This window comes from Pinus tabuliformis, chromosome 4_1 (assembly GCF_031772625.1).
Source record: "Pinus tabuliformis cultivar Carrire ecotype Pingquan chromosome 4_1, CPIR1, whole genome shotgun sequence".
Classification (NCBI taxonomy): domain Eukaryota; kingdom Viridiplantae; phylum Streptophyta; class Pinopsida; order Pinales; family Pinaceae; genus Pinus; species Pinus tabuliformis.
Genome location: NC_142303.1, coordinates 86725374 through 86869552, shown reverse-complemented (window position 1 = coordinate 86869552; position 144179 = coordinate 86725374). Strand labels below are relative to the sequence as shown.

At 39.5% G+C, this 144179-nt stretch overlaps 2 protein-coding genes across 2 annotated transcripts; one reads left to right on the top strand and one right to left on the bottom strand.

Moving 5' to 3' along the window:
- Positions 1 to 4331: 4331 nt before the first annotated feature.
- LOC149174316 (uncharacterized) lies at positions 4332 to 4877 on the bottom strand. The gene has a single exon (XM_089420799.1). The coding sequence runs from the start codon at positions 4875 to 4877 to the stop codon at positions 4332 to 4334; it is 546 nt and encodes a 181-aa protein (XP_089276925.1).
- Positions 4878 to 33346: 28469 nt separating this feature from the next.
- On the top strand, positions 33347 to 109070 carry LOC149174315 (uncharacterized). The gene is made up of 6 exons (XM_089419319.1): positions 33347 to 33685; positions 34202 to 34577; positions 37455 to 37491; positions 37675 to 37911; positions 38018 to 38065; positions 108034 to 109070. The coding sequence occupies exons 2-6, from the start codon at positions 34276 to 34278 to the stop codon at positions 108505 to 108507; spliced, it is 1098 nt and encodes a 365-aa protein (XP_089275445.1). The 5' UTR covers positions 33347 to 33685; positions 34202 to 34275; the 3' UTR covers positions 108508 to 109070.
- Positions 109071 to 144179: the final 35109 nt, after the last annotated feature.

The following is a 144179-nucleotide window of genomic DNA, read 5'->3' as shown; positions in this document are numbered from 1 at the left end:
TCAGGTATTGCATCTCTCCCCATATACCGCTTCTCTTTATATCATGCTCCAGCAGTCTTCCATCAGAAAATGGAAAGAGTACTCAAGCACTTTCTTTGGCAAGGAGGGAAAACGGTTAAAAACAAATTCAATCTAGTAAGCTGGAAGAATATAATCCAATCTCAGGAAAAAGGAGGATTGGGCATCAGATCCCCAAAGCTTCTCAACTTGGCCCTTGGAGCAAAAATTGTATGGAGACTGATCACAGGGCCTACAGTGTGGTGGAAGAGGGTTCTGGAGGTAAAATACTTAAACAGTACAAGGCATCAGCTTTTGGAGTCTAATATACCTAATAGAGATTGCACAAAAATCTGGCAACTTTGTAAGAAGGCAATACCATTCATGTATCAAAATATCTCCAAGGTCCCAGGCAGGGGAAGCAGTATCAATTTCTCTATAGACAAAATCCTCGGGCAGCAGCCTATGGGATCAAAAGTAGAGGCAATCCCTATCATAAACTGGCTTAATGATAAAGGACTCTTCCACCTGTCCCAAATATCAAAATGGGACACCCACACTCATGCCTGGATAGGCTGGAAATTTCCGGAACCCCCCAATGTGTTAGAAACCAGCCTCAACGCTCTCAAGAAGCTCCTCCACAGCAAAGCTCTGGTTCAAGAAGGAATGTTGGATAGGTATCGATGGGATCCAACTGGAACACAATACACAATAAAAGCTGGTCATCAATATCTCTGTGACAGCACTTATCAACCAGAACCCTGGAACCACTGGAAAATAGTTTGGAGAGCAGAGGCACCCCCCAAGGTTAAGTTCTTCATTTGGCTGCTTCTGAAAGGGAAAACATTGACAGCGGAAAATTTAAGAAAGAGAGGCATAATGGGCCCATCCAGGTGCCCAAACTGTTGCAGATCAGAGGAAACAATGCAGCATTTGTTTATAGAATGTCCGGTGGCCGGTGAATGCTGGAAGAAAATGGCCTCGATTGGAGGATCACCCTGGGAACCTCAGAACACCATTGCAGAAACGATTTATAAATGGAGGAAGAACTGCCCTTGGAAAGAGAAAAGAAGCAAACTGGCTCAAAGAGTCTGGAACACCATACCACTCACACTTCTATGGCGCATTTGGTTAGCACGAAATGGCAAGGTCTTCCAGGAGAAAGGATTCAGCATCAGGAAAATTTGCCTCAAAGCCAAAATGTTGGCTCTGGAAGCGATTACAAACCACACCAGCGGCCAAATTGATGCAACAAATTACAGTATAGAAGAGAGAAATCTTCTCAGCTACGTTCTGGAGAACATATCCAGTGCACAAGAAACTAGCAGGAGGGGGATAAAGGCAAAAGAAGCAAATAGCGCATGGAAACTGAGATTAAAGGAGGAGGAATTCTCTAACTGGCTGAGTAACTGCAATAGATTCTGTTTATTCTTTGATGGCGCATCTAAGTCGAATCCGGGTCTGGCCGGTGCAGGGGGCCTTATTTGTAATGCAAACGGAGACTGCATCCTTCATTATGAATGGGGACTAGGGGAGAACTCCAACAATAGGGTTGAAGGACTAGCCCTGTTCCAAGACCTCACCCAATTAATCAAACTTGGGATAAAGAAAGCAGTGGTGTTCGGGGATTCCTCAATAATTATTCGTCTTATGGCACACCGACAGAGTACACCAAACATTCTCCTCCAATAGATAAATCAACGAAATCAAATCCTACACGCGACAATGGAAGAGGTTAGGTATTATCACATCCTGCATAGTTTGAACAAGGAAGCAGATAAGCATGCCAGCAAAGCATGCGATAGGCCTATTGGCAGTCTGAGCTGTAATTCCAGCGTGACACTCCAACCGTTACCATGAACCTCACATATCTAGTCAACAACAGGCGACCACCAGCAGACAGAATCAATGAGAAAGATCAAGGAACCCATGCCGGCGACAGAATAGGACATGAGGGCAGGAATTTGCCAAGATTCGCAATCAGGAATTCGTCTAAAAGCATGAGAAGCCACAAGCCTTCAGGTGAGAATTGTCCTTACAGATCGAACCCCCATGCTATGCGAGATTTGCAGTTGATCACTCTGTGGATATGCAATAATTTCATGATGCTCAGTTCAACATCTCCCCGCCCTCGAAGCGCGCATTTAAATTCTATTTATACATCTGAGAACAGAGCTCTTCAATGTGTTAAGCAAAGTTGTCCGTGTAAGCATTGGCATCGCTGTAGTTTGCTAAGTACTACAAAGAATCGGTCATCCACTAAGTTAGCTCGAGTAACAGTAGCAGCCTGCTATAATCGACTTAGTGACCAAAAGACTCGAGTTTCAGTAGCAGAGACTTCAAACAGGAAATCGTCTGAGATAAATATGGATCGATCAGAAGACTGTCTTCATTGTGCAGACCTTCAAGCAGAATTTGAGGAGTTAAGGGCGCAGCAGCGCATCATGGAGGACCAGGTTAGGAGTTTGGAGGCAAGAATGGAAGACCAGTACAGGATACTGAATGAGAAATACAGGGCAGAAATTAATCTTTTTTTGCACAGAGTGTCCTCCCTCCATGAACAGTTCAGAAACTTGGCGAATCGCTGCAGTCATGCAGAAGAATCGATTGCAATACTCCAGTTCATGATGGAAAAAAAGAACAAGGAGGCCCCCAGCTCCTCCAGTGCAAAACAGATGGAGCCAGAACCAAATCCGGAAGAGTCCACGGCCAGACAGATCAGTCATATTGAAATAGATTAAATATGTTGTGTAGCTGTAAATTTTGGTCTTTGCAATATGTTAGGATTTACAGTAGTTTAGGAAGCTTTAGAGGCAGAACTACTAGAACAAGGATCAAGGAAGGGACCCATTTTGTAATTCCTCTGATCCAAGATATCCAGAAAGTATTGTATGTATGGAGATCTGACTCCTTTTTTCAGCTCATAATATAGCAACCGAAATTTGTCTAAAAAAAAAAAATTTGTACTTCTGGTGGTAATTTTTAAAAAATTACAATTCAAAGGGGCAGTCTCTCCATATCAGGTATGCACTCTCAAAAAAAATTCAAATCTCTTCCTCATCAATTTTATTTTATTTTATTATATATATATATATATATATATATATATATATATATATATATATATATAATTTTTTTATTTTTTTTATAGGTTCAGACTTTCACTTTTCCTCAACGACACAAAATATTTGAAAACCTGTGTTCAGAGTTCCACTTACTACCAAAACAGAAAGAATTGACTCCACGTCATATTACACACAGGCAGCGTAAATCATATTACAGGCAGCGTTCAACATATGGGTGGACAAAACTGTGGTAAACAGTGGTAATGGCGGTTTTACATATTACAACCCAGCAATATAAACAGTGGTAATGGCAGTTTTACATATTACAACCCAGCAATATAAACAAAACACTGTTTCCTCTTGCGCAAAGCATATTCATACCAGATACCAAAGCTTGGATAAGTCAGCAACGGCGCCACATATCAGCGGTATACAGCATGAGACCATAGCATTCACAACGTTACAGCGCAAATGTTCTAAAAATGAGGGCGGTATCGGATTTGCTACCAGCTGAAAGCAAACAGTTTTGCAACGTATTGCTTGAACAGTTCGCCAAGCGTGGTATGAAACAAGTGGTCCTCCACGCAGCCGCACATATGGTGGTCTTATTGGAGCAGCGCCCTCACGTTTCACGCACCATTCACTCAGGCAGCGTTCCACTCACGCAGGTATGCCATTCACTCAACAGCGCTCCCTCAAACTTCAACAGCACACTCTTCGCATCTGCGTTCCTCCACGCTCATACCTAGACTATGGCACGAGTTTGAAAATTCAAGGGCGGTAGACTGTACAGAGATGGGCGCAGGATTTCAGCCGAGGACGTTCAATCATGTGGAGAACGCCTTTTTTCAAAAACGCCCTCTGCACTGGAACGTTGTTGCCAGGTCAGAGGTGTCAGTTCTGAAATATGGACAAAACAGGAAAATAGGCAGAAAATGGAGTTACAAGGGCAGGAGTACTAAAATTAGGACTGGCTCTGATACCATGTCAGGCCAGGTAGTAACTCCACGAAATTCAATTCATTGATTTCATTTAGGTTGGTGTTTATTATATACATGATGGAAGATGTTCATTTCATCTCCCGGTGACTATTCATATTCTCCATTATTTATTTACATCAATTTCAGTTATTCACCCAATCCTGATGATGTCAACAAAACCTTAGGGCCTTCACTTCCGGCTTCATTCCTTTATAACATCATCCACACCTACAAGATACTTTTCAAAAGATATGGATATGTATAATGAAACTTGAAAATCATCATGTGTTTAAGAAATATAATCCTTCAGGAAACATCCATTAACTGGACCTCCTGGTAAAGATTCTCCATGTGGACATTCTAAGATGAAACTATTTTTTCCCTGGAAAGCTGCAATTTTGTATGGACCTTTCCAAATGTTCTCAAACTTCCCGTGTTTACCTTTATCCTCGATGTAGGCATCCCATTTTAGAACCAAGTCTTGGCATTTTAAGTCATCCTCTTTGGGCTTTCTGTCAAAAACCTTTTTGATTTGATCTTGTATTTCCCAATATTTTTCATACACCCTTTCTCTAGTTCCCTCTACTTCAATTAAGTGATTTATCCTTCTTTGTAGTTGATTTGGTTCTTCTCCCAACTCTTGCAAATATTTCATAACAGGAATTCCAATTGAAATAGGAAACAATGTGTCAACACCATATACCAACTGGAAAGGAGAAGTATTGATTGACCTTTTAGTGCTAACTCTATCTGCCCATAAGGCAAATTTAAGTTTTGTGTGCGAAGCCTTTTTGTTATCTTCTAACAAATTTTTAATAATTCTGACTAAACTCATATTGGAGGATTCTACAAGTCCATTACCTTGAGGGTAATAGGTTGTGGAATGGTTGAGTATGATATGGTAGCCTTCACAAAATTTTATTAACTTCTTGGACTTGAAACACGATGCATTATCGGTAATTATCCTCTTTGGGCAACCAAACCTAGAAAGAATATTTTCTAAGAATTGAATAACCACAAGATCAATAGCTTGCCTGCTTGGAAGTGCCTCAATCCATTTTGTAAATTAATATGTCCCTATCAAGATCCATCAGTATTGTGTTGATGATTTCGGATGAATTTCACCTATAAATTAAAAGCCCCATTGTTCGAAAGGTGCTTCTACAGAGATAGGTTTCAAAGGTAAATACATTAGTTTTGACTTACCCTCAAACCACTGATATTTGTGACAAGATGCTACCTCTTTTCTAACATCATAAAATAAAGTAGGCCAGTAAAAACTAACTCTCAAGATTTTATCTATTGTGGCCTTCCAGTAATGATGCCCTCCACATGCTCCTTCATGAAACTCTTTACTCATTTTCTTAGCTTCGTCTTCTAGCAAGCAATTCAAAAAAATACCATGAGGATCTTTCTAGTATAGATAACCATTCAAAAAACAATACTTAATGGATTTCAATCTCAAAAATCTATTCTGGGTCTTATCTATTCCTAGTGGCACTTGTAAATTTTGCAAAATGTAAACAACATCAACATACCATGGACATTGTTTAAAACAATTTTTAGCTTCAACCACTGATTCTTCATTTGACAGATCTCATAATTCAAAAATGAAATTTATACCAACAACATCAAGATTTGACTCAGTCATTAGTCTGGCTAGACCTTGTCCTTTAATCAACTTGGTAGGTTTGATTTCCATGTCGTACTCCAACATTTTAGCAATCCATGTCCCTCTTCTACCATCATTGTCTGGCTATACTAAAATACTCTTTATTGCAACATCTGGTACATACACAATCACATGAGAATGAAAAATAAACACTCTAAAATATTTTAGTTCTTTGATCAATGCATATGCATGTTTGTCTAGAATATTGTACTTTAGTTCAACATCCATCAATGCCCTGCTGAAAAAGGAGATGGGTTGTTCTTGTCTTGCATCATTCTTCTTAAGCAAAAGAAAAAATCATGAAATCTTTTGAAAATTTGGACTAATGAGTAGAGGCGCTTGGCCTAAGGCTCTCTTGATATCATTAAAATAATTATTCGCTTGTTCAGTCCACTTAATTTCACTCCCTTTCTTAAGCATTCATGTTATTACTTTTAAGATTTCTGCAAAATTCGGAATAAAACACCGCAGAAAGTTTACTTTACTTAAGAAAGATTGCACTTCCTTTTTACTTCTTAGTTGTTCGATTTTTTGGATTGTCGTCACCCTAATGGGGTCTACCTTGATGTCGTCCTTTGACACTATATGTCCCAACAACTTGCCCTCTCTCATGGAAAATGGGATTTCTTCAGATTAAGAGAAACTTTGAATTTCCTACACTTACTAAAAAAATTTCTAAGATGTTTCAGATGGGAAAATTCGGACTTCGAGAAAAAAATAATATCATCTAGATAAAGCACCACAAACTTGAGCCCTAAGGGTTAGCTCAACTGGTCAAATAAATGCCTCGCCGTTCAGGAGGTCACAGGGTCGATTCTCCCCGAAGCCCTTAGGGTTAGGCCTAGCTATTGGTCACAGGGCTTGATACCCTTGATCAAGCTCAGATATTTCCCTAGACGTAGTGGCCAACCAGTGTCTGTGGGTGTCTGTGAACCACCAAATAAAAATAAAAAATAAAAAAATCACCACAAACTTATCTCTTTCTTCAGAAAAGGCGATGTCCATTGCGCGATGAAAAGTGGCTCCTGCTTTCATGATTCTGAATGGAATCTTAGAATACATGAATGTACCCCATGGTGTGGTGAAGTTTTTTTTCTCCTAATCTTTTGGGTCGACCAGGATCCAATTGTATCCTAAAAACCCATCCAGCATGGAAATCCTTTCTGAACCAACTACCTTTTGGAGAATGTGATCCATTTTCGGTAAAGGATAATTATCCTTCATTCAAACTTTATTTAAATTTGTGAAATCCACGCATAGGAAAATTTCCCCACTTTTCTTTCTTACTGGCACCAAGTTTGCTACCCAATTGGAAAATATGAGCGGAATGATAATTTTTGTGGCCAAAAACCTATTTACTTCTTTCTCAATCAATGACAATAGTTTTGGATTAATCATTCTTAACTTCTATTTGAATGGTTTCTCATTTTCCTTAAGTGGTATAGTATGTTGGATAATGATCTGATCATAAATTTTCAAATCTTCGTACCTCTAAGTCAATATATTAGTGAATTCCTTCAATAATTCCGCATAGCGTGTTTTTTGCTCTTTCTTCAAAGTGCTGGAAACTTTGACAACTTTTGGGTCACTTTCGGTTCCCAAATTGTAATCCTCCATCTCCCCCTCAATTGGTAGAATTCTTAGCTTCACTGCTACATCATTAGAATCAAATAACCTTTTTAAAGGTACTAAGCCTCTAGGAATCAAATTATTACTAAGATGAATAATTTCCTTTCCTGCTACATCATTCAAATAGACTGTTGTTTCGGAATTTTCATCTTCATGCCTTTCTATTGGAGTGTTGAGGAATTCATCTCTTCTCTCCATAAATCTATTGATCTGTTGATCGCCTTCGAAAACCTGTCAATGCTTTGTATTATCTGGAATTGAAGGTCGGTGTCTAACATTTATCTCATATTTTCCATTTGAATATAACGTAGCTCTGAATGTACATGTTTAGCAGAGAAGTTAGAAAACAAATCCCAATTTTCACTTCTATAAGCTCTCATTCTCGGGTGCCTAGTTTGATAGACATATTTAACTTGGTTCAAAACCAGCTCTGAATCTCCAAAAATGTGAACTTTCTCTGGCTTTTTCTCTCGTAATAGATTTAAACCAATAATGAGAGCTTCATACTCCACTATGTTATTTGTACAATCAAATAAAATTTTAAAAGAATGAAATTGACTTTTACAATCTGGTGGGAAAATCCACACACCTGCTCCTGAACCCTTCTCACATGTGGATCCATCAAAGTATAATTTCTAGATCTCCCCTTAAGAAATATGAACTTGTTCTTGTTGAATATTAGTTTCATTTGTTGTTAATATTTCACCCTCAAAACAACCGTCATTGAAGAAGATTTGTGACCCCAGCTCTGTGTCTATTGCATATATTGGATGATTATCTGGTTGTGTTCTGTTGCTCACCATATAGGCCATTTGAACTTCTTGGTAAAGTCTTTTCTTTTCACCAAACAATGGTATAGAAGCATAATACATGTCCATCTATAAAGTTCCTCCCAATCTTGCTACCCAAGATCGGGATAACGACATGCCGAATCTAGCAGGAAAGTCTGCTACTACTATATCCATCAAAACACTTTTAGTGGGAATTTGAGCTAAGGTGACAACGAAATCTTTAATCAGCCCTAGGCATTTTACCTTTATGGAATCAAAGGAGAACAAATCTTTATAGGGTCTAGTAGTTTGAAGTCCTAAATGGTCCATGACTGCTTTGGGCATGAGATTATGTAAGGCTCTTAAGTCTAACATTGCGTTATGAAGAATCATATCATGCACATTTAGACTTACATAAAAAGGGGGCACATCATCGTTTGCACTTGTGACGTGTGGTCCAAATACAAATTCAGGAGCATCATCATCTAGGTTCAAAGAATCTTGTGAAATTATGTTGACTTGATCAATCTCTGAATTTTTAATCATAGTAGAAATTATTTTCCTATATTGCTCATTTCTTAAAAGTTCAACAAAAGGAATGGACACTTTCAACTTACTGATTTCAGACTCTAGATTAAAAATTGATTGTAATTTTTCTGCATCTTTGGTCTCCTTTCTTGCTTCTTTCATATTGTCCTTCTTGTGCTCCTCTCGACTCTTTAGTAACTCTTTTCTGGGTTCAACTTTTTGTTCAATTGATGCCTTTCGTGGTGGAGCTTTGATAGGAACATTTTGGTTTCTGAGGTTGTACTGTCTTTGAAAATTTTCCACTGTATTATTGTACCCCTAATGATAAACAACTAAATCGCATTTATGAATGTTGTATTTTTCTCTCAAGCATCCAACAGAAAGGTCATGTTCTTCTTTGGTGGAAAAAAATTGGGTCTCCTCATCATCGAAGCACCCAATCTGATGGTCTTCTTCTTCATTAGTATCCTCATCTACAAATGATTCTGGAAAAGGAGGTCAAACAACAAGTTGTTGTTCTTCAGGAGCTTTCTGCTCTCTGGGACGATTTTGAGCAACCCGGGGTCTCCTGAAATTCAGATTTCTGACTTGAGGTTGATTCTCACCTCAGGGAGGGGTCAACTTATCCACCAGTTTCTCCATAATCTTCAGCATCACATCAAATTTCAAGTCAGGGGATGAAGATGACGCTCCTTTGAAACGTACTCTTCTTTCAACCTTCATTTTTTCCTTCTTTTCCAATAAATTAGCCTCCACTCAAATTGCATTACTCTTCATTTGTTCCAAAGTAGTAGGGTTTCTCTCAAGGAGTTGATAATCCAACTTGCCATCAAAGTAGTCAAGATAATGTAACAAAGATAAACCAAGAGAGGGTTTGATTTCAGCTATAATAGAATTATGGGTCTATTAAATATGACTCTGAATTCTTACACAAATTCTCTTGGGTTTCTTTTGAGTGCATTATACTTGGCTAAAATCTGCAATGGGCTTTTCTTCACTTCCCATTTGGCGAGAAACAACCATTAAAATTGCTAAAAGGTATTAATATTGGCTGCTGGTAAAGATCTGTACCATTTCTTTACCTCACTAGACAAACTTTGTGCAAAAGTTTCAATTTTAAGTCCTCATGGTCAACTTCTTCTAGATCTATGAAATCGTTGAGTTTGTCTACATGCTGTTGAGTTGTATATTACCCAGTACCATCAAATTGAATAAGATGTTGTCCATAATTCTGTGGGAGGTCATGGTTCTACCCCCAAATATCTAAAGGTGCATATCAGGCGTCCATAGGTTTGTGATGTAAACTTGTACTGACAACAAAGGTAAGGACGATAAGAGTTACAGGTACTGAGACTGTTGGAATAACAATTGATGGAATAAACTGCTGAGAACCGGAATAGAATTTTATATTTTTCCAAGAGATTGAACCTGCGGCACTCGCTCTTCCATGGCCATATACAATTCGTTTCAATCTTCTCTGGCCGCAGACCCCTCGTCTGCCGCCTCCGTTCACCTCTGCGGAACCAGTGAAGGCAGGGTATTGCTCAGGCCAACGGCATCTCAGGCCGATCCGAAGGTGAAGCTCGCGGTGCGGTACGAGATCAGGGATCCGCAGAAAATATCTGTCTCTGCGTACAGAACCCGATTTGAAGGAAAAAAAAGATATAGGTTGTTGAGGAAGGCTCTGCGGCTCGGATCTGAAACAACGGCTAGGGTATTCGAACAGATCTGCGCCGCCGTCGCACCACAGAACAGAGAAGGGGGCACCAGTGAAACAATGCGCAGTCTTCTTAGGAGATCGAACCGACCAGATCTCGCAAAGACAGGGTTCCATAGGAGCGATCCACTGCGCAGGGGTACAGATCTGGCTCAACAAAGGCTCCACAGCACCGATCTAATCCATACAGATGCAGATCTGATACAGATCTTCATCAAATTGATTGAAGGAAAACACTATTGCTTGCGGATCAGGAAGGCAACAAGCATCCAGGAGTTAAAAAAGGAAATACATGGCCGCCATGGAATCCCAGAACGATTACAAAACCTCATTTACTCAGGGTTCAGTTTGCAAGACAACAAAACCCTGCAGCATTATGGCATAGCTAATGATTCAACCATTAATCTAACCCTCCGACTGCGTGGCGGAAGCTCTGGAACCAGCTCTAAAAATACAGGTTCCTTTCGGGATGCAGTAAAAGGAAAGGGAGAAAAAATGGGAAACAAAGCAGCACCAACAACAGAATTGCCAGGACCCTACATCGTCGAACAAAAGCCAGAATCACCAACTCTTCAAGTATCAATGCCAGAGGTAATTAACCTATACACTGACTTATCAAATACTGCAGTCATATGTAGATTCAATGGCTTCTGGCCAAAATCAGATGCCCTGCATCAATGGATTCACTCAACATGGACACCTAACTGTGAAATTTACCTCTGCCCTAAAGGGTTTTTCATAGTTAGATTTGATACAGAACAGGAAAGAGACAGTATTATCAAACAGGGGCCTTGGTTCTGGGGCAGTGTTGGCCTCTTCACAACCCCCTGGTTCTCGGATTTTGATGCTACTACAATGATAGTCTCAACCATGCCTGTATGGGTGAGGCTACACGGGCTCCCACTGCATTTCTGGCATCATAAAGTATTAACCGCCATTGGGAATTCTCTAGGGAAATTCCTAAAAATGGATGAGGACAGAGCAATCAGGGGAATCTTTACATTCGCCAGAATATGTGTAGAAGTGGATTTGAGTCAGGGGCTACCTGACCACATCACGCTAAACTTCAACAATACCCAATGGATACAGCAGCTTGACTACGAAAACACAGCATTCCGGTGCAGGAACTGTATGCAGACAGGGCATCTTCAATATGATTGCCCATCAGCTCGAAAGGACCCTAGGAAAACTAAGAAACAACAAAAAAAGCCCAAAGGCTGGCAACACACAGAGCCATTGGAAGAAGAGGATACCAAGGAGGAACCTACAGAGAACCAGATGGAACCAGAACCTCAAATGGGACGGAAACAAACTCAGGAAGCAAATAACCTTTCTACTCATACGGGGCTGATCATTACAGATCTACATCAAGAGTTGCAAATGGAAGTAAGTGGCATAAAGAGAACCCATAGCTCGGAGGGCTCAGAATCAGACAAAGAACAACAAATGATCACCATGGGAAACCAGCTAGCTACAATTACACCCACAGTTGACTCGGGAGGATGGCGTCGGGTGGAGAAGAAGAAGGGAAGAAAAGAATAGGCTTGCTGGAACATTTTTTATTTTCTTTTTTCTGTTACTCTATTGGATCCTGTCCTTACAGGAATTATTCATTTGCTATTCAGTGTATTTTCTGTTTCTGCTGCCTGTTATTACAGGATCAGCCATCTGCATATGCCTATGGCATCTACAAAATGTAATTTTATCAATTATGAATAAAATTACGATTTTTTCCTGGGGGAAAAAAAAAACCGCTGAGAACCCCCAGAAGATGACTAAGTAGTCAGGGTAAACAAAGATGGGATGAAATAAGGATAAGTCAAAGATTTAGCAACAACTTCTTGAATTTCCTTGACTTTTTGTTTCAATTTCTAAAAGTGACCCCAAATCTCAAAATCTTGGGGTAAAAGCTCTAGTTCCGGGATAGAAGGCCCAGGGGTAAAGGTCTTAAGATCTGCTGGATCAAAAACAATTTCTGACAAATTACTCTCGAACTTCGATCTGAGTAAGTTACTTTCAAATTTAATATCTAGCACTAACTCTTCAAAAGTTTCAATCTTTGGAGATAGAGAGAAATATATGTCTAAATCAACCGTACTCACCTCTTTGGGAGTCTTTTTCCTGAGAAATTTTTATGGGCTTGACAAACTTTGAGGTGGATTTGGATATGGGTTCCTCCAAGTATGAATGCATGTATGAGCTAGAACTTCGTCAGTAAAAACCCTTCAGATCATAGTGTGGAGTCGCCAGAGCAAACATATTGCAGCCAAAGTGGAAAACAAATCTCTGTTTTCCCTCAGAGATTTGATTTTCAACAATAAAATCATTAGGGGAAAAATGTGCTTTTCATTCCCCGGGAACAACACCAAAATATTATCACTCAGGGAAAACCCTTGTTGCAAGGAAAAACCCTAAGGTAACCTCATAACCTCTTTTAGGTTGAAGCTAGCCCTTCAACCCGGAGAGGGATCTCTCCATAAAAACTCAACTACCCCATTGCCAATGTAGTAGAAGGTTTTGTGCAATTGAGTTTAGGTGGCCAGATTTAGGTCTAGGGATAAATTGGATGGGTGGTCTTCAAAACCATTAGGCATGGAGTTTAGCTATTAAAAAAATGAGATCACAACTCCAATGATCAGGTTGTACAAAGCATGAAAGTCACAAGTCCTATGACCGTTTGGGAGATTTAGAAGAAAGAAGATTGAAGGAAAACAAAGTTTATAGATGACTTAGAATAAAAAATATTAATGACTTATCATTTCAAGAGAGGAGCATCCAAAAAATCCAATCTCATAAACTAACATTCTCAGACATTGAAGAAAACAATTATATAACATAGAAAAAATGAGAGGGAGAAATAACACATGAATTTCCTGCTAATTTCTCATTAAACACTATGAATACATTCAAGATTGTTCAAATATATTTATACTACAAGTGTTTTTCCAATAAAAGCCAACCTCGTTTCAATATTCATAAACTGTTTATATAGTGCTTAAACAACAATTTTCAAAATAATAGTCATCACATAATCACAAAAACTAGGATATTTTAAATATCTTTCAAGTTCATGTATGCAAAAGATAAACTTAAAAATATTTTGTCTTTCCTATAATAATTATAGGAAAATATGCTTGTGTTTAGGCAAAAAGAAATATCTAGTCAACTGCCTCCCTTGAAATTAGAACAGGTCCCTAAATTGTAGTTTAGCATCTCTACTAGCATAACAGGTCCCTCTACAACAATCCATCAAAACCACTCCTTTATTTTTCTCGTTCTTCTTCAATTCTACTGGAAAATCTTTAACCTTCAAATTTGGAAATTGGTTCATTAATGTTGATCTGTTGCCTAGGAATCTGGAGTGGTTGAAGTTGTTTTCACAAAACCTGTTAGCTACCCTTTCAAACTACCAAATACTCTATTCATGCACTCAATCTCGCAGCAGTTGACCCATACGTCTTTAACTCTTTGCACTGCCTTATCAGAGAAATTCCACATCGTTGCAATTCTCCGATACTTATCAGTCCCTTGGTGCTTAGCTCCTTTGGCATTTGTTTTCTCATATGACTGGGTCAGTGTCCATCGGCTTGATATCGTAACTTCTGCGAGTTTTTGATTTCATCTTGGCTCCTTCTGCTTAGCCCTCCTCGCATTTCTCATCATAGGACCAAGAGATGTGACCTGTCGGTTAACTTTTAAGGTGCTAGGGAATTTTGCTCCTGTCGGGGGCCATTTTCCTTTGTTAAGTGCTTAGCACCCTTGGTTCTTTAAGTTCTTCTTGACCATGTGCCATCCCAATATCAAAAGTTTCCAATTACCAACTTTTATAAAGTGCCCACATTCTCAACATTCGATATGTCATTCTTTGATATGATGTTATCACTCCACGTGGCACCACATGAGTGGTCACACGTGTCACCCAGATTTGTCCCCTTAGTCCCCTCCAAAATGCCAAAACTATGTGCCACGTGTCCTGTCATACTGCCACATCATGCTGACGTCAAATGCCACTATAGCGTTATCGGAACCAATATTATGCTGCCATGTGTCCCGCTAGAGGAGAGAGAAAAGGGTCTGTCCACCTTTGGTTTTGTGATGAAATCCTTTGTTAACCTTTATCAGAGTTCCCTGACGGTTTTTAACACTATCGGCACATTATGCATATCACAACTTTTTAAAGGTTGTCACCTTAAGAAGTTCTGATTCGTTGACCTTCCGATGTGCCGATGCTCCAATATACAAGACCTCCAATTTGCGATCGCCGATATGCAGGACCTATGATATGCGATCGCCAATATGTTAGACCTCTGATATGTGACCAGTGATATCTTTGGACCTTTGATATGCGATCACTGATATCTTTGGAACTCCAATACGTGATCATCAATATCTCTTTCCTTCCTAAGGCTTCAATCCTTGAAACTTCAACAGAACATATCTTTTGATCCAGGAATCCATTTTTGGACTTCCACGTATTGTTGGAAAACTTGTTCAGAGCACTTACCAATGGAGAGGGTCCAATGTAGGCTTTGAATCCTTTTGCTTCTTGGAAGATGACTGCAAACTTCTCTACTTATTTACTTGGATTTCCAAAAAATGTTGATAGCGTTGTTATCAAGAAATTTTCCATGTTTATTATAATTTTAAATGTTGACACTGCAACCATTAGCATTTTCTAAAAGATTTAAAAATGTGAAATGTTTATTGTGATAATAGTGTCAGTCATGGTTGTAGTGATGTCACCATGTGAAAGAGTATGTTGTTGTTGTGATGTCTGTCGCCACGAGTGTATGATTGGTTACATGTTGTTTATGCTTGTGTATTGTCAGTGTACATTGGTATGGTTGTTGTTGTCATGCATGAGGTCATGGTATGTGTAATTGATATGGTCATGCATTGATGACTGGACTCTAACTAGAATGATGGTTATATGCTTATATGATTATGTATTATATGTATATATGTTGTCGTGATTATGTTATACATGTACTACACTGACATAGTATGCCTTGTAGGAAAGAGACAAAAATTACTAGCAAGATGGTAGACTACAAATATTTTCCCTATGAATCAGATGAGCGGTGTGGTGTTGGACACTCTTCTTATTTAGCAGACACATTGAGAAGCTTGAATGAAGAAATAAGGAGTTGTAAGGCAGACAATGACAAAATCATGCAAGCACAAGAGAAACAAGTAGAGGTTAATGTAATACTCCTTCAGAGTTTGTCAGAATTGCAGCGACAGGGCATATTAGTGATGGGCAGGAGGAGAGAACTAATGGGGCATATGGAAGTAGGTTTCATGGTGGTCACAGATCGGATAGAGATGACATGGTTAGATATGGAAAGTTGTTGGATACTCTGTAAAGGAGAGGTGATGGACACAAGTACAACTCTAGCACGGATTCTAATAGGCATTATGATCGTCATCGTTATCGTCCTTACAGGAGGGGTGATAGGGGATACTTGCCAAATGAATTTAAGAAAGCAAAGCCACCTACTTTTGATAGAGACGTGAAAAAGCTGGAAAACGCAAAGGCTTGAATACTTGGGATGAAGAAGTTATTTAAGTTAAATAATTACATAGATAATATGAAGGCCATAGTAGCTATCTTCAACGTGAGAGGTAAAGTAGATATCTGGTGGGAAGATGTGAAACGGGTCAGAGACATCAAGATGGAGGACTTGAGTTGGCATGAGTTCAAGAGGCTTTTCATGAAGAAATAATTGTCAGAAAGGTACTACGACAATAAGGCCAAAGTATTTTATGAGCTAAATATGGGATCAATGACATATGAAGAGTACACGACTAAGTTCTTAGAGCTATTGAGGTATGTACCGTGTCTTAAAGATGAGAAGGCTAAAGTTCAACTATTTGTCAGTGGTTTTCCATTAGCATTTAGAGATCAAATTGAGTATGATGAACCTTAGTCACTTGAGGAAGTTATTTGGTAATTGAAGCATTGTTATTAGCAGTTGAAGCGTAAGAATGAATCTCATCAAGGATGAAAAGGGAAAAAAGAAGATAAAGGTAAATGGCAGCCAAAAAGAGAAAGGCCTCAAAATGCAGAAGAGAAAGAAAATGTGACACCACAAAAGAAGTTCATTGCAGCTAGACACGGACATGGGTCACAACAACAGCATAGAGGTGATGGTACTGGATAGTTAGAGTGTTGGACATGTGGTAAGGAACACCTTAAGAGAGATTGTCCACAAAATCAGGGTGATAGGCCTCAGATATATAGTGCAAATGAGGTGCAGATTATTGGGAATGTTGGTTAGAGCGTTCCTCGTATCTACGCAGCACTGGATAATAGACAGGAAGTCCATCAGGCATTTATCATTGAAATGGACGGTAAGCTTTGTGATCAAGTTGTTTCTATTTTGATTCAACCTGGATCTAATTATAGTTATGTTAGTCTTGACTTGGTGGATAAGTGTGGTTTGAATAAAGAAGTGCATGCAGAGTCTTAGTTAGTGTAGTTGGCTACATGTACAAAGAAAAGAGTTCATCATTGGGTAAGAGCTTATGCATTTGAGTTGAATGGCATGTATACAGTAGCACACTTGAACATATTTCTGTTGGGATCATATAGTATGCTATTGGGTATGGACTAGTTATACCTTCACAGGACCAAGGTGGATTGTTATGACAAAGCCATTGAGTGCTTGGATGACAATGGGGAACCAAGAGTCTTACAGGGAAAGAAGAAAGCCACATTAGTTAGGATGGTGACAACTATGCAGGCCAAGCGTAGTTGCAGGAAACGGTGTGTGTTATTTGCAGTGCATATTTCTAGTGACAAAAGTAAGGAAGTTGAGGACACAAATGTTTTGAGAAGGTACCTAGTTCTACAACAATTTTAGGATGTGTTTCCTACAAATATTTCAGAGTTTCCACCTTATTTGGAAAAATAATTTTCTATTGATTGGTGCCAGGGGAAACTCCAGCATCAAAAGCACCATACAGAATGAGCACTCCCTAGTTGGTAGAGTTGAAGTTGCAGTTAAAGGAAATTCTTGACAAGGGATACATTAGACCAAGTGTATCACCTTGGGGCGCACCAATATTGTTTGTGAAGAAGAAGGATGGTACTCTCAAATTATGCATTGACTACAGGTAGTTGAACAAAGTGACCATCAAGAACATGTATATGTTATCGAGGATTGATTACTTGTTTGATCAACTGAAGGGAGCAACAGTGTTCTTGAATATCATTAGGTACGCATTAAAGAGAAGGACATTTACAAGACATATTTCCAGACCAAATATGCGCATTATGAGTTTGTTGTAGTTCCATTCGGTTTGACCAATTCTCCAACTACCTTTATGTGTTTGATGAATAGTGTGTTGAATCCTTATTTGGAAAAGTATGTTATTGTGTTCATTGATGACATCTTGATATATTCTAAAAATGAGGATGAGCATGGATTTTAGAGATCTGTGGCTTGAATCTTTTGAGTTCATGACCGGAGAATCCACAGTTTTAAGATTTTTGTATCATGCTGAGCATTTGGCAACAATGTTGAGAATGTTGAGAGAGCATCAATTGTATGATAAGCTCAGGAAGTGCAGTTTCTTTCAGACTGAGGTACATTACTTGGGACATGTTGTCTCCAAGGAGGGCATAACAGTGGATCCAGAAAAGGTAAGAGCTATCATGGAGTGGGAAACTCCTAGAAATGTGGATGAGGTGATATCCTTCATGGGGTTAGTAGGTTATTACAGGAGGTTCATCATGAACTTCTCACATATTGCTTATCCTATTACATCATTGTAGAGGAAAGGTAAGAAGTTTGAATGGATAGAGGAGCGTGAGGGCAATTTTGAGCAACTTAAGTAGTTGTTGAGACATGCTCCAATGTTAAAGATTGCGGATTTGGACAAAGAGTTTGTAGTATGTACATATGATGGAAAGTGAGGGCTTGGTGGAGTCATTATGCATAATGGACAGGTGGTATGCTATGAGTCATAAAAACTGAATGAGCACGAGCAAAACTATCCAACGCATTATCTTGAGTTAGTAGCAATCGTACATGCATTGAAGATGTGGAGACACTATCTTCTTGGCAGGAGTTTTGTATTGATGAGTGATCACAATGGATTGAGGTATCTATTTGACCATTTGAATCTGAACACCAGGCAAGCTAGATGGTTGGCTACGATCAGTGAGTTTGATTTTGAGACCAGATACATCAAAGGAAAGGAGATCAGGGTCGTATATGCTCTTAGCATGCGGATATAGGGGAATCATATAACAACTATGTGTTCCTATAGGATAGGTCTACAAGATAGGATCTTGCAGGCACACCAACAAGATGCCAGGTACATGGAGCTTATGCACAAGTTACAACAGAGTACAGGTACATGTATGGGTACAATTAGTGGTACAGGTACAGGTGCAGGTGCACCAAATGTGGACTATCATCTTACGGCAGATGGATTAGTTAGATTTAGGGACATGATATATGTGCCAGACAACAATGAGCTCAAGAAGGTGATCTTGAGGGAGTTTCATGCGAAACCATATTCAGGTCACTAAGGCTATGAGAAGACATTGACCGCATTGAAGAATTTTTATTATTGGCTAAATTTGAAGAAGGGTGTAGTAGATTTTGTGGCTAGGTTCTTGGATTGTTAGCAGGTGAAGGCTGAATGTAAGCATCCAGGTGGATTGCTACACCCGACTGTGATTCCAGAGTTGAAATGGGAGGTCATTTCCATGGATTTCATCACAGGTTTGTCGAGGATAATGAGACAACACGATTCCATCATGGTTGTTGTGGACAGGTTGACAAAAGTTGCACACTTCATTCCAGTGAAGTCTACATTCTCTGCTAATGATGTAGCACAGGTGTTCATCAGAGATGTGGTCAAATTGCATGGTGTTCCAAAGAATATTGTGTCATACATGGATGCAAAGTTCACTTCCAAGTTTTGGAAGGAGTTTTTGCGGGTTTGGGCACAGAGTTGGCCTTCAGTACAACTTATCATCCACAGGCAGATGGACAAACTGAGAGGGTTAGCATGATATTGGAGGAAATGTTGAGGATCTATGTGATGCATCAACAACGAAAGTGGGAAGAGTATCTTCCACTGATATAGTTTGCTTACAACAATGGGTATCAAGATGTTAGAAAAACAGAGAGAGCACATTATTACACACATAAATCACTTCACTTATTACTGACTTCGACACAACTAGATTAGCATTACAACTCACACATTGGAAACAAGAACTTCTAGACTGACTCCTCGTAACTCCTAATGACAACTACACATGACATGGAAGAATTACTTCCAACACCCTCCCTTAATGCTTACATGGACATATTGAAAACACATATTACAACAACAATATAATATATGTCTAACTGGTCTTCATCGACACTCACATCCACTCTGTTATCTCGCAAACTCCTCTCTTTCTTCACCACCATATCTTCGAGCTATTACTTGACCTCTGTTTAAAACATAATCGTCTCAGACCATTGTTGATGAACTTTACAGGATCAACAATATTGAAAACTTGGCTCGTCGGGGCTTCCGGGATAAGAGTAATCAAGTAATGAACAATCCTATGGACCAACCATCATCTGTTGGATATTTTGCTTTCAATTATCCGTCAGTTGATAAGATGGAGGTCTGGATACTGAATGTGCTCAAGAGTTGATCAAACAACTTGACCTTACACAATAATCGATGTCTCGGACACCAGGGCTTTCGGTTTAAGAACCACCAACCCCTTTTATACCCAAAATTACAAGCATACAAGAATTGACGCTTCGGACACCAGGGCTTCTAGTTTAAGAACCACCAACCCTTTTTATAACCAATAAAAACATAAACACCAACACCATCTCTCACACTTTTTATTTTTATTTTTAAATAGCTACCGACAACATCTTAAAAACATATTTTGGACTAAAAATCACCAAAAATTGAAGATTTTGCATAAGCTCCGCAAAACTGGAAGAATTATGCCCTACATTCCATCAGAATCACAAAACAATTAACTTTGCTCATATGTGTGTTTGCTGACAGCATGACTCTCCACGACAAACAATGCAGTGAAATACCGTTTTTTTTTTTTAATTGATGAATGCAAAATATACCACTAGCTGATGCACCTTTGCTTGTGTAGCGAAAATTCAATCTCGCGACCTTTGATTGAGGCATGGACAACAACATTGCTTTTAATCGTAATCTAGGGCTTTGCACAAATTCATTACAAGAGGATAATCCACTGACTGAGAACTTCACGTTGCAGGTTTTAGAATTCATTTTATACTATAGCACCCTCGAGTTTATTTTCTTTGATACCAGAATTGGATCTCACTTCTGTGATGAATCCAAACAGAGAACTGAGGACACTTCCACTCAATGTACTGATCCCAAGCTTTTCATTACCCTCTGCAACCAACGAAATGAGATCTGATGGATTATAACACCGACAAGCTCGTTGACAGAAGAACTTGACAATACTAGTCACGATCTTGCCTTTGACGACATGATCTAACCATCCTGGCAAGCACAATGCCAAGGATACAATATCAAATTGTGTTCCTCCATGCATATCGCCTTTGACGATATGATCTAACCATCCTTGCAAGCACAGTGCCAAGGATGCAATATCAGATTTCGTTCCTCACAATGGCGCAATGCCCTTGAAAATATTATTACAACACTACTTAATAATAACATAGATCTATACATCTACACACAGGAACATGAAAGTCATATGCTACATTAAACTAAACTCATAAGTCTATGTACATAGAGGTTCCCTTACATCTTCTTGGCCCTCCCTTGAGGGAGTTAAGTCAGTACCCGCTCTGATACCATGTTAGAAAAATAGAGAGAGCACATTATTACACACATAAATCAATTCACTTATTACTGACTTCGACACTACTAGATCATCATTACAACTCACACATTGGAAACAAGAACTTCTAGACTGACTGACACAATGGAAACAAGAACTTCTAGACTGACTCCTCGTAACTCCTAATGACAACTAGACATGACATGGAAACATTAATTCCAACACAAGAATCTTTGAAGATGAGTATGTTTGAGGCATTGTAAGGGCGGAGTAATAATACTCCCATCAATTGGAGTGATCCACTTAACAGGATGTTGATTGGATCGGACATGTTGGTAGACATGGAGCAGGAAATGTAGATAATCAAGAAGAATGTGAAAGAAGCACATGATAGGCAGAAGAGCTATGCATATCAGAATAGGTTGTTCAATGAGTTCCAGGTTGGGGAACAGGTGTACTTGCGCATCAAACCAAAGAAGGGTTCCTTGCGGATTGGACCATGTGCCAAGTTGGAACCCTAGTTTTGTGGACCTTTTAGGAGTATTGAGAGGATCAGACCAATAGCCTATTGACTTACACTTCCTCCGACAGTAAAATTCCATGATGTTTTCCATGTGTCATTGCTTAAGAAGTATGTTAAAGATGTTGATCATGTGATTGATTAACTTGTATTTTATGTGGAGTCATATAGAGAATTCCAAACGAAACCTCAATGTATATTGCAGAGAAAGGTGCTCATGCTCAAGAACCAAGCAATTGAGCAGGTTAAAGTGTAGGGGAAGCACTTTAGGCCCAATGAAGGGGAGATGGTGGATCAGATGCAGGTTATGTATCCTTCATGTTTGCTAGTTGAGGCAAAGCAATTTTGGCATGATGTTCCGTATATGTTTTGGCATATGTTTGGGTGATGTTTTGATATATATACATATGTATATGGATGTAAATACCACCATGAGCTATGTTATAAAGCTCTGATAAGCGGTATGGGTGTCATGTCATTATAATTGTCATGTTGTTATGTTATCATGTTGGTTTTCTTTTCAGCGGGATGATCATTTTATATACAGCATCGAGCTATGTTATAAATCCCCATGGGCAGTATGTTTTCTTTTTAGCGATTTTTCTGAGGTGTAGGCGTGGTTGAACACCAAGGATGGTGTCCCCTAAGAGGGAGGGTTATGTAACAGCCCTAGTGAAAATTCCATGTAATAAAAAGTTAATAAAGGAAAAATAATAACCACGGTTGATGGGACACTTATTCCAAGATGAATGTTGGGCAAGACATCCTAGTGTGGGTGTTCATTTGGTTTATTATGGCTAAGGAAATTGACAAAGGCAATGGAAAAGGCTTTGGAAAGGTAAAATGGCATTTTTGGCACATTTATTTATGAAAATAATGGAAATTAGGAGAAAAGGAAGGTGAATGGTCACAGATTGCATGTGAGGAGGAAAATGAAGGAAAATAATGGAAAATGAAGAAAATAGAGGCCTAATTGATAAAAATGCTTCTAAGGATAAGTTGGTACCTTTTTTTAGTTCAATTTTGGAGCTCTATCAATATTCTCTCTCTCTCTCTCTCACTCCTAGACACTTAGAGTTTTCTTGGAGCACTTTGGCATTGGATCGAGAAAGGCAAAGAAGGCAAGAGGAAGGAAGGAGCAAACAAGTAAGAGTAAGATCAAGCAACTACATCAAGATTCTTTGTATACATCATGATTCTTTGTAGGTATCGATTTGCATGTATGTTTTCCTTGCTAGATTTGGCATGCATGGTATTGCATGTGGTTCTTTATTGTTATGGCATGGGTTTTTCCAGGTGTGACAGTGTTTTCACCCTAACCTTTCCGTTTCTGAATAGCCATGGTGTGATGGGATTCTCATGCTTTTGTTGAGATGGATTGCCGGATGCATTCGAAGTTAAGTGAGGTGGATCTCTAAATAAAAGAACACATGGCCTAGTAACCCTTGAACCAGACCGTGGGTTGCGGTAAAGCCAATTTTTGTGTTACCTTGGTGGGCCTAAGAATCCTCGACCGATGAATGGTGGGATATGTGGTAAATCCTGGAGAGTAGAGTATCAGTTTAGGGCCTAGTGATCCGGTGTGGATTACTGTAAAACCTGAGAGACTAAAAGACAGGAAAATTCCTCATTGTGTAGTAGGAGAAATCTGGTGGCATCTATGCTTGTTTTGGCCTAGTGATCTGGTGGAGATCATGGTAAACCTGTTATTACATTTTTATTGTGTTGGTCTAGTGATCCGGTGTGGATTGCAATAAAGCCTAGTTTCTATTGATGAGGGTGAGGTGGTTTAGCCTCGGGATGCCTTGGTTGGTTCATTTGGTTTGAGTCCCACATTCATGCTTGGAATATGGAACAAGGGTGAATGGATGCAGAGAGAATTGGTTAAGCCATTCTATGGTCGGGTGGAATGTGTTAGTCCCATCTCGGGTTGGATTTTGCATTCATTAATAAGAGGTTCTTTCCTTGGTATCTTATGTGTAAATATACTGGTTTATATGTGGATTCTATGGTTGATGTATCCTTGGTATTTCTGTTGTTATTGTGTTGGTTATAAGCATGTTTTATGAAAATGATGATGTATGGCTCTCATCATGTTTTTATTTGTAAATGAATGAGCAATGTATCTATGACCTAATAAATGACAATGCAACGAATGATACAAGGGAACAATGCTTCTTAGCGATTCTCAGATAAGTATGAGACCCTTATTCTTAGATATGTTGTTTAAACATGTAGATTACATATTTGTGACATGTTTGACGAAATGCCTATCATGGCTAGTAGGGATCCAGTCAACTCCTTGTTCAAGTAATTGCATTTGTATCAATATTATGTTGTTATCTTTCAATTATGAAAGTGTCATTGAGTTCTGGACTTGAAAGAGTGGCACAAATATCGAAGACACAGGCACAGGTTTGAGGAGAAAAGTCCCCAGACACATGCATACCCATGTTGTGGGAGCATGTGGAGCCTCCTGGACGCATGCATGTCCATATCAAAGGAGCATTCGAGGGTTTAATGATCTAAAAATTCAGTTGGTCTCAGGGGTTGTTTACCTGAGCGGTTGGGATGGCCCCTGGGGGTTCTATTGTTGATTTGGAAGGTCTGTGTGATGTGTTTCCATCGATTCCACTTCCTTAAGGTCACCTAGGAGGTTGAATCCCATCATAATGGCATCTCGTCGCATGTTTACCCCAGTTGACCGGTGACTCTGGGAGATGTGGGATGAGGGTGTTACAGAGTGGAGTGCTAAATAATAAGCATGCCACAACATTATATGCATCATGCCAATTTGCAACATTTTCAATTATCAAAGGCACAAAACAAATATTTCCAATAACAATAAGCATCCATTTTCTTAAAAAACAAAATCCTATAAAAATTAATCTCAATTATAGACTTAATTCAACAACATCAAATTAGTGCATAATTCTACCAATGAGGTCATCATTTGAGATTCAACAGTGAAGATATTGTCTTATCATGCCATCCACTAAGGTTCAATTCTAACAAAGGCATGCAAAGGCAAAACAAGGGAATTCTACAATTCACACATCTTCGATCAAGTGACTTAGCAATATCCTCACGAAAGAGGTGATTTAAGGAGTTGTTAAGATCACCATGTTGTCATTGTGTCATTACAAGTGAAATCATAAGTGGATAGACCACAAGGATGTAAATTTTATAATGGAGCAATTAAAACCTCCAAAGGCACTATCAGGTTTTCAACCATGTGCTTCGACAACTAAATCAAAATCAAAACAAATACAAAAGGGGGCAATATTAATATATAAATCTCAACAACAAAGTAGTCTTCAATGGCGATCCCTGCCCACCAACCTTCAAATACACAATGAGCACATTTTATGGTATGTTTTTATCTAGAAGGAAGATGTGTGCACTGGCAACAACATTAGAGACGATGCCTAAAGTATTACACCCTTGAAAAACATTGCCTCTCACAGGATAGTTGCAGAGTTCAAATATCTTGACCCCACCATTCTCAGACTTCCATGGTGCTATTTTTGTGGGTGTTTTTTCAATAGAAAAGGGAAGGCCAATAATAAGCTTGCTACAACATTGTATTCATCATGCCAATTTGCAACATTTTCAGTTATCAAAGGCACAAATCAAATATTTTAAGTATCAATAAGTATCCTTTTTCTTAAAAACAAAATCATGTAAAAATTCATCTCAAGTATAGACTTAATTCAACAACAACAGATTAGTGCATAATTATACCAACAGGGTCGTTGTTTTGGATTCAACAATGAAGATAGTGGCTTATCATGCCATCCACTAAGGTTCAATTCCAACAGAGGCATGCAAAGGTGAAACAAGGGACTTCTACAATTCACACATCTTCAGTCAAGTGACTTAGTAGTATCCTCGTGGAAGAGGTGATTTAAGGACTTTTCGAGATCACCATATTGTTATTGTGTCATTGTGAGTGAAATCATAAGCTGAGAGATCACAATGACGAAAAATTTATAATGGAGAAGTTCAAACCTCCCAAGGCATTATCAAGTTTTCTATTATGAAACCAACTCACAAAAATATAGAAAAGATAGATCAACGCCTTAGAATTCAGCCTTTTCGAGGGGGCAACCTCCTTTACATTACACAAATGAACAATTCTTGGATGATACAAATGACACAACCTTCTTTCTATATATAGGAGTCTAAGGGGTCATAATATAATAAGAGCCGACATAACAATAATAATGTAAGGGCACAATAATAGCAATAGTGGGCTTCTATGGGGAACAATAATAACAATATGGGGACTACATGGGCACAAAAATATAATAAGGGGGTTGTAGTAGTATAGGGATCTAACATGCCCCTCTCCTTCAAAAAGTGTTGTCCTCAAAGCTTGAGTAGTTCTTGATGCTTCTGTATAAAATTCTCATCCTTCCATGTGGAATATTCAGTAGGTAAGTTCTTCCACTTGATGAGATACTCTGAAATTGATCGATTTCGTAGATGTCAACTTCTCGGTTCTATGAATGCTTGAGGTCCCAATATGATTTTTCCTTCCTTGTCAAGTTCTGGCAATATTGTTGGAACTCGGATCTTTGGTAACTTTTGAATGAGTTCCCACCCCACTTCGCCATTACTCCATTCATCCCTTGCTTTGGTTATCAATTTTGTTTGATAATTATACCAACCTATACCATTTCTGCAACCATATGTTCAATTTCACTCCTTTGGGCATATGGATATCTATAAGGCATGATGTTTGGAGGAACACATCCTAGAATAGCATGATCATGATCACGAATAAGTGGGAGACCTTTGGGAGTCTCAAATACCTTGGAATGATTGTCCAAGACTTTTTGGGGATCTGGAGAAATAGATGATTTCGATGTGGGAACCATTAGCGAACATAATTGTACAATTACGTCTCGTTGTTCTTTCTTTAGAAGCTTTGTCATTCCGTTAGAACTAATTATCTTTCCTAGTTTCCCTGTGATACCCCTTAATTCAACTTCCTTTCCTTCCGAAGAAAATTTCATGAAAAGTTCTTGAAAATTAAAAACTATTGTACCCAAGGATTGTAGCCATTGGACTCCTAGTACAACATCAGTACCACCCATTGGAACAGAAAGCATTGGGCTATTCAATACATATTCTCCCATGGATAGCTTGATATTATGGCACTTTCCAGAGCAATTTATGGTTCCTCCACTTACAACTGTCACTTGACACTCTGGTGCTAGATATAGGAAGCAATTCAATTCCTTGGCTATCTTACAATGAATAAAATTATGGGTACTACCCGAATCAATCAACAGTATTACCTTTTTCTTCTTGATATGTCCTTTTATCTTTGTAGTTTGAGGAGTGGTAATTCCAATCAATGCATTACAAGATATGGTCGGATTCATTTCTTCTTTATTTGGGGTTGGTTTTTGGTGAGTATCCTTTTCTTTTGATGTTTCTTGATACTTTTCTTCCTGATATTTCACTGCTTGAACCTTCTTCTTCTTGATATGTCCTTCTATCTTGAGAGTTTGAGGAGTGGTAATTCTTGCCATTGCAATACAAGATATGGTCAGATTCATTTGTTCTTTCTCTAGGGTTGGTCCCAGGTGTATATCCTCTTCTTTTGACATTTCTTGATCCTTTTCGTCATTAGGAGGCCTTTCTTGTAGCAGCTTTGTCCCACCTTCCTTCAAACCTTCAATGCCTTTCTTCAAATCTTCCATGCCTTTCTTCCAATATGCTTTCATACCATTAATATCAGCTTCCATGGCATAGATTAAACTATTTATCTTTTGCTTCTCTAGAATATCATTTACCCTTATATTCAATTTTTGAAAGTCCTCAATGTGCTCTACCATTGAACCCTTTTGTTTGAGATTTATCAATTGGCTAAAGAAGGTGTTGTTCTTGGTATCTTCATAATGTGCTATCATTTCCTCCATGAAAATTGATCACGTGACAAGTGGTTTACGAGAACAAAGCCCTTTATACCATAAAAATTGGTTCGGTTCTAAATAATTAGATGCAATACGTACCTTTTGTAAAAGTGGTGCACCATGTAGATCAAAATATTTCTCCATCTATGGTATCCAATTTACTGGATCCTTGCCATCAAACTTCTTCATCTCGCTTTTTCTTGATTTTAGGAGTTCGATCTTGAAACAAATGTAACTTTGTAATTTCGGATCTTTAAGTTCTGAAATTTTGGCATGTAATATCCCTTTGGGTCCTTTTTTTAACTCTCCAAGTCTAATCGCAATTGGATTCCCAAAGAAAGATTTATTCCCAATCTTCCGCGATGACCTAATTATAGACTAGTTCAGTAGAGTAAACTTGTACGACATGCCATGTGTCACTGTTTCAACCTTAGGTTCTGAAAATTATACCCAAACTAAATACAGCCTGTCCTCTTTCTGTAACTTCTTACAAAATTTCAGTCTGATGCTCAGAGAGAAAGTTATGACTATTTTCCCAAGGTCACCTGTTTAGGATGTAACTCGGGAGTCTGCAAAAACCCTAACTTTCTCAGATCATGTATCTGAAAATATAGCGAGCTAAGATCTAAAATTTGGACCCGAGGTTCAGACCGATTTCTTCTCAAATGGGTTTTTGTTTTAGCTCCTGAAACTTCGTAGAAAAAATGTTATAGTGAAAATTCCACAATGACTTGTTTTAGATGAAATTTTGGAGCTTACAAAAACCCTAACTTCCTCAAATCATATCTCCGAAAATATAGTGAGGAAAAAATCTGAAATTCGAATCTGAGGTTCAGCGTGATTTAGTCTCAAATGGGTTTTTTTTTTTAGCGTTTGAAATGTCGCAGAAAAAAAAAGTTATAGCAAAAATTCCACGATGACCTGTTTGGAGCAGCAAAACCCTAGAATCCAAAGCTCTGATACCAAATGTTATGAAACCAGCTCACAAAATGATAGAAAAGATAGATCAACGCCTTACAATTCAACCTCTTCGAGGGGGCAACCTTCTTTACATTACACAAATGAACAATTCTTGGATGATACAAATGAAAAGACCTCTTTTCTATATATAGGAGTCTAAGGGTCATAATATAATCAGAGCCGACATAACAATAATAATGTAAGGGCACAATAATAACAATAGTGGGCTTCTATGGGGCACAATAATAACAATATGTGGACTACATGGGCACAAAAATATAATAAGGGGGTTGCACTAATAACAATAAGGGGTTACACTAGTAGTATAGGGACTTAACATTTTCAGCCTAGTGCTTCGACAACTCAATCAAAATAAAAACAAACACAGAAGGGGGCAATATTAATATAGAAATCTCAACAACATAGTAGCCTTCAATTGGCGATCCCCACCCACCAACCTTCAAATCTGCTATGAGCACATTATATGGTATGTTGTTATCTAGAAGACAAATGCATGCACTGCCAACAACATTGGAGAGGTTGTCTAAAGTATTACCCCTTTCAAAAACATTGCCTCTCACAGGATAGTTGCATAGTTGAAATATCTTGACCCCACCTTTCTTATACTTCTGTGGTGCTCTTTTTGTGGGTACTTTTTCAACAGGAAAAGGGAGGGCCAAATAATAAGCCTGCCAGAACATCATATTCATCATGCCAATTTGAAACATTTTTAGTTATCAAAGACATAAATCAAATATTTCCAATAGCAATAAGCATCCCTTTTCTTAAAATACAAAATCCTGTAAAAATTCATCTGAAGTACATACTTAATTCAACAACAACAAATTAGTGCATAATTCTACCAACAGGGTCATCGTTCGAGATTCAACAGTGAAGATAGTGGCTTATCATGCCATCCACCAAGCTTCAATTCCAACTAAGGCATGAACAAGCGGTTGCAAGTAGAGTTTAAGTGCAAGTCCTGGATGATTTTAGGAAAAGAGTATTTATCATATGGATGTAGGTTATTTGTTGGACTTTTTTAGAGGGCTTTCCAACACCTTTTTTGGTCAAAATTGCCTAGAATCCAACAGGGTTTTGTAGGAATCACAACTGTGAGTTGTGAACTCTTGACAATTCGAATGCCCTACGGGTTTTTCAGGGTGTTGAATTCATATATGCAGTCAAAATCCCAATTTAAACAAAAAAATGAAGATTTGAAAAAAAAATGTCGGATTCGAGCCAAAATCTCCAAAAGTCTAATAGTTATACAACACCTTAGGAAATGTGCAAGAAACAAATACTATGAGAGCTCATAACCTGTCACCCCAACAATGAGTAGTTAATATAGATGGTAATTGATTTTGTTTTCTTGAATCTGGTCGCGAATGAAACCTGTGCTTAGGAGCGATCCAAGCTTAGGAATTACTCCCCTTTCTCGTGTTACACTGCTCTCTCAAATGCTATAACAATTGTTTAGTGTTAGTGGACTCATATGGCCCAACAATGGTCATCGTTGGGCTTGCATTTTCAAGCTAGATTTCCAGCTTCTTTTTGGCACTTGTTGTAGCAATTTATGACCTAAGAGCAGTTGGTAGAAGGTGGTTTCCAACATAAAGCATGAGAAAATCTTGAAGCAACAACCAACAACAATATTTTTCTTAAAGATGTTGTTTCCTACAAAGTAATAGACCACATCATACCTTCCATTTTGACAACGAACATTGGGGTTTTGATGATCAGTACCAGAGTTTGGAATTCCATTCCTTTGGATCATCGACACCAGGGTCTGGAATTTCCTTCATTTAATCACCAACTTTTTAGATGCTTGGTATTTCTTAAGAGTCTAATATTTGAGATAAAGAGTTTGATGATATGGACCAATTTTAAAGCTAGTCAATGTAGTTATTATATTAACTTGGGTAATGACCATGACCATAGGAGAAAGGGCAAGGGCTAAAGAGACAACGGCATTTGTTTATATTTATGTGTTTGGCACTTAGATGAGAAGATCGTTGTAGGTAAGAGATAGTGCAAATACACAATCTCTTTAAAATGAATCCATAATAACTTATAATCTAAGCCCATACAAAATAGGCATTATCATATAAGCTTGGCTTTTGTATAAAAAAATTAAACTTGTGTTTGCTATAGGCTTGCCAATCTCGCTTGCGAAGGTTGATAGATTCTACTACTTTATCTTTAGCAAGTGTTAGATATTGGAAAGGCTAAGAGAAGGTATAACAACAGATAATATATATAATTTTTTTTAATTAATTGAAGATAGAGAAATATGTAATTATTCATGATCATAGGTACAAAACACTGCACTTAGATGCTTGGATATGGAATTCTTGGCCATTATATGAAAATCCCACCTCTCTATGTTCCTTATATAGGTACGCTATACTATATTTCAAAATACTCTTCCTATCCTTGTTGGGTAATCACCCCATGTATTAACATGAGCATTTAAGACTTGTTTTCATTGCTCCGTTGTTCTAAACCATTTTAGCCCTCCATATAGATACACTATATTTTGAAACTTCCCTTGACAAGGTCAATCTTTGTGTGTTGAATTGATTTATTTGATCTATTTTGTAATGGAATAAAATAGGTCCAAAATTTTGGAGATCCTTTCTATAGATACCCTGTATTTTTAAAACTCTTTGTGACAAGGTCAATCTTTGTGTGTTGAATTGATTTGTTTGATCTATTTGTAATGACATAAAATAGGTCCAAAATTTCGGAGAGGGTTTCTCTCTATTTATTTGGAAAGGTGAAACTTTATTAGATGTTAAAGAAAAAATCCCAAAAGAAGTTGCAGGTTTTTTATGAAGAAATTGACAAAGTAAGATTTTCTTTTTATTGCAATCCAATGATTTTTTTTGTCATATTACCCTACAAGCCAATCGAATTATTTCTCATATGCTAATTTGTAGTAATAAATATGGACCTAACATTAGTTTTCCTAGAATATTGGAAGTTTTCATTTCTCTCCCTCGGTCACCCAGAGTACCTTCAGGATACAAATGTTATTTCAACCACTTTCATGTAAAGGTTTGTTTTTCTCATAAAATATTATTTGTATTGAGTTGATAGGTTAGCTAACGAACTTGTAGGGGAAAGAAAGTTATGATTAACTAGGGCTCTTAATGGCAACCACTTCCATGAAAAAAAAAAAACAAAAATATGTGGCCTTAAATGCTAAAATCACACAATCTCTCTAGAGCCAACTTAGAATTAAGCAAACATGTTAGGCAACATATGCACAAACAAAACCAGTGGATATCGTTTGTGAAGGAAAAAATCACAATTAACTTAATCTCTTCTAGATCGATCTTATTGTGCAATTGGCTTAACAATGTTGTAGATTTCTGGCCGAGGTTGAGGACATAGTGGAGATTATGGAACACCTTCCAACTTGTGCACCCTGACAATGGAGTATTGGATCACTGCAATGTATGTTATCTGGGGAGAGGTTGGGGAAGGTTTTTTCGTCTTCAACGTTGGAATTTTGATAACATGCTTTCAAGCATAATGTGCAGGGGGATTTCAAAGGACAATCTTTAAAAAATACCTTGGAATATGCTTTCATCATCGGAGGATTAGGGCACAATTTTGCATGGTTGTTCGACACTTGTGGTCACTAGTTTTTCTGATCTTTTGTTCAATGACTTGCTGATAATTGACGACACCAGATTCAAACATAAATAAGTTGGAACCTCCTGACATATTAAGTGTCGTGATGATAATGCTATTTGCACTGATTTTTGGCAGTAGTGGGCATGACCCTACACACTAATTCTTGGCAATAGTGGACACGACACTGCACAAAACACAACCATTAACACAAGCCCCTGCTTGTTTGTACTGAGGGTATGTGACATATGGCGAATTGTGATAGAGGCCCTCCAAAATCAAACTTTGCTATGCCCAAGCACAAACTGTTATTGATAATGGTGGAGGCCCTGCGCTCATAAAAGCTTTAAGATACTCATATACATAAAGGAAGAGATATATCAAATTTCAATTCTTCAAAAATATGCATATATAATTGGTTAGATCTACTTAAAAATGAAAACGTAAAAAAGACATATATCAAATTTCAATCCAACAAAAATATGCATATGCATATGTAATCAGTTAAATCTACTTAAAAATGAAATAATATTTTACCGTACACGGGACTAAAAATAACCTATAAGACCAAAAATCCATAAAAAAGATGTGCGGACCGCTCGATTTTGTGGTTAACACAACAACACGCTAAGCTGTTGTCACTGGACGGACGGCTCGAACTTCGATTTTGTGGTTGACACAACAACACGCTCAAAGCAGCGTGAGCAAAATCCTACTTTGCTACTGATTCCGTTGCCGGGATTTAAACCTGGGTCGCCTGGGTGAAAACCAGGTATCCTAACCGGACTAGACGACAACGCATGTCCTAACACAAACCCAAGAGAGAAATACTCTCAGCAATAATATATCGCTTGTCGCGATTCGCTAACAACAAAAGGTGTGAGGTTTATGTATAAATCCGCCGCTAGCATACCATGTGCACGCACATTTTGGTGGCGGTTCCCAGGAAATACCGTCGTGGACAAAACTAACTTACCATCGAGCGCCACGTAAATGCTTTCCCACGTGGACGCCTGCAAGGATCGGCCGTGCAGAAAGAGTCATGGGATTGGCGCCCATCACGGTTTACCTTCAATATTCTTTATCAGACGAGATGATGATGGCACGCACTCAAATATTATTGATAATTAAAAGTGGTAATTACTCAAAGGTTGGAAATGCCAAAAAGCGTGCCAGCGGATAGTTGGACGGAGAAGCAGGAGATTTGAGATCCATTCATTCTTCGATGGCGATTGCTTCGGGTTTCTTGGGTTATTGTAATTGTAATTTTTCAGCGGAAATTTGCAGTTTATTTCAGTGGCCGAAATTTGCAAAGTTCTATCTTCGCTATTCATGAAAATTGCGGGTTAAAACTCGGCAACAATCGGCAATATATTACGAATTTAACAGTTTGTCATGGCAGACAGTTTGTTAATTTGATCATTTTTCTCTGCAATCTGCAATTTCAAAGGTATTTGCCTTGTTCGTTGTCTGCAAGTTTATTTTTGTCGATTAACCAGGGTTTAAAGTTTTATTCATATTTGTGCTTTTCGCTTCTTAATTCTCTAGATTTAATGGAACTCCACATTAAATCCTCGAGAAAATTTAATGCTTAGCTTTTAGCTAACGTCATACCAACGGAAATGCTAGGGTTTTCAGTTGGTGGAATTTAAAGGATTGCGAGTTTTGGAGGTGTCTGATTTGTTTGTTGACTGCAAAATTTATTATCCACATAGATTCACCAAAGTTTAAATTTCGAACCTGAGATTCCTTCTTTCTGCCTTTTCAATTTTTTTCGCTTCAGATTTGTCTAGATTCAGCAGAATTCAAGCCTTTAACAGCAGCGAGAAAATATCTACATTGCTTGTTGAAACTTTCGTTTTAGAATTATTTAGATTTATCGGAGCTCAAGAATTTGACGCATCTGAATACAACAAGAAAATTTACGGTGGAGCACTTAATTAACTTCTCGCCAGCTGAATGACAGGTTTTTTAGTCGGTGAAATTCAAAGCAGTGTGAGCGTGGCGGATTTAGGATTCTGAAGTGAAAATTTGGACGGGATGGGGGGGGTCACGTCTTCTGTGGCTGCAAAATTTGCATTTTTTCCTCCAAATCCTCCGTCTTACAAGATAAGTAGAGACGAAGTTAGCGGACTTCTAAAAATGTCGGATGTTCCTCATAGGGAAAATGTTGATGTACTGAAGCTTCCTACGAGAAGAGGGCAAGAGATAGTGGCCATGTACGTGCGGAATCCTATAGCTACGATGACCCTTTTGTATTCTCACGGAAATGCAGCGGATTTGGGGCAGATGTACGAGCTTTTTGTCGAACTTAGCGTTCATCTCCGCGTGAACTTGATGGGGTCTGTACTCGAATACCTTCTCCTTTGAGTTTTTATTTTTTTGACAAAGTAGTCCTTGCAGAATAATCGCTTACTTTAGAAGATCCGGTGGAATTTGCCCTACCATTGGTCTCGGGCATAATGCTCCTTCGGTTTCCGTTTCTATTATTTGATATTTTAAGTTTATTACATTTTTAAGTTTTATTGGTATAGACTTTCTGCACCTAATATTTCATTTCCATTTTGACATTGTAAATGTTTTACTCGTTCTGTGGAAATGGATTAGTTTAGTTTTTGCTATATCAATTATGTTGTATATTGAATGTCGATGGCTTCTCTCAGATTTATCTGTTTGCTGCTTCATGTTAAAACTTAAGAGTAATATATGTTGGTATAGTTCTAATGTTAATATCTAAGTTCTAGATGTGGTTCTGCTCTTCCCAGTGTATTTTAGCATAGGGATGGAACTTAAGGACCACTTGCCAATGGCTGATAAAGTAATTGGATCTTATTTCTTAAAATAATATATTAAGTTAAGTTACTGCCATTTTCCGATATTATGTCTGGAGGTGTCCTTAGGATCTGAGGAAGATCCTCTTTGTGCTGATGGATAAGTCTAGAGTTTAGACAAGTGGACGATACACCACGAGTTTATCTTGACATGTCTTAGGAATTAGGCAAAATTGGTTTAGCCGTGAATTTACGTATGGACCAACCAATGATTGAACTTGCCACAACTTATCTATAATTGGGAGACGGTGATACTTGAAATAAACTTGTATGCAAAGCAATAGGAGCGGCTTATGAATTCACTGTCGGTGTGCTGTTAGAGAGGAACTTCCAAATGCTCACTAGTTCAGATTTATTGACATTAAAATGCCTGTGAGAAACTGCACAACTATGGCCTATAATTGAATGCTCAATCTCATAAAGATTTTCCATCATCTCTGTGATTTGTTGATTCTGTTCCATTTCTCCAAATTTTGGGCCACCTCTGCCATGCCTGCTGTTTCTTTCTTGATCTCGGCTTTGAGGTCCCAAACTTCTTTTCCGATGAGAGTCATTTTTCCATAAACTTTGAGGAGTTTCTGAGACGACATGGTGAAGCCACTATGGGAATTGGAAGGGGTAGAATGCTAAAGAGGAAACGTAGAGAGTGTTTGAGAAGAATTGGTAAAAGATTTAGTGAGAACACGTGGGAGAGAAGGGAGAAGGTGCTTGGCTTTCAATTTTTTAACGAAGTTGAAAAAAAAGTTTTATTTTGATAGTTAATGACAATGAGTACCTTAGTATTGGACATTACAGGTAGGATTTTATTATGTTCACAATATATTGGAACTACTATTTTTAAACTTTAGTAGGCTTTGTACTTTAGTCGACTAGATATTCATATAATCAAAATAATGGTGGCAGTTGCTTGTAATGACCCTTCCACTATTTAAAGGCCACTGCCCTTGTACGTGCAAACTGGATTTCCGTTAACACAGTTTACCTATTTTCCATCTTGTTTGGGTAACTCCTGCTAATTTTCTGATGCAGTTAGATGATCAGCGTCTTCTCACCCGACTCAGCTCATTCCAGAATATATATTCAATATGTCTCTAATACCTCGAGTTTTCTCCAGGCATAGCTACCTTGACTGAAAAGTGCCATGATCCAGAGAAAATGGATGCTAACTATTTGGGCTACAAATCTAAGGTTAATTTTGCATGTTAACTGCTATAAACAACACTCAAGATGATTCCTCACTGTCAAATGCTCTAAATATCCCATGTTTATTTTGTCTCAAATCAACCCATCGATTCCCAAATTGACTAAGCAGCAGAACGTTTAGGGCCTTTGAGTTTAACTTTATTTCCACATCTTCTATTTTGCTGGAAAATGATTATGAATTATAAATTATTTCTTCTGTTGACTATTTTCCTTCACTAAAGAGTATGTTTCTAGTGAACCATGTGCCAAAATTACTGAACAGACATGAGCAATTCCGATTGACCACTTTAATCACTGCACACCGAGGTAAGGGTAATCATTTGGCAACTCTCTGGGAAACACGTCAGTAATACATTGTGGCGGAATCGTTAGAGCCTTAGAAGTGAGTGTAATCTTCGCCTCAGCATCTTCCATCTTACTAAAATAATGATTATGAAACTTGAATTGCATCTTTGGTTGATTATTTTTTGTAAAATAGAAGTTATAAGTCTTTCTTTGACTCGACGATTGTATACTATATTCCTATGGAACTATAGTGTGATAAAACTAATAGATGAATTGGTGTTTCCTGTTCTAGAGCCATGTTCATCCCTACATATTATTTCTTACACAATATTGTAATATTTATTTGCAACTGATACCTGCGTTCCATTATACTGCCCAAATGACACCTTGTACGAAAACTCAAGTACCCTTTTGTAAGGAACTTCAACTTGTCCTAAATTTTATGTATTATAGAAATCTTTGCAATGTCTCTGTAGAACCGTGAGCAACAGCTGCTTCTCTTTTTGAGAATGTAATCTTGTAAATGATGAACACACAAGCTATATGCAATTTCTTACTTTTTTTTACAGTATAGCACATTGAATACCAATGCTGGATGTCATGACACATGGATTCTCTGGCATAAATACAAATTATCCATGTGCAGTATGCTAATTTTATTTTTCATTTTGGATCTGAATTATGATATTTGTGTTGTATCTATAATTTCAGTTTTGATGTTTATGAAATTTTTTAAGTGTGAAATTTTGAATTTGTTTTGCTTATGCTTCACTTCCTGTTAAGTTTTTTTGTTATTCTGTTGTCATGTTCACGTTTTCATTTGTGGATAAGTGGCTCTAGTGTTTGAAATTGAGAGCAAACCTTTGACCGAATGCAGGTACTGGGCGCTTGGTTTTGCAGGTATGACTATTCTGGTTATGGACAATCCACTGGGAAGGTGTGACATTTGTAACTAAAACGTGGATGCTTCACCTGTACAACAGTTTGAATTTTCATCCATTATGAATATCTAAAGTTTATGACCACAAATAACATACCAAGTATGGCATTTAACATAGAAGACTTACTTTTTTAATCAGTTTATTGATATAAGAAGCATTATTGTTTGTCCCTCAAACAGCCCAGTGAATATAATACGTACGCAGACATTGAAGCTGCATATAAATGTCTTGAAGATCAATATGGAGTAAAAGAGGAAGATGTTGTCCTCTATGGTCAGTCAGTAGGAAGTGGTCCAACTGTGGATTTGGCAGCACGACTTTCTCGGTTGAGAGCTGTAGTTTTGCACAGTCCAATTTTGTCTGGTTTACGTGTTATGTACCCAGTTAAGCGCACATACTGGTTTGACATCTACAAGGTGACATATTAGTAGGATTTTGTTTTCAAGCAGTATATGCTAGTAACTCAATCACCGGATGGCAGATGCCTTTGATAGAAATTTAATCTGTGCATTGTTTTTGCAGAATATTGACAAAATTGGTATGGTGAACTGTCCCGTGCTTATCATGCATGTGAGTATTTTATGACGCTTAGATTATACTTTCATGTTGATATATTGTTTTTGCTTTTATTGGTATTGCTTTATGCTTTTATGTGAATACAATCGGAGATTTGTGATTTATGGTGAAATTGGTTTTTTTCATTCCTATCTTGAAATTGTTGTGATTGATAGTGTAATTGAAATTCAACTATTTCTTGAGAGGAATAAGCCTCCATTGTAACTGGTCATGGCTAGGAAGTGGGGTTGAGCAATGGCTGTGACCTAAAATGCAGGGGTTCATTTTTGGACCAGCATTAAAGCTCATTAACACTTGCAGAAAATTCCCAATAATAGTTTCATCCATATACACTTAATACTTTTATCAGGCAAGCGTTTTTCAGTCAGTAATGGAAAAAACAGCTTGTTTCCATAGTCGAATGAAATAAACAGCTGCTGCCACTGGACATATATCCAGCTTTTGTTAAATTGTATTTTATGTTAAAATGATTATTTTTATTAATTCACAGGAGAGATACATGACCCTCAGAGCCTCAACTACATCTGTAAAAATTTCTGAGTACATGGAGACTGAGCCTTACAAAGACTAATTCCACTTTATATAGTTTCAATGAAACGTTAGAGAGGGTGTTCTGCTGCCTGCAGCCTGCTTTAAAAATCTTCTGCGATATGGTACTAGAAATCCTTTGAATATTTTTATAACAGCAATACTGAGAGCAAATTGTCTCACAATCTGACTCTAGCCCCATCTAGAACCATAACTGGGCCATTTTTCCCAGAATCAGTTCCTCCACCGGCTCTGACCAGAGCCAGAGGGCTGGAATTGAAATCAGGAGGCAGCCTGCAACCCCTAAAAAAGTCTAATGCCAGACCTGCCAAAGCAAAATAGATTTACACCATTTTCACCCCCTTTCTCTGATTATGAGAAGAGGAAAAAAATGAGATATGCTTATTTCCTGTCCGTATTACATCATTCATTTTATCTTACAACAGAGTAATAATTATTATTTTTTTAGTTCTGTTATATCCATGTCTCCAACAAATACGAATAGGCTTAATATAGAAATACTGTACATCCAGAGTTGTCTCATTTATCCAGTTAAACTGAATGTATTAAGACAAAATATAAGGGTATTGAAGCTTAATTAAAAGGGTTATACATACCTAAAAACTAACTTAGGCAGCTAGGCTTATTTAACCATAACTAAATTTCTGTTGAACCTCTTTAAAGCCATTTAAGCTCTAGGGAAAATGGGGGGATATGTGACACATATTCTTCCTTTGAAGAGAAGAATGGGTCTAAGAAAAGGACAAACCAGAACTATAATTCCAGATTGGACAAATGGCATATCAGAATAACTTTCTTCCTCAATGATTTTGGACCAAATTGGAAAGGCCAAGGGTTCAATCACTGTTGGATGTTTGAGTTTTCCAAGTTACCGCCTCTTCCAGCCTTGTTCTCCTCTGTGGCTTCATCCTCCTCATCCTCTGATCTCCCACAAATATCAAGACCCTTAAGACAATAGCTATTAGGGCTGTCATGTGGGGAGTGACTCTACTTTAACCTCTTGATTTCATAGATGGCAATATGTTTATCTGCTGTCTCTGCTGCCCTTTCTTCCTGCAATGGCAATAAGATGCACTGAACCTCTTGCACAACTTTTATTAATTCATGAAAGTTGGCATGAAACGCTTCCAACTGAGCTCACAAAGTGTTGAGGTACTGGCAGAGTGGATTTTATTCCTCCACCAGTGTAATAGTGGTTGCCAAGGCATTTTTACCAAGCTCAGGGATTCAATAAAGTTACTAACAAGATGATGCACTATTAGCTTGAGCAATGGACCAAATTTCCCAAGTTTCTTCTAAACCTCATAATGCTTTGACACTGCAACTCCATGGAGGATGGTGTGTTCAGTAAGTCTGCTTGCCATAAATGGTACTCTCGACTGACACGGAGACATGTTTTGCTTAATCCTTATTGAATCTATCTTACCTTTTGGAAGAATTGCATTGTTCAGAGACATCAATTCTTTGTCACCATTCAGATGCCTCAGGACATGGTTTATAATGACCCTATCAAATCCCCTAGTTAGCCCCCTGATCCTGATAATCACCTTGATTAGCATGACAGTTGAGGGAGTGATGTGGCCCTTCCATATTTCAATAATTAATTGAGTCACTGAACACATTAATGCTCCTTATGCTAGGAATAGTGTTTAATTGCAATCATTTGCACACACTGACACAGCTACTAATTCTGTGATGTTAGTAGTGTTATAACCTATGCCCCAGACGTATTTTGTCATGATCTCTCCTTTCTGGTTCTTAACTAGACCCCTTGCCCCGACTCTCCCAGAATTGCCCTTTACCACCCCATAGTTTTTGTTAAATCAAATATTAGTGGAGTATGTTATAAAAAAATTGGCACTATATAAGCTACTCAATATTGATTCCATAAGAATGTAAATTTTTCATAGGTTTCGTATTTGATTGATGTTCCAATAAAATTTATGCCCAGATTTAAATATTTTCACCAATCTGATTTTTATGAATAGCAACACACTGAAAACATATGCAGAGGTAAAATTGATTACCACACAATAAATGACACAGTTTTTACCCAGGAAAATCTCAATGGGGAAAAACCAGCAAACAAATGTTTATTATTTTTAGCTCTTAGAGAAATCAGCAAATTAATTACAACAATAAATGAATCTGGTACAGCTCATAAATTCTTGAGAAAACTGCCTTGATTTCAGCCCAGTGATTTTCCATCTCTGTCCAACCTTGTATCTGAGATTAACTTTGCTCCAGTGTGCGGTGGTATGGCTGTCTGTATGACTGTACAAAGTGTACAGAATCTGTACGGTATGATACGGTTGCCTTGGGATGTGTGTACTACTGGAAAATTCAACCTCAATCTGATCTGCAATCTCTCGGTCTCTACAATTCGATTTTCCTTCTCATCCTCAAATCCTCATCTGTTCTATTGTGGGTTTAATATGTCTCTCCTTTCCCCCAACTTGCTTTAATCTCTTTATGATCCTAACCCAGATCTCCAAAGTGATTGACTGTCAAGATTAGATCTCGCCCTCTTGAGATCAATAGTTGTGACTTAATCTTTCGTTGAGGTCACTTAAGTCACTTTTAGTCATAAAGTAAAAGTCAATTTATAAAATAAAGTTATGTGGGAAAAGTGTTGGACCACTTCTGCATGCTATAAGACACATATAGCCTATGCAGAAGCACCTGGCTGAGCTAGCTCTGACAATAAAATGCTTTGTTGGAAAGATTTAATGACTCTTTTGATGTACATGATTTGACAATAGAAATTGGTGGGTTCTTATAATCCAGTTGGCAGAAATGTTACCCGCCAGTGGGATGATTCATTTGTCTATGAGAAGCATCTGCTGATCAAACTACTCTTTCTCAACGCACAACTATTTCAAATGCTGTGTAGTTTACAATTTGGTCATCTCTGAATTTGATATCATCTCTAAAAATGCAATTGAAAAAATAATAGGAGGCCAAGAATGTTACCTGCACTCACCTCAACAATCATTTATCTCCCCAAACAAATTGTGATCTTTGAATTATCATGGGGTCCTGTGGCCACAATCTTGGATGTGGCAACCTGTTGCCTTATCTCGATTCTCTACACACATGGTTCCTTTCCTCGAATCCAAGAGCCATTGACTTCATTGGGTACAACTACATGCTCCAACAATTTCTACAAGTCACTTTTCAATCAATCCTGGAACCATTATGGAAAAGTGGTTGTCCTTACTTGTTACAATGCAATCTCAACCTCTTCCCTTCTTTGGTCAGTCTCCCTAGCCTTTTCCAAACTATAATAGGCAATGCTATAGAGTTCCTTCATGGCTGAGCTTGTTATTTCTCAAACTCTCACTATGTTCTGAGAACCTAAAGGCAGCTACTAGGATATCCCTCAGGGTCAACTAAACCAAGACATTGCAACATGGGAGAGTAAGATTAGCTTAGTTGATTGTCTTGATTGTCTGATTAATCTAAACAAGTCAATTTGCCTTATGTGAAAGAGTGTGATAGGATATGAAAATCGATATTCGATCAATCCCAAAATGATTGTAAATTAAAATTACCAATGTGTTCACAATGAGTGGTAGTATTTGATCTAAGACTTTTGTGATCCATAATAATTTTTGAAGAAGCTTTCAGATAATCAATCAATGCTTATGTGATTTATCCGAAAGCTTCTTCAAAAATGAGTGGTAGATTCAAGATTTACTACCAGCAGTACACAATGTTCAATTAGTGAAGGGAAAGTGTGGATTTTAAGATGTAACATCACATTATTTCAGATTGCATGTTTCTCTTATGATACATTCAAAATGAGTATGAAAGATGCTCATAAAGTGAATACCTACATCAGCAAGTTAAATGTGACGTGAACCAAAATATTGCAAAGACAAGTTTGATTCCTTAATTGTCCAATGAAATTGTGAGCTTAGTGAATGAATTAATGGCATCCAAAACATGGGTGATTTATTGTACCAAGCTTAAGCTAGATGATTTATTAGAATTTAGAACATTAATCATGGGACTTGAAAGTGAAATTATATATATGAAATGATGCATCCCAATGTTTTTTTTAATGTTTAGAATCCATTCACTATATTATCAAAATAAACACGATATTTCCAATTTAACAGTGAACCATCATACCATAAACTTGCTATGAACTTAGTGCCAAAGTGCTGGAAATTTGAAGAAGTAGTTGACCTTTAATGTGTGAATGAACTAGCAAGCCAACTGATCATTTATTACCATGAAAAGCTTAGATTTAGCCATAAAACATGAAATCTGGAAATTTCAGGTGTTCAGTTCCTTAGATGGAAATCCCAAACTTAAATCCGCTTAGTGTTTTATCCAGCGGTGAAGTACCATGAGCAAGAGATATAACCAAGATTCAAATAAACTTCCTAGGGCATATCACCTCGATTTTCTACTTAAGAGAAGTTAATGTTGAGAATTAGATCTGTGAGTGTTTGTCTTGAAAAAGTTTAGATCTAGATCAGAATTTTCTCTTCAAATTTCTAAACCAATGATACATGAGAGCAATTTAGAGCAATTAAATTGAAAATAAAATCTGAACTAATAAACCATGAAATGCTCTCATCACCTGTTTAGATCTATTTTAAAAGCATCTAATTAATAAGTATCTCAAATCTAGGTGAATTTGAAAACCAACGAGGTAAAGGGGGGTTAGCGAATAGAAATTTAGCAAGATCTAGCTATGAAAGCCAATAGAAATCTCTTGGTGACAAGTCGGTCCAACTAATAAACAAGTTAAATGATCAAAATTGACTCAAGGGAAATCTAATAAAGATCTATGCAAGTAATTTCCAGATTTGGATGAGAAAAAAAACAAAACTAAGTGAAAAAGATTTTAAAGTTTTGGGTGGTTGGGAAAAAAGGAAAACTAGGGCCTACTCCTCTTGGTTGTGGGGTCAAGCATTGCTTTTATATGGGATTTTCCCTTGTGTCAACTTTGGGATTCTCAAACAATCTAAGGATGTACTGTGCAATTCACCACTAAGAGACTTACAAACTACACGCCCATGGGAGAAGTGGCTTTTTGAGGAGTCGAAGAGCCTTCATCTTAGGGGAAGAGGACAGGCAGGTTTCTGCCCCAACTACTGGACAATTGATAACATCTTCCACTCCGAGTTGTTATTGAGGAGCTTTGTCATTGCTCTTTGAAGGTTTACAATTGCTTTGTAGACTTATAGAAAGCATTTGACACAATATCAAGGGAGGCATTTTACCATAGACTTCATGACATTGGCATATTTGAGACCATGCTGGTAGCTATCATGAGACAATACGAGTCACGCCTCAGGGTGGTACACGGTCTTTTTGGCTTCATCCAAAGTACCATTGTCGTAAAAGTTAAAATAGGGGTGCCCCCTCTCATTGACCCTCTTTGGGATCTATATTGATGAGTTAGAGTCTTTCCTCCATGAGCATATCGAAAGGGGGGATGGCTATCTTCTACATCAAGTGTTGATATCCTTGTTCCTATTTGTTGATGATTTAATCTTGTTGGCGTTGTTAGCTCTGCTACATAGCTTTGATTTTTGAAGGTTAGAAATGAGCTTGATCTGCTCGGTTATGCTTAAAGGAAGCTCATAAAGGTCATTCTTTCCTTTTTCCTTTGCCCCACTCATTCCCCCTTCATCTCTATTTCCCCTGTTTTTCTTCTAAAAACCAACAAAACCCCTTTTTTGTAAGCCCCGAGCGCTAAAGCCAAAAACCCCATAAAACCGCAACCATACAACTTTGCGCCTTTATAAAATCATTGCCTTTAATCTTAGCCGTTGATCTTTCCTGGCGAATCTAATGGCTCCCGTCGCGCTCGATAAAGAAACTTGTGCGATTGAACCCTTACTGTCCAATCATCTCCGCCAAGATCGGACGGCCTTCACACTTTTCGCGCCCACGAAGTGATGGAACGTTAGCGCGCGATGGAGAACGGTTTTTCTCTCTCCTTCGTTGCTACGTGTCGTGCGCTGAATGGGATCACGCGCCCTCATCCTTTTACTGCCCAACGCCCAAAGGCAGTGCGATCAATACCACTTACCGCTTAACCTTCTGTCCCCACCCGTTAACGGCCGCGCACCTTCATTGCCCGATCACCGTTGGATCTGTCCGTCTGAGATCCAACGACCCACGTTCATCCCGCTCTCACCTCTTCCGATGTCTTCCGCCAAGCCATCTCCGCCGTCTATTCTCTCGATCCAACAACCGATCTTTCTCCCTCACCCGACACATCCACTCGCCATGCAGTCCACGTTCCTTGACCGTTCCGTGTGCCCGAAGGACAAAGGTGACCAGCTCACTAGTACCAGTTGCAGTTGCTCCTCAACAACCATATTTAACAAACAGCATGGCCAAAGAAAAAAAAGGACAGAGCAGGATCATGTAACTGCATTTAGCAGTTATGGAACTTCATTGATACAAACATTCCAGCTGCTTGAGAGGACAACAGAGCACCTGAAAAGATCAGATTCACCCACTAAAGCAAGCAAACTCACTCAGAGACTCCATCAGGCAGTTAAATGCAGTTGGTGGTCAATTATGACCCCTCCATACCTAAACGGCCAAGTGCCTTTGTAATGAAATTCTATATATACCAAAAAATAAGATGTAATCAGGGTTGATGGTTGATGTTTTGATGTAAGGTTCAACTTCTGGAGACTGTAACTATTTTGACACTTGCAGCGTCTCATCTTCATTTTCAGCTAATACAAGCTTCTTTTGCTGTTAATTGCTCACTCGTCATTCTTCTTTTGCTCCAAGCTGTGCCTGATATGATGTATTCTTGAGCTCTTGATGTTTAGCATTAGAGTCGCTGTCATCCTATATCTATGTTAAAGTCTTGTATGTATCATTGAACAAATTATTCAGGTTTCTCTTCATCTAGTGCCAGAGAGCTGTCATCTTGTCTGTGCATTAGGAGACTAGATTTGCAGACTTCTTTACTGGTTGCAGCTGGCCATCACATGGTCTTGTGCATCTGCTGGTGTGGTCAGTATTCTCCATATTCACCCAATCCTTAAACTGTGAGTAGTTGGTGGTCTAAAGCCTTGTAGTCTGGGGGTGTTCACGCATGTCTGGAGTGAGACAAAGTAGAAGTGGTTATCTGGCTTGGACAAGCATCATTCCTTCCATTCATCCATTTGCAACAATAAGTTGAATTTATATGTTACCAGGCATTTCCGAGCTACAACCTAGACAGTTTCTTGGAATCCTAACATAATTGGCGCCGTTGTCGGGGAGAGGAGATTGAAGCTCAGCTTCCCTGGGAGAACGACACAGATCCAGCTTTGATGATAGACAAAGCTCGGACACATTTCTGGTTGTAATCATCTATCTAGCGACTCTACTAGAGGACCAACCTTTGGCGACTCCACATTACAGTTCTGGCTCAGTTTGTGAGGCATACCCGGAGAAATCCTCAGAAATCACTAGCTGACCCAGTGCTTGACCCTGAGAAGATTGTTACGTAGAGAAAGATCATTCAGAAAGGAGCATCAGGATCAGGTAAGCCAAAACAATCTTATGTATCTCTGCAAGAGAGGCTTGTAACTGAGCATGTACAGTTTGAAGATATAGAGCCTAGCATTGTTAGTGAAGAAATACCCTCAGAGATTCATAAAGCTCCTTGTTCATTAAGTTCCCCTTTGGATCTCAGTCCAAAGAGAACCTCCCACATAGTCCATCATATTCCTTTGTCCCTGTCATTCATTTCACAGCTCCCTACCTTTCAAATTGCCAGTATCCATCCACCTACCCTAGTCATGGTAGGCCCACAAGCTCCTACTAAGATGGAAAGAATCATAGCTGCTAGGTATGGACCCCTGGTCCTACCTGTTCCTTTGAATGCCATGCCTGCAGGAGAATATCAGAAATACATGCCTAAATTCACTGGTATAGAGGGAGTAATAGCTGAAGAGCACCTTGAATCTTTTTATAGTTATGATGATAACCTTGATATCAGTGAAGACGATGTGTGGATGAGAGTGTTTGTCCAGAGCCTTGATGGAGAGTCTAGGAAATGGTTCAGAGAGTTGACCCCTAGGTCCATAACAGACATTGAAGTGTTAGATGATGTGTTTTTAAAGCATTGGGGAGATAAGAAAGACCTGCTATAATACCATACTGAGTTTGGAAACCTCAAGAGAGAAAACGGGGAATCGTTGTCTGATTTTAATAAAAGGTTTAATTGTATGTATAGCAAGATACCAGCTGAAGTAAAGCCTACCCCCACCTCTGCAAAACTCACCTATGCTAATGCATTTGACTCTGACTTTTGCTTGCTGTTGAGAGAAAGAAGATGTGCCACGCTAGCCGAAATGCAGGATGCAACCCTAGAGGTAGAATCTAATATCATGGCTGCAGAAAAACTCAAAGGTCATACTGACAGAAGAAGGCAGAGAGGTGAAGCTTCCACCTCTTCTTCATCTTTAGAGCCCAAATTAGATAAAATGACTAAGATGATAGAGTCATTGGCTACTGAGATATCCAAGCTGAAGGTTGAGCTTGTTCTGGGAAGGCAAGGCTCCCTAATTCATTTGCTCCTAGAAATCCAAGTTCCTTCAGAAGAGCAAATGATCAATTGCAGATCATTCAGAGAGGAAAGGAGACCAGTGAAGAACAAAGAGTTAAGACTCCTTTTCAGAATGTAGTCATGGAGGAGGAACAGTTCAATGAAGAGGATGAGATTCACTGCATGGAAGACAAGGGCAATGCTGCCTTTTTGACATTAGCTGCCTACGAAGAATCATTACTCCAGGACCAGACCAGTCAAGAGTGGGACAGAGAAGCTGTTCTGCAGACTGATGAACAACAAAGGTATAATTTGAGGTCCAGAACGAGTAATGTCAAGGAGAACCCTGCCCAAAGAGCTGTTGTCCCCACAGAGCAACAGACCAGCAAACAGAAAAAGCCAGCAGCTGATCCAGTCATCCCCAAAGCTCCAACTCAAGAGGTAAGAGGCCTTGACAAGTTCCCTTCCCCTTTCAATTTTGAATAAGAAGTCTAGAAGTTAAAAATATCTGTGCCTCTGATAGAACTTGCAAAGAGTGAGGCATTTAGAACGCCTATCCTTGATGCCCTTGAGCTAAAAGCCTCCGACTCAAGAGGTAAGAGGCCTTGACAAGTTCCCTTCCCCTTTCAGTTTTGAATCAGAAATCCAGAAGTTAAAAATATCTGTGCCTCTGATAGAACTTGCAAAGAGTGAGGCATTTAGAACGCCTATCCTTGATGCCCTTGAGCTAAAAGCCTCACAAGCCTCTCATGACTATGTAAATTTGTAAGATGATAAACCTACAGTTGTGCTTAGCCCCATGACTAAACCCTTTGATAACAACTCCCCATCATTCTATATCTCCTTGACCATTCATGACAAAACCCTCCATAACTACCTGCTAGACACCGATGCCAGCCATACTTTGATGCCCAAAGCTGTCATGGAAGAGTTAGGCCTTGACATTACCAGACCTTATCATGATCTATTCTCCTTTGATTCAAGAAAGGTAAAATGTCTGGGATTAATCAAGACTTGGCTATTACCTTAACTCAGTTGCCCATGAAGAGCATGATGATGGATATTGTGGTGGCAGATGTTCCCCCTAAGTTTTGTATGCTACTTTCTAGAGGGTGGATCAAGAGGCTGGGTGGACATTACAAAATGATTTATCTTATGCCACTATCCCAGTTTTTGGAGGGGAGAGCAGGAGATTGTACAGAGAAGCACAACTGGCCTACATCATCAATGATGAGAAGAATCCTACTAATCATCCCATCTATGCTGTGGACACTGATTTTGGAGCATGTATTCTCCAAATTGAAGAATCCCAGAAGGCCTCGTTGCAGCTCAAGAAACCAGTAGGCCAGGCCATGGAAGAACAAGGAAATCAGGTTTGGGAGATGTTCTTTGATGGAGCATGTTCAAGGGAAACTGCAGGAGCAGGGGTGGTGCTGATATCTCCAAAACAAGAAAGCACACATCTGTCTTTCAAGCTGACTTTTCAAGTCACCAACAATATAGCAGAGTATGAGGCTCTGATATTGGGCCTTAACGTAGCTAAAGACAGAGGAATCAGAAACATAAAGGTGTTTGGAGATGCTGATCTCATCATTCAGCAAGTGAACAAAACGTTTCAAGCAAAGCACCCGAGGCTGAAAGCATATAGAGATGAGGTATGGAGACTCAAAGATTCTTTTGACAGTTTTTGTATCTCATATATCCCTAGAGTAAAAAATCAGATTGCTGATTCCCTTGTTGTGTCTGCTAGTATGTTTATCCCTCCCATGCCTCCCAAACTAGTTTATGAAGTTCAGATAAAATATAGACCATCCTTGCCTGATAATGTCCAGCATTGGAAAGTTTTTGAAGATGATGATGAAGTAAATAGGTTTCTGCAAGTCATTGATGAATTCTCTGAAATGCAAATTGACCAAGAGAATGAAGCCTTGGAAGAAAGCCCCCAATCCCAGCTAAAGAACAAAATTGGCAAAGATAGCATTGTCCAGCTGCCCAACAATCATATACCTAAAGGCCTAGTCCCCTTAGAAAAGCTGTTTGACCAGAATGATGTGCCTTATAAGGCTGCCCAAAAAGAAGATCAATCTGCAGTCCATAAGCATAACATAGGGAGCCCAGAACATCCAAAGTATATAAATCTGTCCACCCATTTGTCTGCTGCCCAAAGTTCTAAATACTGCACCTTGATGAAGCAGTTTGTTGATGTCTTTGCCTGGGAGTACAGTGACCTTAAAACGTATGATAAAAAGATCATCCAGCATAAGATCCCCTTGGAGAAAGACACCATCCCTTTCAAGCAGAAGCTGAGACCCATAAATCCTTTGCTTCTTCCTCTGATTGAAAAAGAGATCAAGAAGTTGCTGGTTGCCAAAATCATAGTCCGTCTCAAATATTCAAAATGGGTAGCCAACTTGGTAGTTGTGAAGAAGAAAAGTGGGGAAATCAGGATTTGCGTTGATTTCAGAAACTTAAACAAATGCTCTAAAAAAGACAACTATCCTCTGCCCAAGATGGAGCATTTGCTGCAAAAAGTCTCAGGAGCCAAAGTTATGTGTTTCCTGGATGGGTTCTCAGGGTATAATCAAGTTGCTATACATCCAGATGATCAAGAGAAGACTGCATTCACCACTCCTTGGGGCACTTTTATGTATTCCAAGATGCCTTTTGGGTTGATGAATGCTGGAGCAACCTTTCAGAGAGCTATGGATATAGCATTTGTGGGAGAGAAGGATAAGTTTGTCCTTATCTACCTTGATGATATAATAGTATACTCCAATAGCCATCAAGATCATTTGCAGCACCTGAAGAAAGTATTTCTGAAATGCAGAAGGTTTGGGATATCAGTCAATCCTAAAAAGTCACAGTTTGCTTTAGAAGAGGGCAAGCTGTTAGGACACATTGTCTCTGCTGCAGGTGTCAAAATTGACCCAGAAAGAGTGAGAGCAATACAGACCTTGTCTGTCCCAAGATCAAAGAAGGATATCCAGTCCTTTCTGGGCAAGATAAATTTTGTAAGGAGGTTTATTCTAAATTTTGCAGAACTTGTAAAATACATCACCTCCATGTTGAAAAAGGAGTCGGAAATCAAATGGACTGAGGAAGCAAGAAGATATTTTGAATCCATCAAGAGAGCCATTATGGAAGCTCCTACTTTGATTAGCCCAAACTATAGCAAGGAGTTCCATATATTTTCGTTTGCCTCAGATGACACCCTTGCAGCATTCCTATTACAGAAAGATGATGAAATCTCAAAACATCCGGTGGCATTATTTAGCAAAACCTTAAGGGATGCTGAACTGAGATATGACATTATAGAAAAACAGGCCTATGCTCTTATCAAATCCTTGAAAGCTTTCAGAATATGCATTATGAACTCCAAGGTAATTGCATATGTGCCCTCTGCTTCAGTTGAAGATGTCTTAACGCAGCCAGAGGTTGATGGAAGAAGGGCTAAATGGATTGCAAAGCTGATCAAATTCAATATAGAGCTGAAGCCCACCAAGCTGGTCAAAGGTCAGGGCCTGGCCAAACTGATGGCTGAAGAAAATTGCACCTTAAGGGATGCTGAACTGAGATATGACATTATAGAAAAACAGGCCTATGCTCTTATCAAATCCTTGAAAGCTTTCAGAATATACATTCTGAACTCCAAGGTAATTGCATATGTGCCCTCTGCTTCAGTTGAAGATGTCTTAACACAGCCAGAGGTTGATGGAAGAAGGGCTAAATGGATTGCAAAGCTGATCAAATTCAATATAGAGCTGAAGCCCACCAAGCTGGTCAAAGGTCAGGGCTTGGCCAAACTGATGGGTGAAGAAAATTGCAGGATGCTGGACATAAATCTCATAAGCACAATTTCAGAAGATGGACAAATAGAAAAAACAGCGGAGCCAGGGCAAAGCCAATCAGTGGCAGAAAATCTAACTTCTTGCGAATGGTATTCTACCATAGTTCAATTTTTACTGAAGCTAGAAGTGCCTCCAGGCTTGAGTTCAAGTCAAGCCAAAACCATTAAGCTTAGAGCAGCCAAGTATTGTATTCATGAAAACTTGCTGTATTGGAGGGACCCATCTGGAATCCTTGTAAGGTGTCTAGACAAAGAACAATCCATAGAGGTCATGCATTAGTTTCATTCTAGCATTTGTGGAGGACATCACTATTGGAAAACCACAGCCCACAAGATCCTCAGCGCTGGGTATTACTAGCCCACCTTGTTTTTTGATGTCTTTTCATTTGTTAAATCTTGTGACAGGCTATGTCACACGGTTCGAGTTCAAATTCGAGTTTGACAATGATTAAGTTCGATTCAAATTCGAATTTTCCGATCAGGTTCGAATGAGGTTCGACATTAGGTTCAACTATATATATATATATGACAAAATAATAAAAAATTCCAAATTGATCCATAAACACATGAATACAAATTCTTATTAGTAAACATACATGAATAATGTAATCATTCTAACATCTAGTTAAATGTACAACATACACAATAGTAATTTGCAAAAATAAATGACATAATTTTTAGTGTTCAACATTTAAATGAATATAAAATACTAGTAATCTTTTAAAAAATCACATAACTAAAACATAGTCAAAATTTAAACATACACATTACAATACAACTATATTAAGAACTCATTGTAGAACATCTTCAAATTTCAAAATTAAAAAAAGGAAGTTCACTCGGAATTGTTAAATCCTTAACGCAATGTTGTTTATAAAGGATTTTTTTTGGCGGGAAGATTGCTGAAAATCAACTGCCAAACCTAATTCGAACCTCAACAAAAAAATTTCGAATTCGATTAAATTCAGTGTAAGGTTCGCTTTCAGGTTCGAGTTCCAATGGGGTTCGAGTTCGAACAGGTTCGGCTTTCAGGTTCAGCTTTAGGTTTGGCGAACATGAACGAATTTCAAATTTTTTTTGAGGTTCACCGAATTTCGAACCTGAAGGCTTAAGTTCGTCGAACCCTGTGACATAGGTGATAGGTGCCAAAGGTTTGAAGGAAAACAATAGTTGAAATCCCTGCCTTTAAAGCCAATTCATGCCAGTGGCCCTTTTCAACAGTGGGGTTTGGATTTCATTGGAGAAATCAATCCACATTCCAGTGGCCAGCACAGACGGATCTTAGTAGCCACTGACTACTTCACTAAGTGGATTGAGGCCATCCCTACTAGGAAAGCTGATCATCCTGTGGTCATAAAGTTCTTGACAGAGAATATCTTCATCAGGTTTGGCTGTCCACATAAATTAGTCACAGACAATGCAACAACTTTCAGAGCAAAAGAGTTGGTGGACATGTGTGACTCAATGGTGTTAAGATTTGGAATGTTCTATGCTAGAGCAATTTCTTTAAATTTTCATAGTTAGCTATCACAACAACATTAAGATAAACAGCAGATAGAACATAAATATAAAACATAGAAGACAAGCCAAGACAAGAGGACACAAGATATGGCGCAAGCCAGGGACAAACCCCACAATGTGTGGGGAAACCCTTTGATCAAATCTTCTTTTATCTTCAAAGTTCAGCAGAGAAAGAGAGAGAGAGAGTACATTTACAACAGAAGTCAACACTTTGACTTGTCTAGATCTGAGCATAGATCATCTCCTATAACGATGAGATCAGTTGAAGACATTCTGCTTCAACTGATCCTCCAAGGTGACTCCTTCACCTATCATCATCCTGCATCAGGTTCTCAAGCTGCACCACTGCATACTGCACCATGCTGAACTTTATGTCCATGACCTCATTCATCATTATGCTGCCCATGATCTACATCATACTACCCATACATCATGCTGTCCATGATCTGCATCATGCTGCTCATGCTCATGATCTCATTTATCATGATGCTGCCCGTTGCATCATTCATCACAGTTTCACCATTGCTGCACCTTTATGAGATCATGCTGCCCTATGACTGAGATGCTCTCATCTGCTCTTATCATCATTTTGCTGCCCATGCCCATCATGATCTAAGACTGATCATTCTTATCATTCTCATTATTTTGAGATTGTAATCATCATTTCTTATGATCCTTGTCATTGTGAGTGCATATTTAATACTTCACATCACAGCTGTATGTCACCGAGATCTATATGCCGAGATCTTCTTCATCCAACCAAAACCGAGCAGTTGTGATCATACATCAAGACTGCTACAAGTATGCCTAGGGTTTATCATATCATGTAGAATTACTGAATTATCATACACAGGTATGCGGAGCTTCATATATGATCTGCGGCTTGGTTCAATACATGACTGTGGCTACAGGAATTTACAACGGCTCCACACCTTGACTCGAGTTATGACTGCGTATGAACATCGTATGTATGAACAACGTGTATAACTAGCATTGGACGATGTGTAAATATATATAACATCAACAGTGTATGTAAATATGAACAACGTGTATATATATAACATGAACAACGTGTATAACCAGCATTGAACAGCGTGTAGGGTTTCTGTAACGGTGCGTATATTGTCTTCAGCTTATACACTATTTCCATAATCTGCGTGTGAATGACTTCATGAACAACGTGTTACTGTTTCCTTAATCTGCGTGAATGAATATTGACTGCGTTGAATTATATTATGGTTCCATGACAGCGTTCCATTTAATAGCATCATGACTGCGTTCCAATACATATATCTGTATTTATATTATCGTTCCATGCCCATACATATGACAACGTTCTATTTCTGGACAACATATATATATATATATATATGTGTGTGTGTTTCCCATATTGTGTATTTCTGGACAGGGTATATATATATATATGTGTGTGTGTGTGTGTCCACGTATCTCACGTTGCCAGATCTAGGGTATGACAGCGTTTCATACAACCACGCTGCCAGATCTATGGTATGACAACATTCCATGACTGCGTTGTGTATATACCTGACTGCCTAGCGTATGACTGCCCAGAGTATAACCATGACTGCGTTGCCTCCTCATCACTGTGGCTCAGCTTTATGCACTTGCTGTGTGTATTGCCGACGTATTATATCATTGCCTGCGTCCTGATCATGAACATCGTGTAGATATTACCATTGCGTATATTATTGCCTTCTCATGGTGTCTCACTCCTTCTCCAAAAACCCAAGACGTGGAGAGGAGGAGATCACTCAAGAGTTGTGTGCCAATTGACATCAAAACTCTTCTATTTATACTAAAGGCGGATGATTGAATAGACATGACGTTTGGGCTTCTAGAGCCTACATAAGAGCTGGTCGGCTTGATAATAATTATATAAACAAAATAAATTCATATCTCCATAAATACTTATCGGAATCGGATGATCTTTGGATCAATCCTACACCTCTCGACGAGAGGGATCCAATAAAAATGTCAGCTGCCAGAAATAAGCCAACCCACATGGAGTTTGGCCCTAGTTGCCAATTTAACAAATGGGTATTAAGCTAGTTCATTCCACCTCATACTACCCTCAAGACAATGGCCTAGCAGAGTCTTCCAACAAGAGCCTAATAAGGATAATTAAAAAATTGTTGGAAGATAACAAAAGGAATTGGGATTCCAAGCTCAAGTCTGTATTGTGGGCTGACAGGGTCAACACCAAGAAATCCACAGGGAATTCCCCATTCAAGTTGGTATATGGCTTTGAGGTTGTATTCCCAATTAAGTTAACCCTCCCTGTGGCAAAGTTCTTGCAAGAAGAGCAGAATGAGGAAGAGGACATGGCAAAAAGGATTGCTGATTTGGCAGCAGTACATCAGATCTGGGATCAGCTGGTTGAGAATTCTGCAGCACATCAAAAGAAAATCAAGGAAGCCTTCGAAAGGAAGGCAAAGACAGATGGTTTTCAGGTTGGAGACTTGGTTCTTAAGTGGGATGCACTGAAAGAGAAGAAAGGCAACCATGGGAAGTTTGATGCTCTATGGATTGGACCTTTTGTCATCACTCAGATCCAGGAGAACAATACTTTCATGTTGCAAAGTGTGGAAGGAGAGACAGTTTTTGATGGCCCAGTTAATGGGCGGTTTTTGAAAACTTATGTTGTTTAAGGTCTTCATGCCTTAATGTTGTAAATATGTTGTTTAATCAGTTTTAGTGTAGGCTCAATTAGACTCCATGCCCAATGGGACACTAGGATGTTTTGCTAATCTGGTTTTCATAGGAAAGGCAATGGTCTGCAGTTCTTGAAACCTCGCAGGGAGGATCTCATCCCCAGAAGGAGCCAGTGTTAGCTCTGCTACATAGCTTTGATTTTTGAAGGTCAGAAATGAGCTTGGTCCGCTCGGTTATGCTTAAAGGAAGCTCATAATGGTCATTCTTGCCTTTTTCCTTTGCCCCACTCATTCCCCCTTCATCTCCGTTTCCCCTGTTTTTCTTCTAAAAACCAACAAAACCCCTTTTGTTGTAAGCCCCGAGCGCTAAAGCAAAAAACCCATAAAACCGCACCCATACGACTTTGCGCCTTTATAAAATCATCGCCTTTAATCTCAGCCGTTGATCTTTCCTGCCAAATCTAATGGCTCCCGTCACACCTGATAAAGAAACTTGCATGATTGAACCCTCACCGTCTGATCATCTCCGCCAAGATCAGACAACCTTCGCACTTTTCAGGGCCACGAAGTGATGGAACGTTAGCGCGCGATGGAGAACGATTTTTCTCTCTCCTCCGCCGCTACGTGTCGTACGCTGAATGGGATCGCGCGCCCTTGTCCTTTTACCGCCCAACGCCCGAAGGCGGTGCGATCAATATCGCTTAACGCTTAACCTTCCGTCCCCGCCCGTTAACGGTCGCCCACCTTCTCTGCCCGATCACCATTGGATCTGTCCGCTTGAGATCCAACGACCCACGTTCATCCTGCGCTCACCTCTTCCGATGTCTTTCGCCAAGCCATCTCCGTCGTCAATTCTCCCGATCTTTCTCCCTCACCTGACTCGTCCACTTGCCATGCAGTCCACATCCCTTGATCGTACCGTGTGCCCGAAGGACGAAGGTGACCAGCTCACTAGTACCAGTCGCAGTTGCTCCTCAACAACCATATTTAACAAACAGTATGGCCAAAGGAAAAAAGGACAGAGCAGGATCATGTAATTGCATTTAGCAGTTATGGAACTTCATTGATACGAACACTCCAGCTGCCTGAGAGGACAGTAGAGCACCTGAAAAGATCAGATTCATCCACTGAAGCAAGCAAACACACTCAGAGACTCCATCAGGCAGTTAAATGTAGTTGGTGGTCAATTATGACCCCTCCATACCTAAACGGCCAAGTGCCTTTGTAATGAAATTCTATATATACCCAAAAATAAGATGTAATTAGGGTTGATGGTTGATGTTTTGATGTAAGGTTCAACTTCTGGAGACTGTAACTATTTTGACACTTGCAGCGTCTCGTCTTCATTTTCAGCTAATACAAGCTTCTTTTGTTGTTAATTGCTCACTTTTCATTCTTCTTCTGTTCCAAGCTGTGCCTGATATGCTGTATTCTTGAGCTCTTGATGTTTAGCATTAGAGTAGCTGTCATCCTATCTCTGTGTTAAAGTCTTGTATGTATCATTGAATAAGTTATTCAGGTTTCTCTTCATCTAGTGCCAGAGAGCTGTCATCCTGTCTGTGCATTAGGAGACTAGATTTGCAGACTTCTTTACTGGTTGCAGTCGACCATCACATGGTCTTGTGCATCTGCTGGTGTGGTCAGTATTCTCCATATTCACCCAATCCTTAAACTGTGAGTAGTTGGTGGTCTAAAGCCTTGTAGTCTGGGGGTGTTCATGCATGTCTGGAGTGAGACAAAGTAGAAGTGGTTATTTGGCTTGGACAAGCATCATTCCTTCCATTCATCCATTTGCAACAATAAGTTGAATTTATATGTTACCAGGCATCTCCGAGCTACAACCTAGGAGAGTTTCTTGGAATCCTAACAGGCATCTACTCTTGGGGGCTCATAGAGTCATATTGATTCATTGGCTATATTTTGTGACCTTTGACAATTGATGGTCAACATGGGTAAAACCAAGGTTTTGATCTTCAATGCTGCATTGAAGAGCTTTCTTATAGATTTACATGTCAACTATCGAGGGACATAGATTGAGATCACCATAGCTTACACAGAACTAGGAGTTTAGTTCACAATACCTTGCTTTGGTTTGTAGTGGGCCCCCAGCCTCGGCCTAGTAAAGGTTATGGTTTCTTGCCCCTCATTTAAAGACAGTGCTTCCAAGGGCAGTTTTAGGACATCTCTACTGAACTCTACTTTGTGGAGGCAATTATCAAACCCACACTTCTTTATCACTGTGTTAAATTTGGCAACTAGGGCCAAATTCCACTTTGGGTAGCTCATCTGGTGAAGATAATCATTGCATTAAATTCCTCTTCTCGAGAGGATCAAAATCGACCCAAAGATCACCAAATTTGGATAAGGAAAAATATTTATTTGTTCAAAAGAAGTTCTATAAGTCATAATCTTATCAAGGCGGGAAAAATTGAAAATTTGAAATTTTGAATTTGCCTCCAAAATGTCAAGGTCAGCTTCACCTCCATAAGGACAAATCGTCATGACAAATTGTATATAAAGGCATCTTCCATCCTCATCTAACACAAGAGAATGTTTGAGGTATTCAAATTCAGATGGAGGACGAAGGAGTGTTCTGGCTTGGGTTTTCTCTTCTGTCACAGGGCCGAGGGTCTCATGAGAGACAACCGTTGTACCTTAAGGGTAATTCTGGGCATTGTTGAACTCTTTTATGGAGGCCGAATAAGAGAAGAAGGCAACCACTATGATTTAGGACAGCCGCTGGCCTATATCAAATGTTATATGAAGATTGAGTTTCATACCCTTGTAGAAAGGTGAGTCGCTGGTCTACCTTAGGGCTTGTTAGCTCAGGTCTAATCAAATTATGTTGCAAACCGTGTTTGATGGCTGGCCACAACTGATAAAGGTGTTCTTGACCAAGTGGAAGAGTGCTAGAACGACTTCTTGCATCTCAAGCTTAGCTGCAGTCATTAGGAGTGTTCTTAATGCAGTTAATAGTGATCTGTGAGCAACCCTAATCAGTGTAACCCTCTTCAGTAGCATGAATACAATTCATGCCAGATTGCAGATCCGGATAGATCACTCATTTGTTTAAGGGTTGTGATGCCAACAAGTCACTATTGACTTTAAATTGTTGTACTCTATCTCTCTCTGTTGAATATTTTGATATAAGATAATAAGAAGAATTGTCAAAGGGTTTTCCCCATCTTGGGGTTTTTCCTTGGCTTGAGCCATTTGCTGTGTTCTCATGCCTTGACTTGTCCTTTGCATATGTTGTTTATGTTCTTTCTCTAGTTACTATCAATGTGATATGGTTTTGCTAATGGAAAGAAATGAAAATCGGGCTAATGTGGTGCATTGAAGTAATTGTATTAAGCAAAGAACATGTTAACCTAAAATTAACACTTTGAGATCTAGGGGTTGAGTTTGTTACAAATAGGCTGAACTAGGCTAAAGAAAGTACAAACCTTGCTTCTCAGTTGCATCACTAGAAGTAAGCATACATTTCCACAACCCATCATCCAGGCAAAGTTTGATGCCCACCCTTTTTGCCTCGAGGTCATTTTTTGTTTGGTTTCTCTCCTTCATAGAGTTCGATCTCTCAGAGTCTACTAAAGAGAGAGAGAGAGGCATCGCTACCTTGCACTTTGCTCCTAGGAGCCTCTCGCTTCAGATCCTCTCTCAGGATAGGAACAAGGATGGTTCTTAGAGGTGTTGTGAGTTCTCCAGTCAATTACAGTCTCCCTAGAGTGCTTTACCCATTCAGAGTCTCCCTTGATGCGTTTAGCCATCTCTTGTCAACTAGATAGGTATTGAACCAGGCCATTAGAGAGGACATCTACAAATTGTACACTCAGGTCACTTGGGCCTCACCTTCGATGAGCCTGGGCTTGAAGATGTCCTTCTACCTAGATCACTTTTTGGAGCTATGGGATGGTATCATATGCCTCACCTTTTGGTACTAGGACCATAGATGCTTAGCTCTCTTCATTTTTTGTTTGGTTTCTCTCCTTCATAGAGTTCGATCTGTCAGACACTGCTAAAGAGAGAGAGAGGCATCGCTACCTTGCACTTTGCTCCTAGGAGGCTCTCGCTTCAGATCCTCTCTCAGGATAGGAACAAGGATGGTTCTCAGAGGTGTTTTGAGTTCTCCAGTCAATTACAGTCTCTGTAGAGTGCTTTCCCCATTCAAAGTCTCCCTTGAATGGGGAAAGCACTCTACAGAACAATGAGGTGGACTCTACCTCTAATCTAAAGACAAGGCATGAAATCTAAGGATGTTCTATGCCAATTGTAATAGATCTAGGAAGTAAATGACCAAATACTGTAGAATAAGAATCATCTTACCAATATATACTTCTCCAATGTAGCATGGTGCTTCTCTTATGGCCTTGTGTTTCATTTGTCCTCCGTAAAACCTGCAAGAAAAAGCATTTGGAATTCGTTCTAGATTAGAAATTCTCGAAATAAAATGCAATATTATATGCCAAAATTATGCAAAGATTGAATTGAAAAAAATCTTCTCCACTAATTTTCCAAAAATATTACATTGAGGAGGAGGCTCTTTATATAGAAGAAAAGCCAAACAACCACCTAAATTAAATAATAATATGTATCTTACCTCCCATGCTTAAAAAATTGAAACTTTCTAACCAACAAGAGAGGATAGAGTCAAAAATAATGGACTAGGTGGCACATGTATAACAAACTCAAATAAGTTGACACACTCCAAAACCATGGTCAAAACCACCTCAAGCAATTGTGAATGCCTAAAGACAAGTGCCCATTTTAAAAGATGCTCTAACCATCCACACTTGTGGCAAATATATTAATCCAAGATTGTAACCACGTCCAACTAACTCAAACATGTGAGTGAATGAGTCAAGGTGAGAGAATGTGCTCTAATAAATGCTCAACAAGGTCACATGTCTAGGTGATTATGCCTAGGAAAAGGGATGCTCCATCACACATGTGGTTCTAACCAATTCATAACCACCTCAACAAATCTCCAAGCAAGTGAAACCACCTCTAACAAATTCCAACTACTTTAATTGTGTGTTTCAAAGGGTATAACTAACTCAACAAGCCCACATGCGGGAGTTTCTTTTCAAAAAGAAGGTTCGCCCTCCTAAGATGCTTCAAATGACTTGTTATTGCAAAGGCTACGAGGTGTAGTGCGAAGCCTCACTGAGCAACATAGGGCTTATGGCAACAAGAGATCAACCACCACTGTCACCTAAGTGGCTTTTCTTTAATTGTTCACCACAAGGGAGGCTTCCCTACACATATCACTAGCATGATACTCAACTAAGGAGGGTTCAAGGGTGATGCAAGGTCTAGTAATTGAAGGAAAAGGTATTGTCCAAGCCTTGGAAGGTTGAGATAAGAGTTGCCTAGAGTTTAAGTACACTTTCCTAGGACCTTTATGACTTAGAAGAAAGGTACTATAAGTTAGGGTTTGTATGATATGCAGATTTAGGGCACATAATGGCATATAGCAGCTTGAGAAGATAACCTATGTGTAATTTCCCAAGGGTATTTTTTCCCTTAGGGTTTTAGTTTTAACTAGGGTTCTTCCAATAAATTAGAGAGATTATCAACAACAATTCACATTCATATAACAACAAATTTGATTCTTCAACAATTTACAGTAAATAAGGGTTGACTGCCCAAAGAACATTCAACCATTAATTCCTCAATATAATTCAGATTTGCACTGACAATATTCAATAGTCCAACAATCAACTGTAATCTACTTAGTCTATTCAAGTATGTGGTTATTGGATTAATTAACCGCTACACTATCTAACTACTGCTTATCTGACTGCTTCCACTTGTTTCGATTCTCGGTATCAAACTAGTCTGCTTTGCTATTGTAAATCCTTGACCAGGCTGCTGGTTAGGTCTTATGTTAAAAATTGGCAACTAGGGCCAAACTCCACCTTAGGACAACTCATATGATGGAGATGGATTATTGCATTGGATTCCTCTTTTCGAGAGTTCCAATTTTGATATAAAGATCATCTCATTCTGATAAGCACAAGTGGAATTTTGATTTATTCTCTCTCATGCACAAATTGTCAAGGTCAGCCTTAGTCAAATGTAGGCTCAAGAAGCCCAATGGATGTGTCTCCTCACCCTCAATGAATTGTATAAATGGGAGTGACCTCTCTCCTCATTTGGACATCACTCATCACATTGTTTCATCTCTCTCTCTTATCTTGATTGGTTCATATAGCTTGGGCAACCTCTCTCTCTTCTTCGCACGTGTGGTAGGAGGCTGAAAATTTCAGGGTTAAGTGCAGGTTGAATTTCAGAGAATCAGAGCAGTGTTGACTAGGGCTCATTTGACCTTCTTTGACTTTGGTTTTCAGGGTTGAATTTTGATTTTCCTAGGCTGAGTTGTTAGGCACAAAAATCGAGATGTTTTGGGTAGTTTGACCAACATTGACTTTTACATTAACTTCAGATTTGACCGCAGAAAATTACAACAATGTTTCTCTCTCCTTTGACTGGGTTTGACCGAACTGTTTTTGACTGACTTTGACTCTCCTTGAAGGCTGAATTGGACTGCTGTTGACTGAGCTGCTTGGAAGACGTTTTGGTGCTGATTTGACCAGCGTTGACTTTTTGGTTAGGGCTGCAGTTGACTGTTGATTTTGACAAGGTTGTTTTGACTATTTATTGGGCAAATGAATTTGATCTATGTACTCTCTCTCTCTACACTGAACTATTGAATAATAATAAGAAGATTTGATCAAAGGGTTTTCCCCACATTGGGGTTTTTCCCTGGCATCCGCCAAATCTTGTGTCCTCTTGTCTTGGCTTGTCTTCTGCACATGTTTTTATGTTCTATCTGCATTTACTGTCAATGTGATTAAGTTAATGTGATTGCTACTAGATATAATTGGAAATTGTCATTGGGCTGCTAAAGGAACATTGAAGTAAATTGTGCTAAAGCATAGAACATACCATTGTTATCTAAAATTAACATGGTATCAGAGCTCAAGTGAAGACAAAGCCCAAGCAAGAGTGATGAAAAGCAATCACTAAGGAAAGCTGTTGGACTAAAGACTCTAGAACATATCGTTTATTTCTTGTTTCCCCAAATGTGCATGTATGTTGGCATACCTAACAGTACCTCTGAAGACATTAGGTTGTTGATTATAGTCAACATGCTCTGACCTGATGATGAATCCTTCCACCTTGAGGCCAAATCAAGATCTACCAGAAAGAGATTTTTCTCATTAGAAGTTCTAGGCTGGCCAAGAAAAATTTTCAGGCTTCACATCTCCATGAACAAGTCCTTCTAAGTGTAGTTTCTTAATTATTGACATTTCCTCCACAACAATGCATGCAACCATCTCTGTAGACATTTCTTGGCCAAACGAATTACATACATGCCAAAGGCTGGGCCCCAACATGTCCATTACCAGAATATAGTAATCTCCCTGACTCCTACAGTCTCTCTCATTACTGTGTCTACTGTTCCACAAACACTCCTGATAGCGATAAGGCTCCTCCTTAGACTGGGGTTTGTTTCCTTCCTTTCTAAGTAACAACAAAATCTTATGTGTGCTATTTGACTTCTCCAAGTCATAAGGAATTTTTCTTTGCAAAATGCTATCTAGAAGTGACACATACTTAGTATTCTGAGGTGTAGAAAATGTTTTGGGTGTTCCAATCAAATCCATCTCGGCTGTTGCATCTGCACTTTGATAGGTACTGTCATACCCAGAAAGATCTGAACCATCATATCTTTGCTCATATCCATCTAGTACTGTATGATGCATCATTGCCTGGCTTAATGTAGATGACCTGTCAAACTGCTTCCCACCAATGAAGAACTTTAATCGAGGACAAACATATGCATTAGGAACAATCCAATGGTCTCTACTTTTGATAGTTCCTTTGGCACTGATAGATACATGGTCATTCATAGCAACAATTATTGCAATTGTTGATGTAAATGCACTGGAATATGATGGATACCCCAACTCTGCCTCATGCACTATTTTGCCAAGTAAATTTCATCCTCTTTATAATCTCCTTCTCCATTCTCTTTAGAAGAGTAATCTTCTTCCATAGGTATAGCCTCTTCAATCTCACCAGGAGTGAGATCATGATCCTCAACCTGTTTGACTATTTCATTGATAAGAGAATCCCATCTTCTCAGTGAGTCATTCATGGAATGAATAATGGGGCTAGTATACTTGCCATTTGCAGCTCAAATTTCAGTGTTCGTTGGAACATCATTGTTTACATTAGCAACCAAGCTTTCATTTTCATCACTGCTATTTTCCCCTTTGTCTATCTTTACCTTAGTGCCTTGTTTTTTTGGTTCAGCGGCCATACTGTAAGGTCTGCCTTTCTTGCAGCTAGCCAATAAATTGTTCCAATTCCTTATGCTACTTTATGCTGCGCGCTGTTACTGTCAGGTTCAATAGATTGATCTATTTTATTTTTTACAGGAGGGTATATAACCATGATAAATCATTTGGGTGAGTCTTCACTCATGCTTCAAATCGTTTTGTTTTTCTTTTTAGATTCTTGCGACATCCTTCTTTTTTCCGCCAAAACTCTGCGTACTCCTTCTCCAAAACCAATTCCATTGGCTCCATTTTTCCAGTAACCCCTCCAGGCTGGCAGGAGTGTGATCCAAATTGGATCATTATATTGTTTGTCATCCATTTCGATGCATTCAGAGTGAAAAAAGTGGAGGAATCAACTCACGAGACTGTTTTTACCGGTGGGACCCAATTTGGCAAAACGGGGTCCGAAACCGTTTTGAGGCATAAAATGACATTTTCTGGGGGTAAAACTTTGCCGATTTAGTGCTACTCCATTCCATGTTGTTCTACACATAACTCTTTCCAATGGCGCAAGAAGCGCGTCAATCGGAGTTCCTATGCAAAAGTTATGCCACTCAGAAGTTGACCTTCCTGTTTTCACACCTATAATTCAGGAGGATGCCACGTTAGCCCCCATTATTCATGAAAAATGGGCTAGCCACGTGTTTATGATGTAAAAGACTCTAGAAGAGTCTATATTGTAACTCTAGTTAAGAGTTGTGGTCAAAATTAACCACTAGTAGGCTATCGGGTTGTGTTATAATCAGGCCACTAGGAGGAAGACATTCGATTCTTTTGAGAGCATTTTGTTCCATCGCTGAGAAAAGATAGCCAAGAGAGATAAGAGGTAGAGAACACAGAGAGGATCTGTGCACTGTAGCTGCCCACGGGCCACTGAGATTACTTCTTTGTATCTACAACCGTATTCCCCAGACAGAGAAAGAGAGCGAAGCGACCTCACCTTCTCGCTGGGTTTTCTCCCGAAAGGGTTTCCCAGAGCATATTTTGTGTCTTATGTGTGTGTGAGAGCTTATTTTGTCATTCTCTACTTTTTTGCATAATTTCCATTCGCATGCATGCACTAATTGCAGTAAAATATACAGATCTAGAAATTAAATAAAACTATTATATTGTAGAATTTCAGTGTCCATCAGATCGAGCGAGGGCAAAATATCTCATTCGCGTGGCTAAAATTAGAGGGCCATGCACTAACTTGGTGGGAGAGCCACACAAAACCCTGAGGTTGGAGGGAGAACCTCCAGTAACTAAGTGGGAGGATTTCAAAACCCTCATTAAGTCAGGGTTTTATCCCATTGCATATGTGGAGGACGAGTGGATCCAGTGGCATTACTTTAGGCAAAAGTCGGGCCAAAGTGTGCAGGAGTACACCAAATAATTTAGAAAGATGGCTATAATGTTGGGTATCTCTCCAAATAACCCAAATGTACTCCTCAAGTATTTATGGGGTCTGCATCGCCATCTGCGCTAGCAAGTGATGTTGTTCAAGCCCAAATCAGTGGATGAGGCTTGTGTATAGGCGTAATACCTGGAAAACATAGGGCTAAAGAGAGCGCAATCAAGTGGGATCGAAGCAGAAGGAGCAACAAGATGCTTCTAAGGAGGGGAAGAAAAAGGAAAAAGGGGGAAAAGATAAAATGACAACAGCCACAACACACCAGTGTAAAGATCCCAACAACCACTGCAACAACAACAACATTTTAGATAGAGGAGGAATGACCTGTTGAAGAGTTTTGTGAACCCAACGTTTCGGACTGCCAAGTGAGTCCATCATCAGGGGACGCGACAATAGATAATCTTTAATCAATGATGTATCCAAGAGCTGGGATTAGGGTATATATATCTAGGTATTTGAAGAATGGTGTGAGAAAATTAGGTCGGCCAGAAAATTTTATTTACTAATATATATATTTTTATTATTATTATTTATTTATTTATTTCATTCCTCCTCTATCTAAAACCATCTTCACCTGTATGGACTCCCTATTTAAAAACAACAACATTGATGGACATACATAGGAGAAGCGTTGAAAGTTGCATCTGGAGCTAAATCCAAAGAACAAGAAGAAGAATCTCATGGCCACGGTTTCGAGCAACCAAGTTGAAATTAGCTTGGACGTGGATGAGAAGATCGGTTGTAAGTTAGTGCAGAAGGAGTTGAATTTGAGTAGCCTTCAACAACAGAAAGAGAAAGAAATGACCAAACTTTTCCATATAAAGATACAGGTCAAGAAGAAAAAGATTGATGCTCTGTTTGACTCAGGATCGCAAGTGAATTTCATTGTAGTAGAGTTGGTCAAGAAGTTGGGGCTGAAAGTTTGTGATCATCCAAACCCATATCCATTGGGATGGGTAAATAAGGATGCAAAGTTGAAGGTAACTAAACAGTGTAAAATTAGATTTGCTATCAGTGTTGATTTTATTGATGAAGTAGATCTAGATGTGGTTCCCCTTGATGTATGTGGAATCGTGTTTGGGAGTCCATACATGTACATGCGAGATGCAATATTCATGAGGAGAGCCAACCAGTGCTGGCCCATCAAGGATGGAAAATAATTCATCATCAACGCACACAAAGGCAAGTCAAAAATTTCACTAGTAAGTGCCAACCAAGCCAAGAAATTGATCAGTTCCAACAAGAAGTATGTTTTATTGTTTTTAAGAGAAATTCAGTTTGTAGAGGAGTCAATAAGAGGCAAGGCATCCCTGGAGGAGTGTACTAAGAAACAAAAACAACAACTAGAGGAGTTGCTACAGGCATATAGGGAGCTGTTCCGAGAGCCTAAAGGACTACCACCTAAGAGGGAAGTGGAACTGTGGAACATGAGATCCAACTATTGCCAGACTCCCCCTTGCCAAATATTGGGCTGTACAGGCAGTCTGTTATAGAAGCAAGTGAGGTGAAGAAACAGTGGCAGCAGCTGCTGGAACAGGGTGTCATTCGATCGAGTACACCACCATGTGGATAACCCATCATCACTGTGCCGAAGAAGGGTGGGACATGGCGGATGTGTATAGATTACAGGGCGTTGAACAAAATCATGCTCAGGAACAGATATCCCCTACCCAGGATAAATGATTTGTTGGATCAGTTGCAGTAACCAAAATACTTCACCAAGCTAGACTTGAAGTCTGGATAGCACCAGGTTTGAGTCAAAGAAGAAGATACCTGGAAAACTGCCTTCAAAACTAGGCAAGGTTTGTATGAGTGGTTAGTCATGCCATTTGGCCTATGTAATGCACCAACTACATTTAAGAGATTAATGGATTAATGAATGATGTATTGCACCCTTTTATAGATTCATTTGTTATTGTATATTTGAATGATATACTGCTGGAAGTGACAAGTGCTGGAAACATTTGACAAAGCGACAAACTTGTTCTTTGGACAACTCTGGGTGCAGTTGGACAAGTGTTGGAAACATTGAAGAAGCAACAACTGCTAGCAAATCTCAAGAAGTGCGAGCTTGCGCAATAGTCTTTGGTGTATTTGGGGTATGTGATCGGTGGAGGAGAGCTGAAGATAGATCCTTCCAAGATGGAGGCCATCATGAAATGGTCAGTGCCTACTATGTTTCTGAGGCCAGGAGTTTCATTGGGGTAGAACAATATTTGAGGAAATTCATAGCTTCGTTTTCAGTGGTAGCAACACCGCTCCACGCCATAATAGCAAGTGGCAAGAGTTTCCAGTGGACAAAAGGTCAACAAAGGGCTTTCAAAGAGCTAAAGAAGAAGATCAACCAAGCACCAATTCTGCCATTACGAAACTTGCAACGAGCCTTTGAAGTGGAGACATATGCGAGTGGGTATGCTATGGGAGCTGTCTTGATGCAGGGAGGAAGGCCTGTATGCTACTATTCTGAAGTATTTCATGGGGTAGTTCTTAACTACCCTACCTACGACAAGGAGCTCTATGCCATGGTGTAAGCTGTGAAGAAGTGGAAGCACTATCTAATGGGAAAGGAGACAGTAATCCATACACATCACCAACCGTTACAGTACTTGCAGGTCTAGAGTAAGCTACAATAGACCAGACATTACAAGTGGATGGGGTTTTTAAAGAAGTTTCATTTGGTGAACAAGTACAAGAAGGGAAACACAAACTAGTTGGCTGACATGCTTTTAAGGCCACCCACATCAAAGATTACAACTTTGGGGACTCTTATGCACATGGAGCCATTCACCCATGATGCATACCTTGAGGCATATTCAGAGGATGAGGACTTCTAGGAGGTGTATCAACAGTTATAGAGTCATTCATGTGCACGATGGCGATAACACCGTTGACTACCATCTCCAAGATGGGTTACTCTACAGGTTGAATAAGCTATGTGTTCCTAAAGGTGAGCGATTGCAGCTGATTAGAGAGGCTCACACCTCCAAGGTTGCAGGGCACTTTGGTGTAGGGAAGACCGTGGCTAACTTGCAGAGGTATGTGTATTGGCCCAAGATGCAAGAGCAGGTATCTAGGTTCATAAGAGGATGTATGCTTTGTTGTACCAGCAAGCCTAGCAATAGGAAACAGGGTCTATATCATATTTCCTGTACCTACTCATCCTGAGGAAAGCATTTCCATGGACTTTGTGGGAGGTTTACTGACAACCGGGAAGGGACATGACTACCTGTTCGTAGTAGTTGACAGGTTCAGCAAGATGTGTGTTCTGATGCCCTATAAAAAGTCCATCAGTGGGCAAGAAGCGACAAACTTGTTCTTTGGACAACTCTGGGTGCACTTTGGGATACCAAGGAGCATCATTTCAGACAGAAATACAATATTTCTCAGTGCATTTTGGACTACATTGTTGGAGAAGATGGACACAAAGTTGAAGAGATCTACAACATTCCATCCACAGACAGATGGGTAGACAAAAGTAGTCAGCAGGACTTTGGTGCAACTTTTGAGAGGATACAACTAGAAGCATCTGAAGACTTGGGATGAAAATTTGGTATATATACAACATTATCACAACAGAGCAATCCACACTTCTATAGGAAAGTCCCCATTTGAAACTTGTTTTGGATATTTACCACCTTCACCTTTGGATATTGCATATGGGCAGCAAGGAGGAGGGAGGCAAGATCTCACAGGAGATGCTTCGAGGGCTGAAAAATTTATAGAGAAGATCAAGCAGATCCATTTATAGGTACAAGAAACACTGCAGAAGTCACAACATAAGTATAAGGTCAGGCATGATCAACATAGAACAGAGAAACCATTTAAGGTGGGAGACAGAGTATAGCTACAATTGAACAAGGACAGGCTGCTGGGGCTTGGTAAGAAAATCTTGGCTCTGAGGTACGATCCCTTTGAGATACTGCAAAAGGTGGGTGATAATGCATATCGACTCAGTTTACCACCATGTATGCGCATTTACTTAGTTGTGAATGTAGAGAATTTGAAACTTTATGAGCCTTCCATGCTAGATGAGGAAGAGGAACAGGTCCTAACTTCTGTGGAGGATTTGGCACCAGATGCTTAGGCAGAGTTGATAGAAGATATAGTTTTGCAGAAGAGGTCCAAAACTACAAGACAGGGGCAACATGACCTTTGGCTGATTGGATTAAAGGGTCAACTTCCAGGCAATGCTAAATGGTACGCTAGAGAGAAGGTGGAGGAAAAATTTCCTCACCTCATTTAGGAAAAGATTTTGGGGACCAAAAACCTCCCAAAATGGGGAGGTGTGATCCGAATTGGATTATTATATTGTTTGTCATCCATCTCGATGCATTCGAAGTGGAAAAATTGGAGGAATCAGCTAATGGGACCGTTTTTACAGGCGGGACCCAGTTTGGCAAAATAGGGCCCAAAATCTTCTGAGAGCGTTTTGAGGCATCAAACAACGTTTTTTGGGGGCAAAATTTTGCTGCTGTTCTACACACATAGATCTTTCCAACGGCATACGAAGCGCGTCAATCAGAGTCTATATGCAAAGGTTATGTCACTCAGAAGTTGACCTTCCTGTTTTCACACCTAGAATTTGGGAGGATGCTACATCAGCCCCCATTATTCACGGAAAAGGGGCAGGCCACGTGTTTATGATGTAAAAGACTCTAGAAGAGTCTATATTGTAGCTCTAGTTAAGAGTTGATGTAGTCAAAATTAACCACTACTAGGCTATCGGGCTGTGTTATAATCGGGCCACTAGGAGGAAGAGGCATTCCATTCTTTCGAGAGCATTTTCTTCCATAGCTGAGCAAAGATTGCCAGGAGAGATAGGAGGTAGAGCACATAGAGAGGATCTGTGCATTGTAGCAGCCCACAGGCCACAGACATTATTTCTTTGTATCTGCAACCTTTTTTTCTAGACAGAGAAAGAGAGCGAAGCGACCTCACCTTCCAACTAGGTTTTCTCTTGAAAGGGTTTCCTACAGCAGATTTTGTGTCTTATGTGTGTGTGTGTGAGCTTATTTTGTCGTCCTCTACTTTTCTGCATTAATTACTGTAAAATCTACAGATCTAGAAATTAAATAAAACTGTAATAGTATAGAATTTCGGATTTTTAATATTGTGACTTGTCAGATCTGTTCTAATGAATTGTCCAGTAGAATAGCCATGACAATTTACGGATCAGAGCGCCAACTCTGATACCACTGTAATATACCAAGGAGATTTTTGCCTTTAGGGTTTTAGTTTTAACTACGGTTCTTCCAATAAATCAGAGAGATTCTCAATAACAGTACACATTCAAATAACAACAAATTTGATTCTTCAACAATTTACAAAAAATGAGGGTTGACTGCTAAAAGAACATTCTACCATTAATTCACGAATATAATTCAGATTTGCACTGGCAATATTCAATTGTTCGGCAATCAACTGCAATCTACTTAGTTTATTCAAGTCTGTGGTCACCGGATTAAATAACGCTACACTATCTAATTACTGCTTATCTAGCTGCTTCTACTTGTTTCGAATCTCAATATTAGAACAGTTTGCCTTGCTGTTATAAATCCTTGACCGCCTTGCTGGTTAGGGCTTATGACAACCCCTTTGTGCTTCAGATTTATGCTCTTTGTGTTCACAAACACCCTGAATGAGGTATCCCCTGCCTCCTCAAATGCACAATGGGAAACTTGGTAAGTAAGTAACGCATCCCAAAAAAATTGAGAATTCTTGCTGGCTAGGATGGAGATGTTGACGTTGCAGCTGTTTGTGGCCTGTACCTGTGGCCTACATCCTACGAAGTTGTTGGCTCGGTCAGACACTAGACTTTGTTCCTCTTGAGATAATCAAGCCTGGATTTGATACTAGATACTCCATCTAACTAGGTCAGAAATGCTTCAATTGTTATGTTGTGCCATAATAGGGAAAATCTTCAATCCTTAAACCAAACCAGAACTACTCCAATGACCTATGCTAGAACAAGAAAAGCGGTGTCTAGGTAGGGTGGGATCAACTCCACTAAAACTAGATGAAGGATTAGCTAGGGTGGGATCACCTTTACGGAAACTAATCGAAGAGAACGAGTCTAAAACCCTCAGAGCCTCAGGCTCAAGAAAAACTAGAGATATTCCAATCCAAATTGATTCCAACTCTCATTTATTTATAGATACCCTAAAGGGGTTTCGCAAATGTGAGGGGTTGCAATGCAACCTCCAATTTGGGTTTTTTTGCCCTAGTAGACCCAATATTCATCTCAATGTTGCCCCAAACATTGGAAAAATTGGGTTTTCCCCCTTTATCAAGACTATAGTCTATGAGGTTGGATAGGCTACTTCGTCCTCCTCTAGGCAATTAATCCATAAGGGACATTACACTATGAGTGATAATATCAATAAAGAAGCAAAGGCTATGAAGGAGGCAAGCTAGGGTTAAGTAAAAGGGTTTTAAATGGCTAGAAATGCGTGTGGCAACAATTAAGATCAAGACTTCAACCCTAGTTTTGGGGTGAAAATATGCAATTAATGCTAGATTTTGCCTTTTTATATTTATTAAATACAATCCCTTTCAATGTGGAAATAATAAATAAACAATAAATTTCTATGAAATGTGGATTTAAGCTAACCCTAACCCTAGTTACCATAAATTTAGGAGAGAGAAGAAATTAAAATGACTATCACAAGCTAGTCTAGTGCCTTTTCTCAATTGGGCAATGGAGTCAATAATGACGATGTCAATGATAAAGGAACCTGGATGAGGTGGGTGGAGGACTAAGAAGCCTCTCTTAGAAACCCTAATGAATTTCTCTAAGTGGAGACTAAAGATCAAAGGAGGCATACACAAACTTCCTTTGATGGATTCTTGAAAGACTACTTCCGCAAAGCATAAAGAAACAAGATTTCATAAAAGATATTGCATTTTTTAATATGGCACAAAGATACCCTAATTTCAGAAATTTGCATTCAAAATAGAAGAAAATCAATAATAAACTTACACTATTCAATCAAGAATCATTTAATTAATCCGAGAAAAATCTTCTCATGCAAAAAATATTCTTCCCAAGATTACATTGTGTCCAAGAGAAAAGAACAAGAGAGCTAGTGCACACTCCTTAAGAAAGAGAGAAGTTTTGTGAAGTGTGATGATTCAAAATGAAAGTGACTCCTCTCTATTTATATGAGGGTAACCATATGTCACTTTTCACTAATTTACAAGTAAGTCGTAAAAGTTACTTCAACAATATCCAATCACATCCAATATAACAATTTCGACTTTTTCAATTTAACAAATGATAGTAGAGCAATAGTAGATAGAAAAATTATTCCAATGCACAATGAAAGATAACCAAGAGATAAGAGACATGATATTTGGTCAATAACCAGGGAAAACCATTTTCAAATCTTCTTCTATTAGATTGTCTTCAAATGTTCAGCAGAGAGAGTACATCATCCAAGGGTCAAAGTCAAACTTTGACTAGCCAATGTCCAAAACGATATCCAATATTCAATCTTATGTCAAATTAATATTACCAATGTCAAAATGATGAGGAAGAGTCAAATCTGGTCAACTGTTGAATCTGGAAAAGGTCAACGACTCAACTATTGAATCTGGAAAAAGTCAACAGCAGTTCACTGCCCTAACCAGCCAAGTCAACAACAATCAAATCTGCTTCAATTAAATTCGATAAAAGTCTAGTCAATATGACCTCTTTTGCTGGTTAAGAATTAGTCAAAACAACTCCAAAAATTTCGGTCAAACTTGGTCAATGGAGAGTACAGCTCTGGTCTGCGGTCAAACTTGCGGTCAACAACAGTGAAAATCCTCAAAATGCCTCGGTTTTAGAGCCTAAAAATGCGGCTTGATGGGACAAACCTTCTCTAAGAAAATCAAAGTAAAAAATCTCCTTTTGACCCTTGGTCAATGCTGGTCAAACTTCAACTGCAGAAAAGTCAACGTTGGTCAAAGGTGGTCTAGCTGCTTCAGAATTTCGTCCTTCCTTCCTCACTGAATTCGACCTCCTTAATCAGATCCAAAACCCAAGAAAACCAAGCCAAACCAAATGCCCAATCATCAAAAGTCAAAGATGCCAAAGAGAAGTCAAAGATGCCTCCAAACCCTCGCACATGTGAAGAAGAATAGAGCTACCTTTAACCTGTACGAACCAAACAATTGAAGAGAAGAAGAATGTGTGTGATGTGATGTCCAAATGAGGCATGAGGGCACTTATATTTATATGCAACTTGAGGGGTGCCATTTTGTCCATGAGATGTGTCATTTGATCCAAGGTCGACCTTGACAATTTTGAATTTGTGGGATTGACCTCAAAAATGCATTTCTCCTTGTCCAATTTGAGTGAACTTTAGGTCAATTTTGGTCCTCTTGAAAAGAGGAATTCAATGCAATGATTATCTCCATCAAATGAGTTGTCCAAAGTGGAATTTGATCCTAGTTTCATAATATACCATACTTGAGCAATCAACTAGGCATATAGGTCACAAGCTGACCTTAAGATGGCTTCAAAACATGATAAATACATCAAAATAGGCCATACGTGTGGGAATAAAGGCTCTTCATCCTCTCAAAATGGTCAATCTCCATCAAGCAAGTGACAAAGGCTCATGAGTGCTCCTCACCCTTCTAGGGCACATGGGGGTGACATGGCAAGCTTTGAGGGAAGCACTGACACATGGGCATGATCTACTAGCCTTGCCAAGTTATCTTAGTGATAACCATCCTCATCTAGGCTCCAAAACAAAGGAATGTCTATCAAACATGGTCAAGGCTAGTCTTGGGGCATCCTAGTTCCATTTGGGCACATCAACAAACAAGCCAATGCCTTGGCTTCTTGGCATAGCATATCAACATCTGGAGGTGTAGCAAGGGGTATACAACCATGTGGAGTCTCATTAAGGCCCAACGTCCCTCTCACGAGGGCAACATTGGGGCTACAAGGTCATGTTTGCTCTTAAAAATTGGCCAAACGTCCTTTAAAAGGTGCTAGATACATGTCAAGTCTTCCTTCAAAGGATCCCTGCTAAAAAAATAGAACCACCTGAAACACACTCTCAAGATCAAGTGAGATCAACATCTTCAAGGAAAAAAAACCATTAATGTATCATTGTGAACCATATTGAATGTTAGGGGCACAACAATATTTCACCCAAACCTTTCCTTCTAATGTCTTTCTAACACAGAATTTGTAAGCAAGTTACCATACTTTTGTCATGGATGATTATGACTTCAACCCTATTATGTGCTTCTAGCCCCCAAGGGGAAGGCCATTTCATAGGTAGACCCATCAATCTGTATGTGCATGTGATAATGATGGTGGTGGAGTGGACAAAACTTCAAGGAAGATGGCCATAACCATGGAACCAACGAGAAGGGGTTCATCATCTTTAAGTGCTACAATGAGAAGAGGGAGCAATTGTGGAAGCATGAGTTACCCCTTTACTTGGCTTGCTTTTTCCATCCTTTTGGTGTGCCTTTTAATTTAATGATTTATCTTTTTTCTTGCAGAGCTTGCGAGACCAATTTTGCTTTATGCTTTTCCAATACCCCTTAAAGATGTAGCAATTTCTCACTCATCGTGGTTGGGACATTCAAGAGTTCCTTTTAGATGAAGCTTGAAATGTTGAGGAACCAAGTCATGGCTAATGCGGGGGTTAGAGCTCATGCTAGGATTTTTCTGGCGTGATTACTAAGTCCTAGCCATTTTTTTGCATTTTCTCCTCTTTAGTTGTGGCTTTATATGCTTTTGTCATTCTTTTAGCTGCATCAACCTCTTAGGGCAAAATTTTGGGCCCTGACTTAGAAATGAGGATATAAGGTGCTAGTCCGATTGACAAATGACAATCAACTCAAAGAATGGATGTGGATAAGAAGGGAAACATGGAATGTGGTAAGTATGGATTACCTTAGGCACACTACTTCAATAAGTGCCCCTCCTGAAGGAAGGACCTTAGGGGCAGTCGCACTGGACTAGAGCCAAAGGATAACCTTCCAGGTGAAGCATAGGAACAAAGGTTTTGCACCCCTTATGTTAACCCTTGTTTTTGTAATGATAAATGACGACTGTGTAATGCCATCATGGAAATCATGGCTGGCTGAGACATTGTGTAATTATAAATTAAATATAAATATGAAAATTTAATTGGCTAGCCTGAGGAGAGGGACACAGATCCATTGTCTGAGAAGGAGCAAAGAAGTGGAAAAGAGTGGTGTGGGTTAGCATAACAAAACACTCCACCACTTAATAGTTGGTAAGGAAATGTTGGGTAGAGGAGTTGCCCACGTTTTTCATGTTCCCACAACGTGGGGGAAGGGAAGGTGGATAGACCCTTAGAAAGTATGGAGCCTGAAGGAAAAGAGGACAGAAGCAAAATTGGGGCAGAGGGAACTCGATGGAGAGAGATGGCCATGAGCACAAGAGCAAGCAGGAGCTGCAACCAAGGTTTTGCTCAGATTGTTGGGGTGTGATTCCCAGTATTGGTGCATTGAAGTCGTTGGACTGTGGCATCCAAGCCAGAGTGATTAGTGGGAGGTGTGAAAACTCGGTGACCCGAATCCTACTGCAACAACTGATAATGTTTCTTCAATTTGTTAAATTAATCAACCAAATTATTTGCCGTTTCCTACGACAAATATCAAAACATATACACTGCAGCCTTCACAAAATAAATATTGTGGAAGAAATAAAAACACTGGAAGAATATATGCACACACAATAAAACAACGTTATTTTTGGACCAATGTCCTTGGAAAAACCCAACTTGGGAAAACTGGTGTGGCAACTGAGGGTTTTATTATTATGCAGTAGTAAATCTGAGGTAAATCTGAGTACAAATCTATGGAAGCTCAAATCTAGCTTTCCATATAGAGAAAATGACTGACAGAAGTCTAGTGAGAAAATCTCACTTCCACCAGTGATCCGACACTGACCTTAGCGCAAGATGAGCTGCCCCTTATTGCCTCTGCATCAGCCTGCGGGGACCAACGTCTCTCTCATTCTGTTGATCAACTGTTGCTTTGGAAACTCAATCTTCTGGCTCTCCTGGCTCCCACTTTAGCTCCTGCCACTGAATCTCGACTTCTCCTCAGCAAGATACAGATCTCCCATTGAAGCTCTGCACTGCCTCTCTGCATTGCGTCAACCTCTCTGTGGAGTATGCTGCCCCTCTCTCACTGCTTCGAAACTACTGAATCACCTCCGGAAACACAGTTGCTACTTTGGAGTTCGCTTTCCCAGCAATATCGAATTCTTGGTGGCTCCAAATGTGTTTTCCAACCCCCATCAAATTTCTTCTTATAATCTCTCGTTGAGGCTTCAACTGGCAAGATTAAAACATAATCGATGGATAAGATTAACTAGAACTCGATCCATGCCTTCTTCTAGAAGATTTGACCATGACTTAATTAATACCCTTTAATTAATCAATTTTCCTAAGTTAGGCACCGCTAAAAAAAGATTAATTATATTAATTAAGTCGTCTCTAGGTGGAATTTCGAGAAACAATTTCTGGGTTTTGGAGAATACATGTATTCTAGCCTCTCCACCAAATTTTGTGGCTACAACACAACCCATGCTACAAAAATCAACACTCCCTCTTAGCGAGGAATGTGTTCTAGCACTGCAACCCACTGAAGCAACAACCTGTCTCTGCACCATCCTCTGTTATGCTGTTGATGTCTGGCTGCTACTGCCCACCAACTATTGCGCAACTCTGATAAAACGATGCATCCGTGCTAATGTTGGCCCTACTGAACTGTTGCCAACACTGCATCTACACTGCAACTCCCTCTCCATCTGTTGCCGTTGCAACTACAATAACTGCAACGAAAAAGCATCCAAAATACCGAGCCAACTGTGGTCATTATGATGCATCTGTCACCTGAGTCTTGACTGCTGCTAGACTCGACGCCGTCACTGAAGCCTCTGCGGTGCTGATGACTCTGCTCTATGCCATCAGCATTGCTGCCAACTCTGCACTGCGTTGTGCAACGTAGTGTCAGACCTGCTACTAGCTACTGCATCTGTCACTTTGGCACCTGACTGCACCAACTGCCACTGATCCATCTTGCTACTGCATGTTTTGGGCTCCCATAGCAAGGTATTGCTTCATGAGGTGGACCTCCTCAAGAATCCTGCCCATCTTGTAGCTCTTTGGGGCTACAAAACAAAATCACACCACCTCACTCCTTGGGGTATATTAGTGATCATGGCAAAATCTGATCTACTCATACTGCTATTATTATTGCTCTGCTAATGCTTTCGCAGTGCTGCTACAACCACTGCAATAATAAGTCTGATCTCCCAGATCCTAAAGTACTAGATTCCATAGGGCCACTCCCTCTGAGTCTCGATCTCCCTATGGGAAATTTCTCTACTCTCTCTTGGCAACTCACACAGTCCTCCTGCACTAGAAACTGGATTTCGAAGCTCTACGCTGGGAATCTCCTGGCTGGATTTGCACTTGCATGCTGCAACTGGGAAATTCACACTGCCTGTGTCACTACAACTAGTTTTGCAATTGTCTTCTGAGAACTGACTGCAACTAGCTATGCAACTGTCATTTGAATGACTAGCTATGTCTGCTGACACTGTGATCCTCTTGCTACTGATTTTGTTGGGCTCCCGTAGCAAGGATACTGATCCATGTGAGAAATCTGCAGCAACTGGATCTAATTTGCTGCTCTTCCATGGATCCTACCCATATGTAGCCATATAAAAAATGTCAAATTCCTCCTCTTCTCTGTGCAGTTGTTGACTAGCTCTACGCACTCCCTTCTGGAGTGAGAAACTCTGCACACAACTACTGCTACTTTGCTACGAAAATTCGAACTTCTGTGCTAGAAGTTCCATGAGGAAAGAAATTCCCTCAGCGTGTGCTCTTCCTTCCTCCTGATGCTTTTTTGCACTAGCAAAACTACTGCAAAATTTGTGTCTCAACTGAAGATCTGTTCTGCAAGGAAAAATACTGTCTCCCTCTACCTTTGGTAAGCTTTGTTCTGGAAAATATATTTTCTCTGTCGACTCTCTCAGAGAAATAAATTTGCCTCACACTGACCCTCCTTGCCCAAGGGACTGCGCTGCCTCTGAGATTACGAAACGCTGCCTACACAGAAATTTGAACCTCCTTCTCCTCTTTTGCTACTGAGCTCTCCAGCTTATGATTTATGCTTTGATACCATGTGAAAATTCGGTGACCTCGAATTCTACTGCAACAATTGATAATGTTTCATCTATTTGTTAAATTAATCAACCAAATTATTTGCAGTTTCCTACAACAAATATCAAATTATATACATTGCAGCCTTCACAAAATAAATACTGCGGAAGAAATAAAAAAACTGGAAGAATAGATGCGGACACACAATAAAACGCAGTTATGTTTGGACCAATGTCCCCGGAAAAACCCAAATTGGGAAAACTAGTGCAGCAGCTGAGGGTTTTATTATTATGCGGTATTAAATTTGAGTACAAATCTATGGAAGCTCAAATCTAGCTTTCCATACAGAGAAAATCACTGACACAAGTCTAGTGAGAAGATGAGCTGCCCCTTGCTGCCTTTGCGTCAGCCTACTGGGACCAACGTCTCTCTCACTTTGTTGATCAACTGCTGCTCTGGAAACTTGATATTCTGGTTGTCCGGGCTCCCATTTCGGCTTCTGCCACTAAATCTCGACTTCTCCTTAGCAAGATACTAATCTCCCTCTGAAGCTCTGCGCTGCCTCTCTGCACTGCGTCAACCTTTTTGTGGAGTACGTTGTCTCTCTGTTATGCACTCACTAGACTAGAAAAACTTCCTTCCGACCGTACTATCCCTGCACCTCTCTCACTGCTTCGAAACTACTGAATCACCTCCGACAACACACAGTTGCTACTCTGGAGTTCGATTTCCCAGCAATATCTAATTCCTGGTGGCTCCAAATGTGTTCTCCAACCCCCATCGAATTTCTTCTTATAATCTCCCGTTGATGCTTCAACGGGCAAGATTAAAACATAATCGATGGAAAAGATTAACTAGATCTCGATCCATGCCTTCTAGAAGATTTCACCATGACTTAATTAATACCCTTTAATTAATCAATTTTCCTAAGTTTAGACTTAGGCACCATTAAAAAAATATTAATTATATTAATTAAGTTGCTTCTAGGTAGAATTTTCAGAAATGATTTTTGGGTTTTGGAGAATACATGTATTCTAGCCTCTCCACCAAATTTCGTGGCTAGAGCACAACTGATGCTACAAAAATCAACATGAGGCTTAGTGGAGGATTGGATTATGAGTGCTTGTTGTAAGAGCTGATAAAGCACTCAGGTTTTTGTTGTAAGGCCAATAAACCACTAGGTAGGATAGCAAATCACTGGGGTGCTTGCTGAAAAGGGTTGATAAACCAATAAGTGCTTGTTGAGAAAGCTGATAAACCACTTAGTGCTTTCTAAGTTGATAAGGCACCAGGCAGTGAGCTACAAACTCCTATCGTGCTTGCATTGAAAATACAATTGATAAACCACCTAGAATGTAGACTCATACTCCTGGAACAGAGCAATGCCCCATCTGAGCCTTGGTTGAAATTTCCCTGAGAAAGCATCCCTTCAGACCGTGGATTTGGCTCGAGGGTGGTCAACTACAAGAAAGATTGTGGTGTTGCTGGCCTATGGTTGAGTGGAGAGTTGAAGACCCTCCTTCAGTTGCCGGCAATCTCTAGCGATTCAGATAAGTGTAATGCCTTGTATATATTTGAATGTGAATGATTAACTTGACTAGTATGTTATTGGCTAATGAATGGCTCAACATTACTCTTGAATGGTCATTGAAAATTACTGCATGTCCTTGGGGAACAAATTGATTTATATGTTCTTATGGTTAAGTTGGAATATCAACATTATAATGTGATGAATGTTTCATGAACTACTAGAATATATGTGCAAACGTGACTGGATGCATAAGGTTACACAACGAACTATTATTATTAGTGTTCTATTAATTGACATGCATATGGATTTTATGGCTCATTGCATTACTTAACACTGTAGACTACCTCACGTATGAAGAGGATGTATTACGTGCTATGTAAAGATTTTTTTAATTTTTACCACAGAGGTGGATATTTGAGTTTAATAATGGCGTGAGTGGTCTATGATTATGTACACCAACATGTTGCAGTAAAAGTCCTTAGTTCTATAGACCAAGCATGAGTGTGTATTTCCTGAGAAAGTTGGCCTTGGAGCCATTTTCTCACTTTTACTCAGAAGTTGATATAATGTAGGCTTGTGGAATCCTTGAATCTTGTTATGGTTTATGGATACTATTTAGCTTGTCATAGTTATGACAGGATTCCTTGGCAGGAGTTTTATATATATATATATATAAATAATTCAGGTCCGGATCTTGTTCATGGAAATTGATCTCCGAGCAATACCTTGACTGAAGGAATGTTGGTGTCATTCCTTGGAAATTCTCCTTGTTGATTGTTCTGGTAGAACTCTACACTTACGTCCGGGTTAGAATGGTTCTTAGGGGAGCCTTCTATCTGGGCGAGATATCATTTTCCTTTCCCCAGGCCTAGATTGTATCCGGGTTGAAAGAAGCTGAATATTTGGCTAACTAGTGAATGTATCTGGCTATTTGGGCATTCGACTAGTCATTGCAGTGGCACATTTGAACATGCACCAGATTTTGGAGAGGCTTGGATTTCTATAAGGATTTCGACAGGACCGAATTTTGAAAGGAGTGTAACTTATTCGAATTGGGCTTGTTTGGGTTTTGATAGGTGTGAAGCCGGATTTAACCGCAAGTGGAGTTTATATCTAGGAGATTCGGGGGCTTGCGCATGATGCATGGATTAGTGACCTTGGATTGTTCGCAGAGTTGCATAATTAAAACAGTGTTTGATTAGCATAGTGTGTTAGTTTTTGGTAGCATCGGAAGTGCTCTAGCCTTGAAAATTGGTGGAAAGACTAAGGCACATGAGTTCTGAAGAACCCAGAAACCGTTTGGTGAAATTCCACCTGGATTGTATTTTATTAAAATAACTAATTTTTTTAATGGAGCTCCTAAGTCTAAACTTAGGGAAATTAAAATATTAATGGGTATTAATCAAAATATGGGTGAGAATGATCTAAAAGGTGGATCAAGTCATGTTTTAATCTTAGCCATTGATTAGAGACTTAATCTTGGACATTGAAGACTCAACAGGAAAAGTATAAAATGGAGGCTTGGGGTTCATTTGGAAATACATACAGAGAGGGAATTGATTTGGAGTTCGATTTTTTCAGCTAGGAAGCTGAGAAATTCGAGCTAAGTGATCATTTAGCAGCAGAGGGGCGGTGAGAATCCGGAAGGACTTTCCGAAGAATACTGACAGAGAGGTAGAGAGAGCTTGTAGAGAGGCAGCGTAGTAGCCAGGAAAGGATGACGTTGGGCTAGTCTAGGTCCACGTAGTCCCTACGGAAAGCCAAAAGGGCCAGCACAGAGCAGAAAAACTGCCTATCACGCATAATCCAGAACTGCCGGAACAGTCGGGAGAGCTTATGCAAAGGGTAGAGGATCCGACGCAGGGTTGACATAGACCCTGAAAGGTTGACGCAGAGCCTACGCAGGGCTAACGCAGAAATAGCCGAGGTTAGCCAGCCTTGTGTCGGATCAGCGGAAATTCAGCGAGGTGAAGTGAGGTAAAACTCACTCAGATTTTCCGCCAGCATTTTCTTTGTAAAGGATTGCTAGATCAACATCCTAGATTGTATTCAGATATTTCTCCTGCATAATAATAAACCCCTAGAGTTGTTGCACCGGTTTTCCTGTATTGGGTTTTTCCGGTGACTATTGACTCGAAAAATAAGTGTCCTATGTATCTTGTTCTTCGCTTTGTTTTCTATTTCATGAGATCAAATATTTAATTAGTGTAGGCTGCAGAAGTAATTTTCTTCAATATTCAGGAGAATAACTTGATGAATGTAATTTAAAAATCAAGTAGGTGAAGTAGATTCAAATTTGCTGCAGTAGGGGTTCCTTCTTCACATAGTGTATGTGGGATAGTCCCACTAGGGAAAATACTTGTGCGGGGCTGGATTAAGAGGAGCTAGGGTTTGCACAGTGTATTCAGAGTGGACCCCACATGGTGGACTATTGGTAAGGGGCTGAACATGGGACCAAATATGTACTTGTTTGGAATTGAGAGGGACTTCGGAGTTCGGGGATCCTGGGAATGTGCGAAGGAAACATTTTTGTGTACACTTGTATATCTCCAAAATCGGATATAACAGAGAATTGTTGTAATACACGACGGGGTAGGTTTTGTGGGTCCCGTTGGTGTGAGATGAGGTTGCAAGTGCCACAACAACCTAATGTGGCAATGTGGGCGCCACACTAGACCATAGGTGATGTGGTAGGGCCACTCAGATCACACAAGGATGCCACATGGCAGTGACTTGTCACCATGGCAAGGGTTAATGGGGTAAACTTTAAATGGGCATAACTTTCAATCTGAGACTCAGATTGAGATAAAATTTATATTGCGGGAAAGCTCTTGACGAGTTGAACGCAATGGTGGTAATGGTTTTGAGTTTAAGAGAAGTTGGAAAAAGAGGATTTTTCTAACCCCATCTTCATAATAGGCCTTCGAGATTGGGTTAATTTTAAAGTAAGACCTCCCACAACTTGAGAGTAACCTAAGAGGGTGGGAGGGAGTGTTACAAAAGGTGCAATCAAGAGCGGTCAATCTTCCAGCTTGGCCTGTGATCCATATTAGTATGCCCCAAAATATTATATGAAAGCACTTGATTGCAAGAATGGTCAATGTACCTTCCAATAGATGACCCACCTTCCTTCAAGAAGCATATTAGGTGGGAGAGAGCATTGGGCGGAGTATAAATGGAGAGCTATGATGTAAAACTATTTGTGGATCATTATGGGGTTGTTGGTTGTCAAATGGGAATTTTTCTCCTATGGGTTATCCACTTTTGGTGTGTAACATTTGGCTCCAACATGGAGACATGTGCTCACCATAGAGCACATGATCCATTTGTAATAAACTAAGGGGATTTGTGCCTTAGGGTTTCCGGAGGCAATAGACTTCCCGCTCATCTAACAATTAAATTCAACATAGCCTTTAACGTTGAATTCATTTCTTTCCAAATGATGTGATAGCCTTAGTACATATCATTCAACAATATCAATATTATATTTTTTCTTCAACAACTATATGACAAAAACCGAAAATTAAAGTAAATATATTATTTGGCAGTTTGCAACAATGCCACAAATATTGGCGGAGACACATGTTCGACCATTCGACAATTTTAGTAAAGATATTATTCGACAGTTTCCAACAATGCCACAAATATTGGCAGAGAAACTTGTTCAATCATTAATCAATGATACGATTAAACCCAATAGAACCATGGACCGCACAATTTCTAGATTATTTATCAATTCTACAGGACATAAATTCGCACCATATAGTTCATAGTCAAACCTTAATATATTGCTATCCGGGCCGGAATTTTCTGATTTCAAATCTATTTCCTTGCCTTGTAGTTATGAACTGTTCTTGTCATATGCTGTCTATTCTGCTTTAGAAAATTCACCATTGTTTCAGGGGACTGAATTCCGCTACAGGAATCTACAGATTGTATGGTTCAAGATCTTGATTCTTAATTATTTCAACAATCACGAATTGGTCCCTTCGAGTGTCGTTTACTTTGTTATAGGAAAGTCCACAATTGCTTCAGAACGCTGAACCTGCTACAAGATTTCCAAAATACAAGGATCCATTAGTCGACTATTACAGAGGCCTCCGTTACAATGCTATTCAGGGTGTTGGATTACTTTAGAGCATGGGTAATTTTACAGAAAACCCCTATCGGGTTAGACCCTTCGCTGATCACAGTAATATTATCTTCTCAGAGAGTTTGCCATTCTGTAATTTCGTATCTCCTCAGACCACTCCAATTCGTATGGCCTCTGAATGTAATTCTCATACCAGAATCTTATGCGATTTTCGTGTGCCAAAACAAAATAAAACAACCAACAGAAAAACCCTCGTTGTCCTTTTGACAACGTTCCTATGCCATAGAATCAAACCAACAGAGAATTCCCTGCCTCCAGATTGTTGAAATATGTAACCAGGTCGGTCTTCATAATGACGTATGCAATTATGATTTTATGTATTTGATGTAAAGAGGAAAACGAAATTATTATTGTTATTCTTGAGGCATGTGTTTCATGCTCAAGGTTATTTGATTTATAGGTCAAGCACCCATTGAGTGCTTCTAGGGCATGTCACTGAATCTACAAGTTAATTGAGTCAATTTGAGTCCAAATAGTGTAAAATGACCTTCCAAGACAAAGTCGGCCTACAAGAGATCAAGTCAGCCTCAAGAAGACAATTCGTACCCCTAGAAAGCTTATATATAAGAAGGAACTCGACTTCATTTGGACACACAACAAGCAAGTTCGATCTCCTCAAGAAAGAAGCCGGAAAAAAGATGAAAATCAAGAATAAGAAGAAGAAGAGCAAGATCAAAGTTTTGGACCCCCCTCTCTCTCTCTCTTGTGTTAGGGTTTCTAAAGTTGTTGGGCAGGTCGAAATTCTGAAGTTGCATTGAAGCTGCATCTAGGTCGAAGCTCTGATGCTGCATCTAGGTCAAAGCTCTGAAGCTGCATCAAGTTCGAAGTTGTGAATCTGTTGGGTCGAAGTTGCTAAAACTACTAGGTTGAAGTTGCAAAAAGTGTAGCTGTGGGTCGAAGTTGCTAAAACTATTAAGTTGAAGTTGCAAAAAGTGTAGTTGGGGGTCGAAGATGTTGGAAGGTTGAAGTTTGTTGCTGGAAGTTGGACTCATCAAGAAGGCATGATGACTTGGTTTTGGAGGGGTCTTTGTCAAGGGTGTTAGGTCTTGGAATTCGTCATTTGAAGATTCTATAAGAAGAGAAGAATTCTTGTGGGTTTTCCTCTCAAGAGGGTGAGGTTTTGGCCCTGGCTAGTAGCCTACATTTTGTGTCCTCTTGTCTCATTGATATTCATAGTTTGGTAGCTGTTTGATGATAAGAACACTAATAATAATCAAGTGAAAGAAGAAGCTAATCAAGTTAATTAAAAATACATCACAAGCAATTATCAAAGTAAGAGAAATCACCTAATCTAGCTGCCCTAGATTTCTCAACACATATGATATTGTTTATGCCAGAACGGAGAGAAAAGATAAAATGGTGTTAACTAGGGTGGAATCTTTCACCACCGAAATTGACAAGAGGAAAGGGACCTTAAAACCCTCATAGAGCCTCAGGCTCAAGAAAAACAAAGATTAAATGATCCAATTCAATAATGATTCCAAGTGAATTCATTCCTCTCATATATATAAATTTCCCAAAGGGGTCTCCTCTTCATAATTTATTGAGTAAACTTTATTCAAACCCCAATTTTGGGTTTCTTTGCCTAGCTGGTCCAAAACTCACCCATACATTATGCATTTTGGGGTTTTCCGCTTTTTGAGGACTATAACCTACGGGGATCAATAGGCTAGTTCGTCCCTTAAGTGATTAATTTCTTGGGAACATTACAGTCCCCCCTTCTCGACATTGCTTGTCCTCAAGCAATGACAATCCTTGTTGCTGCTCATTTTGTCCTTCTTCCATTCTACTGGCAAAATTCAGTGGGCAAAGTGCTTCACTTATGTAATTTTCATTTGGGAAAATCTGTACAAGCATAAGTGTTTTTGAGTCTCCTCCCAATGAATCTTGTAGTAAGTGTGTCAACTTGGAGATCTTGGAGGGAATGCCACTACTTTTAGTTGCAAGAGAGGACATCTTATTCCCAAGATCAAAGAGTGACTTGTTGATGTTATGTGCTTCCTTCAGAGGATTTCATTGAACATCAGTTTTTGCTACTCGCTCATTTCCAGCTAGATCAATCAACTGAAGTTTTCTCATAGTGCATTCTTCATTAATTGAATTCTCCCCCTTTATCATCACAGAAAGTATGCAGTGAGAACGAGTATTGTGTTCATGCGCATTTGTGGAGCTGACAGTTCTAGCACCACTTCCAATTTGCAGCATGTCCCAAAACTTGTGCACTTGTGCTTCAACAATACTTGGTACGTGATGAATCCCTACAACCATCAGCGTTATCCGTAGATTCTTTACAACTTGGCCTAGCTGAGGAGATGTAAGCAAGTCACATATTTGTTCATTGTAAACTGCTAACACGCTCACAGGGATATCATATTCAGTTTGAACATATGCAAATATACAAACATTATGTTTGACCAAAATTGATACAACAAGTATAGTACCAAGAAGGGATATCATATTTAGTTTGACGGTTGACACTATGCAAATATACAAACATTGTGTTTGACCAAAACTTATACTACAACAGGTACAGTACCAAGAACATCCACTTGATGAATTTTTGGGATGAAAACCAAATCAAATTTGAACTCCCTTTTGGAGGATTCATGGGTTTGGATCCTGATCTCATAGTTTTTAGCAGTGTCAAATTGTTGCTTGTGAGTAATTTGAAGGGTATCCATGTTGATATGATTGAACCTTCAACTTTGGACCTGTTACCGCTCAATTTAGCAGGGGTCCTTGGAGGGGTGCCTAAGGGACTACTACTAGATCAAGTGGCAACAATGGGACAAGGACCCATTGTCACCTCAGTCGATGTCCCCTGCACTTTACGAACTTTCACTGATGGGAGGAGTCTTGGCATGAGGGAAATGATGAAATCACTAATGAAAGATAAGTCAATGACATAATAGGTAGTGATTTCTATAGCCCATTCACTAGAGAGACTCAAATGATAGAGTTTGCTTGCTTTAGAAGCAAGGTATGGGGCTCTCCAAGAAAGGCTCAAAGGAGGCCTAGACCTAGGATTAGAGATATATGTCTTGATAAGGGATTCCCTAGACCTAAGATTCCTAAGGGAAGAAAGTTTCTAGGTAGCCTTGTGAGATGATGAATGATGAAGAAGTGGGACCACATAGGAGCCCGAGAGGACCCAAGCAAAGTCTAGGGTTTCAAGAGAAACTTCAAACAAAAGGTCTAGACTACACAAGGGAGAAGAAGGGATCATATAAAGTAAACTTCCTTTGAGTTTTCAAGCGAAATAGAACCCTTTGAAGGCTTCTAACCAAGAAGGACCAAGAGCTAAACGTTTTGGGAGCTAGGGCTTCGTGTATCTCATAAATTGACCATGGAATTGGTTTCAAATTTGGAGGGCATCTAGAGGATACCCTAGCGCAGCTCCTCACCAATTCGCTAAGCAATCCAATGGCTAGAATTGAAATCGTTGGATGCCCTAGGAAGGCCGTCTAGGGTTAGGGCATGCAATTTAAGAAAGGAGAAGAATTTATGGTGATCAACAAGGATTTGAAGGCCAGTCCCTTGCCTGCTGAGGAGAATAGAGTCAAAGTGATTTTGATTTAGGATTCTTGCTCTTTCAAGGAGTCTTATTACACCTTTGCATGCCCTAGAGAAGCAGCTACAAGGCAACGACAAGGATTTATACTTTGTGGTGCAAGATAATGGAGTTTCAAGGTGTAAACAATTAACCCACTCTTAGGAATAGTTCAATCTCCTTGCCAAGATGAATAATGTATACAGCGAGCAATGATTAATGCATACTAACCTTGTCTTCCTAAGAACCTTCCATAATGATTGTTCTTCCAGGATCATGATGATCCACCTAAGCAAGATGACTTCCTCTAACATAATGTTAGACATTACATGGATGAACATTATGCAGAGTTGGTCTATCTATCCATCTATTTAGATGCTATGTACAAAGCAACTTAATCATGTAAATTCTAGAAATACTACTATCATATGCTTCTTTCTATGATGCTATGCAAAACATATTGTCTTATAAGAAAGATTACTCTTCATCAAGAACCTATTAGTCAAGGAACCTTCCTTAGTAGTAAATATCCTTCACTTCTTCCTTCTTTGCCTTCTTCTCGAGTTCTCCTACTACTTCGGCTACATAAGGTTCACTTCTTTCCTTTCTCTTGTTGTTCTTCTTGTTTGGACAATCCCTCTTGAAGTGTCCAAATTCATTACATCCAAAACATTGCACTTTGGACATGTGTTTCTTCTTGGACTTACCAAACATTCCCTTCTTCTGCTTTTTGACTCGGAATAGAAAGGCTTGAGATTGCTCATCAGATCCAGTATCATCCTTGACCTTGATCCTTGATTCTTCCATTATCCACTGCGCCCACAACTCACCAAAGGGAGTTGAATCCTTCTTGGAGTAGATGCTTGTTGCATGGTTGCTCCATTTTGGTGGCAATGCATTTAATACACAGATGGTTACTTCAGAATTAGTGATTGGTTCCCCAAGTCCTTGTAGATGGTCTCTTAGTTGAGAGACTATCATGAGAAAGGATGCCACATCCTCATCCTTTGATTTCTTCATTCTGTACAACTTGTTTCTCAATGACATATTTTGTATTGTTGTACTTACCGAATACAAACTCACTAGCGTGTTATACATGGCCTTGGAAGTCTTCAAATTTGCAACAATTGGAACAAGAAAATCCTTAATGGATTCCACTATGATCCTATGTGCCCTTTCTTCTCCTTTCTTGTATTTTGCTAGTTCTTGAGTCTTATATTTCTCAGGTTCAGTGATTTCCACAGTAACATATTCCATTACTTCTTGTTTTGTCAATATTAAGTCAATTCTTTTCTTCCATGCTAGTTAGTTTGATGCACCAATGAGCTTGTTGCTCTCCTTGTAAAAAGAACCCATATGACTTGAAGATTTAAGCATGGTGTAATAATATGTTACTTACTTGAGATTGCGATTCTCCTTGATGATGTCTTCAACATTCTTTGATGCCTTCAAGATTCTTGAATAGTCTTCAACAAGACAGCTTCCAAGATCCTTGACGCCTTCTTTAAAGATGCCTTCCAAATAGATCTTCTCAGGATATTTGGAAGTGTGGCATATTGTCACATTCCAGACGAAAAGCGTAGTAAACTGGATCATACAACAGAAAATGGGTACCTCGTAGGATATAGTGTGACCTCAAAGGCATACAACATCTACATTCCTAGCAGCGAGAAGATTGTAGTGAGACGGGATGCGAAGTTCATGGAGGATAGATTTTTCAGGAAATCTCGAGAGATGCTAGCTGAAGGTCAGTTAGTAGATGTTCCATTAGTCCAACTGCAGCAAGGGGGACAGGCAGGAGGACAAACACCTGGATTGAGTACAGTGACCAGTACCAGCGTTTCCTCAAAAGAAGGAAATCCAGATAGTTCTCAGCAGATGGAACGATGGGACTAGGAGGAGGAGTTGATTGAGCCTCCCACCACCAGTGGTAGAACCAACAGGGAAGTATGACGCCAAGGGACGTAGAGGAGTTTGTTGGAGCTCCTATAACCAAGAAGACGCAGTGTAGATAGGCTAACAGATACCAGACCTTGGTAGCATAGGTTGAAGAATCCTCTAGCTTTCAGGAAGCTGTTCTACACCAAGTGTGGGTGGATGCCATGGTAGAAGAGTATAGTTCTATCATGATGAACGATGTTTGGGAAGTAGTACCTAGACCAAAGGATAGATCAATTGTAGGATCAAGGTGGATCTACCAGATCAAGTATGCTGCAGATGGCAGTATAGAGAAGTACAAGGCTAGGTTCGTGGCGAAAGGGTACGCACAGAAAGAAGGAATAGACTATGAAGACAGATGGGGAGATCTTCCTTGGTCAAGGGAGATATGTTATGGAGATCTTGAAGAAATTCAAGGTGCTGGGTTGTAGACCCATGTTTACTCCAATGATTACTAATTGGAGGAAGATAGATGGGTCAGAGCAGGAGGAAGTGAACCCCTCCTGCTTTGCGGTCAACACTCTTAGTTAGTTCATGGTTGAACTGAAGAGGGTACATTTGACAATAGCAAAGCATGTGTTGCATTATCTACGAGGTACAGTCGAGTATGGGTTGCGATTTACTCGAGGTGATGGTGTCAGGTTGATGGGGTATACAGAAGCATACTGGGCAGGTAGTGTGGTGGATCGGAAAAGTACTTTAAGGTGTTGCTTCAAGATTGGATCAGGGGTTGTCTCATAGTATAACAGGTTGCAGAAGTCCTTGGCACTGAATTTTGTAGAAACAAAATACATTGCAGCGAGCATGGCTACATGTGAGGCCATATGGCTTCGAAACCCGCTAATGGCACTATTTGTTTAGAGGTTGGAGTCAACCAGTATCTAATGTGATAATTAGAGTTGCATCAAGCTCTCTAAGGATCCAGTGTTTCATGTTAGGTTGAAACACATCGACATCAGATACCACTTCATCAGGGATTGTGTATAGCGGGGATTAGTTCGACCACTGTATGTTTCCACAGATCAGTAGGTTGCAGATATTCTGACGAAGGCCTTGGGTAAAGCAAAGTTGGTTTTCTTCAAGGATAAATTAGGAGTCGTGTACAACTCATTCCTCGCTAAGAGAGAGTGTATGTTTTTGTAGCTTAGACAAGTGTTCTAATCTCAGATGGTGTCTACAAGGCTAGGAACATAGGTGGATTAATTATCTCCAATACCAAGAAAATCTTTCTTAGTGAAATGTCTTAATTAGATTTAATTAACCACTTCTAATTATTTTCCTAATTCTAACTTGGAGAAATGGGTTAATTAATCAGGACTAATTGAGAAAAAATTATTTTGCTCTAGAGACTTCTAGAAAAGTGATATTTGGAAGTCAAGATGATCTTAGCCATTGATTGGAGTTAGATCGTGGTAATTGATTCGTCAACGAGAGATTATAAGGGAAAATCGATGGGGCCTTTGAAGATCATTCGAACAAGCAAATTTGCAGTAATAGCAAGGGCGCAATGATAATGTGGGAGACACTAGCAGTGAGGTTTCAGTAGGGGAAATTGAGGAGAGAATTTCCGGAGAAATTCTTCACAATGATTCCAGTTTTATGAGAGAACAAAGGAGGATGAATCCTTCTGTCTGTAGGAGGAAGGCTAGATAGGCAGTGCAAATAGCCAGTTTATCCAGTGCGAGTTGTCAAAGACTCGTTTATGTTGCTAGTCACCGAAATAATTTCCTGGAGGCAGTGTGAGTTGGTTAATTGAGTTGTCAGAGGCAGTATTATTCATGAAATTGATTTCCCAGAGGTAGTGTGAGTTGCCGGGAAGGATAGTTTGAATTTCCAGTAGCTAGTGCAAGTTGCAAGAGAAGTGCGAATTGCGTAGGAGAGGTTGAGGTAGTTTGTAGAGGGAGATTCATGATTTCCCAATTTGATTTGGTCAGCGATAGTGAAGAGAAACATTGTTGGAGCTTTGCTAGTGAAAGACAAGCAGTTTATGTAATCCTTGATTTGCTAAAGAAATAATATAAACCCTCATCTGTAGAATTGGTTTTCCCTTCAGGGTTTTTCTAGGGACTATTTGGTCCAAAAATATCGGTGTCCAATTTTTGTGTGTGATATTTTCTCAGTTCATGTGATTAATTTTTGGTGAAATTGCAGTTGTGTTTTTATTCAATATTTGCCATAAATAATTTATAGAAGATAAATAATCTGCAAAGATAGAAAAATAATAACAGGTCACTGCAATAGAATTTTCACATCTTTAGATTGAAGGACCTAGCTGACTTGTATCCCTATCTTAATTTATCTTTTTTCAACTGTTTTTTTATTTTTCCAATTGTTAAAGTGCTCTCGAAGTTGTTCCAAATGCCACCATCATGGATAGGGTTCCAATTCTCCTTGGAACCCAAGGTTGCTAGTGTGAATGTTCCAAGTGCTTCGCTCAATAGTGAGAGGTTGTGATGTGGGGTTGGGAGACCATTGATTCCTGGAGATGAATTAGACCCTCCTGATCCTTCATTTTTGGAAGCTTCTGCTAGGAATCTTCCTAGAAGAAGATTGAATTCCCATTTATGATCCCCCAAAAGTAGTGGTTTTTGATTAGGTGATGGTTTCTCTAGGAGACACTCAAAATTTGTGAACCTTTGATTTCTCAATCCATTCTGATAAGGTTGTTTTTTGCATAATTGGGAGCTACTTCTCCAAAGTTTATTCCAAGGCTTGTTTAGGTTGTGTATCCATCGCCACCATGTTTTTGCTGCCAAGGCTTCTTGAGGATAGTATCCCTGAGTCCTAAAAATTCATTCTTCTTGGGGTTGCAAAGTTTGTTGCATGCCACTAGAGCTCATTTCTTTTTTTTTCTTGATCCTTTGCAAACAATGGAGCATTAAAGATTTAGAACTTTTTTAACAATATTTTTAGGGGAAGCTAGTGCAAAAAAGAGATATATTGGCATTGCTTGAAGAATTTATTTGAGGAGGACAAGGTGGCTTGCAATGTTAAGAGAGAGGAAGGTCCAACTATAGGTAATTTTTGTTCTCTTTTTATTAAGAGACCTTCCCATGAAGCTTGATGAAGACCCTCTTATCGTTATTGTTATTGTCTGAAGCTTATGCCTAATTAACCTAGTTGTTGCTAGCATGATATGGCATCATCTTCATAGCAATATTTAGATTGGCATCCCTAACTCTTTGCGGTAATTTTATGCTATGAATTTTTGTAAGATACGGTTAATTTGTGGAATGCATAATGAATTTTATGAATGTTCCAAGGAAGCAATTATACTCAATGGATCAAGATCATCAACCATCAACCATTGATTCATTGTAAACCCATTCTGCAAATTTGTAATGTAAATGATGCTAGTAAGACTGTGTATGTTTGTAACAACTTAGGTAAGCTTATTATTTTGGCGACGAATTTCATCCTCGGAGGCTTTTCGTCTCACTGATTCATTTGCGTTTCTAAACACGGATGATCGGCAAAGATTTTCCCTCCAGCCTCACCCCAAAGCTAGGGTGGAATTTATCGTCAAAGTCTTAGGTGAGTCCTAGTGTTCTAGTCAAGTCTTCTGTAGAAGTGATTTGAGAATAATTTAAGCTAATTTCCTTAATTATTTTATTACAAGTCACTTGGTGTACTAGATCATATCATGTCGCAAAATTGGGTAAGTTATTTGAGGGACTATAACGTGTCGGGTTGTGTTATATTCTCTCCACGACTAACCTACGTTTTTTTGGACCCTATATTAGGTTAGGTAGACCTACCTATGGTTTTCGGTCCATGGTTTTGGACGCAATGGTTTTTGGTCCATGGTATTGGATGCTTCAGCATGTATAAATATGTATTGTAACATTGAAAGGAATATAATGAAAAATCAATCAGGTAGTCCCGATTTTGGGATCCAGGGGAAAATCTCTGTGTATGTGTTTTTTATGTGTTATGCTTTCGCTTTGTTTATTTTCTGTGTTTTAGAATTCGTATGCAAGTAATTTCTGTGCGGGGTTCAAACCTACATTTGGTATCGGAGATGTTTTGGCTTCAAGGGGATGCCTTTGTTGCTGAGGGGTTTCGCTCAGGCTTGTGGTAGACCCTGTTCAGTGGGAGATCTGCGGGATCGATTTTGGTGGTGAAAGAAGATGGCGAGCAGTAGAAAGATAGAGATTGATAAATTTAATGGTCAGAGTTTAATGATCGATAAATTCTGTGGTTCCTGAAAGTGGAGCAAAAAATCTAGTGGTCTTTGGAGAGGAGACTATGCTGTGGCATCAAAGGCTTGGCCATATTGGAGAGAAGGGCCTTCAAATACTTCATGGTCAAGGTATGGTAGAAGGTATGAGTAATAGCTCTCTGGATTTTGATATCTGTGAAAATTGTGTATATGGGAAGCAAAATCGGGTGAGTTTCCCCTCTCGTGGTAAGAGGGCGAAACAGATTTTAGAGCTTGTGCACAGTGATGTGTTTGGACCAGTGAAGGTTCCATCATTGGGTAAGTTTGTGTACTGTGTATCATTTATAGATGACTTCTTAGGGAATACATGGATATATTTCTTTAAGAAGAAATGTGAAGTCTTTGACAGGTTTAAAGAATCTAAGGCTCTGGTGGAAAACCAGACAGAGAAGAAGATAAAGGTGTTGAGGACAGATAACGGTGGAGAGTTTTGCAGTAAGGAATTTGAAGAATTCTGTAAGAAGTGTGGTATAGCACGGCAGAAGACTACTCCATATACACCTTAGCAAAATGGAGTTGCAGAAAGAATGAGCAAGATGTTGATGGAAAGGGCAAGAAGCATGCTCAGAGGTGCCGGGTTAGGACAAGAATTCTGGGCAGAGGCGGTAGAGACAGCATGTTACTTGGTCAACAGATCACCTTCATCAGCGTTGGAGGATAAGACTCCACAAGAGGTATGGACTGGTAAGAAACCCTCTCTTTCATATCTGAGGGTATTTGGATGTGATGTATATGTACATGTTCCAAAGGAGAAGCAAACCAAGTTGGATAGTAAATATGAAAAGTGCATCTTTATTGGGTATAAGGATGGTTTATAGTGTTATAAGATTTTGAATCTAGCAACAAGGGAGGTTGTGTACAACCGAGATGTGGTGTTCAGAGAGGTGAAAGATGTTATTAAACATGAAGTCCAACCAAAGGAACCTGAGAAGATAGAGTGTGAGCTAAAGGAGGAAGAATCGGACTCTACAGAAGAGGAGGAATCAGAGGATGAAGAGCCACAAACTCTGGGTGTAAGAAGATCAGTTCGAGAAAGAAGGCAGCCAGAAAGTTATAGTCCATCTGCTTTTTGTTCAAATTTTGCTTTATCTATTACTGATGATGATTCCAAAACTGTGAAGGAAGCAGTAGATTCAGAGGGGATGGAAAACTCTGGAAAGAGGCCATGGTTGATGAAATGGTATCTTTGCACAAAAATGAGGCTTGGGATCTGGTGGAGTTGCCAGTTGGAAGGAAACCCATTCGCAGCAAGTGGGTGTTCAAGAAGAAGACAAATGCGGAAGGAAAGGTGGAGAAAGACAATGCTCAGTTGGTAGAACAGATGGATGTGAAGATAACATTTCTTCACGGGGATCTGGAAGAAGAGATCTACATGAAGCAACCTGAGCGCTTTGCGGTGAAGGGTAAGAAAGAACTGGTATGCAAGTTAAAGAAGTCTTTGTATGGGTTAAAACAGTCACCAAGGATGTGGTATCAGAAATCTGATACATTTATACGGGGATTTGGCTTCACTAGAAGCAAAGCAGATCATTGTGTGTATTTTAAATTAATTGGTGACCGTGTTATTTATCTGGTTTTGTATGTGGATGATATGTTGCTGGTTGGAAATGACAAAGAAATTATCCAGGATTTGAAGACCCAATTGTCCTCCAAATTCGACATGAAAGATCTTGGTGCTGCAAACTGTATTTTGGGCATGGAAATTATAAGAGATTGGGCAAAGAGGAAGCTCTGGTTAAACCAGAGGAAGTATGTCGAGACAATATTGCAGAGGTTTAATATGTAGGATAGTAAACCAGTGAAGGTTCCTATTCCTGTAGGTGTAAAGTTATCCGCTGAACAGTGTCCCGAGACACATGAAGAGGAAGAGGATATGTTCCCTGTTCCATATGTAAGTGCAGTTGGTAGCCTGATATATGCAATGGTCTGTACTAGACCAGATATTGCACATGCAGTGGGAGTATTGAGCAGGTTTATGTCAAAACTAGGAAAGGAGCACTGGACAACAGTGAAGCGGGTTTTCAGGTGTTTGCATGGCACTAGTGATTATGGTTTGTGCTACCAAGGAAGACCAGGATTGAACAGAGTGTTGGATATTCATGGCTTTGTTGATGCAAACTGGGCTAGAGATCTCCATCAGAGAAGATCTATAAGTGGGTATGTGTTTAACCTATTTGGAGGTGCAGTTAGTTGGATGAGTAAGAAACAATCTATAGTGGCACTATCAACTACAGAGGCAGAATACATGGCAGTCACTCATGCAAGCAAGGAAGCAGTTTGGTTGCAGAGATTGTGTTCAATTATGGGGTTAGTACAAGGAGCTATAAGGATAGACTGTGACAACCAAAGTGCAATTTTCTTGGCAAAGAACCCTGCTTATCATTCAAAGACAAAGCACATTGATGTTCAGTATCACTTTGTGAGGGATATGATAGAAGACAAAAAGGTGTTGTTGGTAAAGGTGGACACTTTGAAGAATATTGCAGATGCATTGACAAAATTTGTGAGCTCTGAGAAGTTCCCTTGGTGTAGAGAAACAATGGGTGTTTCAGGGCTTGAAAAATGACTAAGCTCTCTTGTGGCCCTCCGTGGAAAGAAAACAACAAGTGGGAGAATGTTGGGTTGTGTTATATTCTCTCCACGACTAACCTAGGTTTTTTTGGACCTTATATTAGGTTGGGCAGACCTACCTATGGTTTTCGGTCCATGGATTTGGACGCGGTGGTTTTCGGTTCATGGTATTGGATGCTTCGGCATGTATAAATATGTATTGTAACATTGAAAGGAATATAATGAAAAATCAATCTGGTAGTCCTGGTTTTGGGATCCAAGGGAAAATCTCTGTGTATATGTGTTTTATGTGTTATGCTCTTGCTTTGTTTATTTTCTGTGTTTTAGAATTCGTATGCAGGTAATTTCTGTACGGGGTCAAACCTACAGTACGAACAAAGGTGCAAGATTGCTTCTCCATGACCTAGAAGGCTAGCGAAGTGGTCTTGAGGCATCCTTGACTGAAAGTTAAATATCCTTACTTATATTCATCATAGACTCCATTCAACCAAGACTAAGGCACTCATTTACCAAAAGGTGTTCACCTAAAATCACATCTTTTTCACCTTTCTCTAGGTCTAGCCAAGTTGGGTCACCTAGGGCAGCGTCTTTCCTGCAAAATACCCATCCAAAAAGTTCGATCTCTTAGGGTCTCCTGTGCTAGTGTTTCCTCAAGTCCTCCTCCAAATTTGAGGCCATTCCAGCGGTGGAGTTGTGAGAAAAGCCAAGCCCTAGCTTCAGGATCAAAATTTGCCCTAGCATCCCCAAAGGCTAGTACCTTATTGGTTCAATTCAAACCTTTAAGTGGATATTATTTCTTTGATCCATTTCTATACCATGTCTAGGTTAGGGATAATCATTGGTTGCCATAATTTTCTGCCCTACTCTAGATTGTGTCCACTTGGTCCTGTGTGGTCCCGTTCTTTTGAAAAGACAATTATTCAAGAACCATCCGGGATACCAATTTTAATAAGGATTTTAAGGATTGGGAAATTCATTCATAAGTCATATCCCATAAACCTAACCCTCAAATCCTCCCTTCCTTTCCCTAGAAGACATTGTACCTTGGTTAGAAAGCAAGCAAGTTCTATCTTTCTAACTCTTCCAGGGAAGGGATTATTTGGGTCACTCCACATCATTTCATTGACTTATCCTTCATCGACAACTCCATAATATATCGAGTCACCTTCCATTAGTGAAAGTCCGTAAATAGAAAGGAGCCTTAGTTGAGGTGACAGTGGGCCAAGTCTCCATTTGTTGCCCTTGGCCTAGGATTTGCCCTTTAGGTCCCTTGCTAGTTTGAGTGGTAACATTTTCGCGCCGTTGCCAGGGAGGAAGTTGGTCTACCTCCATAGGAATCGTTGAGGAATTGATTCATTAACGACATCTATAAAGTATTTCTTTGGCGACTCCACATTCTTTTTCCTAGATGGAAATTCTTGAGGTTGTAACTTACCATCGAAGGAGAAATGATGAACCCCATATACCTTTCTTTAACAAAAAGGTTAATCTATTTAGGAAGAAACACAAGAAGTTTAGGCCTTTAGACCTTTCCTCCACAACCGAGGCTTTATTTTGTGCAATACCTGAAGACCCCAAAAGGCTTATGTTCATAAGGGAAGAAGACCCCCGGGAACATCTCCTAAAATTTGAATACCGGACGTACGATAAACCATATAATGAGTATAGATGAATGATTGCCTTTGCTACAACCATGATAGGAAAACGTCCGGGATTGGTATTTTAACCTTCCATCATCTTCCATCTCTACATGGGAAGATTGTCCAAACTTTTAGATGTAGGTGGTTCCCTAAAAAAGACGTGATCCAAATATACAAAGGGCTCTTGTCTAGTAAAAAAGGAGAGGATGAGACCATTGCTGAGTTCAACCAACGATTCAATATGGTCATCCACTCTATCCCTCAAGAGATGTCTCCCCCAAAGGATGTAGCTATGGCTGCTTACCTCAATGCCTTCAAAGGGAAGTTGGTCTTTGATGTCCGAAACAAAAACCCCTCTAGTCTCTTCCAAGCTCAAAACATGATGATTGACCTTGACGAAGCCACGAGGCATAATTCAATCAACATGCTACAAATTGAAGATGAACCTCTCCCCTCAAGTGAAAGTATTCCCCATCATGAAGAAATTATGTCACAAGAAATCAACAACAAGGCAAAGGAACCTCCTGACCCCACTACAAGAATTCCCCTAAGATTGATTTTAAGCTTGACTGGCCCTTTTCTATGCGACTTTGGGAATAAACAGGCTTACTTTGAAGAATTGCATCCTAAATTTGGGGAGCCCTATCCATATCATGCCTTTGAGTATTATGAAAATGCTTGGGATTACTTTTTCAAAGAAATGTCGGGGCAAGGTGATTCTAAATTGTGAAGAATTCAAGGTATGTGGGTTGGTAGAAGGTAGAAAGATCTTTTTCCATACATACCCTGAGAAATAATTCTCCATAAACAATCTCATTATCAAAACAAATCCAACATGGGGAATGATTCTATCAAAACAATTCATCGAAGACGTTAACCTATCCATCAGTGAAGATGGTACCACTATATCCCTCCCCTGGAAAGAAAACTCCTATGTGTCCATCCCTAGGCAGGAATTCTCTGCCCCAATGATTGCCACCTCTCAAGAATATGATAATGACTTAGAAGAAGAAGATAATAAACTTGGGGAATGGAGAATTTTCAAAAGTGAGCATATCAAGACTCCCCCTCTCCTTGGGCGATGGGTTATGTATTTTGATGGGGCTCACTCTAAGACTAGATCAAGGGTTGGTATTGTCATCATATCCCCTTTTGAGGAGTACTTGTTATTTTCTTTAAGACTCCAATTTACTTACACCAATAACATCGCTGAGTATGAGGCCCTCCTACTAGGACTTGAGGTGGCCCAATCAAGGGAGATCCAACAATTAATCATAATTGGAGATTCTGACCTTGTCATCTCACAAATAAGGGGGACTTTCGAAACAAAGGATGAAAAATTGAAACCCTATAGGGAAAGAATCACTAGCATGATCAAGGGGTTCAAAGAGCTACAATTCTTGGCCCTGGATTGATGTCTTAATGACATGGCCAATGCCCTAGCCATAGTTGCATCCACGTCCTCAATCATTCGCAGTGATATCACTAAAAGAGGGAAGTGCGTAGTTGACACAATCCATCGGCGCTTTGTCCCTGACTATGAGGAACGCTGGCCTATTTTTGAAGATGATCAAGATATAACCAACTTCCTTCAAGGTCATGAAGATCTAGATAGGAAAGGTAAAGACTTAATAAACGAACAACACTTTGATAGAAATGACGTTACTACCACTAAAAGTGATGATCAACAATTGCCTGATACGTTGGATCTCAACCTCTCCTCAAATGGTCAAAATTGGGAAGAACTTATCCAATGAAGAAAGGGAGGAGCTCGAGAAATTATTGAGGGAATTCAAGGATGTGTTTGCTTGGTCTTATGATGATTTGAAATCCTATAGCCCTGAGGTCATCCAACATACTATTCCTTTCAAGGAGGGTGCCAATCCTGTTAAGCAAAAATTGAGACGAATTATCCCCAAGATTGCACCTTCGGTCAAGGAAGAGCTCCAAAGGATGGTCGATGCAGGGATAGTAACCCCTATATGACACTCGTCCTGGATTTCTAACCCAGTGATCACCCGTAAAAAGACTGATAACATTAGGATGTGTATTGACTTCATGGATCTCAATCTTGTGTGTTTAAAAGACAATTACCCCTTGCCCAATATGGAGAATCTCCTGCAAAGAATAATGGGTTCCCAAATGATGTCATTCCTTGATGGGTTTTCAGGGTATAACTAGGTCATCGTAAAGGAAGAGGATCGCTTGAAAATATCCTTCACCACACCATGGGGTACATACATGTACCTTAGGATGTTGTTTGGCCTCCTCAATGCTAGATCCACTTTCCAAAGGGCCATGGATTTTGCCTTTAGAGACCTCATTGGGAAGATCATGGAGATCTACCAAGATGATTTGACTATTGCCTCTAAACAAAGACATGATCATTGCAAACACTTGAGAAAGGTATTTGAGAAATGTAGGCAATACAACATCTCCTTGAATCCTAAAAAGTCAATATTCGGTGTTGACAAGGGTAAACTGTTAGGGCATGTGGTCTCTAAGGATGGGATTAGCATTGACCTTGAAAGAATTCAAGCCATCAAAAGCATTCCCCCTCCTAAAGATCAAAGTGCCTTACAATCCTTTTTCAACAAAATAAACTTTGTGAGAAGATTTGTGCCAAATTTTGCTGAAATTGTCAAGCCTATGAATGACCTCCTAAAGAAAGATACTCCCTACTTGTGGAACCAAACCAAAAATGAGGCCTTTGAATAAATTAAAGAAAAAATTGCCTCTACCCTTCTCCTTATCAACCCCGACTACACCAAGGACTTTATAATATATTCCTTCGCATCCAAGGACACTATCATTGGTATTCTCATGCAAAAGGATGGAGGAGCGGAAATATTGGTGGCATTCATGAGCAAAGCTCCTCAGGGATTTTGAGACAAGATGCACACTGAAAAGCAAGCTTATGCTCTTGTCAAATCCCTTAAGTTCTTTAGAGCCTATGTAGGGTACAACAAGATATATGCATATGCCCCTTACCCTGCTATGAAGGATGTGCTATCACAATCGGATTGCCTCGAATCTGGGGCAAATGGGTATCCAAAATCCAAGAATATGACTTTGATATCCACCCTAAAAAGGTCATCAAGGGACAAGGATTGGTTGAAATACTTACTGAAAGTAATAATCAAGCGATTAAAGAAGGAGAGGGGGAGTAGTTATGCGCTGCATCCACTGAGCTCAAAAACGATGATGGTACACAAATATCATATATTATTTACGCAATTTATCCACCCCTCTCCAACTTGTTGATCACAAGAGAAGGGCTTTGAGGCTAAAAGAATCTAATTTCTGTTTGACCCAATATGGCCTTGGATGGATGAGTCTCGATGGGGTAATCCTCCGATGTGTTAGCAAGGAAGAGTCTGGAAATTGATGAACAAATTCCATGCTGGTTTCTGTGGTGGACATTATGCTTCCCAAACCACTACTGATAAGATTTCGAGAGTAGGTTATTATTGGCCCACCATTTTTGCCGACACCCTCAACTCTGTAATACGATGATAGCCTTGCCAACTGTTCACTGGGAAGCAAAACCTTGCGGCCATGCCATTGAAAAGAGTCGCTATCAATACACCTTTCCAACAGTGGGGCCTAGGTTTTATTGGTGAATTCAAGGACAATTTGAGTAATGGGCATAGATGGATCCTCGCAACAACTAATTATTTCACCGAGTGGGTTGAAGCGATACCAACTAAGAAGGAAAATGACTAGGTAGTTATGGATTTCCTTGAGGATAAAATCATTACCATGTTTGGTGTTCCCACCAATATTGTCACTAATAATGCCAAAGCTTTTGATTCTATGGCTCTGACATCATTATGTAACAAGTACGACATAATCTTATCACATTCCTCCAATTATTACCCTCAAGGAAATGGGCAGGCTGAGTCAAGTAACAAGAACCTCATAAAAATTATCAAAAGAACTTTTGGTGATAATAAAAAGGGTTGGGATAGCAAGATCAAGTACACCCTATGGGCTGACCGAACAACTATAAAGGCTTCCACTGGTTTTAGCCCATTCCAATTGGTTTATGGTTATGAGGCCAAATTGCCTATCCAAATGCAGTTACCCATCCTTGAATGCCTGAAAGCTTTCCCCGATCAACAAAATGCCATACAATCCCAGATCGATCAAATAATTGAAAGTGACAAAAATAGAAGGAAAGCTTTTGACCAGATTGGTTGTAGTCATGATAAATTGAAAGCCGCCTTCAAATATAGCTGACACACAGCCTTCAAACCTGGTGACGTAGTTTTTTTGTGGGATAAAAGAAAAGAAAAACCCGGTATGCACAAGAAGTGGGACAACCTTTGGATAGGTCCATTCAAGATAAGTGATGTGGTAGGGGTGAACTCATATCATTTAGAAACTCCAGATGGAGAGTTCGTTCCCCTTCTTGTGAGTGGGCACTCCTAAAGTAGTATTACCATGAGATTTGACATTATATCATATGCATGGTAGAGTAGGATGCATTACATGCTTATTTCTGCATTAGAACTAATGTCATATGATTTTTCTCATGGTAGATAGATGCATATCTGCATATTTTATTTTCTGTTGATTTTATGGCCGAACATATAGCATGTGCAATCACGAGATGCCGTGAAAGCATGTCGCCTTGTGTTTTTCCATCTATTATATGTGCAGGTGACAGGTCGATGGTAACCACAAGATTGCTGGAGTTCTTGTGACCTCCCGTTCGAGTAGCTTCGCCCACGTCTTCGAGAGATCTAGTCCCAGTTGGAGCCAGATGTTACCCACCATTTTGTGCTCTCGAAGTTGTTCCAAATGCCACCATCATGGATAGGGTTCCAATTCTCCTTGGAAGCTAGGATTGCTAGTGTGAATGTTCCAAGTGCTTCGCTCAATAGTGAGAGGCTGTGATGTGGTGTTGGGAGACCATTGATTCTTGTAGATGAATGAGACCCTCCTGATCCTTCATTTTTGGAAGCTTCTGCTAGGAATCTTCCTAGAAGAGGGTTGAGTTCCCATTTATGATCCCCTAAAAGTAGTGGTTTTTGATCAGAGGATGGTTTCTCTAGGAGACACTCAAAATTTGTGAACCTTCGATTTCTCAATCCATTCTGATAAGGTTGTTTTTTGCATAATTGGGAGCTACTTCTCCAAAGTTTATTCCAAGGCTTGTTTAGGTTGTGTATCCATCGCCACCATGTTTTTGCTGCCAAGGCTTCTTGAGGATAGTATCCTCGAATCCTAAAAATTCATTCTTCTTGGGGTTGCAAAGTTTGTTGCATGCCACCAAAGCTCATTTTTGGTTGCAAGGTTTGTTGCATGCCACTAGAGCTCATTTCTTTTCTTTTCTTTAAACCCAGTCGTTTGGCCTTCCTATGCAGAAATCTCGAAAATAGCCACATAACGGAATACACAGGCAAACTGACGAAAAACACATCATGGAGCGTTTTGCTGGAACTCAAATAATATAGGATCGCCCCCATAATCCTCTTGGGTCCGTCATTTTATCACAATCCAATTGCGTATGGCCAAAAACCCAGGAAAATACGAAGAAATCCCGTAAATCCAGATTTCAAATGATATGAAATCACGCTTATAAGCCTATCGAGTGTGCACCCTGATCGCAAATCGCAATCGCATATGTCAACGACCCTTTATATTGGGAATCCACCGATCGCCGATATCGGCGCATTGCATATCGCTATTGGCCCCATCGCATCAGCGTATCGCTATCGGCCCCCTCGCATCGGCTTTATCGCTAATCGGCGCCATCGCATATCGCAATCGCAACGGCCCGAGGCCTATACAACATCCCGTGGACTGCTTCGATGTGATATATATATCGCCGATCGCCGATTGCTTTGTTGCATGTTGCAACATCGGCATATCGCCAATCAGCCTACCCAGGGTTCCGATGTCGCGCGAAGGCCTTCCTCCGATGCGATATATTGGAGATCACTATCGGGGAGCCCTTAAGGCCTGCTGCTCTGCCCTTTAAACCTTTCCGATGCGATTTTCTTTAAGAGATGCATATTCTCCATTAAGTCCCATTTAACAAGAAAATGCCTCCTTTTCAAAGGACAATGGGCAATTTTCTTTTTACAATATCTCCTTCATCCGAAGTCCGTTTTTGCCCATTCAAATTGTGTTAGATTCAAAATGAAGAGATCTCTGAAATGAGACTATTTCCAAAAGCATCCTTTGACTTTCATTTTTCTCTGTGAGGAAAATTCATAGACTTAGAAGTCTATGTTAGATCCATTTTGGATCATTGGTTGTCCAACAAAAAGATATAAGAAGAGGCTTGAGGGGCACTTGAGAATACATAGGGAGAGTTCATAAGATCAAATTTCTGAAGCAAAGTAACTGCCAGTGAGAAATTCAAAATGAGCTTTTGTAGTGAGGGGCAGGGACAGTTCCAGTTGGAGATTTCTCTTGATCCGGGAATACTCAACAGAGGAGGCAGAGAGAGATTCGGGAGAGGCAACATTGAGCCAGAAGAGGCTGACACAAAGCTATGCAAGGCCACGCAGAGGCAGCGCAGTTGCCTTGAGGGAGTCCGAAATTTGCTGGAGGGTTCAATTTCTACAGCTAGAAGCCGGGGTGTGAGACCGGGAGAGCAGAAGGCTAAATCTCATAAGAAAATCGATCAGCCGTGAAGAGTGACGTAGGTCCTAGACAGTGTGACGCTGGGCTGATGCAGACATTGTACAGAGGTAGCCAGGCGTTGTTCATTCAAGGGCTAGATCAACCTGGACTTCCACTGATAGTGTGAGGTAATCTCACATATCTCTCTGTTAGTGATATTCTCTGTAACTGGATTGTCGGGAAGGCATCCAGAAGTTGTATTCAGAACTTACTACTGCATAATAATAAAACCTGAGCCGTTGCACCGGTTTTCCCGCATTGGGTTTTTCCGGGGACATTTGTCCAAAAATAACTGTGTAGATGTGTGTTGTATCTCTTTCTTGTTCAGTGTCTTGTTTCGGCATATTAATTTTAAATAATGAATGCTGCAGTTGTATTTACTTCGAGATCTACCGTAGATCACAATAAATAACTTGTATGGATTAACAAGTAAGAGAACTACCATCAGTTTGTTGCAGTAGGGATTTTGGGTTTAGGAATTTTCACATAAGTTACTTTGGGCATTGAAATTTGATTGACACTAAAGTATATTTCCCTCTTGGGTATTTTGGCATCTAATTAGCATTATTATGTTAAGTATCTATTTGAACATTGTTAAGGAATCATTATTGGATAACTGCTCTAAAGTAAACACATAATCTTGTTTTGCCATCATATCTTAAGAAGCTTTGATGTTTTTATTGTCTATCTTAAGCATTGGCATCTTGAGAATTATTGGTTGTGAAATATCTATGGTGGTGAATCATTCTAAGTGAGCATCTCTTAATATTGGCATAAGATCATTGACATTTACTTCGTTAAAATATCTTGGAAGGCTTTAAATTGTCTCAAGTAATTGTCATTATTGTTGTTCTAAATTGCTATCATTGATTAAGCATCGCGTGGAAGATAATTTTTGGGTTGAAAGGAATCTTTTCTTGAATATTGGCTCTTGATAATTTGTCCCATTCTAGGTGTTAAGATTGTCTTCCCATTCATTGATAAGTACTCTTGTCATAAAGGCTAATCATAACTAAAGTACTTAAGCATTAAGCAATCTTAGCATAAGAAACCACTCAACCTATCTTGCATAAGCATTCTAAGTCTAGTTGCATTAATAACATACTTCCAAGCATAAGCTTGGTTGATAGACATCTAGGGCCACACGTTCTTAATTTAGCTTGAGATTTTCAACACCTTTCTAGTGGTTAACACGATGACCTTGCAGTTGTCAGAGCTACAGTCTCTGCAATGCCGGAGGCATTGGGTGGTTGGAACACAGGGGGGGTATCGTTAATCAAGCCTTTGCTTCTTTACCATTGGCTTCCATCCCACAACCTACTCTAAAGACTGGTTCCAAAACATTTAAGAGGAAGGTCTTACTTATAATAGACACATAACTAAAAGTGACCAAGATTCTTGCATCACACCTACGTCTTAGGATTTGCATAACATATAAGTTAGTGAAGCATCCAAACAACGATTGTCCATCCAGTTACTGGGTTTTTAATTGACAATAAGCAAGAAGTTGACTCCATAAGGCATTGGTCTCACATTTGAATTTAATCTAATCCTTAAATCTTGCTAAAATTAACGAAGTAGCTAGGCCACTCAATTGTGTCTCCCGGGCTCATTGGTTACCAACTCGTCCTCCATCTTCACATTTCCATAAGGACTACCCCCCATAGCCTGTTGTTGGGAGACAACTAGAATGGAGAGGTCGGGGATGTGACAACCCCTGACCTAAGTTGTTGTCCCAGTGCCTGTACAATCTGAGTGAAAAAACATAACAATCCTTAAACCTTACATCCTCATGCATTTGCCCTCTTTGATCCATACTTCTTTGACTCATTTGCTTAATGTTTGATTAGGCACCTGGTCTTTGGGATTTCCTTCATCTATGGTTTTTACACCATTCATTCTTCCACTTGTACTACTACCATTCATTTTTCCTAGGCTTACTCTTCATTAAATCACCTTGTGCCTCCATTCTATAGCCTTAGCAATCCTATCCTTGGGGAATCCCCCTTGGGTTGGAGAATAGCCAACCAAAAGTGAGAGGAAGCACTATTGTGGTGATAGCGTGTAGCCTTCCTCAGTTTCATAAGACTAACCCCTGACGATTGGGACCTTACATCATTTTGGGGTGCTAGATTTTGTTGAACAAATGCAATAATCATTTGGAATCTCTTGCAACATATTTTTCATCATGTCTATAACTGTATTACTTTTTTTCACCATTGCTTCTTTTTCTTTGGATTTCTTTCTTAAAAAATCAGTGAATATGCCAAATTGATCTCCATTATAGAACTTCATAATAGCATTTAATGCATCTATTTGTTTCTTAAGAAGAGAAGACCCATGATTTTTGCAAAAGATCATCGACAGGAAACATAAATGACTTACACCTAATACTCTTGGTGTTTGAGATGTGCTCCAATGCTTTGCTTGCACTGATGTAGGTAGCTTCTTCGTGCTGCTTTGCATCTCATCATGTCTTGCATCTACTTCTGTCTTCTCCATATTAGGTAGGTCATCAATGATCTTGAACCTACTTAGAAGGAAAATATATTGAAAACATATGCCCATATCTTTAATGCCAAAATATATTGACATTAAACTCTTCGATATGTACTATTCTATGTGAGTTTACTCTTCTATTGTCCTTCCTTTTTGGTTTCCACATCCTCTAAAGACTGCTTTATCAGTGGATGATTGTTCAATTCTGGTTTTTTCTGTTTGTTCAATTCTGTTTTTTTTTTTTTAACTTCAGTAAATAGAAAAGTGAATTTTTAAAATCCATAATACTGGTGTAGCAGTTCCTTCCAGTATTGGAATTCAGAACACTTCTAGGTGTTGATTAAGCACGTTTGTGCTGCTGGTGACAATTGAAGATCTTCCTAAAGTGGTGTTTCAAACTCTGAACCTCTCTAATAAAGTTCTCTAATAAAAATCATGAAAACTGCGTTCTCTGTAAGTGTGAAACATCTGTATTTATTCAGCTTAGAAAATAGAATTGACTATGAAAGAGGAAGAATTAGGCTTAGTGTTTGTACAGACAAGCTTCAGATGGATGGTTTCCATTTCTCTAAAGCATGGATTTTAGTTTCCATTAGAGGCTTTGTGGCTTTATAAGTGAGACTAGAACAAGATGTTTCGTTTCTTCATTATTAGAGTCAAGAGAATACCATCATAGGAAAATAATAGAGTCATATAAAATGAAATGATATTATATTATATTAATGTTGATTAATGACCAAAACAGGTCAATGGGAGCTGAAAGTACTATGATTTGTGAAAGTGTCCATTATTTATGGTGTTTTTGGTTTCAATTTATAGTTTGCTAAACTAGATAGGAATACAAGAAAAACTTAACTTTTTCATTGTCTACTACCCATATCCAAAAAGTACACAGCATGCAGGAAGAAAGCTGAAAATTTTCACTGCGCCATTGGTAGGGGCTACTTTTCGTAAAATCATGATATATGGTGTCAAGTATATTACGGTTAGCTTAAAAGTACATCTTATAGATGCTTGGGATAGAAAAAATATTTCTCCACAAGAGAGCCTGGACTGACATCTTGATGACCAACCTTTTGAAGATAGATCCATGTACCCCTGTGCCCAAGTAACATAAATATCTGTTAATGATAAAATTCATTGATCATGATTCTGTCACTATGAAGGGTGGATCTTAACTTATCAATTTAAGCATGATTATTTTGCAGGGAACATCAGATGAAGTCGTTGATTTCTCACATGGAAAACAGCTATGGGAACTATGCAAAGAAAAATATGAACCGCTTTGGTTGAAAGGTGGTGGTCATTGCAATTTGGAGCTTTATCCAGAATACATAAAACATCTAAGAAAATTTATATCAACAGTAGAAAAGGGACCATTGCCAAGGAATGGTTCAAGGAGGAGTGTTGATCGTTTGGATCCTTCGAGGAAGAGTACAGACAGGCCAGAAAAGTCAAGGACCAGTACGGACAGATCTGAGAAGGTAAGGAGCACTACTGAGCGTCCAGAAAAATCAAGAAATAGTACTGATCGGCAAGATAATAGAACTGAAAAAGCCAGAACTAGTACAGACCGACGGGAGAAGTCACGGAATAGCATTGATCGCTTTGAGAAGTCCAGAAAAAGTACAGATCACTTTGAGAAAGCGAGGGCTAGCATTGACCGAGGGGAAAGGACATGACAAGCTGGGAGTGGGAGAGCCATGAATATAGTCATACTTAAATTTTAGCCTGGAATTGTTTCAACCATTACATTTCTGCCTGTATGTTAACCTGCTAATTCATTTATTGGAGCTGCAGAATAGAAGTGTAACATCATTCTCAGTGAAAGTTGCATTTGTGGCCTCTGATAGAGATTATATAAGTGATTTGAACAATTCAACTGTTCTGGTCAATAAGGAAGCACAAGAATTGCAGCTGAGTTATAGAATTATTTGTTGCTTTTCATTCAGCAGGTGAGTGTTTCAAGGATCTGGCAAATTAATTTTCTGAAGCAGGTTTACCTTGTTCAAGTTGTACTCACTTTCTGTAGTATATCTCAAATCTTTGTATATAATAATTACATGTTGTTTGCACTTCAATTTTAGTTTTGTTGAAAAATATGATTCAATATGAGGCCGTTTCTGCCATACTAGATTATACTCTTAAGCCTTTGTATTAAGGCTGTAATTTGTGGATGGATTCTGGTTTTCTGTGATAAATCAAAGCTTGCCAAAGTACTTCTTTTTGCTTTGGGTTATCTGCATCCTGCTTCTTGGGAGTTCAATACACACAAGATTCGACAATATCAATTGTTGGGGCTGTTCCTTGAGAATGGTAGCTTTTCAGGGAAAATCTATATTTAACCCCTTTATTATTTAATACAATGCAATAAAGTAAATGGAAAAAACAAATTTAAACGATTTCTGGTTTTTTCTTGGTGCAGTGCATAGAAAGGGTTAAACAATACACTGGGTTCCATAGGCAGTAAAGTGATGGAATTTGCCAATTACTGGTTCTTATACAGGCAAGTTAGTCATGCTTTTATAATGCAAGAAAATGAAAGGTAAATATAAAATAATGTCCATTGCTTATCATGTTGCCTTCAGCATCTTGATATCTATCTATTATTTTAGAAGAAACAAATTTATTGTCCTGCAGTTCTATAAATCTAGATGCAAAATTTTGACCGTCACCTACTCTGTATGAAGAAAATGATAATAGTAACTATTGCTAATGCTCAGTTATTTTTTTTTATTCATGCATAATTTGCCAGTTCGTTCCACGATCTCAGGAGAGGCATCCTTTGTGCTTCGAAATATTTTTTTGACATAACTCAGGATACAAATATTTCCCTTCATTTTGGAATTTGGTGCCATTGTTTTCACTTTGATGCTGCATGTATGTATCTAAGATTAATTTCTCTCTTTATTTATTGATTTCCAATAATTAGGACTTAGTATCACTATGTGATTGATGACATGTTGGTGGTAGAAAATTTGGCAGGTTCAAGGCATAGGGGAGAAACTTGACAATCCTTTTAAGATGCTTCAGGAAAAACCCTGCTTGGGACTATGTTCGAATCTCCTTTGCATTGAGATTCATCTCCAGCTCTAAAAAATGTGTCCCCAACATTCTGTATCCAGGGGATGTCCCACCCATCTAGGGGAAGTTTCCCCTCCCTGTTTAGGGACTTCCTCAACATCCTCTGGAATGCCTAAGCCTCCCTTTACTAACCTGGGGACGTTTGGTGTTCCCTATCCTAACTGTTGCCTCTTAGGTTCTGAATCTAAAGGAGATGGGAATAAAAGACATTCACTTTCCCATCACTTTCTAACCATTTACTAAATATGATTTTTAAGTAATTTTCCTTTTATCTTATTCTTTATATTGTCTACCAACATTAAAAACAAAATATCATAGTTAAAAGTTTGCTGCAACCTTGCAAAACACAAAATCATAATAACAAGCTCTTAGGTGGTCTTAAGTGTTAGAAAATCAGAAAGGCAGAAATATTTTTTTATGTGGACAATTACTTGTGATATTCTTGTATTCTTATTAACTTCCTTTATGTTCTTCTTTATCTTCTTCTCATCAAACAATCATCAAATCAAAAGCATGAAGATCAATGACACCAGAAGTAGACACTCAGCCAGGGCTAAAACCCCTATGAAGGGGAAAAACCTAGTCAAACACTTCCACTAGTAGATTCAAATCAAATTGAGACGAACCAAGACCTTTGACTAGACCAAAAGACCTTCCTCACTGTTAATTAATGGTATGTTCTATGCTTAGAGCAAATTTACTTCAATTCTTCTTATTAGCCACTGTTTAGCAATCACATAAACATAGAGTAAAGTGCAGATAGAACATTAATAGATCGACAGAAAACAAGCCAAGACAAGATACACAAGATGTGGCGGCTAGCCAGGGACAAACCCCAATGCGGGGAAACCCTTTGATCAATTCTTCTTTAATGTTCAATAGTTCAACAGAGAGAAATAGTACAAATTCAGAAATCTGTAATTTTATGACAACAACAGTAAACCCTAACCAGCAAAGTCAAATCTGGTCAAACAAGGTAGAATTGACCTTCAATATATTTGGTCAATTTGCCGGTCATCTAGTCCTTTGACAGCAATAAGAAGTAGCCCTCAAACAGCCCCATAAACACAGTGAAACAACAATCAACTATAATTAGCATGCTGCCCCAAACTAGGGTAGTCAACCCTGGTCAAACCATAGGTCAGAATGCCTTGGTGTTTGTGCCAGAATTTGCGGCCTGCCTAGGAGAGGCACCCACACCAAAACCGCAGCCCTGAGTTGCCCACGTTGGTCAATGCTGGTCAAAGAGATGACTTGCTGCTTCTGCATCCTCAAAACTGCGTCTTCCTTGCTATTGATTTGGGGTAGCATTAGATGTGTTGTAGCCACGAAATTTGGTGGAGAGGTTGGGGCACATAAGATCTCCAATACCCAGAAAGGGTTTGGGAAGATTCTATACAGATAAGGGGATATTAAAATAATTAATATTTTTAATGGAGTCCCTAAGTCTAAACTTATTAGGGAAAATAAAATATTAATGTGTATTAATATGAATCTGTGTATTAAAATCAAGCTAGATCTAATCTTAGTCGTTGATTAGGGACTTAATCTCGGCCGTTGAGATGTCAACAGGAAAAGTATAAGAGGAGGCTTGAGGGTCACTTGGAGAGAACACTAGAGTGATCAGTGATTCTATTCTCTAGAGCGAGGTTTGCTAAGAGAGATAGAATTAGTGATCGGGAGAGCAGCTGAGGGGTATTGAGTACAGAGAAATAGAGAAAGCAGATATTGTGCCGGGGGAGCAGCGCAACAACCAAGGAGAGGGACACAGAGCCAGCAAGGGCTCACGCAGGGCCACGTAGAGGTAGCCAAGTGTTGTGCATAGCACTAGAGAGGCCGGTGTGTTTGAGGCAGAGGCCCAGAAACCTGACGCAGGGCCTCCTGGGGCTGACACAGGCCAAGAAAGGCTAATGCAGGGCCATCGTGAGAAAGAGAGGGGTTAACGCAGTCCAAATTGGGCAGACGCTGGGGTTTGCAGAGCAGCTGCCAGAAGGATTTTTTGGGGTTTCAGCCAGGAGATTTCTCTCAAACTGTGAGGTATAGCTGCTAAGGAAATTCTTTGTTGGGTAGGCTAGTTTTGGCACCCAGATTGTACTTGGTATTGCTTAATAAGAAAACCCTTAGGTAGTTGCACCGATTTTCCCGCATTGGGTTTTTTCGGGGACATTGGACCAAAAATAATGGTGTCATGTGGTGTGTTTGTTCTTATTTCTTTTAGTTGCTGATCTATAATATGTTGAGCATGCACTGGTGTTTATTTTCAGTGTTTACTTTGTAAATAACTTGTTAAAGAAAAATAACAAGTAGGTAGGAATAAATCAGAAAAAGTGCATCAAGGGTTTCTAAACTAAGTAAACTTAGAAACTTCAACACTTGCCTCCTTACTACGTCCTTCTTCTCCCACGTTGAATGCTCCTTGTTAACCCAATGCTAAGGAGAGAGAGAGAAGAATGAGTGAGATGAGATGGTGAAATAATGCCTTCACCTATCTTGTATTTATATGAGATGTTGAACATGTGTGACACACATTTAGCTACTTGCCGACCTTGACAATTTGTCAAGTAATTACAAATAAATTCATATCTCCATAAATACTTGTCAGAGTGGGATGATCGTTAGATCAACCCTACACCTCTCGACGAGAGGAATCAAGGAAAAATATCAGTGGCCATAAATAAGATGACCCACATGGAGTTTGGTCCTAGTTTCCAATTTTAACACTCACTCTACTAGGTTAGCCTTCCAAGATGACTATGCAAACTTCAGTGGTCTCTTCTTGTCAATCAACTTCAACACGACTACAACACAAAATTTCAGCCCCTAGCTTCTAAAATATTGGCCCTATTGCAGATTTGAAATTTTGGCCCCCCAACAACTTCAAAATTTTCGCACGTGTGAGTCAAAAGAGAGAGAATTTGAGCTTCTTCTTGCTTGACAAGTGTCTCCTTCTTTGCTATGGTTTTCTTCTTTTTCTTCTTTGGAATTTCGCTCTTCTTTTTCTCTTCTAGCTACTGCAGATTGAACATCTTATCTTACGCTCCAAATGAGGTCAAGTTGTTGTCTTTATATGGTGGTTTCTGGTTCCTTGAGGCCGACTTGGTGGAGGAGGCCTAAATGTCTCAATTTACATCAAAATAAATTTCTTTCTTGATAGATAAAGCCTAAGAAGGGTCTATTACATGATGATATGGATAGGGACTCTTGACATAAGCTTACAATGGAGGCTTAGACCTAGAAATAAAGTAATAAAGCATGAAACCCATGCTAATAAATTATATATATATATATATATATATATATATATTTTTTTTTTTTTTTTTTTTAATTTTTTATTTTATTTTGACAAATACATTTCATTATGACTCATACAATTATAAAGACCGACACTAGTTACATTCTTCAACGCTCCCTCTTAACTAGGGATGTATTCATAATTACATATATACATATGTACATGGAAGATTTCAAAATGATGTGCTCTATGAAGACTCACAACATACGTAGTGCTACAATTAGATACTTGACCAAGGTATCTAATTGAATGGGACTAAGATGTGTTCTAAGCTTTAGCCACTCTAGGTACCATCAGGCTTTAGCTCTAACACCAACCCAGGAATCTAGGTGCGTATGTAAGGTTAGATCTCTAAGACCAATGCAACCCTCCCTACTTTGGGATCTAGACATCATCACAGGTCAACCAAATGTCCTCCCAAGCGTCTTGTTGCTCCAAGATGTTGGTTTCTGGTAGCATTAGATGTGCTCTAAGTCTCAAATTTTGTGGGGAGGTGTGGGCACATGTATTCCAAAGAACCCAGAAAGCGTTTTGGGAAATTCACCCTGGATATAGTTTTATTAAAATAATTAATTATTTTTAATGGGTCCCTAAGTCTAAACTTAGGAAATGAAAATAATTAATGGGTATTATTCTAACTGTCGGTGTAACTTCTAGAAGAAGACGAGGATCAAGCAGAAATGATCTTAGCCATTGATTAACTTCTAATCTTGGTCGTTGAATGTCAACGAGAGGATTATTTAAGGAGGCTCGAGGGTCATTTGGAAGACACATAGAGAGTTGACAAGTCAGATCGAATTGCTGAAGCTAGAGGCAACGCTATGATTTTGTGGTGATCACGCAGAGAGGGGAAGAGAGAGTTTTGGTTGGAGGATCTTTTCCGGAGCTAAGAATACTTAGCAGAGAAGCAGAGAGACACAAAGGAGGCAGCGCAGTGCCCAGAGAGGGTGACGCAAAACCAGGAAGGGCTCACGCAGAGTAACACAGAAGCCTTCCACGCAAAGGTTCGAAATTTGCTGAGGAGGTTGACGTGCTGAGCCAGGAGGGCTAGAATCAACTCCTTAGAGAAAATCGATCCAACAAAGAGGTAACACATTGCTTTAGAGGTTGACACAGGCGCACGCAGTGACTGCGCAGGGGCAACGCAGAAGTAGCTGGGGACTCGTTGGTTCAGTTGTCTGATCAACTAGGACTTGTCATTTGTGTTGTATCTCTCTATTGTTCAGTTTCTTGTTTCGACATATTATTTTAAACGGTGTAGGCTGCAGTGTATGAATTTCAATGTTTGCCGTAGGAAACTACAAATAACTTGTTCATGTAAATCTAACAAGTAGGAGAAATATCATTAGTTGTTGCAGTAGGGATTCCAGTTTAAGGAATTTTCACATGGTATAAGAGGAGTGCAGGTGAAACAAGAAGAGCAGTGCCAGAGAACCTAATGTTGAGCAGAGAAGGAGATTGAATAGCTGCAGGAGGCAGCAGTTTGAATCACCAGAGAGATTGTGCAGTCCAAGCCAAGAGGGTTGACTTTTCGAGGAAAGTCTCTCTCTGAGTGAGTCAACAGAGAAGAAGGGCTTCCAGATCGAAATTTTGCCGTGCCAAAGGGAGCAGCGTAGAACCTTAGCGTGAGGAAGAGCTGGTGGGACGTAATTTTTCTGTAGGCAGTTTCATGGGCAGAAAATCGTTAGAGGAGAGAGGAGAAGCACGGTTGAGGGAATTTCTTCCTTAGAGAATTCCTAGCCATGGAATTCAAATTCTCACGAGCTAAGCAGCGGCAAGGGGTAGCGGATCTATTGACTCTAGCAGGGAGTGCGTAGGCTAGCCCAACAACAACACATAGGAGAGAGGAGATCATTCAACTTTTTATTTGGCAGAGATGGCAACAAGTGATCTGAGAGATCAGGACAGGTTGGATGGAGCATACAACTATGTCATCTGGAAGGCCAGGATGTTGTTCCCTCTAGAGAAGCATTCTCTTAAGACCTATGTCGACAATGTGGTGGCTGTGCTTGCAGATGTAGATCCATTGAAGAAGTACCAGGTAGAAATGGCAAAGGCTAAGATGATGATCCTTGATGGAGTAAAGGATCATGTGGTCTGTCACATCGCTAGCAGAGGGATTGCTAAGGAGATGTGGGATGCCTTGACAACACTGTATCAAAGATCTTCCGAGCAGCGGAAGATGTACTTAGATAGAACCTGAGATCTGCGTAGATGTAGAAGGGGGACTCATAGATCCATTCATTGCGAAGCTTCATGGGACCCGAGATGAGTTAACAGCTGTGGGGTCTACACGTCAAGCTTCTGAGATGGTGAGATTGGCCCTAAAGTCAGTCTTAGAAGAGTGGAAAGTCTTTGTCCAGAGCATCCTAGGTAGGGTAGCTTTGCCAGACTGGGATAGTATGTGGGAAACGCTAAAGCAGGAAGCACCGAGGAGAGAGGAAGAGTTGAGGAGAGATCTAGTCAAGTGTAAGCTTGATGGAAGTGATAGCAGTACGTCGAAGACCAAGGAGGAGGAAGAAAATGCAACCCTTGCATCCAAGGGGTAGCAGGAGCAACAGAGGCAGAAGAAGGACGTCTTGAAGATCAAATGCTTCAGGTGTGGTGAAATGGGTCACTACGTAACACAGTGTCCTCTCAAGAAGGACAAAGATGAGAAGCATGATCTGAAGGTTGCACCCGCGAAGATTGAGGAGGAGTTCATCGTGACAGATGAGATACCTGCAAGAGGGAGGTAGGCTAATTTGGGTTGTAGTTCAGAAGAGCTACAGATGGGGCAGGATCCTTGAGGAGTCCACCTCTCGGATCAATACCTTGCTACAAGAGCTTAGATCAGTAGTAGCATGATGGACTAAGTGTCAGATGGTGCATAGGAGTGTTGGAGCGACAGATGCAGTGGCTAGAATGCCATGTCTGAGCAGCGTAGTGTAGAGTTTCAATAGTGCAGGGAGGCACAATGCAGTAGCAACAACGCAGTGGCTTCAGAGGGATAGCGTAGGACTAACATCAGTAAGATCTTCAACATCGAGATGCATCTATGCTAAACACTTGTTCGGTAATTTGGGATGTTTTTCCGTCGTTGATGCAATAGCAACAGTAGTTTGCAGTGCAAGGTCAATAGGTAGTGGTAGTGCCAACAGTAGCATGGAAGCATAAATTTAGAGGGAGTTGTAGTACGAATGCAACGTTGACAATGGCAGTGTCAGCAACAATACAGTTGCAGCAACAACGTAGTAGTTGGTGGACAACATTTCAGACCTTAGCAATGCAAAGGATGATGTTATGAAGTCAGGGTGATGCTTTAGTGGGAGGCATTGCTAGTGCACACTCCTCGCTAAGAGGGAGTGTTGATTTCTGGTAGCATCAAATGTGCTTTGTGTCTCAAATTTTACAAAGAGACTTGGACACATGTATTCCAAAGAACCCAGAAAGTGTTCAGGGAAATTCCACCTAGAGATAGTTATATTAAAATAATTAATTATTTTTAATGGGCCCCTAAGTTTAAACTTAGGAAATTAAAATAATTAATGGGTATTAATCTAACCGTGGGTGTAACTTCTAGAAGAAGATGAGGATCAAGCATACATGATCTTAGCCATTGATTAGCTTCTAATGTAGACTGTTGAATGTCAACAAGAAGATTATTTGGAAGACACACAGAGAGTTGATCAGTTAGATCAAATCGCTGAAGCTAGAGGCAACACAATGATTTCGTAGTGATCACGCAGAGAGGGGCAAAGAAGAAACTTTTCTTAAACCATTTCTTCTTGCCTTGCTTGTTGAACTTCCTGGGACTTTTATTTCCTTTCATAACAACCTCACTTTTGTGAGGACATTTGGCTGCAAAATGCCCAACCTCACCACAATCAAAACATATTAATGGAAGTTTACCTTTAAATTTTCCCGTACTTGTTCTCATTTTCCGCGAGAAATAGTAAAACTCTTTATCTGAGAATTCTTCTCCATCTCCTTCCTTTTCCTCATCCTTACAATTGCAAGTTTTTGCTTTCAGAGTCTGCTTGTCCTTACTATTCTTCTTGGATGTGGAAAATGTTGATTCTAAATGAGATGTGTCATCCTCTTCTTCAATCATTTCATATGCCGTAAGAATTCCATGCAATTCATCTATACTGAGATTGGCTAGATTTGATCTATCTTCCAAGACGGATACTTTAGGGTTAAATCTTGTTGGCAAGGTTCTGAGGATCTTTCGGACAAAATTTTTAGTTTCAATAGGTTCTCACAAACCTTCCAATGTATTTGTTGTTTCATCAACACATTGAAAGTATGCAGTAATATCTTCATCTTCCCTCATTTGAGTTGCTCAAATTTTGCCTTGAAAATTTGAAGTTTTGCTTCTTGCACCTTTAAGTCACCTGTGTATATATTTTCAAGCTTGGCCCATACCTCTTTAGCAGTTTTGCAACTCAATACCTTAAGATAAACATATTCGATAAGCTCATTGATAATAAGATCTTTAGCCTTTGCATCATATACCATATTTTTCTTACCTTGCTCATCTTGGGTCAGTGTGAAGCCTTTGTCAACGATTTCCCATACTTTGTATCCTTGCGCCAACAAATGAACCTGCATTCTTCCACTCCAAAGTTTATAGTGATTTCCATTGAACAAAGACTCTATTCTTAGTATACTCCATGATCTCCTTCCAGTTGTTAGACTGCTATTGAAGGAACCAAGCTCTCATACCAATTGTTGGAAAATACCGAGGAGGGGGGGGGGGACGTGGGGGTGAATCAATATTGCTTAGCAATTAACGCTTTTAAATATTTTCATAGCATTAGTTAATTTTCAATTATTATTAATGTTTATGCAGTAATAACAGTAAATAAAAGAACACAGGAGGCACAAAAATTTTAGGTGGAAAACCCCCTCCGGGTCAAAAACCACCAAATGCTTTTCTAATAAATTCTTTAATCTTCAGCCCCAACTGAAATGAAAGCAACAACTTCCTAGAATTCTAGAAAATCATTCTTCTCTAGCTCCCACTGGAAGGATGCCCCAACACCCTGGTTTCTTCAGTAATCAACTGAATGGATGCCCCAACACCCTAGACCAACCTACCACCTTGAAGTTTTCACAGGCTCCAACCTGTAGGTGACTTCATGCACTTGCCTAGCTCCTCCCTGCCACCCTATAATGACTGAAATGAGACAAGAGTGTGGATTCTCGTACCAGGGACAATGATCCATGATACAATATGATTTACAATGATTTTGACCGAACACCCAATCACACTATGACCTGCAACCCAACCATGACATCATCCCAACAAAGACTCTGATACGTCCTAATAATGCCTTTTCGACTCTAGGCAGATTGAATCTTTTACAATAATGACTCTTCCAATGATGACACTTTTGCAAATGAAATTTCCAGAACTTTACAATGATGATTCTTGGCCTTGACACTTCTTCACAATATGCAGATGGTTGTCATGTCTTCAAAGGATGTCCCATTGATTCTTGGTCTTGATACTTCTTCACAATATGCAGATGGTTGTAATGTCTTCAAAGGATGTCTCACTGCAATGCCTCCTTTGATTTGATACTTCAACGCTTGAATTCTTGCTTGAAGTTGTACTTGAATTTTCTTCTACCTGCATGCAAAATTTGCCCGGTGAAACCAATCCCAAAACAAAACAAAATACCCTTCAACTTACCTCTGCCTGCAAAACACATGTATGTGCATAATAATGAATAAATACAAATACAAATTACAATGTGTACCTGAAGTGTGCTTGTCACTTTTGTTGTTGACTTGTTGCAGCAGTAGAAAAAGACTCCCACTCTTGATATAGGCCTGGACTCTATGCAAGACTATATCCAAAACTGACCTAAAGATATATACAATAAAAATTGATGACAAACCCAAGACTTGTGATGGACCAAGTTCAAAGTACAACAACAGAGACCTTTCCATCAAATATGACAAGACAAGTAACATGAACTTACAACATCATATAAATTTAGCAAATTTGGTGTAACATCAAGAATATGGAGCATAAAATGTGTAGTATCAAGAATAGGGCATTCGAAAAACTAATTGTGACATATAGAGACAGAGATATAACCGAGACATTGTATATACTTATGTTGTCCTGCAAAAACATATGTCAGAGATGATACTCAAAATTCAAATGTAAACCCTAATCATACATACCTTGCTATAGGAGACTTTGTTGGAAATACTGGGGGGGTGAATTAGTATTCCTTTTCAATTGTTACTTTTGCCAGTTAGATCATTTATATTTAGAACACAAAATGAACAATAAGAATATATGCTTTTATTAATTTCTTTTTCTTAATAAATCAAGTACAATGTATATAAGGCTCCAACCCTAGATGAAGACACCGATCTTCAATCTCCCAGGCTCCAACTTGTTGCCAAGCACCAACTTGGACATTTGTGAGGCTCCGACCTCTAGGCCATCGACCCTATCTTCTCAAGGCACCGACCTTGCGTTTAGAGGCTCCAACCCCTGGGGCACCAACCCTTCTCTGGTACAGACTCCGATCTGGCTTCTTGAGGACTCTGATCCTCTAGGGCTCCAACCCTATCTTATGCAAGGCACCAACCTTGTCAATTATGAGGCACCAACCTGAAGGGCTCCAATAGCTTCACTTTGTCAAGGTATGTTAGGTTGTACTTCACAGCTCCCAAGATCTTCTTCACCGAGCCCTGTCAATCTTTAGCTTCAATGTAGTCTTCTTGCTACATCAACAATGACAACTTTATCAATCACAAAAGGTGTCTCCAAGACTCTTCATGTCACCCAAATAGACTTCTACACAACTACTTCATTAGGGCTTCAATCAATGTTACTTCTCAAAATTCTCCAACTCTGCCCTATCATGTTCTCAAGAGAAGACTTCAACAAGCTCTATTTGTCCAATCCCACTAAATCAACGCTTCGACCATCACAACTATGACAACTTCGACCACGACAGTTTCAACCACGAATACTATGGTAGCTTTGGCCACGGAAACTACAACAGCTTCGACTACAGCAACTACGGCAGCTTCAACTATGGCAACTATGACAGCTTCGACCACGACAACTACGACAGCTTCGACCACGACAACTACGACAGCTTCGACCACGACAACTATGGTAGCTTCGACTACGGCAACTACGACAACTTCGACCACGACAACTACGACAGCTTCGACCACGACAACTACGACATCTTTGACCACGACAACTATGGCAGCTTCGACCACGGAAACTACGGCAGCGTCGACCACATCAACTACGGCAGCTTCGACCACGGCAACTACGATAGCTTCGACCAAGGCAACTACGGCAGCTTCGACCACGGCAACTACGGCAGCTTCGACCACGGCAACTACGGCAGCTTCGACCAACGGCAGCGTCGACCACGGCAACTACGACAGCTTCGACCACGGCAACTACGACAGCTTCGACCACGACAACTACGATAGCTTCAACCACGACAACTACGACAACGTCGACCATGACAACTACGGAAGTTTCGACCACGGCAACTACGACATCTTCGACTACGACAAATACGGTAGTTTCGACCAAGATTTTATGCCCAAACAGAATTATCCTTTTTTTTGTCCTAATCAATAGTCTCCTCGTTCTCCTCGGCCTTCTGTCTTCTTCTATACTTCATATTGCTGAATTCTTGCTCGAATTTCTTATCAAAATGAAGTGTTTAGACTTCTATTTATAGAGATTTCGTTTATAGCTGAAGGGACACATCTATTTGAAGTTAGGTTGACTTGTATGATTGAGTGTAGGTCGGCTCACTGCTAGGAATAATTTCCTTAAATTAAAAATTCAATATCTCACAAACTATTGGGAGTTTCGGGGGCAATAAAGGCTCGTTAGAAAGAGGAAAAAATCCTATTTAAGATGGTCTTGGATCCATTTTGAAAGGATGCCTCCAAGGTGTCCAAAATAATTTTTCTTTATGACTGTCTTTAAATTTTATGCATAAAAAGTTTGGGACAACATGAGGAATGTTTGGGACAGTGTGGCTTCTTCATTCTTTGGATTCTTCATTGTTATCAATGTCATCATAAGATCATAGAGTCATTATGTAGGAGTGCAACATCCATGTAGCATGATGCATGAACAATGCCATCATATACTAGTGCAGTCATAGTGCAACATCATTAGGAAAACTCCAAAATAATCTTCCGACCATCAAATGATCTCCAACCATGTTAACAAGACCTCATCAAGTGCCATCATCAATTGTGGTCATTCATCAAGAATATGACATCATCAATTGTAGTCCTCCATATGTCATCAAGGGCTTCTAAATACCTGGCACTTGGCACTTCTTAAGACTTCTTCATTAGTGACTTGACATATTAGTTGATGACATTCTTACCAAACAAGAGTTATGACATCATCATATGGAACCAGGCATCTATTGTCTTCAACCATATCTTCTCATTCTAGGGTTTCATGATATTCATTAGGCATATAAAGAATATTTCCCATTTCATCCAATGCCATATTGACATCAATGATAAAATTTATTAACAATCTCCCCCTTTGTCATTGATGGCAATATTTTTGCCCTTCCAACATTCTCTCCCCCTTTGACATCAATGGAAAACGGGGTGCCCAAATACTCCCCCTGTCAAGCTGCTTATTTTCATCATATTTTCTTTATCAATAATAGTTCTTCATAGGTATGTTACTCCCCTTGTCATGGTGATATTTCTTCTGGCAATGTGGTCCATGATAGATGTGCTTAAATTCCTTCATGTGATGAACCAACTCCCCCTCATGAAAGATTACTTGCTAGTGATGAAGTGGAAGAGATCTTCAATAATAATCCATCGGATGAATAAGGATTATATTCTTCAAGGAGTGTTCCTGAGAGATGATCTATCAAAGAATGATTGTCCATATAGCTCATCAAGGATTTCATAAGACCCATTCATGAATAGCTTCTGCAAGAATGCTTAATCATCATGAGATCCCCCTAATTGTATGCATGGTCTTCCTTTTGGTAGAGCCTCCCCATCAAATACTTGGAATATCAAGGATGACTTCATCAAGTCAACAACATGTGTTGTTGACTAGAGTCTTCAAGGGACTTCCAGAATCAATTTTCTTCCTTCTCCATACTTGTATAAATTTCTTCCCTAGCATGGTTCTTCCTTGTGTAGGGGCCCAAGTCAAGTTACAATCACGTGACATATGTCTAATGTTATGACACTTGAAGCACTCTATGTTGTTCATGAATAAAAATTCATGACTTCTTCTTGAAAAATTGCTTCTCAAAGATTTTCGGGGACCATTATATGTCCTACAATCTTTTGCCATGTGTCCAAAGTTTATACAAGCATAACAATAACCAAGAAATATACTTTGGTACCTAGGAGATGGAGATTTCTTTGATGTACTTTTGAAGTCTTTCTGCCTTGAGATCCTTTGATGATAACCATTGCTTCTTGCATCCTTGGCACCATCTGCATTTCTTCTTGGAGTAGGATGTAGAAATTTTTGTTTTCCCACCCCGGTTTTCAGTTTCTCCTTATTTCTCCCATATAGTTAAATGCCCTTTCCCATAACCATACATTTAACAAGTTGGAAAAAATAAATTTGCTGAAAACACAAATTCTGGAAATTTTACAGAATGCTGGAAATTGCAGAAATAAAAATTAGCAGTAATAAACAGCGATTAAAACACATTTAAACACTGAGATTTTTGGTCAATGTGACCCTGGAAAAACCCCCTACAACTCTTGGGGAAAACCAGTTCGAGAGCTCTTCTTTATTTCTGAAAATGCCTTTTTCACAGTGAGAAATATTCAGCAAAAAAATCAGCAAGCAAATTTACAACTTATCTCTTTTCCCATGCCTCACAACAAACTGGAAATTACAGCAAACATGACAACAATAAATGTTGTACGACCACCTCGATTTTCGTGCCCACTTTTAGCATTAAATGTTGTTGTACGACCAACATTAAATGCGTTGTACGGATTGCAATAAATGCGCTGTACGACCCTCGTTTTGCTTGCAGAAAAATAAGCAAACTGCTCTATTTTTGTGCAAACCACTCCTTGAAAATCGTGCCAAAATCTGCTTTTCACTGTGTGCTGAACCAGCTGTACAAATCTGTTCAACCGCTGCCTTGGAATGTGTGCCAAGCTGCTGTCTCCTTCTCCTCCCTGCTCAGAAATCTCTCTTGCTCTCTTGCTCTCCTTCTCCCAATCTGCCAATGAAAGAATGAATGACCTTTTCCTCCTTTAATCTAACCCCAAGTGACTTTTGGGTGATCCAGGTGACTTTTGGGTGATCCCTAAATCCAATCGCTGAAATAGATTGAGATCTAAGGCTGAGATTAAATGCTCATTTAAATCTCACTTTTTATTTTTTAATTCACCCCACTTTAATAAAGACCCACTTAGTCATTTATTTCCAAAGTCACTTTTCCTTTCTAATTTTTCATTGACTTTATAAAAGTCACTTTAAAATTAGACTTAGCAACTTTATCACTTAAAGTCACTTTTAAATTAGATTTAACTTTATAAAATTATGAAGTCACTTTAGGAGAAAAATTAAATTCTTTTGGACACTTTTCCCTAGGCCAAAGATCAAAGCCTTAGGGAACCACCTGTCCTCTGGTACCAAATTTCAACACTCCCTCTTACCGAGGAAGGTGTTCCTCACCACACCCATCTTGTCTCTGAAGTAGACATGCTTGCCCCGTGGTAAGGCTTTGGTAAGAATATCTGCAACCTGCTCATCAGTGGAAATATACTCAAGCTTCACAGCTCCCTTCTGAACATAGTCTCTGATGAAATGATATCTGATCCCGATATGCTTTGACCTGTCATGAAATACTGAATTCTCCGTGAGTTTAATGCAACTTTGATTATCACAGTAAATCACTGAAGGTCTCAACGGCTGACCAAATAAGCTAAACAACATCTTGCGAAGCCAGATAGCCTCACAACTAGCTAGACTGGCTGCCATATACTCTGCTTCCGCTGAACTTAGTGCTACTAACTGCTGCTTCCGGCTGAACCATGACACTACTGCTGAACCCAACCCAAAACAACACCTTGAAGTGCTCTTCCTATCAGAAGCACAACCTGCCCAATCAGAATCAGTGTATCCTGCCAATCTCACTCCATCTCCCTGCATGTAGTCCAGACCATAATCCACTGTTCCCTGCAAGTACCGCAAAATGTGTTTTGCAGCCACCCAGTGAATCTTCCTAGGCTCACACATAAACTGACTCATCGTGTTGACTGCAAAACAGATATCTGGTCTAGTGTTGACCAAATACATCAAGGAACCAATCAACTGCTTGTACAATGTGGGATCCACCAACTCGGAATCCGAAGCATGAAGCTTCTTCCAGTTGGTGATCATCGGTGTCGACATGGGTCTACAATCCTCCATGTGGAATCTGCTAAGGATGTCCACAATATACTTCCCCTGCCCCAGGAAGAAATGCCCCTCCTCCTGTGGCACCTCCAAGCCCAAAAATTAATGCATCAAGCCGATGTCCTTCATCTCAAACTTTGTCGCAAGATCTCTCTTGCAGTGCTCTATGAGCCTCTCTGCACCTGTAATGACCAAGTCATCCACACACAACACCAGAATGAGAGGCTCCTCACCAATCACAATAAAGTAAAGGTTCGGATCTGCCTCACTCTTTGTGAAACCCATCCCCTGCGAGTATGTATCTATCCTGGAGTACCAAGCTCTGGGTGCTTGCTTCAGGCCATAAAGGGCCTTCTTCAGTCTGCACACATGGGACTCCTTCCCATGCACCTCAAAGCCCTGTGGCTGCTCAATGTACACCTCCTCCTGTATGAAGCCATTGAGAAATGCGGTCTTCACATCCATCTGGTGGATCTTCCAACCCATCTCTGCTGGTATCGATATAATGGAGCGGATCGAAGTATATCGAGCCACGGGAGCGAAGGTCTCCTCATAATCAACTCCCTCTACCTGGGAGAACCCTCTAGCCACAAACCTTGCTTTGAATTTCTCAATGTTGCCATCTGCAGCATGTTTTACCTTGTAAAGCCATCTGGAAGTAACCACGGATTTGCCCTCAGGGCTCGGCACCACCTCCCAAACATCATTCTTCATGATAGAAGAATACTCCTCCTGCATGGCCTCTCTCCAGACCTGCTGGCTAGCTTCCTCCTCATAGCTAGAAGGCTCAGAGTCAAAGATGCTAGTAACCATCGACATATAGCTACAAAACCTCTCAGGTGGTCTACTCTCTCTGATCGGCCTCTTCGGCTCAGCAACAGATGAGGCATCTCTCAAGGTGTTCTGAAGCCACTTGGGCTTCCTCTTCCCTGAGCACACTTCTCCCATCGGAGAATGAAACTCCTCCTCATCATCATCAGGAGCCTGAACTCCTGACTGTCTGTCTGCTGTCCTCCTGCCTGCACCTGAACCTGTAGAAGCTGAGGTACCGTGTGAACTGTCCATCAGTGGACTCCCTAGTGAACTGTTCTGCATGCTGCCCAGAGCACCACCCCTCTGGCTCGGTGAGCCACTGCTCACTGACGGACCTGACATCCTCATAGATGTACCTCCTGATCCTCCTGATCCCTGCCCACTGGATCCCTACGACTGACTCAACTGCTGCTGAGGGTCTGGCTGATCCAGATACTCTAACTCCCGTGACCTCCTAAAGGCCCTGTCCTCCTCGAACTTCACATCCCGTCTGACAACAACTCTCCTCTGTACAGGAATGTAAATCCGAAAGGCCTTTGAGGTCTCACTATAGCCCACAAAGATACCCTTCTCTGCGGTGGGCTCTAGTTTGGTCCTCTTCTCCTTGGGTATATAGGAGTATGTAATGCATCCAAAGATATGAAGATGACCAATATCAGGCTTCTTCCCAGAGAAAGCCTCCTCCGGAGTCATGTGCCCCAAGGCATGATGCGGACTCCTGTTCTGCAAGTAAACAACTGTGTTGCAGGCCTCTGCCCACAAGAATAATGGAAACCCCTGATCATGTAACATGGCTTTGGCAGCCCCTATGATGGATGTGTTCTTCCTCTCTGCAACCCCGTTCTACTGGGGGTTGTAAGGAACAGTGAACTCCCTCCTAATGCCTGCCTCCGCACAATAGTCAACAAACTCCCCAAGGGTGTACTCTCCTCCATTGTCCGACCTCAGGGACTTGATCTTTCAACTTGTTTGTGTCTCCACAAGAGCTCTAAACTCCTGAAACCACTTGAAGACCTCACTCTTGGTCTTCAAAAAATAAATCCAGGTCCTCCTGGAGTGATCATCAATGAATAAAACATACCACTCAAGGAAACATGAGACATCCGACCGCTCACATCGGAATGAAGCAAATCAAGTATCCCAGTCGCTCTGCTGTCACTGCTGGGAAAAGGGGATTTGGCAAACCTGCCCATCGCACAACCTCTGCAAGTATCAAAGTGATCAGTACTGAAATCTGGCACACCTGTAGTGATCTCCCGCAATGTCCTCAAGGTTCCATGATACATACGTCCCATCCTGTGGTGCCAAATCTCACACAGCTCAGAATTGCTAGCTCTGCTGTCGGTACTACTGCTCAATGCCAGAAGGGGCTGAAATGCAAACTTGTACACCTTTGCATGGCGTACACCTATCACTCTAGCTGAATCAGCTGGAGTGCCCCTGGGATACATCAACACCTGTCCTCCCATGAACGGTACCTCATATCCTCTGTCCTCCAAAGCTGAGACGGATATGAGGTTCTTCCTCATCCCTGGCACATAAAGAACATCTGACACTTTCAAGGGAGGTTTGGACTCCCTCTGAAATGTCAGTGTCCCCACCTCGACTGCTCTAACAACTCTGTCATCACCGAGTACTACCTCTATATCAGTGCCACTCTCTGAAAGCTCTGAGAAGTACTCACGGACTCCTGTCATGTGACGTGAAGCCCCACTGTCCACATACCAGATACCTGAAGATGCTCCGTTAATCAAGGGAAAAACATGCTCCCTCTGAACCTGTGTGGCAGGTGATCCTGCACTAGATGACTCACACGTAGTGAAGGCAAACTCCCGGTCAAAACAACCTGCAAAATCCTCAATCTCTGCTGAAGCTGCCACGTCCTGGTTTTTCCCCTTCTTCTTCTTCTTCTTCTCCGGACACACAACTACATAGTGTCCCATCTTTTGACAATTCCAACACTTCACCTTGGAATAGTCCTTCTGTGTGTTCCCCTGTTTACCTTTACCTTTGCCTTTGCCCCCACCACTGCTTGTGGAAGCCTGCTTCTTCCCTTTGCCTTTCTTGCCTCCTGCCACCAGTGCTACATCCTCATCCTGTTCAACTGGCTTGGCTGCCCCAAGCTGACCTTCCTGATCTCTGTCTGAATGCAATCATCCCAAAACCTCTCCCATGTGGGAAGGGTCTCACGTGCACAAACCCCATCAGCAAAGTTCAACCATGAACGGGGGAGGCCATTCACTGCAATCCGCACCAACTCAGTGGGTGGAATGGCCTCTCCAATCGCTGCCAACTCATCTCTCACATTAGTAATCTTTGTGAGATATCCAACTGCACTATCATTACCCATCTTAATGTTCTTCAGCTTCTCCTTCAGGACCATCTTCCGGTTCTCATTGGTACTCTGGTAGAGATTGGACAATGCTGTCCACATCTCATGGGCATTGCTCTTTCCTCTCACATGATGAATGCAATGGTCTTTGATTCCGTCTAGAATCAGCTTCTTACCCTTGTTGTTCTTTTTATTATAAGCTGTCAACTGAGTAGCATCAGTAGGCACAACAATAGGGTTCTGTGTGGTATGCACCATGATATCCCAGACTTCTGCCTCCTCAAAGATACTCTACATTCTCTCCTTCCAAACACTGTAATTTGTATGCCCATCCAGCCTATCCTCCACTCTCAATCCCAATGACATCCTGCTGTCTTAAAACTGAAAAATAGCACTGTTGTAGTAAAGGTAAAACTGTTGTTTATGAAAAAAATCAGCTTGCTGGAATTTTCTGAGTGAAAAATCAACAGCTGTAATTTTTTGTTGTCCCAAACCGTCCTTCAGCACTCAAGCTCTGATACCATGTAGAAATTTCTGTTTTCCCACCCCGGTTTTCAGTTTGACTCTTGAATTTGCTAGGGGCGTCAACATTTCTTCCAGGATTCCTCATATCCTCGTTATTTGAAGCATTATCATTCTTACTTGAGGATTCACTTGCATAGCCAAGACTTGATTTATCAAGGGGAGACCTTTGATGACTTGGGATGTCATCTAGGGTTTGAGAACTTTTCAAGTTCTTATTCAGAAAGTCAACTTCCTTTTTAGGAAAGACAATTTCTTCCTTCATTTTTTTGCATTCTTCATCCTTATTTGGTAGAATGATCTCAATTTCTTCCTTCATCTTGGTTGCTTCACATGATTGGGCCTTGAGCGAAGTGGTTTCTGATTTTAACTTGGTGATGTCATCATCATTTTCTTCTAAATGGCATATCATGGTGTTTCTTTCTTTTTCTACTTCATCGACTTGTCCTTCTATGAATTTCAAAGCTTCCATCACCTTCTCAGCGCCTTGTGCTTGTTTCCTTGATTCTTCTAGTTGAGATTTAAGGGAGGAGACCTCCTCTTTGTATTGACCAATCTCTGCTTCAAGTTTGTCCATGCTTTTGTTCCTTTGTTCAAGGTGGCTTGACAAGGTATCTTCCCGTTTCTTTGCCTTATCCAATTGATTTGTCATGGATATGACTTCTTCATGATGCTTTCTCTTGTTTTGATGAAATTCTTCCTTAATCTTGGTGAGCTCCTCATCTCTTTCTTATACTTGAAGCTTGACAAGGTCAACTTCCTTCGTTGTCTTGTCCTGGTCACCAACTTTCTCTTTCTTCTTAAGTTCCTCATTTTCCTTTTTCAAATTGTTAATCTCTTCCATGTTAGCCATAAGTTTAGTGAGGAGATCTTCTTCAAAATCTTTTTCATTCTCTTCATCTTCTAGGTCTTCTTTAGCCTTGATGTTATCACTCTTATCTTCACCTTCCTTGATGGGCTCTGGATTTCCTTCTTGTTTTCCATCATTTTCTTGACTAGAGATCATTGTCAACTCTCCTTTTGAGTGAATATCATGAATTTTATCCCATATGCCTTTTGCTGACGAATATTTTTCAAAATTGGCCTTCATAGAATTTGGTAGCCTTTCATGATTGATTTCATTGCTCTTGTATTATGTTCCTTGGATTCTCCATCCATCATACTATCAACAATCACCGATTTCTAGACTTCAATGCCTTGAGTCTTCAAGAAATTCCTCGTTTTTGCTTCCCATATATCAAAGTTTCCATTGAACCTTTGAGCCTTTACAAATTGATTGACTTCAATTTCGGTGGTTGAGGGAGACACATCTTTAGGAGGATTGGAGACTTTCTTCCTTGGCTTCACCATTTGTGTTCTAATGATCAACATTCAAGTTGTTAAGCTTTGAGTGAAGGTACTGCCTTTGACACCAATTGTTGGAAATACTAGGAGGGGGGTGGGGGCATGAATCAGTATTCCTTTTCAATTGTTACTTTTACCAGTTAGATCATTTATATTTAGAACACAAAATGAGCAATAAGAATAAATGCTTTTATTAATTTATGTTTCTCAATAAATCAAGTACAATGTATATAGGGCTCCAACCCTAGATGAAGGCATTGATCTTCAATCTCCTAGGCTCCAACCTGTTGCCAAGCACCAACTTGGACTTTTGTGAGGCTCCGATCTCTAGGGAACTGACCCTATCTTCTCAAGGCACCAACCCCTAGGGCACCAACCCTTCTCTGGTACAGACTCCAATCTGGTTTCTTGAGGACTCTGATCCTCTAGGGCTCCAACCCTATCTTATGCAAGGCACAAACCTTGTCAATTCTGAGGCACCAACCCGAAGGGCTCCAACCCTATAGCTTCACTTTGTCAAGGTATGTTAGGTTGTACTTCACATCTCCCAAGATCTTCTTCACCGAGCCCTGCCAATCTTTAGCTTCACTGTAGTCTTCTTGCTACATAAAAAATAACAACTTTATCAATCACAAAAGGTGTCTCCAAGACTCTTCATGTCACCCAAATAGACTTCTACACAACTACTTCATTAGGGCTTCAATCAATGTTGCTTCTCAAAGTTCTCCAACTCTGCCCTATTATGTTCTCAAGAGAAGACTTCAACAAGCTCTATTTGTCCAATCCCAATAAATCAACACTTCGACCATGACAACTATGACAACTTTGACCACGACAGTTTCAACTACGAAAACTACGGTAGCTTCAGCGACGACAACTACGACAGCTTCAACTATGGAAACTACGACAGCTTCGACTATGGCAACTATGGTAGCGTCGACTACGGCAGCGTCGACTACGGCAACTACGACAGCTTCGACTATGGCAACTATGGCAGCTTCGACCACGACAATTACGACAACTTCGATCATGACAACTATGACAGCTTCGACCATGGCAACTACGACAGCTTCAACCATGGCAACTATGGAAGTTTCGTCAACGACAACTCCGACAGCTTCGACCACGACAACTACTGCAGTTTCGACCAAGATTTTATGCCCAAACAAAATTATCCTTTTTTTTGTCCTAAACAATAGTCTCCTTGTTCTCCTCGGCCTTTTGTCTTCTTCTACACTTAGCATCTTTGAATTCTTGCTCGATTTTCTTATCAAAATGAAGTGTTTAGACTTCTATTTATAGAGATTTCGTTTATAACTGAAGGGACACATCTATTTGAAGTGAGGCCGACTTGTATGACCGAGTGTAGGTCGGCTCATTGCTAGGAATAATTTCCTTAACTTAAAAACTCAATATCTCACAAACAATTGGGAGTTTCGGGGCAAATAAAGGCTTGTTAGAAAGAGGAAAAAAATCCTCTTTAGGATGGTCTAGGATCCATTTTGAAAGGATGCCTCCAAGGTGTCCAAAATAATTTTTCTTTATGATTGTCCTTAAATTTTATGCATAAAAAGTTTGGGACAACATGAGGAATGTTTGGGACAGTGTGGCTTCTTCATTCTTTGGATTCTTCAATGTTATCAATGTCATCATAGGATCATAGACTCATTATGTAGGAGTGCAACATCCATGTAGGATGACGCATGAACAATGCCAGCATATACTAGTGCAGTCATAGTGCAACATCATTAGGATAACTCCAAATAATCTTTTGACCATCAAATGATCTCCAACCATGTTATCAAGGCCTCATAAAGTGCCATCATCAATTGTGGTCATTCATCAATAATATGACATCATCAAATGTAGTCCTTCGTATGTCATCAAGGGCTTCTAAATACTTGGCACTTCTTAAGACTTCTTCATTAGTTACTTAACATATTAATTGATGACATTCTTACCAAACAAGAGTTACGACATCATCATATGGAACCAGGCATCTATTGTCTTCAACCATATCATCTCATTTTAGGGTTTCATGATATTCATTAGGCATATAAAGAATATTTTCCATATCATCCAATGCCATATTGACATCAATGACAACATTTATTAACAGACTTACCCTTGACTGTTGATGTGTGGTCCTTATTGCAGTGATCCTTGAATGCATGTTTTTTCTTGCCTTTTAGGAGCTCGATATTGAATATGTTGTACCTATATAATTTCGGATCTCCAGGGTCTGAAATTGCATCCTGTGGTAGCCCTCTGAGTCCTCTTTCCAACCCCACAGGTCTGATCAAGGTTGGATTCTTCAAGAAAGAGTTATGCCCAATCTCCCACGATGACCTGATTATAAACTGTGGTTTAGTAGAGCGAATTTGTACAAAGTTCCATGTGTCACTGTTGGGACCGTAGGTCCTGAAAACGCTACTCAACAAACTATAGCCTGTCCTCATTTTGTGACTATTTACGATATTTGAATCTAATGCTCAGAGATAAAGTTATGAAGATCTTCCCAACATCACTTGTTTGACATGGAATTCGAGAGCTTGCAGAAACCCTAACTTCCTCAGATCATATCTCTAACAATATAGCGAACCAAGATCTGAAGATTTCGGCTCAAATGGGTTTTAATTTCAACTTCACAGGAAAAAAGGTTATATCGAAAATTCCATGATGACCTGTTTAAAGCCACAAAATCTCTACTAGAGGAGGATATGAGGGTCATTATTAATATGAATTTCTTGAGTTGAGAGGGTCCTCAACAAGTGAATGTTGGAGGGATTTTAGGGGCAATTATTATTATTATTAATTATTGACTATTCAATGACCACAACCAATTATGAGTGCCATGCCACAACCCCATAGGGTTTTAGCCCACTAACTGAGGTTATTAACTTCAAACACAAATAACTCTCAAACTGTGAAGAACTGGGAGGCGTACCATATATCAATGGAAACGTCTCGACGAGTAGAATCCATCGAGAATATCTTTGACCCAAAATAATTTGAGTTGTCAAGTCAAAATGCCCTTGCAAGATCGAGGTAGATCTTGGTGTTGCTTGGGTTTACATCAATGACAACCACTGATCAACAGGCTCCATGTAGTGTACCTAGGGAGATTCCCGAGGGGTTGCTTAGGTATTGCTATGTAATAAAAGCCATTATTGGAAAATAAGAGCTATGTAGCAGTGTGAACACAAATATCATAAAAGGGCTTACGAAAAGGTTCCTTCTCTAGAATTTTCTTAGGAGGTAGATAGTATTATAAATGGAAGTATAAACAATATAATATGCATGATGGAATATTATTGTAATTGGAGATTAGCTCATTAGGAGGTTGACTATTCAAAGAGGCAAGTGAACATGATTGGACTCCTTCCATAAAACGATCACTTGTAGGGTGTTGCCATACCTTAAGGGTTTGACAATATTGGATTCCTTCTTGTTGGGCACACTCATGACCATATCGATCAGATGTTCAATTAATTTTCAGGGACATTGAGGAGAAAAGATGTTGGGAACCTGCCATCATTAATTGAATGTATTAAGAAATCAGACATCCAAATCCCGTTTTTCATGTGTTGGAAGAAACTATTGACATGCGAAGGTTTATTTTGGGATCGCATGGTGAAAAGAAATGCATTGAACAACTTAATGGGATTAGCTTCCAGCATCAATTTTGTATCAAAAAAATTGATGGGAAAACACTTATATGGGGCAAGAAGTATTCAACTGTTGCAGAATGGGGGTCGTCATCAGGTTTAGCATTTTTGAAGTTCATTCCAGATCATCCAATATTTGCATCAAAGATATTGTTATTACAATCAGTTGTTGAACTCCATAATGCACGAAGGCATAAGAGAGATATAAATTATTTTGAATGCTTGGAAGAAATTAAAATATGTATTAGAGATACATATGAGTACTTTGATGTTGTTGATTTAGTTTGGTGGGAGTCTTTTTTCAATAATCAAAGTGATATAATTTCAAGATAAAGAAATGAAGATACACTTTTGAAGACTCTGTTTATTTGGGCAGAAAATATGTCAAATGAACGTGAGGAAAAACACATTATTGAACAACAACAATCTCAAAGTATTATTAATTCTCCACATGTAGAGGAAAGAAAAATCTATAATTGTTTTAGAAGATCACATGCACAATGTGAAACCATGGAAGACCTTTATAGGGGTTCTCTGAAGGATGTTAAGGAGGTTTGCATGATAGCAGTGTTAGTAGATGGAGACCCACTTGGTTATCCATTCCGAGTTTCCAAGGTTACAAAGGTCATTAAAGAAAATGAAGATATTACAACTGTTGAAGTACATTGGTATGCCGCAAATACCCTTCCATTCAATGGTGCGTACAAGCTAGAGATGGTAGTTGATAAACAAAATTGGTAGAAAGAGAAAAATAAAGGGTACAAATAAGAGAGAACCTCTTCGCTTCAGGACCATAGAGATTTTGAAGGAGTTACTACTAGAAGAAATAGTGTTGAGATGGGAGTCTGTTGAACTATTCGTAGATCTAGAGGACTTTTGAAACCTGAAATGGTGGGCATGCATGTTGACTTAGATGGGGCACTAGTTGATGAAAGAGAAGAATATGGGTTATCGAGTCATCTACATTCAGTGATTCATCTGAAGATGTAGATTTTGATGGTGTTCCAGAAACTATGAGTGATTTTGAATAAATGTCTAAGACATTTTATGTAAATGATGTTTGCATGGTAACTTGAAATAAGTATTTTTACTTCCATATGATATTACATGAATTTATGAGTCATTTATATGTTGGTCGGACTATAAGTTTAATTGTGAAGAATTCATCTCTTTAGAATATCCGCAATGCAATAATGAATTACAAAAATAATTTATGTTATATTCAATACACCAAAGTTGATATTTTGATTAAAAGTAAAGAAATATTAGAAATTAATGTTGAATTTTTAAATTATATAGTGATATTGCCATGATATTATTTATCTTTATCATTTGGTATAAGATAGTTTTAAAAACTTTGAAGTTTTAATCCCTCGTTAAAAGGGGACACTTTGTTTTGATGGTTGATTTTTAGGTTTTTGTTGCAATAAAATAAGTTGTCTTAGGCTAAGACTTGAAAAGAGCTATACTTTTAGCCTTTAAAATAAAAATTAATCTTGGAATAATGAATCTTTCATTTACTTTTTCATTTTTAAAAATTGTTTGTCATATAATTTGTCCATAATTTCATGGTTGAAATATGTTAAAAACTCAAGTTTTTTAATTCCATGGTTGAAAATTTGTTACAATCTTAAGGTTTTTCAAAGTAATGATATTTTATCTTTAATGTTATGGTTGAAAACAATTACAATTTTAGGGTTTTTTAGAGTCAAGATATTTTGTCTTTAACATGGATGGAAATTGTTGGAATTATAAGGCTTTGAGACATGATATTTTATCTTTAAAATTATGTTGGAAAATTGTTGGAATTTTACGTTTTTTCAAAGTCCTGATATTTTATCTTTAATTCTATTGCTAAAAAGTGTCAAAATTGTAACCTGATTTTTTTTTGTTCTTGAATCAACGCTTTTTGTTTTGAGGGTATTTTTTTCATCCTTCTTGCAAAAGAAAAAATGGTTTTTACTGCCATTTAAAAAAATGTTGAAAATTTACCCTTAAAAAAATCGTTCTAGAATACGTAATTTTCATTTTTGGGTTGTTTTTTCATGTTTTTTGTGGGTTTTTGGGCTAGAGTGTTTGTTTTGAGGTAATAATTCTCATTTGATCGATAACTTTGTTAGGCTTATATGGTTGCTAGTGGCAGAAGAAGAACTCAAGGCTCTGATAAGTTAGGAGCAATTTTGAGTAGCCCTAGCCTTGTGTGTGGAGAAGGACATCTACAACAGAAGATTAACAATCTTCCTAGCCCGTGTTCATTGTGAGAGATGGGCATCTTGCAGTGATAGGTGGAAGCCCTTTGTGCCCTATGCTAGTGTTCATTGGAGCAGCGCAGGGAGACAATAGTGGGCTAAAGTCCCTGAGTAGCTGAGGAGAAACAATGGAAAGTTGAGTTGTTAAAAAACGGAGTTGTGAACAATTCAACAAGAGGCTCGATGTGTTGATGGACGAACAATAAACGAGAGAGAAGATGGTTGAGTCGAGATTCAGTGGCCAGATGGACTTGGAGCATTGATAGAGGCAGTGTTGTAGATCAAGCACTGAAAGACTAGGCAGATACAAACTGAGAGGAGCTGAGAGAGCATGCTACAACCAGATGGTCAGAGGATCTTGTTGAGGGTAGATCTGTTGTAGATGGATTGACACTAAGCCCAAATTTTTTATCTTGTATCATTGGATGTATGAGGGCCATTATCCCTAGTACAAGAACCTTAAACAGTTGTATTATCAATTTGATTAATATAATGAAGTTGGGTTATTGTACAAAATTGTGTAAAACGTTGTGTACATTTTGTGCACTAGTAGATTTATTGTTGTTTGTATTCCGTTGTGTAAAGTAGTTTTGTTGTGATGCTTGGTTTGGTAGCGTTAGTGATTTAAGATTCTATCCTGGACACCAATATCGTGGAAAAACAACATAAATGAGTCTCGGGTTGGGTCGAGCCTATGGAACTGGGCTCAATGCAATAGAGAAATGGTAAAGAAATATGCTTTTTGGGAAGTACAATCAGGTAAAAATGCAAATTTTTGGGATGAGGCTTGGCAATAGATGCAAAGACTTAATGCAAATGTGGAATTGCTAGGGATTCAAACATATCTGGAGAGCCTAGGTATGATGAAAGTAAAGGATTATTGGAAGAGATCGAGTGACACATAATTTTGGAGGACATGGAAAGAGCAGAATGATTGGCATGTAGCCCTCCACCCACTCCCATGGGAAAATATCACTCAACATGTATGCCAAATAAGGATTTTTATGTCGATTGGTGAGGAGATATTACATTGGGGGACAAAGAAACATGATAGTTTTACAATTAAGGAGCATATCGCATTGTAGTAGGACACCATCTAGTTGAGAATCAACAGATTTGGATGTGGATTTGGTCAGGGTTCTGGTGGCACAGGAAACAATCGAACATATTTTTGTCTCTTGTACTTTTCTACTAAGGTTTAGGAACTCAGTACAATGTTTTGGTCGTCTAATTATGAATTTTCAAGCCGTGCTTTCTACATTTAATCAATGGACTACTATTTAGTTCAAGAAAATTATTGCCAATAAAATTGCAACCTGATCTTTGGTTTTATTTTTTGGAATATATGGAAGGAGCGGAATAATAGAATTTTTAGACAATAGTCAAAATCATCAGACATACTCAATTTTATATTTTGGCAAACTTACGTGAACTATATTGTCAATTGCATGGTCTGCGGGGGATTGGGATGCGGATGTTGCGAAAATGAAAATATTAAGAAGGATACAATTGGAAGGTAGCATGACCATTTATAAGCAAATGAATCTAGTAGAATCGGTCGTAATGGTAAATAACTATTGTCATCCAGGCCCAAAAAACTTCATCAAGTTAAGTTTCGACGAAGCATCGAAAGGGAACCCGGGGCTAGCAAGTTTTGGTGGTATATTGCAGGACCATAATCAACCCCTATAAGAGTATTTGCGGTTGATTACTACATATTGCAAGTCGTTTAGGGTTTAAGTTGATACAATGGCATGGAGACTCGCTTTTGGTGATACAATGTGTTCGTCAACTCCTAGATGGTAGGAAAATCTACAAAATCACGCAATCAAAAGATTGCTAGAAAAGGAGAAAAGTAATGGAGAATTCCCGATGGGGGTGTTAGCCACCATATTAATGAACGATCTAGAGCATGCAAAAGATTAATGCCAAGTTCCTCTCCTATGGAGGAACGTGTAATAAAGGCACGATAAGAATGGAAATATATGGTTTGGCGACACTCCCTACTCAAAGTGTGAAGGCGGTAGGAGAAATTTTTTTTATTTCTTGTTTCTTCTCTATGCATCGACTCTAGATTGTTTAGTCCTTAATAATTTTTCCTTAATTTCTTTGACATGATCAACCATGCGAGAGGAGGAAGTATTCGTACAGTCCATTAATGGCTCCTCATAATGCAAAGAGAATGTTTTTCTTAAGCCGTGTGTTGCATATTGTAAGGTCTTTGGTTTCATTATGTTCTCTCATGCTTGGCATGACCTATTTAGTGCGACAACTGCCATTCTTCCATTTAAGGTGGAGGGAAGGTCTTGAGGATAGAGAATTCCTCTATTTGCAAAGGCTTTGCAGTGAATGATTTTTATTTAATTCTTGCATAATGCAGCTTCAGGGTTGTTTTTCGAACTGATGGTTGTGATATTGTCATCGACACTTCAGGGTCTTGATTTCCAAGGTATCTCTTTTAATTGCCTAGTGTTGGTGTGTAGGGTCTAGTACTCGGGTAATTTTTCCATTTGGTTTTGTCAGACCAGGCAGTAACTCCTCAAAATCAATTTGTTGATATTCATTCAGGTTGGTCTTTATTATATACGGGAGGGAGAGACTGTTCATTACATCTCCCGGTGACTATTCATATTATCTATTCTTTATTTACATCAATTTCAATTATTCACCCAATCCTGATGATTAGGTGTCAACATTCGCCCCCCTTAATCTGAAGGGATGTTGGTGAGTCCAAGCATTGTTCTGAATCGTTTAAGCTTTTCTCTTCCAAGCGCTTTGGTGAAGATGTCTGCAATTTGCTCATTAGTGGAACAATGGTGGAGATGGATTGTTTTGGCCTCAACATGATGTCGAATAAGATGATATTTAGTATTGATGTGCTTCGTTTGATCATGGAACTTTGGGTTCTTGGCCAACTTTATTGCCGAGGTATTGTCCATCATGAGTGGAGTCGATTGTTCTTGTTTTACCTGCAAATCTTCAAGAATTTTCCTGAGCCACACAATTTCTTTTGTTGCCTCAACTGCTGCCACATATTCTGCTTCTGTTGTGAAATCTGCTGGAACTGATTGTTTGCGTGATCTCCAGGAGACAGCTCCTAATCCAAGACTCATAGCATAACCTGAAATAGATACCCTAGTTTCTTTGTCTCCATCGAAGTCTGAATCAGAGTATCCAATCAAGCTGAAGTCGTCCACCTGTGTATACTTGATTCCAAAGTCTTGAGTTCCCTTCAAGTACCTTAGAACTCTTTTTGTAGCAAACCAATGTCCCTCACAAGGCTTTTGCATAAACCTGGAGAGGATTCCGACAGCAAATGAAATGTCTGGTCTGGTAGTAGTTAGGTAGTTGAGACTTCCTACAAGCTGTCTATACTTTGTTGCATCCTCAAATTATTTTCCTTCAATGGATGTGAGCTTTAAGTTTTGTTCCATTGGAGTAGTAAGAGGATTGCATTCTATCCATGCCAAACCTGTTCAACAGATCTCCAATGTATTTCTTTTGAGAAAGAAATATGGACTTCGGATGTTGAGTTACTTCAATACCAAGATAGTAATGAACATAGCCCAAATCAGTGATTCCAAAACCTTTCCTCAGTTCCTTCTTTAAGGATGCAATGTAGCTTTCATTGTTCCTGTCATCAAAAGATCATCTACATATACCACAAGGTATACCACTGTTTTTCCAACGTTCTTGACAAATAAAGTTGCATCTTGAAGATCATAATGTTTGAAATTGAGTTTCAGAAGATGCTCGGTTAGTTTTTCATACTAGGTCCGCGGTGCTTGTTTGAGGCCATACAAGGATTTCACAAGTTTGCATACTTTATGTTCATGTCCTTTCACAGCAAATCCTTCAGGCTAGGACATAAAAATATTCTCTTTTAGATCTCCATTGAAGAAAGCATTGTTTATATCCATTTGATGGACTTTCCAACTGTTCTGAGCTGCTAGGGCAAAGAGTGTCCAGATGGTAGCCCATTTTGCTGTGGGGGAAAAAGTCTTCTCATAGTCGACCCCTTCCTTTTGTGCAAAACCTTTTGCCACAAGCCTGGCTTTGTGCTTGTCAAGTGAGCCATCAACTTTATACTTGTTCTTGTAGACCCACTTGCAGCCAATTGGTTTGGTTCCTAATGGAGGATCAACCAGCTTCCAAGTGCCATTCTTTATGAGGGCATCATGCTCTTTTTGCATCGCTTCTTTCCATTCATCATGAGAAGCAGCTTCTTTGAAGGAAGTTGGTTCGAAATTTGTAGACAAATTCAATTCACAATCATAAGAAACATCCATATCAACAGGTGAATCAGAGTCATCTACATCACCTCCATGTTGTCGGTTTGAATTTCTAGTTCCTGTCTTTCCAACCTCATTAGGATGAACACTTTCAAGTGTCTTTATCAGCCACTTTGGGGACCTTTCTCAGATGGTCCAGGCTGCTCCGTTGATTGAGTTGGGACTAAATTAAGATTGAGTCTCCCAATTCTATCACATCACTTAAAGCATCATCTGTTGTTGGAGTTTCATGTGGGGGAGAGAGTTCTTCAGAAGAAGATTCCACATGTTGATCTAGTATAGCAATCCCCCTTCAAGATGTGGAATTTGATTATCAAATTCTTGAAATGATTTTGCATTTGCGAATCTATCCAAGCGATCAAGTCGCTGCTCAACAACATTGTCAGTTTTGGATGATTCAAGAAAGATTACATCTCTAGATACAACAAACTTTTTATTGACTTCATCGTAGAGACGGTATGCTTTGGAGGTGTTTGAATACCCCATGAAGATACACTTACGACTTCTTGTACCAAGTTTGTTTCTATGTACCTTTGGTATCAAGGCATAACAGGTGGAACCAAAGACTCTGAGATGCTTTACTGAAGGAACGTGCCCATACCACATTTCATATGGAGTCTTGTTTCTAATAGCATTAGATGGACATCTATTCTTTATATATACATCACATAGAACGACATTAGCCCAAAACATCAACTTTACATTTTTGAAAAACATCATGGAGCACACCATATTTAAGATTGTCCTATTCATTCTTTTAGTGACACCGTTCTGTTGGGGATTATAAGGCACAGTTGTTTGATGTTTGATTCCATGTTGGCGAAGATAGTTTTCAAATTCATTTGAAGTGTATTCTTTTCCATTACCAGTGCGAATAGAGCCAATATGAGATTGTGCATCATTTTCAATCCATGTATGAAAGTTCTTGAATGTTTGAAAAGAATAAGATTTGTTCTTTAATAAATAAATCCAACACATTCTGGTGTAGTCATCAATAAATGTCATCATATATTTATTTCCATTTGTAGAAGGAACACGTATTGGACCACATAAATCTGAATGAATGAGTTCAAGTTTTCTATGTGCTCTTGAATGTGAATCATGAAAACACTGTTTTCTATGCTTTCCTGGAATGCAAGCATCACATTACTTAAGTTTCCTAGGAATTGTAGGCAAACCAACAACGCCATTTTTCTTCAACAAGTAGAGGCTGTCATAGTTCAAATGTCCAAATCTAGCATGCCATAATAAACTTGATGGAAGTGTACCTTCTTCATAATGATAATTGTATGAGAAATTTTGTGCACGAGCAGAGGTACCTTGCAGTTTGAGAAGCCTTTCTTCTTCTATTTCCCTCATGACAAGTGAGTGGTTAGATGATTTTCTCACCTCAAGCTTGCCATCAAACATATGAATAGAGTGACCTTGCTGGCGGATGTGGACCAAGGACAACAAGTTTCTCTTCAGCTGTGGGAGATATAGAACATGATGTAGAAGGAAGTCTGGAAGACCAGGGAATTTGAGCCTGATTGTGCCAAGTCCTGATGGCTTGATTTTTGATTGGTCTGCAAAGTACTTTGCTCCATCAACATTGTCAGTGAATTCAAAAAAAAAATCATTTCTATGTGTCATGTGGCAATATTCTACTGATTCAAGCAACCAATCATTTTTCCAAGAAGCAAGTGAAGCATTAAATAAGTCTTCATTTACTCCAATATTAGATTGTGCCACAATATAATGAGCGGATTCAGGTGCTTTACCTTTTTCTGTGTCATTAGTCTTACCTTTTTGTTGGTTTCTTTGCTGCTCAATTTTGTCCCATGGTAACTTGCATGTGGAGGCATCATGTGATCCATTTCTTTTGCAGCGTATGTAGTGCAAATCTGACTTTTCTCTTTGAGAGTGTCTGCCCCCCTGCCTCTGAAATATCTTCCTCTTACTCTTCGACCACCTCTTCCTCTAGAAGAATATTGAGCAAGATTCTTTTCTTTATGAGCAAGGCACATAGCCTTTTCAGAAGATTCAAGGGCTATCTTCTTTCCAAAAGCTTTTTCTCTTTCAGCAAATTTTTTCACAAGAGATTCAAAGGTAATATCTTTGAGATTTCCATTTGCTTGTAATGACTCAAGATAATTGGAGTAATTAGGATAAAGTGCCTTGAGAAAAGCGATAAGAGGAATATCCAATTCAACCTTAGTGGCTTTGATATCATGCATTATAGATTTTACTTCGGATGCAAGAGCAAGAGGATCATTATTTTGTAATTCAAGAGTGAAGAGTTTAATCATGAGTTGAACAACTTCAAGTGCAGAATGTGAGTCATAGAGTTCTTTCAGCTTTTGTAAGACTTCGAACGCAGTTGAAAATGGCAAAATATGGCTACTCACCTCTCCACTTACAGACGCTGCAATTAATGCATAGGCTTTCCTGTTCTTATTTTCCCAAATGGCGAACTCTTTGTTTGAGGTAGGTTGTTCTGGCTCTGTCTCCGTCTCCAATACACACTCCTTTCCACAACTCATTGAAAATGAGGGTGTGTTTTATCATCTAAGACCACTCAGGATAGTTCTCCTTGCCAGTGAGAACTATTCCCACAATAGATACGATTGTATGCATATTGTAAAAAAAAACTTTTGCTTTTGATGGAAAAAAAATGCATTATAGTAGCAATATTATGAATTCTTATGAAAACCAAGATACAAGCTGCACAGATATTCTAATGCTTCTTTTGGAAAACAATGAATAATATCATGTCAGACATCCAAGTTCCAATCCACTTGGAGCACAACGAACATTTAGGCAGACCAACACTGCAACAAATAATGATCCTTTTATCCTATCAACTTTCTGTTTACTCTCTACCATTAACTGAATTCCATTTTATGCGTAGATTCGCAGTTCAATGTTTTGCGCCACGTTTATTTTGTTCTTTACCGCATAGAATTATACACGAACAAACTTTCTAATATGTATTAAAACACATTGCAAAAACAACGAGAGTCGATCACTTGAGAATTTAAAACAAAAGGTCGTCTACAAAGTAGCTGGATGCATCCATCAGCGTTGGTCCCAAAATTCCGTGGAGCCACTCCTCTGCACTTTGCTTCCACTGGTGGACATTCAGCATGGTGTTGGACGAATTACTCGAGCGTGGCGCTGACATTGATGTGCGGACCAAGGGTGGTGCATGTGGCTGGAATCCTCTTCACAGTGCAACGAAGGAGCGAATTTCTAATTGAAAATGGGTCCTATCTTTTGGATGGTATGAATACCAGATTCAATCCTGACCTTTATTACTGCCCGAGACTTGAATCAGGTGATGGAACTTTAGGGAGTGAGGAGTATGTCAATATAAACTCGTAAAGAGGTTAAGGGGAGAGGCCGAGGGGTCGAGGTCGATTCATATACCACTACAATGGAAACAACAACGAAGCTACACAGATTCCCGAGTTGGTCTAAGGCGCCATATTTTAAAACGCATATGACAGTGGGCGAAGCTTTTAAAACACATACAATATCAAAACCATGTCAGGTGCATGGCTTCATATCCCACAGCAGTCACTGCGATTCCAGCGAAGCAGGCGACTGTTCAGAGGAAATATCAAAACGCATATGTTCAAAAACGTATATGACACTGTATGGAGCAGGCTTCAGGCAACCAGGCAGAATATAGGTAGGAAACTGACACTAGGAGTTACACAAAAGCTAATTTTGGGAGCTGGCTCTGATACCATGTCAGACTAGGTAGTAACTCCTCAAAATCAATTCGTTGATATTCATTCAGGTTGGTCTTTATTATATACATGAGGGAGAGACTGTTCATTTAATCTCCCGATGACTATTCATATTTTCTATTATTTATTTACATCAATTTCAGTTATTCACCCAATCCTAATGATTAGGTGTCAACAGGTTTTAATGGTGTCCCTTCTTATGGTTCTCCAAAATTACAAAGGGGTTTATTATGTTTCCCACAGTGTTGATTTGCAGAGGTTCGTGTTTTTTCATGTTTACAGAGGGTTTTTGGTTGCCATGGTATAACATAGGTTGCAAAGTAATTGGCCTTACCACAATTATCTTTCTAGCTTACCCTTCTCCTCAGGAACATTGGTCCCTCGCATTACTATTGATATTTGCGTTTAGGGAAAATTTTAGGGGCTAATATTCGCCCATGGGCTAACTATACTTTTTCCAAAAAAAAGATTTTCTAATTTCCATTTTTTTGTAAAAATGATTCGCCCAAATTTTATAGAATGAAATTATTTTACCATAAAAATTGCCAAAAAATTATATATAGACTATATAAAAATATTATAAATCTAAATATTTTTACAAAAATATCTCCAAA

Coding starts and splice junctions, on each gene's coding strand:
- LOC149174315 (XM_089419319.1), top strand. CDS start 34,276: ATGGGGGGGGTCACGTCTTCTGTGGCTGCAAAATTTGCATTTTTTCCT. Junction 34,578..37,454: donor CTCCGCGTGAACTTGATGGG/GTCTGTACTCGA, acceptor TTGGTTTTGCAG/GTATGACTATTCTGGTTATG. Junction 37,912..38,017: donor ACTGGTTTGACATCTACAAG/GTGACATATTAG, acceptor TTGTTTTTGCAG/AATATTGACAAAATTGGTAT.
- LOC149174316 (XM_089420799.1), bottom strand. CDS start 4,877: ATGAGTTTAGTCAGAATTATTAAAAATTTGTTAGAAGATAACAAAAAG.